At 40.3% G+C, this 144,179-nt stretch overlaps 2 protein-coding genes across 4 annotated transcripts; one reads left to right on the plus strand and one right to left on the minus strand.

Moving 5' to 3' along the window:
• The first annotated feature begins 36,694 nt into the window (after positions 1-36,694).
• On the plus strand, positions 36,695-77,301 carry nfe2l2 (NFE2 like bZIP transcription factor 2). Its single transcript, XM_003226765.4, has 5 exons — positions 36,695-36,970; positions 71,701-71,970; positions 72,131-72,235; positions 72,457-72,654; positions 75,407-77,301. Exons 1-5 carry the CDS (start codon positions 36,950-36,952, stop codon positions 76,604-76,606), a joined length of 1,794 nt encoding a protein of 597 aa, XP_003226813.1. The 5' UTR covers positions 36,695-36,949; the 3' UTR covers positions 76,607-77,301.
• Positions 77,302-79,336: 2,035 nt separating this feature from the next.
• On the minus strand, positions 79,337-98,035 carry hnrnpa3 (heterogeneous nuclear ribonucleoprotein A3). 3 transcript variants are annotated; one of them, XR_010001115.1, is made up of 14 exons: positions 97,885-98,035; positions 92,128-92,227; positions 88,750-88,872; positions 88,432-88,578; positions 88,070-88,280; positions 86,687-86,776; positions 86,510-86,602; positions 86,336-86,419; positions 85,066-85,203; positions 83,844-83,969; positions 83,674-83,764; positions 80,166-80,817; positions 79,760-79,816; positions 79,337-79,522 (listed from the first exon to the last, which is right to left on the minus strand). XR_010001115.1 is itself a non-coding variant. In XM_008119715.3 (12 exons), exons 2-11 carry the CDS (start codon positions 92,188-92,190, stop codon positions 83,694-83,696), a joined length of 1,146 nt encoding a protein of 381 aa, XP_008117922.1. In that variant the 5' UTR covers positions 92,191-92,227; positions 97,885-98,035; the 3' UTR covers positions 82,591-83,589; positions 83,674-83,693. The 3 variants fall into 3 exon arrangements, 2 of the variants coding, with proteins under 2 accessions (XP_008117922.1, XP_008117923.1); XM_008119715.3 differs by lacking the exons at positions 79,337-79,522; positions 79,760-79,816; positions 80,166-80,817 and adding an exon at positions 82,591-83,589; XM_008119716.3 differs by lacking the exons at positions 79,337-79,522; positions 79,760-79,816; positions 80,166-80,817; positions 92,128-92,227 and adding an exon at positions 82,591-83,589 and having other exon boundaries at positions 97,885-98,019.
• Positions 98,036-144,179: the final 46,144 nt, after the last annotated feature.

A 144,179-nucleotide genomic window follows, 5' to 3' on the forward strand; every position in this document is an offset into this window, starting at 1 on the left:
GTTATGATGGTGTGTCTCAGATATTATTGAATCACAACTCCCACCATACTGAGATGGTATGGCTATGGTGCTGAGGCCCTGCAGTAAGTAGGAGGGTTTCTGAAATCCATGGCTACAAATGGAAGGACTTTCCTTTACTCCAAAACCATTACTGGATTCAGTGCAGTCTTCCCCACCCTGCAAAGAAACATGCTGGTTAAAACAGGGTGAAGGGATAAAAACAGAATAAAAGGAAGGAAATTTTGCTCTTTAATGCTGGGTCATGAAACTTAACCATCTCTTCCTTTTACTGGGAAACTCATTTACTTATTCATGTTGTGCAACAATCTGTCACAATTTGTGGAAAGCTTAAAATAGAAGCCCTTGTATTGTTGAACAGTGGCAGCATAGCTTGTGTGCTTTCAAAGAAGTTTCTTTTGTGTGCTCACAACATTGGAGAACGAGGGAGGAACAGTTGGGAATGGGGTGGGGAGAATAGAGGGAGGCTGTACCAGGCCCTCGTAAAGGCAATACAGCTGCATAAAGGGAACTTCAGATAGCTCCACTAGGCTCTTGCATATTAGCTGCATTGTGGCATTTCCAAGGTATATGCTGACATCCTCATGAGACATACAGATGAGTAAGTTTCCCTTCATGTATGTGGATGTCATTTTTGGGGTGCTGAAGGGGCTGGTATCCCGTCTCTCTCCACAGTGCCCCAAACTCTCCCTGGCTTACTGATCACCCTCTGAAGACCAGAGGGTTCTGCTTCAGTGGGCACTAGAAATAACATTGTACGAAAGCTGACTGGCACAACCTGGGGATCACAACCAGACACCTGCCCTTGCGCTTTGCTACTCTGCTACTGAATATGCATGCCCAGTGTGGAATACATCTCACCACATTAAAACAGTAGATATGGCTCTTAATGAGACATGCCGCAATAACACGATTATGTCCTACACCACTGAAGAAATTATACTGTTTACCTGGCATTGCACCACCTGATTTCTGCCGGGAAGTAGCAGCCAGCAATGAAAAGGCCAAGGCATTGACATCTCCGGCCCATTCCCTGTTTGGGTATCAGCCGGCACGCCAACGCCTTAAATCAAGAAATAATTTTCTAAGATCTACAGAGATTCTTGCAGGAACACCTCAGCAAGCAAGAGTCCAAAAGTGAAAGGCTAAAACCCGAAATCTCAATCAGTGGCTGACACCGGATGAGAAAATGAAGTTCAACAGGGACAAATGCAAGATACTTCACTTCGGCAGAAAAAATGGAATGCAAAGATACAGAATAGGGGACACCTGGCTAAACAGCAGTACGTGTGAAAAAGATCTTGGAGTCCTTGTGGACAACAAGTTGAACATGAGCCAGCAATGTAATGCGGCTGCTAAGAAAGCCAATGGGATTTTGGCCTGCATCAATAGGGGTATAGCGTCTAGATCCAGGGAAGTCATGCTCCCCCTCTATTCTGCCTTGGTCAGACCACACCTGGAATACTGTGTCCAATTCTGGGCACCACAGTTGAAGGGAGATGTTGACAAGCTGGAAAGCGTCCAGAGGAGGGCAACTAAAATGATCAAAGGTCTGGAGAGCAAGCCCTATGAGGAGCGGCTTAAAGAACTGGGCATGTTTAGCCTGCAGAAAAGAAGGCTAAGAGGAGACATGATAGCCATGTACAAATATGTGAGGGGAAGTCATAGGGAGGAGGGAGCAAGCTTGTTTTCTGCTGCCCTGCAGACTAGGACACGGAACAATGACTTCAAACTACAAGAAAGGAGATTCCACTTGAAAATCAGGAAGAACTTCCTCACTGTGAGGGCTGTTCGGCAGTGGAACTCTCTGCCCCAGACTGTGGTGGAGGCTCCTTCCTTGGAGGCTTTTAAGCAGAGGCTGGATGGCCATCTGTCGGGGGTGCTTTCAATGTGATTTCCTGCTTCTTGGCAGGGGGTTGGACTGGATGGCCCATGTGGTCTCTTCCAACTCTACTATTCTATGATTCTATGATTCTATGAACTCCCTCCTGGGCACACAGAAGACTGGGCGACTTGGAAAGTGCTGAACACATTGTGCTCTGGCACCATGAGATGCAGAGCCAACCTTAAGAAATGGGGCTACAAAGTGGAGTCCACGGCATACAAGTGTGAAGAAGAGCAAACCACAGACCACCTATTACAATGCAGCCTGATCCTTGCCATATGCACAATGGAGGACCTTCTTACAGCAACACTAGAGGCACTCCAAGTGGCCAGCTACTGGTCAAAGGACATTTAATATAATGCCAAGTTTTTTTTTTAAACTTTGTTTGTGTTTTCAAATACATTACAACTTGTATTCTCGGTCCACTTCTGACACAATAAATAAATATGTGGGTAGGGATGAGATTGCAGAAGCATCTCTCTGTAGCTAATGAAGACATCATGTGGATGTAGCCAGATATTTCTATAATCTTGCTCACTCTCCATACATGGCTGTAAGGAGAAAGCAGGTTGAGATAGTATAAGGCCCAACCTGGTGTACGTCCACATATAGACCTACCACAATGCTGGTATAAACTGTGATTTATACATGTCAATTGCTATACACCTGAAGGGGATTTGCAACTTCTTACAATGTAAAGATGATGGGAGATTAAAGTGGTGCATGATTACACATGGAAAAGAAAAGATAAACTATAAGAATTTAGGAAGCAAAAGCTTCCTAGCTTTTGGGCACCTAGCTTTTGCTGGAGAACCCCCAAGAGAAGTAGGTCTGTGTATGAGAATTCCTACGATCTCTGGGAGGGGGAGGTATGACTGTAGGCTCAGGCCGAATATTAGAGGGAGGCTGAGTCGACGGAAGACTCGGCCCCCCTCTGACCTGCGGCCTATCCCCAAGTGCACCTCTGACAGGCTACCAGTTTCCTCCCCTCCTACTCTGGTGTTGGTGAACGCTAGGTCCATAAGGAATAAAACTGCTACCATCAGGGATTTTCTTACTGACCAGGGAGCTGACCTAGTGTGTATCACAGAAACTTGGATCCAAGAGGGGGACGAGATCCTACTCCAGGAAATAACATCTCCAGGTTATGTAATCACCAACCAGATGCGAACTGGGAAGCGGGGGGGTGGGGTGGCTATGCTCTCCCGAAAAAGCTTCTCTCTTAGGGCAGCTCCTGTACCGAACATCTCTGGCATCGAAAGTGTTGGTCTGGTGTGGGATTCTCCTGAGAGTATAGCCTTCCTGCTGGTGTACCGTGCGCCCAGCGCACCAGCAGATAGCCTACCCCAGCTGCTTCAGACGGTGTCGGAGTGGTCCCTAAGGTTTCCCAGACTCATTGTCTTGGGAGATTGCAACGTCCACGCTGATGCGGACTCTTGTTCATTAGCGGCTACAGACCTAGTGTCCACCATGGAGACACTAGGACTCTCGCTTTGTAGTACTGGGCCTACGCATCAGGCGGGACACACACTAGATCTGATCTTCAGCGCAGGAATTCAAGTGACCCAAGTCTCTACTATAGAGGTTCCATGGTCTGATCACTGTGCCCTAAGAGTCCAGTTGGAGCATGCCTTCCCACCCAACAAGGGCGCCGAGCTGATCTGGGCTCGCCCAAGGAATCTTATGGAACCCAGTAGGTTCCAGAACGCTCTGAGAGATCTGGAGCCAGTCACCGACTCGATCGATGCACAGGTGGACTCATGGAACACCAGGCTATCCAATGCACTCGATGAGATCGCCCTCTCCAACCCCACAGAAACCAGTCTCCTTGGTTCACCGAGGAACTTCGACCGATGAAGCGAGAAAAGAGATGGCTAGAGAGCGTGTGGCGAGAACTCCGTGACGGAGTATCGAGATCAGCTTATAGGGCTTTCATGGAGTCCTATGAACATGCTATCATTGAAGCAAAGCGAGCATGTTACGCCTCTCTGATAGCGTCTGCCAGCTCACGCCCAGCAAAATTGTTTAAAATTATTCGATCTTTAACTACCGTCCCTATCGTCCCAAAAAGTGATGACCAGGCCCTTTCAGCCGAGGCTTTTCAGAGCTATTTTACCGACAAGATTTGCTACTACGCCAGGACCTCCCTGCCACAATCGACACAGTGAGAGAACTTGGGACGCCGTGGCCACTCGCTGGGCCCACCCTCGACCGGTTCATCCTGCTGGACGCAGAGGCTCTCGATAGGCTCATAGCTGCAGCTAGACCGACCACTTGCTCCCTTGATCCGTGTCCCTCATGGTTGGTGAAATCCTGCCTGGAGGGATTACGTGACCTGCTGCTGAAGATAATAAACAGCTCCCTTGAGCAAGGAGTCTTTCCAGAGGGATTAAAAGAGGCGGTGGTCTCTCCTCTGCTGAAAAAACCAGATTTAGATCGTTCGGTTCCCTCCAGTTACCGCCCAGTTTCGAATCTTTCATTTCTGGGCAAGGTGATTGAGAGGGCAGTAGCGGTGCAGCTGCAGCAGTTCCTAGATGACACAGCCGGACTGGATCCTTTCTAGTCCGGCTTCCGTGCGGGGCATGGGACAGAGACTATATTGGTTTCCATCACGGATCATCTCCGATGCCAGCTTGACCAGGGCGGGTCGGCGCTGCTTGTGTTATTGGATCTCACAGCAGCATTTGAGACAGTCGATCACAATCCTCTGACCCACCGCCTTGCCGTTGCTGGAGTTAGGGAGACAGCTTTAAATTGGCTGGCCTCCTTTCTTCACAACCGTGGACAGCGAGTAGAGAGGGGAGGCCTGGTCTCTGAAAGGTCCCCTCTACATTGTGGGGTTCCTCAGGGGGCCATTCTCTCCCCTCTGTTGTTTAACATCTATATGCGACCGCTTGCTCAGCTGGTCCGAGATTTCGGGCTCGAGTGTTATCAATACTCTGACGACACTCAGCTTGTGTTAAAGATGGAGGGCCGACCAGAGTCTGTACCCGACAGTTTTCATCAGTGCCTCGAGGCCATTATTGGATGGTTGCGTTCCAGTAGGTTGAGGGTGAATCCAGCAAAGACGGAGATCCTATGGCTGGGCCGACCGGGCAGTGGGGATATCCAGTTGCCAACCCTGGATGGCGAAGTGCTACGCCCATCTTTACTGGTAAAGAGTCTGGGAGTCCTCTTGGACCCTTCATTGACGATGGAGGCCCAGGTCTCTGCCGTTACCAAAACTGCCTTTTTTCATCTTCGGCAGGCTAGACGGCTAGCCTCCTATCTGTCTAGGGACAACCCGGCTACGATGATCCAGGCTACAGTCATCTCGAGACTGGATTACTGTAACGCCCTTTACATTGGCCTTCCTGTGTCGGTGATCTGGAAGCTCAAATTGGTGCAAAATGCAGCTGCCCGGCTCCTTGTGGGAGTCCCGATAAGATGCCACATAACACTAATCTTACGGCAGCTGCACTGGTTACCAATTGAGCACCGGATCACTTTCAAAGTGATGGTGCTTACCTTCAAGGCCTTACATGGTCTAGGGCCGATGTACCTGAGGGACTGCCTCACTCCCTACAAACCCCAGAGATCCCTCCGTTCTGAGGACCAAGACCTACTGGAAGTCCCCAGTTTTAAGACTTTGCATCTAACTGCAACCAGACGCAGAGCCTTTTCAGTAGTGGTGCCATCGCTCTGGAACACCTTGCCACCTGAAGTTCGTGCCTTGTGGGACTTGTTGGCCTTCCGTAGGGCATGTAAGACACACCTGTTTTGACAGGCTTTTGAGTTCTGTTGTTGATGTTTTAAAAGGTGCTTTTAGGATGTTTTTTAAGATGTTTTTAAAGATGTTTTTTAAAGATGTTTTTAAATTGTTGATTTTAGCCGGTTCTTGTAAGCCGCTCCGAGCCCTAGGGGAGTGGCGGCATATAAGTTTGAAAAATGAATAAATAAATAAATAATTTACTAAAGCAAACAAAGGGGGGGATACAGACACTTTGTCCAGCAGAGAAAAGGCAGCCATGTCAGTCTGTTCCAGTAAAACAAGAGCTTTGTGACACCTTTGTGGTTTATTCTAGCATGACTTTTGTGTGGGCTATCATTTGTGGAAGCTCATGGGAAAATAAACAAAATAAATAGCAACAAAACTTTGTTATCTTGCCGAACAGGTTTAGATTGTATTCACTGGTTCAGTTATTAATTCATGCCTATGCAATCAACTGGCATTCTTCTTTGAAAACAAATACTACCCTGTATTTAATATAAAAACACAGAGGTGCTTGAATCAGACCTAGTACATAAGGGAAAACATCTTCTCAGAAACCTTTGGTTCATCCATGGTTAAAATGATTGGAAAGAAGACAATACGTACATCTCTGAGAACATGTAGAGTGCACCAGCCTTGCTCTTAGGAATTTATACATTCCAGGCAAGGGGATTGGGATGCCGCTATAGTCGAACTTCCACATTTGTGGTTTTGACTTTTGAGGATTTGATTAAAATGTTCAACTTTTGCTAGAAGCTAAACAAAAAGTCATACTGGCAAACCTAGAGTTTTCTAAAGAGAACAATACAATTCTATGGTCACCTTTTCGCAGAAGGGGACAATGGTATTCCTATGTCTTTGACATGAGCTGTGGATTTTGAGGAGACATGAATAGAGGGTGAAAGGGTGAAACATGCCAAGAGGAAAAGGCATCAAGCAAACCCTTGTTGTGATTGCCTTCCACCTGGAAATTTATATCCTCATTGTGATAGACCATGTGGATCCAGAATAGGTTTTCACAATACCGTTAAGGACCTCATCAGGCGGGCAGGGGGAAAGTGTGGGACAGCTGAGAGAACCGCCTTACTCTGTTCTTTCCCATCAAGGTTCTTCCATCCCATGTCCTTTCCCCCTTTAGGTCTGTCTTTTCTCTCGCATTCCCCCGCTTTGTGTAATTACGAGTTGAGTATCTCCCGACTCCTCCAAAGACTCTCTAGGCTTTCATTTCCCTATGTTGCTGAAATGGAGCCCCATGGAGTCCCGCCGGCAGTTGCCCTATGATGGGATTCTGTTTTGGCAGCACAGAAAAATTGGGAGAAGATGCAGAGAAGACTGTGTCTGATGAGATCATAAGGCTCTACCTCTGGCAGGTAATCATAGTTGGCCTCAAGGAAACACCTATGATGATGATAGCAATTCAGGTCTAGTAAAGTTTATTTTAATGTGCAAGAATGCCAAGGATTCTTGGTATGCAGTGTTTTTCCTCTATAAATCCAGGTCTTTACAAGGCTTTGAAACACTTGCACACACTTGCTTAAAGAGAGCTGACCTACAAATGTAAATTAAAGATTTTATTTTTATTTCGTGTCAAAAGCATTGCATAATAAATAAGTTTAAAAATGATAAAATAAAGGAATCACAAGTAGCTAAATAGTTTTAGACCAAAAACGGGCAACAGTGACCTCATTGTCCATAGCTTTAAACAACTCCTCCTCCATACATGAGGCAGGACATTGTGGGCAAGCATACATATACAGAGTTGTTTGTTCTGCTCCACAGTCACACAAGGTGGAGAATTCCTCCAGGCAGTGCCATCTTGCCAGGTTGTCTTTTGATCTTCCCACTCCGCTCCTGAGTCTGTTTAGGGACTTCCAAGTTGCCCATTTTTGATTTGCCCCTGGAGGAAGACCTTCATGGGGGGCCATCCAGTTGGGATTGCCTGGTTTAGCTGCCCAGAGGGACTCCCTTGCTGTTGCTGGAGGAACATCAAGAGGAGTGGTGGTTCTCATGAAGCTTTTCCTCGATTTGAGTCTAGTGGGAGGAGGCTGATAGTCATGCAGTGGATGGCTTTCACAATGTTCGACCTTATTTCTCTCACAGTTAGCAGCAACTTCCCATCGCACATCGGGGGGCAATGCCAGCTAACTTGTAGAGTTTATCAAGAGGTATAGGCTTAAGGCATCCTGTGATTATTCTGCATGTTTCTTTCAGTGCTATGTCCACCTGCTTTGCATGGGCAGACTTGTGCCAGATAGGACAGGCGTACTCTGCAGTTGAGAAAGACAAGGCCAGGGCTGAAGTTACTTGTGGGTCTGCACCCCATGCACTGCCAGTCAGTTTCCGCAGGATGTTGTTGCGTGCAGCTACTTTGTGCTTGGTGTTCATGCAGTGTTTCCTATATGTTAGTGTTCGATCTAAAGTGACACCAAGATATTTAGGATGGAAACAGTGTTCGAGCTCTTGGTCTTCCAAGTAACTTTCAGTTTCTTGTTGGCTTCACAGTTACGTAAGTGGAAAGCACACACTTGTGTCTTGGCAGAGTTAGGCTTCAGGTGGTTTATCTTTGTAGTAGCTGGAAAGATCTTTCAAGGATTTGCTTGTTTATAATGGTATTTTAATTATTCTTTAATTAATAATTAATTATTAAGGGGTGCTTTTGGTGCACAAAGGCAGAAGGAGGTTGGACTAAATGGCTCAAGGGGTCTCTTCCAACCCTCTTTATTATTTTTATTATGATTATGATTATGAGGCTGTATTTATTCCTGTTTTTTTTTACTTCAAAATAAGATATGTGCAGTGTGCATAGGAATTTGTTCATAGTTTTTTTAAAAACTATAGTCCGGCCCTTCAATGGTCTGAGGGACCATGAACTAGCACCCTGTTTAAAAAGTCGGGGGACCCCTGATCTAGATACACTGCAAGAAGACAGCTTAAAACAAGTTTTAAAACATGTGAACCCTACTGTGTCATACACATGCTGGAGCTGTTCTGCTCATTTTGCAAACTTTTGCTAATAAAATGGTAACCTCTTTTTTAAAGTACTCCATCACATAAAAACCTTGCATGCGACATAATAAGTACATCAGAGAAAGGGAGAGGTGCAGCTTGTTCCTGGAAGCACTTGTTTATGACCTGCGGGGAGTTTTGTGTCCTTTAATATGGAGGATCTTTCAAAATTATGACATTTCCACCTGAAGTCAGAAGCGGTATAGTCTGTGATTACACTACTGTAGCTTACCTGTTCTTGGCTCACTGGTAAAACACCCACGGCTTGCAATTCCTGCACCTACCATTATAAAAACACTCTATAAATTCATAATGGATGTGAGCTGTCATAAAACCAGTCCCTGACTATGCATGGGTTGGATGAATATATTGCTTAATAGAAAACATGTGAATGGATTTTGCTGATATAGTTTAATCCATCACCACCTTTTCCTCCTCCTCCACAGCTTATTTAAACACACCTGGTTTTGATCCTGTCTCTCCTAGTGCTGTTTTTAAATGTAATTCAGTGCTTTGTTCATTCTCTTTAAGCTTTTGCTTCAAGCATTCAGAATCTCTTGGATTGAGGTGAATTTGAGTTCAGCCTCTTTCTTCCTCCTCCATATCCTACCCTTTCCAGTTATATCTTAAACTCTCTTTAATTTGGCAGAGTTTATAGTTCAAAGATTTCCAAGGAAATATAAACAGCATTCTGGGAAAAAATGATTTGCAGTTAACTATGTTTTCAGTGCAAATTTGAAACAGAAAGAGTGGTGGAGAGAGAACATGAGGTTGGAGTTGGTTTCCACTTCCTTCATGGAGGCAAATGCGGGTTGCTAATGAATTGTGTTACCACTTAAAACAGGATTGGTCACAGGGCAGCTCTCCAAATATCGTATGTGTGTTTGTCATCTGTCAACTTATAGTAAGAAGACCCCATGGATTTCATGTGGTATACTTAGGCAAGGAATACTCAGCAGGGATTTGCCGTTGTTGTGCTCTGAAAAATTGCCTCGGGATCTGATCTTGGTTGCTGGTCTCTCATTTATTTATTTATTTATTTACAGCATTTATATTCCGCCCTTCTCACCCCGAAAGGGACTCAGGGCGGATCATATTACACATATAGGCAAACATTCAATGCCTTTTAACATAGAACAAAGACAAGACAAACATAGGCTCCGAGCAGGCCTCGAACTCATGACCTCCTGGTCAGAGTGATTCATTGCAGCTGGTTACAGCTGGCTTGCTCTCCAGCCTGCGCCACAGCCCGAGCCCATGCAAATACTAGCCCGATCCTATTATGCTTTCAAGAATAGATGGGATCTGGTGCGTGGTATACTTCAGTTTCTTAATTTCTCATCATTCACTGTGCTAATAGCAGTTGACAAATTCTGCTACAATTTGCCCATCCCAGAATTAAAAGGTGCATACTGCATTAGTAAACTGGGCCAGATTAGACTTCCTGCACTTTCTCTTTTGTGTGGCGCCAACTCCAGGCCTCTGGGAGGTTCATACAAGGAGATCCTGATGACCCCAAGCTGTCTGCCTGTGACATTTGGTGACAGCAGTATGCTCCCTCTGAGCAAAGAGATGCTTTAGTTTCTTTGTGACTCAAAACCCCTCATAGATCCATCCTTAATGAGCAAATCGAATATTCTTGGAAGTAATGCTTAGGACATGGAGGTGCTACTGTGATGCAGAGATAGCAAATGTGAGCATCTCCAGATGTATTTCAGGTGCTGCTCCCAATAGCCCTAGGGCTTTATCATCCAGGGACAGTCAAATGCAATTACATCAGAATAATACATCTTTGTCTGGGACTTATCACACAACATCATTTCTTTCCTGTTGTTGCACAGCATTTCTCTTGTTATTGCACTGCATTTTCATTAATGGGAAAAACCTGTTAGTGGCTGGAAAGACCTGTTAGTGGCTCCAATGTCACTTTTGTTCATCTGTTGTCTCTGGTCCAAATTATCTGCTTTGAATTGAAATCCAGTTCCAGTCCACTTTGAAATCCAGATTATCTGCTTTGAACTGGATTATATGGAAATGTAAACTAATATAATCCAGTTTGAAGCAGATAATGTGGATTATTTGCTTTAATAATCTGGATTATATAGCAGTGTAGAAGGGGCCAAAGAGGAACCATTTTGCTTTTATTCTACTCACTAGTTATTGTTTTATTTTTTAATATTTGGGTTTTTTTTTATATGTCCAAGTACATTGTTGTGGATCACAGTTACAGTAGCACCCTCCTTTTGCAGTTAAAAAAGAAATTGCAGCATAAAAAAATTAAACAACATGTATAACTATCTAGGGCAGAGATGGGTAGGAAAGCAAGGTCAAGCAAAACTGTGAGAAACTGATTATAAGAAAGTATATAAGCGAAGCAGCACTCTACTACTGTTGGAGAGAAGATGTGAAAGTGATTGTTTTAATACCATATATTTAAAAAGGTAAAGGCAGGACCGGCCCAACAGCGAGGCCACTGAAGCTCTCGCTTCGGGTGCAGGGTCCCCGGAGGCGCCATGGAGGTCCCCCCCCCCCCCCCCACGGGGATCATGGGCTCACTCGCTGCCAAACAGAAAGGCCTATTCGGCGACGAGTGAGCTTTGCCGCTGCAGCCTGGCCGGCTGGGCAAAGCCAGACGAGCCAGGGCGCGCGGAGCGGGAGGCGGGCCCCCGTCTGTGCGGAGCCCCGCCTCCCGCCCTACGCGCCCTGGGCCCGCCTCCTATGTTGTGCAAGAGGCGGGGTCAGGGCGAGCAGTGCGGGAAGCGGGGCCAAGGTTGGCCCCACCTCCCACGCCACTTGCCCTGGCCCGGCTGGCCTTGCCCAGCCAGCCAGGCTGCAGTGGGAGTCTCTCTAGGCCACGGTCGCCGTGGCCTGGAGAGACTTTCCCGCCATTACCTGGCCGGTTGGGCCAGGGCGCACGGGGCGGGAGGCAGGGCCCCTTCTGTGCGGTGCCCTGACTTCCACCCCGCGCGCCCAGGCCCACGCTGTGCAAGAGGCGGGGTCAGGGCGAGCAGCGCGGGAGGCAGGGCCAGGGTTGGCCCCGCTTCCTGTGCCGCTTGCCCTGTCCCGGCTGGCCTTGCCCAGCTGGCCAGGGTGCAGCGGGAGTCTCTCCAGCCCACGGTCGCCGTGGCCTGGAGAGACTTTCCTGCCGCTACCTGGCCGGTTGGGCCAGGGCGAGCAGCGCGGGAGGCGGGGCCAGGGTGCGGGAGGTGGGCCAGGTCTGGCCATGCCTCGCCTCCCGCAGCGCATGGCCACACCTCCTGTGGCGTGGGGGGCACAATTCCCCCCCCCCCCGCTTAATATTTGAAATTTTCTCGGGCCCGCCCTGGGTAAAGGTAAAGTTTTTCCCCAGTCGTGTCCGACTCTGGGGGGTTGGTGCTCATCTCCATTTCTAAGCCGAAGAGCCGGCACTGACCGTAGACACCTCCAAGGTCATGTGGCCAGCATGACTGCATGGAATGCCGTTACCTTCCTTCTGGAGCGATACCTATTGATCTACTCACATTTGCATGTTTTCGAACTGCTAGGTTGGCAGAAGCTGGAGCTAACAGCGGGTGCTCACTCTGCTCCCCGGATTTGAACCTGGGACCTTTCGGTCTGCAAGTTCAGCAGCTCGGCGCTTTAACACACTGAAGCAGCGGAGGCTCCTGCCATATATTTATGTTTGCTTAAACCAGTGTTTCTCAAACTGTGCTCCTCCAGATGTTTGGGACTTCAGTTCCCACAATTTCTTACAGCTGTTAAGCTGTCTGGGATTTCTGGGAGCTGAAATCCAAAACACCTGGAGGAGCACTGTTTGAGGAAAAAAAAATGCAATTGCTGTGGAACAAGAGCCTGGTACGATAAAGGCCCTAGTCTGAGTGCCTTTCCACACACAATATAACCCAGATATCAAAGGCAGAAAATCCACAATATTGGCTTCGAACTGGGTTATCTGAGTCCAGACTGCTATATATTCCACTTCAAAGCATAAAATTATTATTATTCAGTTGTGTGGAATAGGCCTGAGGAATGCTGAAAGTCACAGTCCAACAATATCTGTAGAGCTGCTTGACTGCCACGTCTGCTGTATCATGAAACATTCATGATACTCTTTTTCTGTTGACCTCCAAAGCGATTACATTTAGAGGCTTACAAATAATTTTTAAACCATTATTTACAGTTTTGGCAAGTATTGACACTATGTGAAATGGCTGGGGGCCTTTTTCATTACTTTTTGGTTGAAAACAATGGCTCTGCATTGCACCTCGCAGGAACTGTGTAGGAACCCATCTGTTACTTTCTGCATTGTGGTTCAGCCTCAAATGAGGCTGTGTGTTTATGCCATATCCTCCAATACTGCAGATGAAAATCATGATATGTGTAGCCATGTCTGGTCATGATGGAAAAAGTTAATAAAGAGGAAGAACATAGAAGTTAGGAGAGGATTCAGCGATTTGAGTCTATTGAGAAAGATTCTGTCATCTTCTACTGATGATTTATTTGCACCTACTGAAGGAAGCCATGGGAAGTAGGAGAAGAACTGGGACATTTTAAAAGCAATGTGTTGTCGAAGGCTTTCATGGCCAGGATCACAGGGTTGTTGTATGTCTTTCGGGCTGTGTGGCCATGTTCCAGAAGCATTCTCTCCTGACGTTTCGCCCACATCTATGGCAGGCATCCTCAGAGGTTGTGAGGTTGTGAATATTTTAAAAGCAGCTGACAAAATAGGACAACAGAGGATTAACTGGAGCTTTATGCCAAATTGGGAAAGTTGGGTGTGCCAAGCTCTTTACCATTCCAGGGAGTATGTTCACAACCCGACCCTTCTTCCTCCTAGCATAAAGTTACAAATTGTCCTCCGCATGTCTTTATTTTCATACTTTTATGAAGCAGCTTTACAAGCTCTGCGGGCAAATGCTTTATAGCTATTTCAAGCAAACTCACTAGACAGTGGAATGTATGCCCAAAAGGCCTTGGTGAGAGACTATCCACCGTTATACCTTCTTAAAGACCCAACACAACAAGAATTAGGATTCTAGTCAGCTTGGAACTGCAGACCAGACCATATATTACCTGCCGACACTGGGATATTAAAACAGTCAAGCTATTTTTCGCCAACCACTGTATGAAGTAATTCCTTAATACAATTACCTCTGTATAATTGAAAGTTAAATCAAGGATGACTGTATGATTTGAATATTAATTTAAATAATTTCATCTTTATTACACTATTTCGTTAGTACCTTGTACTGCCAGGTGGTTTATTCATTTCCTGGTTGATTCTGATTTGCATGTGCATAGTTAAACAAAGGAACATGTACAAAGGCTTTTTTCAAATCTTTGAGGGGGCAAATGGGAATTCTTTTGATTACCTGGGCTACAGTTCACAAACCTCTTATTTATACACCTCCCTTGATATCACTAAATAAGTAGCTTGTGCAATAAGTAAAATGCGCAGCTTGTGAAATGTGGCCTTATTCCAAACAGATATGAAAGAATACCTTTACAATGTACACCACATGTCTGGATGCCATATGGAAAAAATAAGTGCGTGCCATAAAGCCACTATATATACATACACTCTAAGGCCCCTTCCACACAGCAGAATAAAATCCCACATTATCTGCTTTGAACTGGGATATATGGCCGCGTGGACTCAGATATTCCAGTTCAAAGCAGATATTGTGGGTTATTCTGACTTGATATTCTGGGTTACATGACTGCGTGGAAGGGCCCTCAGAGAGATCCTTAAGAGCATGTTTGTTGGAGCAACCACAGCAAGATCTTAGATCTGATAAAATGGTCTGCGAACACCCATGTCTCTAGCATTGCTAACAATAAATGGGTGGGGGGACCTAACGTATCCCTCAAGCTCCTGTGTGCCATCTTCTCATCAGTGTGAGGTGTCTTTATAGCCCTCGACGCCATTCCTGAAATGAGCATGTTTGGGGCACAAGATGGGAAGAAAGACAAGAGCAGAGCAGGCCCTTCTATTAGGCAGTAAGTGAGCCAATTACCACATGCAGCAAAGTTTGTGGGCCACAGCAAAACATTTACTGTTTTCCTGGTTTTGCTGTCAGAGCCAATGAGAGGTGATTACGTTTTTTTTTCTGTCTTACATGCTAGAATAACTTGGTTAGTCTTTGCTATTACGAACCTTGACTTGAAGGGCAGACATTGTTTGCTGTTTCTTTCCCAAGCTGCAAAATATCTCTTAGAGTGCATGGAGCGATTAGAGATCTTGATTTAAGGAGCAAACATGCCAATGGTTTGGATAAAGAAATTAGTTTTATTGTAGGAACTACATTTTAAGATAGGAAAGTTACTCACAGTGCTAATCTAGCTACATCTTGGAAGGTCAAGAGAAGGCTCATGAGAAGAAGAGGTGGGGCAATGTCCCTAAGAATATCCATTTATATTACAGAGGGATCAGGACAGATAGCCATAGAAGGAAGATGTTTCAGGTCACCCAAACCAAGTAATCCCATTACTACTACCCAGTGTGGAGCATTCTTAAGTCTTCTGTGGTAAGCACTGCTGCATTTTCAATAATATTCCAAGTCATACTTAGATCAGAGACAGTTGTTGTTTCTTCTCACCATCTCCCGATGTGGATTCCTAGCAAGAATTCACTTTGAGATGGCTATTTCTCCTACTTTACAGAAGATAGTCCCTGTTTTTAAAAAAGTGACCTCTATTTACTGGCACCCTTCAGTCCAATTCTAGGTTAGGAAGGTACTCTACACTGAGATGCCTATTTAGCTCAGAAAGGTTAAATCTGACTGATAGGAACTTTCCAGGGTTTCATGCAAGATTCTTTTTTGCTCCTATCTGGAGATCCTTGGTATTTCCTGGCAATTTCCCATTTAAGTAGGGACCGCACCTAACCCTGGCTAGCTTCCAAACCCAGATGAGATCAGGTGTGATCAAGGATTTAGAAAGGAGAACAGAAAGCCTGAATTTTCCTATCAACAATCAGTTGAACAGTTGAACAGAGTAGTCACCCGCAGAGGCGGTCCAACATTAAGGCCAATTAAGCCTTCGCTTGTAGCGCAGATCATGTGGGGGCGCTGTCGAGGCGGCGGCGGCAGTAGAAGGCCCAGCCACCCGTCCGCACGGCCGCCCTCCTGCTCTCCCTCACTGTCGCCCGCTGCCCACCCGTCGATGGGCCTGTGCGTGTGCGCAGGCCTTTCAATCGACAGCAGGCCCATCAGGGAGCCGGGGCACACGAGGTGGTGGCGCCGGGCCCGAGATGCAGGTGGGCAATGACCTGGGCAGCCCTGAGCCCCTCCACTGGCTCCTCTGCTCGCCCTTCGACCGCAACGTCCTCGTCCAGATGGAGCTGCAGGAGCTGCTCCTCGACCATAGCCTCCAATGTCTTGCTCCCGGAGCCCGCGCTGGGCCCGCCTTTGGGGCCTTCAGAGATTGTGAGTTAAGTAGAATCATAGAATCATAGAATAGTAGAGTTGGAAGAGACCACATGGGCCATCTAGTCCAACCCCCTGCTAAGAAGCAGGAAATCGCATTCAAAGCACCCCCGACAGATGGCCATCCAGCCTCTGCTTAAAAGCCTCCAAGGAAGGAGCCTCCACCACAGCCCCGGGGAGAGAGTTCCACTGTCGAACAGCTCTCACAGTGAGGAAGTTCTTCCTGATGTTCAGGTGGAATCTCCTTTCCTGTAGTTTGAAGCCATTGTTCTGTGTCCTAGTCTGCAGGGCAGCAGAAAACAAGCTTGCTCCCTCTTCCCTATGACTTCCCTTCACATATTTGTACATGGCTATCATGTCTCCTCTCAGCCTTCTCTTCTGCAGGCTAAACATGCCCAGCTCTTTAAGCCGCTCCTCATAGGGCTTGTTCTCCAGACCCTTAATCATTTTAGTCGCCCTCCTCTGGACGCTTTCCAGCTTGTCAACATCTCCCTTCAACTGTGGTGCCCAAAATTGGACACAGTATTCCAGGTGTGGTCTGACCAAGGCAGAATAGAGGGGGAGCATAACTTCCCTGGATCTAGACGCTATTCCCCTATTGATGCAGGCCAGAATCCCATTGGCTTTTTTAGCAGCCGCATCACATTGTTGGCTCATGTTTAACTTGTTGTCCACGAGGACTCCAAGGTCTTTTTCACACACACTGCTGTCAAGCCAGGCGTCCCCCATTCTGTATCTTTGATTTCCATTTTTTCTGCCGAAGTGAAGTATCTTGCATTTGTCCCTGTTGAACTTCATTTTGTTAGTTTTGGCCCATCTCTCTAGTCTGTCAAGATCGTTTTGAATTCTGCTCCTGTCTTCTGGAGTGTTAGCTATCCCTCCCAGTTTTGTGTCGTCTGCAAACTTGATGATTGTGCCTTCTAACCCTTCGTCTAAGTCGTTAATAAAGATGTTGAACAGAACCGGGCCCAGGACGGAGCCCTGCGGCACTCCACTTGTCACTTCTTTCCATGATGAAGACGACGCATTGGTGAGCACCCTTTGGGTTCGTTCGCTTAGCCAATTACAGATCCACCTAACCGTAGTTTTGTCTAGCCCACATTTTACTAGTTTGTTTGCCAGAAGGTCGTGGGGGACTTTGTCGAAGGCCTTACTGAAATCCAGGTACGCTACATCCACAGCATTCCCTGTATCGACCCAACTCGTAACTCTATCGAAAAAAGAGATCAGATTAGTCTGGCATGACTTGTTTTTGGTAAATCCGTGTTGACTGTTAGCAATGACCGCATTTGTTTCTAAGTGTTCGCAGACCACTTCCTTAATGATCTTTTCCAGAATTTTGCCTGGTATTGATGTGAGGCTGACCGGACGGTAATTGTTTGGGTCGTTCTTTTTTCCCTTCTTGAAGATAGGGACCACATTCGCCCTCCTCCAATCTGCTGGGACTTCTCCCGTTCTCCAAGAACTCTCGAAGATAATTGCCAGTGGTTTTGAAATAACTTCCGCTAGTTCCTTCAGTACTCTTGGGTGTAGCTGATCTGGCCCTGGGGACTTGAATTCGTTTAGAGAGGCCAAGTGTTCCTGGACAACTTGTTTCCCTATTTGGGGTTGGATTTCCCCCAATCCTTCGTCCGTCTGTAGAGTTTATATATCTGTAAAAGGTCCAGGGTGGGAGAATTTTAGCATTTAATGTCCCGTGGCTTCAAGGCCTGGCTTCTTCTTGCCTGGGAGAATCTTTTTTTGAGAGGAGTTAGCTGTCCCTGATTGTTTACTGTCTGGATTTCTCCTGTTTTCAGAGAGTTGTTCTTTATTTATTGTCCTGATTTTAGAGTTTTTTTTAATACTGGGGGCTATCTGGGTTATCTAAGTCCACACTGCCCTATATCTCTGTTGTTTGGTGCTAAATTCACAAATATAGTAATTCCTTCATAACATTACCATGTATTGAACTGCTTTTTCTGTTGATTTGTTGTAAAACATGATGTTTTGGTGCTTAATTTGTAAAATCTTAATGTAATTTGATGTTTAATAGGCTTTTCCTTAATCCCTCCTTATTATCCAACATTTTCACTTATGCAACGCTTTTATTTTTCAGTTATTTGTTTTTTTTGGTGGGGGGAATGCCAAAATTTCTGTTCGCCTACACTTGAAAATTACCTTGGACCTCCTCTGGTCACCTGGTGGCCCCAGATTTTCCCCAAATAAGGTGTGATCCTAGCTGGCCAAATAACAAGATATACATATTTTGTTTAATGCATTTTGAGCTCACTGCAATTGCAGGGATCTTTTATGCTCACCTTACAGCATTTATGTGATAATGCAGTGAAATGGTGTGGGGATTGTGCAGACTTCAAGATGTTGTTGAACTGTAATCTATATATTTGTTGAATGCATATATCTCACCTTTTATCCCAGAATAAGTTCAAGGTGGCTTACAAAAATTCAAAAAATACTTTTAAAACAATTATTTTACAAAAGTTAAACAGGAATTAACAATGTGAAAATAGTTAAAACACCTTAAGTCTATGTAAAGAAATTTCCAATGAAAGATAAAAACATTAAATATATGTAAAAACATTTTTAAATCACACTTCTTGTACACATACAAACTCACACACTCTAGCATCATAACTGAAAATTCAAGATTCAAAAGCCTGTCCAAATAAAATGTTTTTCACTTTCCCAGCAGTCCTAACTGGCATAGCCTACAGTGAGAAATGCTTGGAATTGTAGTTCAGTAGTGGCACAGATATGCATATCCTTGCATTAAAGTTTCCTTGAAAGTTAGGGCCCTTCCAGACAGGGTCCATATCCTGGACCCTATCGGATTTTTACCTGAGGTGTCCAAACAACACCTCAGGGAAAAGCGAAGTAATTCAAGACAAAGCAGGTCTCAATTAGATCCAGAAAGGCCCGGTTGTAATGCGGTGTGGGCCCTGTGGGGACTCACTCCTGGGTAGTCCTGGGGCTACCCAGGGGTCCATCCGCACAGCCCACCAAAGCTCGCAAAACCAAGGAGGGCACCCCCTCCCCCCCAATGCCTTAAGCATAAAGAAAAACTTACCAGGCCACCATGAATCCTCTCTGGAGGCCTCCTGGAGTGTACCAATGACATGCCCCCTGCTTCCTAGCACATCATTGGTACATTCTGTTTTTTGGGGGGTGGGGGACTTAAACCCACTTCAGAGCAGGTTTCTTAAGTCTGCTCCGAAGTGAGTTTAAGTGTAGTCTGGAAGCACCCTTAGAGAATACAGTTGAGAAACTGCTACTTCTCAAGACTCTTGAAGGATGCTTCCAGACAGCACAAAAATACGGTTTTTAAATGGAGAATAAAAAAACCTGGAACCTGAGTACATGTCCCCACACAGACCTGTAGGTCCCAGAATTTCTTCCCCCATCATCCTCACAGGCTTCCTCTGTATCGGAACAAGATGGAGGTCAAACAGCTGACATCCATTGGAAGCTTTTTTAAAAAACAAAATCACTGTTATGTGCTGGATCGTATATATGCACATGCAGATATCTTAATATAAATACAAGCGGATCTGCACATGCACATATAAGGTTCAGCATATAACGGAGGGAATTTTTAAACAACTTCCACCAATTGTTTATTCAAACTCTGCTTAAAATTATAAAGTTTAAAATAAAGAGTTTCAAAGAGTTCTAATTGCTCTCAATTTGTGCTTCCTTTAAATCAGCTGTGTGTCAGTTTCGCAGCCTGATCAACTGAGCAGATGTTTTGGGCTTTAAAAAACTGGACGTGCACTGACGCAGTCTCCACAGGAAGAGGGAAGGAAATCACGCGTTTTTTGTGAGTGCAGTGATGCAAATATGCCTATTTTCTGTCTGGAATCGCAAGAAAAGAGTACCTTTTTATCTCCTGGTTTTTGTTTTTTTTTTTGTTTTTTTGTCCATTGCAACAAATCACTCAGTATGGATTTACCGCTAGTGTCATGTAGCTAACCCCCTTAACTTGGGAAATTCTGTATTTTAGGTGCTGTGTAGATGGGCCCAAAGTTATAAATATTCTCAATGTGTTTCCAGCAGTGCAGTCAAATCCTGCTCTCCTCTGCTCGAAACTAAAGCAAAGCAATCTAACCATAAACTTAACAATTCTTAATTCAGAAGCAAAATTGTACTAATGAATAACTTAATTAGTAATGATCAAGGGGGAATTTCAATTGCTTGAGCTGGGAAAGTGTAAAATTTCACAAAATGAGTGAAGAATAACTTGTGCAGTATATTTTTATGCTGTATTTTTGCACTGTTCACAGGAACTCAACATAACAACATAATTCACTGTTGGATTCCTGCTAGATTTTGCCACTCTCTGAGATACTTTTGAAATTATTTCTATTGCTATAGGTCTGTCTACACACACACACACACACACTTGTACACACACACCCCATCAAAAAAGCAAAAAGTGAAGCCAAACTGCTCCAGATGAGCAGCTAAGATGCACAGCTTTTGTTCAACACTAGATGGCAACATGAAGCAGGAATCCCAACAGTGGAAGTGGAATTACATAAAAGGTACAATCTTGCTTTCAAAAGGACTAAACAACAGCTATAGGACCCTCTCTACACTGTCTTTATATCCCAGGATCTGATCACAAGTTATCTTCTTTGAACTAAATTATATGAGTATCCACTGTCATATGATCTGGGATGATCAGATAATCTGGGATCAATTCCTGGGATATCAGGACAGTGTAGAAGAGGCTTAGGTCTGTACAACCACATAGTAAGGTAAAGGTAAAGGTTTCCCCTGACGTTAAGTCCAGTCATGTCTGACTCTGGGGGTTGGTGCTCATCTCCATTTCTAAGCCGAAGAGCCGGTGTTGTCCGTAGACACTTCCAAGGTCATGTGGCCGGCATGACTGCATGGAACGCCATTACCTTCCCATCGGAGCAGTATCTACTGTTCTACTCACATTTGCATGTTTTTGAACTGCTAGGTTGGCAGAAGCTGGAGCTAACAGCGGGCACTTACTCCACTCCCCGGATTTGAACCTGGGACCTTTCGATCAGCAAGTTCAGCAGCTCAGCGCTTTAACACACTGAGCCACCGGAGAAAATCCTTTAAAGAAAATCCTTTAAATGTGAGCTATACATTAAAAGGGCATTGCACTGGAAAAAGAGTTGGATTTTATATATTCCAAAAAAGGGAATTAACTGTAGTTTCTTCCTTTAATTATCTCATGGCTCCTAAGTCATAGTTGGGATGGTTATATCTGAGAGTATCTTCCCGAGTCTCCAGTTTTCATGAGCCATTTCCAAGCAAATCTGCAACAGCTAGGAGAGCACCTTGGACTGCAATCGTCTAGGCCTAATGTATGTGTCGCTGCAAATTGCAAAGATTCTTCGGGGAGTTCTATGTACAGTAGAATCTCACTTATCCAACATAAATGGGCCGGCAGAATGTTGGATAAGCACATATGTTGGATAATAAGGAGGGATTAAGGAAAAGCCTATTAAACATCAAATTAGGTTATGATTTTACAAATTAAGCACCAAAACATCATGTTATACAACAAATTTGACAGAAAAAGTAGTTCAATACGAAATAATGCTATGTAGTAATTACTATATTTACGAATTTAGCACCAAAATATCACGATTTATTGAAAACATCTACTACAAAAATGTGTTGGATAATCCAGAATGTTGCATAAGCGAGTGTTGGATAAGTGAGACTCTACTGTACTTAACTAATTTCCTCCTTCCCTCCTAGTTATTGTGGCATCACATCTCACCTTCCGTTCTGTTTCACATTCACCTTCTTGCTAAAGGTAAGCAGGCTAGATTAAATATATTCATCCGATCTCCCTAATTAGGTGAGGAGAAATAATTGCATCATTTCACTTTGATCTGAGACTCTTCAACTAAGATTCCTGTTGAATGACAAACTGAGAAACAGTGACTGGCAGTCAATGCATATTGCTTAATGGCATTATCAGGGGCCATCCCTAGGTCTCAAGGCCTGGGATAATCCTAGATTTGGTTGCAATCTGAAACCTTCACAGTGTATAGTACAGTGGTTCTCAACCTGTGGGTCCCCAGATGTTTTTGGACTTCAACTCCCAAAAATCCTAACAGCTGGTAAACTGGCTGGGATATCTGGGAGTTGTAGGCCAAAACACAGATTGAGATCCACTGGTCTAGTAGGACCGAACTTGAACAATCATAACTTCCCACTTCCTTTCCTCTTAAAAAAGACCTTGACTTTCATAATCTAGTCATTATCTTTTTTAAAAATTCCCTTTTCACTGCTGTCAAGCTGCTTTTGGTGACATCTTATAATTAAGAGACAAGAGATCCACAAAATGTTTCATACTTTTGGGTAAAGGAATAGCTGTTGCCACAGATTCTGAAATTAACAGTTTAGTTTTTTGTTTCCATTATAAAAATTAATTGTGTGCATGTGTGGGTGGTGGGATAGAGTTAAGCTGAAACTGATTCATCTTCATTTCTTCCTATTTCACAAGACTTGCATCCTCTCTGTTTTGCAGGAGTTTCAGTTCCTTTGGTTCAAGTTCCTTAGTGTTCATGTTTACATCTTCTTAACCGATGCTTTAATTTTATTAACTTGGCTAGCCTGGGGACCCGGCAGCATGACTTCCCTGGATCTAGACACTATACTTCTATTGATGAAAATCCCATTGGCTTTTTTAGCAGCCGTATCACATGGTTGGCTCATGTTTAACTTGTTGTCCAAGAGGATTCCAAGATCCTTTTCACACATACTGCTGTCGAGCCAGGCATCCCCTAATCCTTCGTCCATTCCATGTTGCTGAGGTTGAAGACGGCTTTCTTTTTGTTAGAAGACTGAGATAAAGACGGCATTAAATAGTTCTGCCTTCTCCCTATCCCTGTCAGCATTACCCCATCTTCTCATCGCAGAGGCCCTATCGCCTCCTTGTTCTTCCTTTTTCTACCAATATAAGCAAAGAAACCTTTTTATTGTTTTTAGTGTCTCTGGCAAGCCTGAGCTTGTTTTGCGCTTTAGCCTTGCGAACCTTTTCCCTACAGGAGTTGGCTATTTGTTTGAATTCTTCTTTGGTGATTTTTCCCCTTTTTCACTTCTTGTGCATGTCTCTTTTGAGTCTTAGCCCAGTTAGAAGTTCTTTGGACATCCATTCTGGCTACTTTGCATAAATTTATGACAAAGTGACAGGCTTGGATTGTGACTCGGAACACGCCTCTGAATGTATATTTATATGAATGTTTTAATCTAATTAATTTTAATTCTTATCATTGTGATTGTGATTGTAATTGTTTTATATACTTGTTTTATATTTGTAAGCTGCCCTGAGTTGCCCCTAGGGGGTGAGAAGAGCAGAATAGAAATGTTGTAATAATAATAATAATAATAATAATAATAATAATAATAATAATAATATAATAATAATTTGCACCTTGAGAAAATTAAGAAAATTTGAGAAAATTGAGAAAATATGCAATTTTGAAAAACTCCGATCCATCCTTATCTCCCTTGTCTTTAAGTATTGGCATCCATGGAATGCCACTCAGTATATCCTTCATTTTTTGGATCTTCATAGGAAAGCATTGGTAGAAATCCCCATAGGAATGCATTGGGAAGAAACTCCATAGGAAAGCATTAAGAAAGATCGCCATAGCAAAGCCTTGGGAGAAATCCCCATAGGAAAGCATTGGGAAGAAACTCCATAGGAAATCATTGAGAAAGATCTCCATAGGAAAGCATTGGGAGAAATCCCCATAGGAAAGCAATGGGAAGAAACTCCATAGGAAAAACTCTGGGAAGAAACTCAATAGGAAAGCATTGAGAAAAATCTCCATAGGAATGTATTGAGAGAAATCCCCATAGAAAAGCATTGGGAAGAAACTCCATAGGAAAGCCTTGAGAAAGATTTCCATAGGAAAGCATTGGGAAGAAACTGCATAGGAAATCATTGAGAAAGATCTCCATAGGAAGACATTGGGAGAAAGCCCCATAGGAAAGCATTGGGAAGAAACTCCACAGGAAAACACTGGGAAGAAACTCAATAGGAAAGCATAGATAAAGATCTCCATGGGAAAGCATGAGAAATCCCCATAGGAAAGCATTGGGAAGAAACTGCATATGATAGCATTGAGAAATATCTCCATAGGAAAGCATTGGGAGAAATCCCCATAGAAAAGCATTGGGAAGAAACTCCATAGGAAAGCCTTGAGCAAGATTTCCATAGGAAAGCATTGGGAAGATCCCCATAGGAAAGCATTGGGAAGAAACTGCATAGGAAATCATTGAGAAAGATCTCCATAGGAAAGCATTGGGAGAAATCCCCATAGAAAAGCATTGGGAAGAAACTCCATAGCAAAGCATTGAGAAAGATCTCTATAGGAAAGCATTGGGAGAAATCTCCATAGGAAAGCATTGGGAAGAAACTCCATAGGAAAACATTGAGAAAAATCTCCATAGGAATGTATTGAGAGAGATCTCCATATGAAAGCATTGGTAAGAAACTCCATAGGAAAGCATTGAGAAAGATCTCCATAGGAATGTATTGAGATAAATCTCCATAGGAAAGCATTGAGAAGAAACTCCATAGGAAAGCATTGGGAAAGATCTCCATAGGAAAGCATGAGAGAAATCCCCATAGGAAAGCATTGGGAAGAAACTTCATATGAAAGCATTGAGAAAGATCTCCATAGTAATGCATGGGAGAATCCCCAAAGGAAAGCATTGGGAAGAAAGCATTGAGAGAAATACCCACAGGTAAGCATTGGTAATTAACTCCATAGGAAAGCATTGAGAAAGGTCTCCATAGGAAAGCCTTGAGAGAAAGCCCCATAGGAAAGCATTGATAAAGTTCTCAATAGGAAAGCATTGAGAAAGTTCTCCATAGAAAAGCATTGGGAGAAATCCCCATAGAGGTCATGCAAATTAAGGAACCCTGGTATGTCCATTCTGGAGGGAAAACAGAACATATAGGATGAAATTGTCCCCACATGAACAGCTTCACTTGGGTGGGGGGCAGGATGGAATTTGTGGAGGACTTTAGCAGGGTTTGGGCTATATATTGATGCTGCTCACTATAACCTGCACGTCAGTGAAGGGAGGGCCATTGGTGTCTCCTGCTTAGTGGGAACTATAGCTGTTTGTAGAGGCAGGAAGTTGTCTGTATAAGTGGACGCTTCCTCCACGTACACACATACACAGTTTTCACTTTTATTATGTGTATAGATAGATTTTTAGGGGCCCCTGGTGGCACAGTGTGTTAAAACGATGAGCTGCTGAACTTGCGGACCAAAAGGTCCCAGGTTCAAATCCCCGGAGCGGAATGAGCACCCGCTGTTAGCCCCAGCTCCTGCCAACCTAGCAGTTTGAAAACATGCAAATGTGAGTTGATCAATAGGTACCACTCCGGCAGGAAGGTAATGGTAGTCATGCCGGCCACATGACCTGGAGATGTCTATGGACAACGCCGGCTCTTCAGCTTGGAAATGGAGATGAGCACCAACCCCCCAGAGTCATTCACGACTGGACTTAACATCAGGGGAAACCTTTACCTTTACCTTTAGATAGATTTCTAACAAGGTGGAGTAATTGTTTCATATTTTTATGTTATGAGATTCGACCCAATAACCTTCACATTGTTTCATGATTGCCACTTCTGCTCAACACAAACACATTTCTAGCTGACAACTTCACAACCACTTACATACCCTCCTAACTCTCCAACTGTCCTGGTTTGACAGGGATGGTCCCGGTTAATCTTGTTTTGCCATTTTCACCTGCTTTTCAAATGTCCCAGTTTCTCTCTCCTCCCTCTTTCTTCCCTGGTCCACAGCCTATTTCAGAGCCCTTCCACACAGCTGAATAAAATCCCACATTATCTGCTTTGAACTGGAATATATGGCAATGTGGACTCATATAACCCAGTTCAAAGCAGATACAGTAGAGTCTCACTTATCCAAGCTAAACGGGCCGGCAGAAGCTTGGATAAGCGAATATCTTGGATTATAAGGACGGATTAAGGAAAAACCTATTAAACATCAAATTAGGTTATGATTTTACAAATTAAGCACCAAAACTTCATGTTATACAACAAATTTGACAGAAAAAGTAGTTCAATACGCAGTAATGTTATGTTGTAATTACTGTATTTACGAATTTAGCACCAAAATATCACGATATATTGAAAATGTTGACTACAAAAATGGCTTGGATTATTCAGAGGCTTGGATAAGCGAGACTCTACTGTATTATGGGATTTCCTGTCTTGATATTCTAGATTATATGGCTGTGTGAAAGGGCCCTCAGTTGTTGTAAAAAGAGTTCAACGTCCAAAAAAGTTTGCTCTCGGTTAATGGTTTAGGAGTGGCTTAGGGTGCTGGGTTTGTTTAGCTTGGAGAATAAAAGCCTGAAAGGGAACATGAGAGCCATGTTTAAATATATGAAAGGATGTCACATTGAGGAGGGAGGAAGTTTGTTTTCTGCTGCTCTGGAGCAATGGATTCAAATTGCATGAAAGAAGATCCCACCTAAACCTTAGGAAGAGTTTCCTGACAGTAAGAGCTGTTTGGCATAGGAATATGCTGTTGCCATAGAGTGTGGTGGAACCTCCTTCTCTGGAGGTTTTTAAGCAGAGGCTAGATGGCCACCTGTCAGGAGTGCTTTGGTTGTATTTTCCTGCATGGCAGAATGGGGTGGGACTGAATGGCCCCTGGAGTCTCTTCCAATTCTATGTTTCTGTAAACTCACCAGTAGGATGATGGAGACAAAAACTTGCCTTTTCAAGTAGGCTAAGGCAAAAGCAAACTGCTGCAGACTTTCCTAGCTTGGCCTTTTTTCCTTGCCATCTTGACCAAGCTCTGATATTGCTTCTACAATGTTTTAGTTTGTATCTGAAATGTTGGAGGACAGACTCTTGGCATATTTTGGCTCCACTTGCTGTCTCCCTTCTCTGTGTTCTTTAGGCAATGCCGCCTTCATTTTAAACAAAACTTAGATGACTTCAAAAACACACTGAAAATGAGCTTAGCCGTATTTTATGGTTGCAATAAATTAGCAGGGCTTTCCACGAAATAAGTCACGCCAGTTGGTCTGTTTATTCTCTACCTGAGATTACTGTACTCAGTTGAACTCTGCCTTGGGTACAAAGAGCAACACATTACATGAGATTGTTTTATCCCAGGTCTTTCTTTCACTGAAATGAAGCTTTAGGTGGCTTCAGGCTGAGAATAGAACTGGCAGGGGCTGTTTATGCTGTTCATTTCCAGCTGCAGCTTTTATTTGCCCTAAATGATAAATATATATGTGGAGTGGCACAGTTTAGGATTACAGTAAACAATCAGCTCTGATATAACCAACAATGCTAACCCGTACTGATTAGTTAGCCCATTGTCAGGCTCCTTTGACAATAACAGGATTTGGAGTATGATGTTTTAAAGCAGTAGTTCTCAACCTGTGGGTCCCCAGATGTTTTGGCATTCAACTCTCAGAAATCCTAACAGCTGGTAAACTGGCTGGGATTTTTGGAAGTTGTAGGCCAAAACACCTGGGGGTCCACAGGTTGAGAATCACTGTTTTAGAGCAAAGATGGACAATTGTACCAGAGGCAATTTTGTCCCCATACCCTCACAGCTGGCTACCCTATTGCCTTTTGGCAAAAAATACAACCTGGGAAAGACTGGAAATCAAGCTAGCTTTGCTCTTCTGGGGTTTTCCAGCAGGTTTTAGGCATTTTTCTACCTTGGGGATTGTATTCTTTTTTTAAAAAATAAAATACTTTAAAGATACATTAAAAGCAAAAATCCATCCTCCAGGAAATAATGCCCGACTGCTCACTGAAGGGAAGGATATTAGAGGCAAAGTTGAAGTATTTTGGCCACATCATGAGAAGACGGGAAAGCTTGGAGAAGATCATGATGCTGGGGAAAATGGAAGGAAAAAGGAAGAAAGGCCGGCCAAGGGCGAGATGGATGGACGGTATCCTTGAAGTGACTGGCTCGACCTTGAAGGAACTGGGGGCGGTGACGGCCGACAGGGAGCTCTGGTGTGGACTGGTCCATGAGGTCACAAAGAGTCGAAAACGACTGAACGAGTGAGACGACGACGAAAAGCAAAAATAAAAATTAGGAGAATATACGAGGGTTGAATGAAAAGTAATGCCTCTACCTTCATTACTTGGGTTTAGATGGGAATATTTTAATAAATCAAACTAACTCAAAGAATGCTAATACATACTGAGTTGCATGGAAGTGTGATGAGGGTAAGCAATTCTTCCGTTTCATAGGAAAATGGAGCTCTAATCAGCCAAACGTTTTATCCATTTAATTGCCTTAATCTAATGAAGTCATTATTAGTGTTGACTCTTTTCTCAAGCAAAAACACTTTTCAAATCAGTCTTCAAACTTATAATCACTAAATCCTTTTCTTCTTCAAACAAAACATTAATTAAAAATTCAAATCATTCATTTTTTTCTTATGTTCCTTCATTTTATAAGCAAGTTAATTGATCCATCTTGGCCAAGCCCATCATTTTTATTGTCCAATCTTCGGTTGTAGGTACTGCTGAATTCTTTCATTTCTGTGCATAGAGCAGTCTGGCTGCTGTGACAACATACAGTAGAGCCTCACTTATCCAACATAAATGGGCTGGCAGAATGTTGGATAAGCAAATATGTTGGATAATAAGGAGAGATTAAGGAAAAGTCTATTACACATCAAATTAGGTTATGATTTTACAAATTACGCACCAAAATATCATGTTATACAACAAATTTGACAGAAAAACTACTTCAATACTCAGTAATACTATGTAGTAATTACTGTATTTACGAATTTAGCACCAAAATATCATGATATATTGAAAACATTGACTACAAAAATGCATTGGATAATCCAGAATGTTGGATAAGCAAGTGTTGGATAAGTGAGACTCTACTGTATTATAACAATCTAACAATCATTTGCATCAGGGGGTTGTATTCTACCCCAGACAGCATTTAGGGCATTTTATGAGTGATTTTTCATCCCTTTCCAAAAGATGCAGGGGCTGTGGGGTCACAAAAAGTGTTTGGAGATGACATGTAGCACATATATTGCACACACTCCTTCACTGTGCTAATCTATTTCAGGAAAACCAATACAGTGTAGAATATAAGAGTCTGTTTCATTTAGAAGCCTGAGTTACATAAGGCCAGCAAGATTCTCTGTTTCCAAAGCTGGTCAGACCAGCAGCAGGCTTTCTCCCTGCCACTGTCACATTGGTGCTGTGGAAAATCAAATACATTCTTGCTTTTCCCTCCTCAAAGGTTTATTTTCCAAGATAAAGTTTTAAAAAAATGGATTGTGAGGTTAAAAAACAGGAACAGGAATAAAAGATTTAAGTTTCTTTTTATTTATCCCCCTAACACACCTTCAACATCTTCGCAGAAACATATGAAAAGCTTGGCCTCTTGGCCTCTCACTAAACATCACAAAAAACCAAAGTGCTCTACCAGCAGGTACCAACCAATGCCTCTGAAATACCATAAATACAGCTTAAGGGTGTATAGCAATAGTTCTATCAGATTATAATATGATCCCTGTATAAACATTGGACACTGACATGAACATACTGTGGAAACAAGAAACCCTGAATGATGGTGAACCCCATTACAGTGAATGACTTTCATCAAAGATTTCCATAGAGCACTGCTCCTTAGGCCTCATCCATACAGCTGAATAAAATCCCTCATTTTCTGCTTTGAACTGGAATATATGGCAGTGTGGACTCAGATAACCCAGTTCAAAGCAGATATTGTGAGATTTTCTGCCTTGTTATATGACTGTGTGGAAGGGCCCTTGAACTGTGGGTCCCATCCCCAAATAGTCTCCTTAGTTCAGTGGTTCCCAGCCCTTTTTTGACCAGGGACCACTTTGACCAGGGACCACTCTCCAATATTACTACCAAAAGGGTAACAAATCAGTTTTTGGTCAACTTTAGATTCGGTTTGGGTATTTGGGGTGCTGATTCAGAAAATTGCATTGGATAAGACCACATAAGCTCTAGCTTCTGCTCACCCACAGAAAACCATATTTAATAATCTAGAACTGATGTGGTCTATCCAATGCAATGGTCAGCTCTGTGGAAAGGAGCAGAAATAAAATAAAATAAAATAAATAAATAAAGAGGAAGGAGTTTCGCAGACCAGATTTTTGTTCTTGCAGCCCACTGCTGGGCCGCAGCCCACTGCCTTAGTTCAGTGTTGGGGTCCCAAAAAATTGGCAACAGTCATCTAATGGTTGCTTTAGAGACATTTACATAAATCTGTTGTGCATCCTTTAATGGTGGACTCTGCTGAAGATGGGGTTGTTGTATGTTTCCGGGCTGTATGGCCATGTTCTAGGAAAATCAGTTTGTTTAGTAAACCTTCATTCTTACTAGGTCTGTTGATATAGGCTCTCAGCCTACATACTGTATGTCTTATACAATTACAATTCAAGATCTTGGGTTTCTTTTCCAACAGTTCTTTTGGAATGTGGATTTATTTCTGTTTGGTATTATGGTAGACTAGAGGAGACAAAATAATTGTCATTGTTTTTATAACCTTCTATTTCTTTTCCCCTCCCTGTTCTTCATAAACATGCAAAACCAAAGATATTCATTATGCTGCATGTGTCCTTATAGTTCCGGACTCTTGTCGCTCCATTTTTTCAAATAAATGAAATCAAGTTGTAATTATTTTCTGACTAAACTATACTTTTAATACATCAAATACGTTAATCATACTGCATTTTACATTGGTAAAGAAGGTAAAAAGGTAAAGGTTTCCCCTGACGTTAAGTCCAGTCATGTCTGACTCTGGGGGTTGGTGCTCATCTCCATTTCTAAGCCAAAGAGCCGGTGTTGTCTGTAGACACCTCCAAGGTCATGTGGCCGGCATGACTGCTTGGAATGCCGTTACCTTCCTGCCGGAGCGGTACCTATTGATCTACTCACATTGGCATGTTTTCGAACTGCTAGGTTGGCAGGAGCTGGAGCTAACAGCGGCCGCTCACGCTGCTCCTGGGGTTTGAACCTGGGACCTTTCGGTCTGCAAGTTCAGCAGCTCAGCGCTTTAACGCACTTCGCCACCGGGGCTTTTTTTTTTTTGGTAAAGAAACATAATGCATATGTTTTCTGTTGCTAAAGATTCTCAGTCTGTAAAAGGTCATAATATTCAATTTCTTCCCCCCCCCCCCCCCCAAAAAAAAAAGCCATTTCCCTCCTTTCCCCAAGAAGGGGGATGATTTTCCTATCGTTACTTCAAAATTTCTCCAAATTATCCAGCAATATATATAAGCTACATTTATATTCTGCCCTTCTCACCCCGAAGGGGACTCAGGGCGGCTTACAAGCTATATGTACATACAATATATTATATTATTAGCATAGCATATGTGCTTGTTTTGACATGTGCCAATGCTGTCTTCAGGCTCCTTTAGCAATTTACAACTCAAGCTTCCTTTACCGCAGTGGTGGCCCCATTTACGCAGACCATTTAATGTAGTTTCAAACCAGTATTGAAAAAAATGGTTTCATTGTGTAGATGATTACAGAAGAAGTCCTGAAATAAGTTTGAAGCCTGGATGCAGATTACATAAACCCCAGAGCATTGATGCACACTGAGGACTTTATTTTGCACACTTTTGTAGGAGGTTGTTGTTTGGCCACTGTAGCTTGAAGCTACATTTGAACTGCATTAAATAGTGAGTTCAGACGGGGCCAGTGCTTCACTCTCTTCTATTGGCAGTGAAAGTAGGCTGAGAGATAAAGTGATCATGTGAACTATTTGAAGAACTCTTTTATCTGTTTTAGCTTGAGATAGGCAAAGAACTGGTGCCTAATACTGCCATGATACTGTATAGATTTCAAGGCACATAGTTAATATATAACTGGCCTGGGCTCCAGTGTTAATGCAGACCAGCCTTTAAGCATTTCTTCAACCAGTATCCTCATCCTACTAGAGTTATTCCAAGTTTAATAATCTGTAGCTTCCAGTAAACATTATCAAAGAAATAGCTGTGTTAGTGTAAACGGAAATATAGCAACACCTTTATGAATTATGTTTATTTTAGCTTGGGCTTTTGTGCATGTCAGTCCACTCCTTCAACTGCAACACAGAGTAATATTAAATCCTCGTGTTGTAAAACATATTTACGTAGTTGTAGGAATGGGACAGAACATATAATATGATTCCTTATCTACATATTCCACCTGAACATTAGAAAGGATTTCCTGACTGTCAGAGCTATTCAACAGTGGAACTCTCTGCCTGGAAGTGTAGTGGAGACTCCTTCCTTGGAAGCTTTTAAACAGAGGCAGGATGGCCATCTGTCAGGGGTGTTTTAATTGTCCTTTTGCTGCATGGCAGGGGGTTGGACTAGATGGCCCATGGGGTCGCTTCCAACTCTGTTATCCCATATGATTCATTGTTCAATAGCTATGGTTTCACTTACCCAAGTAATAAAATATATTTCTCCCAAACAGCGTTTCTTGGCCTTAACAGGTCCGCAAACACTTTTTGCAGTGGTTCCAAACAATTACTTTCTACAGTAATAATAAAAATAAAAATATTCAAGAGAGGCCGGAAAAACATATGGTGTATAGATAAATCAATGGAGAAATGAATCTGTTCTTCCTTTAAAAAAAACCTTTTATTGAGTGTCATAGATACAATGGCTATAGGCCTTACACAAGATCAGTTTCACTCTACTCAGTAAAAATAAGAATGATAAGCATAGAAGTAGAATTTCAACGAATATGTGAAAGGTTTGATAACAAAAATAAAGGATTTTGATGTTTTACATGTTTTTAGTAGAGTGCATAGGTGGTTTTATATGAACACAAAGCATATTAACGTCATTTGTTGTAACTATAACAGTACATTACTTCATAGTTTACTATATATTGGAGAGTAAGTATTGCTTCTTCTGTGACCTTATGTTATTACCAAATTGAACAGCAAGTATCAGTTGCCGGCTTACTTTTTTGATTTTCAATATGAGGTATATATGATTGGTGTGTCAAATTGCCTGTGGATTTAATAGATATGCATGTTCATTGACTGAGGAATTACTTTCAGGCTATGTGTATAGGTTGTATATGAAACATAAAAGGCATAGAATCGAGTCCCATCTGCAGAGTGGCACAGTGGTTTGTGTGTTGAATGATGGGTTGCTGTAAGTAGGAAATGACTTGAAGGCTCACAACAGTAACATGATGGTCCTAAAAAATTATCTTGCCAAAATTAGGGGGGCACGTTAGATTTGCGTAATATGCTAATCTTAGTGTTGAGCCAAAGCAAAAAGGGAAGCAGCTTCAGGAGCATCTGGAGCTTCTATTTGAGGAGTGTCATCTGTCATTTAATTGTCATTGCTCTATGCTATGTATCCTTGGATTTGTAGTTTGATGAGGAATCCACACTCATAGAATAATAGAATCATAGAGTTGGGAGAGACCTCATGGGCCATCCAGTCCAACCCCCTGCCAAGAAGCAGGAAATCACATTCAAAGCACCCCCGACAGATGGCCATCCAGCCTCTGCTTAAAAGCCTCCAAAGGAGCCTCCACCACAGTCCGGGGGAGAGAGTCCCACTGCCGAACAGCCCTCACAGTCAGGAAGTTCTTCCTGATGTTCAGGTGGAATCTCCTTTCCTGTAGTTTGAAGCCGTTGTTCCGTGTCCTAGTCTCCAGGGCAGCAGAAAACAAGCTTTCTCCCTCCTCCCTGACTTCCCCTCACATATTTATACGTGGCTATCATGTCTTCTCTCAGCTTTCTCTTCTGTAGGCTAAACATGCCCAGCTCTTTAAGCCTCTTTGGCAGAGGCCTTTTAAAAAACATCCCAAAGCAGTTGAAGTGGATTCATTCTACACAGCACAGATGCACCCAAGGTTTTCTTTTCCATTGTGAAAGCTTTGGTGTTCTAACACAATTGTTTTTAAAGAAGCAACTCAAAGCAGGGAGCAACTATAATGGGCGTATTACAAAGAATACACCTTTTAATGCTGTGCATTACATTTGCCAGCAAATACTTTTTTGGTTTCAGGGTTTTGAAAATTGAGGTGCGTATTAGATTTGATGGCACATTAGACTCGAGCAAATACGGGTAACATTATGTAACAGAATTTGAAAAAAAATCTGTTCCTGGTTTGAAAGTGTTATTTCCTGTTTGTGTGGTACTTACTTCCAGTTCCAAGCAGATAATCTGGATTTTATGTGGCAGTGTAGAAGGGGCCTAAATTGAATTGGTTGAGGGCCTTATCACATCAGGATGTAATCCGTTTATATCAGACTTTTTGTTTCTTTATAGTGTCAGGAGCAACTTGAGAAACTGCAAGTTACTTCTGGTGTGAAAGAATTGCCCTTCTGCAAGGACGTCCCCCATGAGACATTTATAACTTGGAAGGCGCTGAACAGATTGCACTCTGGCATAACGAAGGCAGAGCCAACCTTTAGAAATGGGGTCACAAGGTGGAGTCCACGACATGCGAGTGTGGGGAAGAGGAAACCACAGACCACCTATTACAATGCAGCCTGAGCCCTGCCACATGCACAGTGGTGGATCTTCTTATAGCAACACCAGAGGCACTCCAAGTGGCCAAAGGACATTATATATCATGCCAAGTTTTCTTTGTGTTTTTGAATACAATACAACTGTACCCTAGGTTCGCTTCTGACACGATAAATAAAGTGGTTCCCTTTATGTATAAGTGTTCTTACAATCAGGGCCAGCTAACACCTCCCAACAAAGGAATACTGTATCGAATTCTGGGCACTGCAGTTGAAGGGAGATGTTGACAAGCTGGAATGTGTCCAAAGGAGGGCGATTAAAATGAACAAGGGTCTGGAGAACAAGCCCTATGAAGAGTGGCTTAAATTGCTGGTCATGTTTAGCCTGCAGAAGAGAAAACCAAGAGGAGTCTTGATGAGGGCCATGTATAAATATGTGAGGGGAAGTCATAGGGAGGAGGAAGCAAGCTTGTTTTCTGCTGCCCTGTAGACTAGGACACGGAACAATGGCTTCAAACTACAGGAAAGAAAGGAGATTCCACCTGAACATTAGGAAGAACTTCCTAACTGTGAGAGCTGTTCAGCACTGGAACTCTCTGCCCCGGAGTGTGGTGGAGGCTCCTTCTTTGGAGGCTTTTAAGCAGAGGCTGGATGGCCATCTGTCGGGGGGGGGGGGGTATAAAATTTTCAGGTATAAAAAAAGATAGCAGATTCCACCTGAACATTAGGAAGAACATTAGGAAGAACTCATGAATTTTAACTGGTTAACCAAATCCCAGGAGCCCCGGTGGCAAAGTGTGTTAAAGCACTGAGCTGGAGACCGAAAAGTCCCAGGTTCAAACCCCATGAGCGGCCGCTGTTAGCTCCAGTTCCTGCCAACCTAGCAGGTCGAAAACATGCCAATGTGAGTAGATCAATAGGTACCGCTCCAGCGGGAAGGTAACGGTGCGCCATGCAGCCATACCGGCCACATGACCTTGGAGGTGTCTACGGACAATGCCGGCTCTTCGGCTTAGAAATGGAGATGAGCACCAATCCCCAGAGTCAGACATGACTGGACTTAACGTCAGGGGAAACCTTTACCTTAACCAAATCCCCATGAGTGTCCACTGAAGTTTATCTGTCTTGAGTGTCCACTGAAGTTGCAACTCGCTCCAGTTAGCAGCCTGACCGCCAACCTTTGCAGCAGTTTCTGAGTCGACTTCAAAGGCAGCCCCACGTTGAGTGCTTTACAGTAATCCAACCTGGAGGTAACTAAGGTGTGAATCACCAAAGTCAAGTCAAGCTTCTCGAGGTATGGTCGCAGTTGGCACACAAGTTTTGATTGAGCAAAGGCTCTTCCAGCCACCGCCGACCACTGAGCATCAAGTGTCAGCACCGAGTCCAGTAGGACCCCCAGACTGCAGACCTGTGTCCTCAGAGGGAGCTCTGGAGCCTCCGGTGGCCTAGGGGATAAAGCCTCCTGACTTGAAGGTTGGGTTGCTGACCTGAAAGCTGCCAGGTTCGAATCCCACCTGGGGAGAGCGCGGATGAGCTCACTCTTTCAGCTCCAGCTCCATGTGGGAAGCCTCCCACAAGGATGGTAAGACATCAAAACATCCGGGCGTCCCCTGGGCAACGTCCTTGCAGACGGCCAATTCTCTCACTCCTGACACAAAAAAAGAAAAGCAAAAAAAAAGGGGGGGGGGAGCTCTGGTCATTCAGTGCTAATCAAGGTGGCCAATTGCAACATTCACACTTGCCTCCAACAGACAAGTCCTTTCTCCCACCCTGGACCTTCCACAGGTATATAAACCTCCCTTGCCTAGTTTCCAACATACCCCACAACCTCTGAGGATGCCTGCCGCCGAGGTGGGCGAAACGTCAGGAGAGAATGCTTCCGGAACTTGGCTATATAGCACGGAAAATTCTCAGCAACCCAGCTTGAGCCTTCCCTGTTAAAAAAAAATGGGTGTTGGGGTTCACTCAACTGCAACCCCCAGGACTGCACAGGCTTGAGGCAGTCAAAGCGGTGCCAAAGCGCGTTCATTGTCCAGTGTAGACCAACCCCGAATACCTCCCCGCTCGGCGGCTCTCCTCCCTCGGCCCCCTCCTTCTCCAGAGGGAGGGAGAAAGGGAGGGAAGGCGGGGCAGGCGGCTGGTGGTTTCCCGGCAGGGAGGACGGACAGAGGGCGAGCAGAGCGGTGGAGAAGGAGGAGGAGAAGGCTGTGTCGTCGTCGACGGAGAGAGGCAGCGGGAGCGCCCCATAGAGAAGAAGAAGAAAGGCCTCAGTCCGCCTGGTTTATTAGGCGGCGGATCCTGTCTCTCTCTCTCTCTGTGTCTCTCCTCCTCCCCGAGTGGAACGCATTGCGTCATCGCCAGTGACGTCACCATGGAGGTCGAGATGCCGCAGGTGAGGCTCTCCCTTAAGGGGTATCACTTGCATGGATCCTTCGATCCCCTTCCCCAGAAGGGGCGGGGCAGGGCAGAGCGAGCCTCCGTGCGGGAGGAAAGGGGGAGGGGCCAAGGCCAGGCCACGCCCCCTCGCACGCAGAGATCCAAGCCAGTGTTTTTACTCCCATTCCCTTTTTCTAAGCCCGCCCTCCCGGCTGTGACGTCACAGCCAGGCTCGAATGCGCTGACTCACTGGCTCTGCGGTCGGCCTTGACAACTGTAGTTGATGGCACCACTTGGGCTCAATGTTATGGAATATATTATTTTATTTATTTTATTATTTTATTTTATTATTATATAAGAAATAAGATACACATCTTATATAGTATATAGCAGGGGTCCCCAAACTTTTGAAGCAGAAGGCCGGTCCACAATCCTTCAGACTGTTGAGGGGCCGAATTAGCATTTGAAAAAAACAAAACAAATTCCTATGCATACTGCACATGTCTTATTTGTAGTGCAACAACAACAATGAAAAAACAATACAATATTTAAAAATGAAAACAATTTTAACCAACATAAACCTATCAGGATTTCAATGGAAAGTGTGGGCCTGCTACTGGCCAATGGGATAGTCAAGTTAATTAGGATTGTTGTTGTGTGCCTTCGAGTTATTTCAGACTATGGCCGAGCCTAAGTCTAAAATTAATTATTTATTTACTGCATTTATTTACTACATTTATATCCCACCCTTCTCACCCCAAAGGGGATTCAGAGCAGCTGTATGTACATACAATATATTATATTATTAGCATAACACAATATTAGCATTATATATTACTATATTGAACTATACCACTATACTATTATATAATATGTAATATATAACATATAATTAATATTATTATATGGTATTACTATTAGTATTATATTGTATAACATAATATTATTATCAATATTATATGTATATACAATATATTACATTATTAAAACTGATATAAAATATATTATAAAACTGAGGTCGGGGGCCAGGTAAATGATCTTGGAGGGCCGCATCCAGCCCCCGGGCCTTAGTTTGGGGACCCCTGGTATATAGGATGGAAATGGATAAAGATAAAGATATAAAGATAGTCTCACAAAGAAATGAATATGTAAAAAGAAAACAATCCTCGTGTTGGTGGTGGGAATTGTAAATGTTTTGTATGTATTTTTTGTGTTTTAAAAAATAAAAAAATGTATTTAAAAATGTTATGGAATATATGGCAGTGTGGACTCAGATAACCCAGTTCAAAGCAGATAGTGGAGGATTTTCTGCCTTAATAGTCTGGGTTACAGTATATGGCTGTGTGGAAGGGCCTTGGGTTGTAGTGAGTCTTTCGGACTGTATGGCCATGTTTCAGAGGCTTTATTTATTTTATTTCCAATACAGTAGAGTCTCACTTATCCAAGCTAAACGGGCCGGCAGAAGCTTGGATAAGCGAATATCTTGGATAATAAGGAGGGATTAAGGAAAAGTCTATTAAACATCAAATTAGGTTATGATTTTACAGAGTTGTTGTATGTCTTTCGGGCTGTGTGGCCATGTTCCAGAAGTATTCTCTCCTGACGTTTCGCCCACATCTATGACAGGCATCCTCAGAGGTTGTGAGGTATGGTTTTACAAATTAAGCACCATAACATCATGTTATACAACAAATTTGACAGAAAAAGTAGTTTAATACGCAGTAATGTTATGTTGTAATTACTGTATTTACGAATTTAGCACCAAAATATCACGATATATTGAAAACATTGACTACAAAAATGGCTTGGATAATCCAGAAGCTTGGATAAGCAAGGCTTGGATAAGTGAGACTCTACTGTATTTCTATCCTGCCCTTCTCACCCAAAGGGACTCAGGGCGGCGTACAATTGGCAACAATTCAATGCTGACACATCATTAAAACAAACAGCATATAAAATCTATTACAAATGGTTAAATACAGTATAAAATATAAAACATATGGTTAAAATCCGTTCATCCAATATCCTCGTGCTTTATCCATACATCAGTCTGGGTCATCTTTCTCTCCTGACGTTTCGTCCACATCTGTGGCAGGCATCTTCAGAGATTGTGAGGTATACCTCAGCTTCTGGAAAGCTTCTGGAACATGGTCATACAGCCTGAAAGACTCACAGCAACCCAGGGCCCTTCCACACAGCCCTGTGTCCCAGAATATCGAGGCAGAAAATCCCACAATATCTGCTTTGAACTTGGTTATCTGAGTCCACTCTCAGATAATGTGGGATTTTCTGCCTTGATATTCTGGGATATAGGGCTCCAGTTAAAGTGGTGTCAAACTGCAATCATTCTACAGGGTAGATAAGGCATGGGCAAACTTGGGCCCTCCAGGTGTTTTTGACTTCATCTCCCACAATTCCTAACAGCTGATAGGAAATGGAGTTGTGGGATTTGAAGTCCAAAACACCTGGGGCCTGAAGTTTGCCCATGCCTGGTGCAGACGAATCCAAAGGGCTCCCTGTGAAATTCCTGGATTCCACAGGCCACTTGAAGACGCAGAACCTGGGGCGTTGGCTTGCTTTACACTATAACACTACGGAACTCGATTTTTGTTCCTGAGTTATAAATGTCATTTCCTAATTGGTGATATTTGTGCTTTGGGGCTACAAGAAAACCCAGAGTGGCTCACACATATGATTTATTTAAATATGGCGGGGGAAAAGCTACACATGATCATTTAGGAACAGTAATTTAGGTATGATCAGTAATGTAGGATTGGTCTATAGGGTCAGGAAATAGATACAGGTTGCAGTATCTGTGTGTATTTGTTGCTGTAGGCTTTTTTCTGAGTTGCTTCTGGAGTGAGAGAATTGGCCATCTGCAAGGACGTTGCCCAGGGAACCATCCTTGTGGGAGGCTTCTCTCATGTTCCTGCATGGAGCTGGAGCTTATAGAAGGAGCTCATCTGCACTCTCCCCGGGTGGGATTCGAACCTGGCAGCCTTCAGGTCAGCAACCCAACCTTCAAGTCACAAGGCTTTTATCCCCTAGGCCATCGGAGGCTCACAACTTTGTTTTCCCATATCTGGATTTAGCTGTTAAATAGATATGGTGCTTCATGCAGTCATGCTGGTCACATGACCTGGAGATGTCTATGGACAATGCCGGCTCTTTGGCTTAGAAATGGAGATGAGCACCAACCCCCAGAGTCGATCACGACTGGACTTAACGTCAGGGGAAACCTTTACCTTTAGATATTGTGCTGAACTTAAATGTGCTGGAAATAGCAACCTTCTACAAGCCTCCTATACTAGTTATTTGTTATGTATATAATTGAGATTGCTGACTATATTGTATGTATATATTGGTATGCAGTTTTCCCTTAACTATGTTGTTAGAGGTTGTGTGAGGGACTACAGACCATGTGACCCTGATCTTAGAATGTTCAGAGTGAGGCTCCATTTTAGAATGCGTTTGAATCAGAAGTCAGTTGGAATCAGTTAAGTCAGTTGAGGCTTGAGTCAGTTTGAGTTAGAAATCAGTTGAGTTGGTTGATGTCAGTTAAAGCAGGAATATAGTCAGTATGCTGCAGGGAGTTGTTCAGTTGATATAGGAGTCTGTTTGCAACAGAAGTATAGTACAGTTTGAAGTATTATTCAATTAACATAAACCAATAAGAAATGTATCTGTATGCTAAATACATGAAGTTTGTGAGTAAATCAACTATGTTCATTTTTAATGAAGACTACTTATTTTTTGGTCTCTTGAGAGCATAATTTGAAAGCAATATATTTATGGGAAAGTAGGTGTTTTTTGGGCAACTGAAATAACACTTCTGAAGATCTGTATATTTTGTGCATTTGGCATATCTTTGTTCCTAACAGTTTGGAGAGATAACTAGGTATATCAGTCTAACAACTGAGAAGCCTAAATTACCTTGCACAAATGCTATTGGATATTTACCACTAAGAAGATTGACTCAAGAGGGTTTTAAACTCTTCTCAGGAAGATTGTACTTTACAAAAAGGTTACGATCTCTAACAAGGTCATGCCTTTCCAGAAGGTTATGATTGTTCCAGATAGTGTCAATGCCAATTGATCTCCAAAAAAGGGTCATGCTTCCAAAGTCCTGTGGAGATGCCTGGTTTTCCCAATAAAATGCACAAAAATTCTGTGATCCCAAAGTGTGCAGTCATCTAGTAAGATATTATTGAAAGGTGACAGATTTTCCATGGAGCTGCTGCTACTTTTTAAATTTGTTCATAATAGTAACAAATTGTTTCCCTTTGTGCTTAGAAAGAAGCCGTGCTTCATTTGTTGGGACTTCCAAGGTCAAAAGGCTGTGCCCTTTGTTTGCTTTCCAGTAATATTACTAGAACTAAGGACACATTTGGTGGCACATTTGAAATACTGGAAGTGTCTAAAAGAGTTCAGGACCAATACTAATATTGCAAGGGATAAAAGTAGAAAAGCAAGCAAGCTTTAATCCAAAATGGTTGAATTCTGTGGGCTGGATCTAAAAGATATCATTTCATTTCTGCAAGGGATAAGGGAACTAAGGGTGCATCCACACTGTATAATTAATGCAGTATGACACCACTATAACTGCCAATGCTCCAGGCTATGGAATCATGAGTGTTGCATTTTGACCAGCCTTTTCCTAACAGGTGCGGGTCTCTCACCAAACTACAGCTCCTAGAATCCCATAGCATTGAGCCATGGCAGTTAAAGTATCAAATTGCATTACAGTAGAGTCTCACTTATCCAAGACTCGCTTATCCAAGGTTCTGGATTATCCAAGGCATTTTTTTAGTAATGTTTTCAATATATCGTGATATTTTGGTGCTAAATTTGTAAATGCAGTAATTACAACATAACATTACTGTGCATTGAACTACTTTGTTGTATAACATGATTTCACCTGAACATCAGGAAGAACTTCCTCACTGTGAGGGCTGTTCGGCAGTGGAACTCTCTCCCCCGTACTGTGGTGGAGGCTCCTTCTTTGGAGGCTTTTAAACAGAGGCTGGATGGCCATCTGTTGGGGGATGCTTTGAATGCGATTTCCTGCTTCTTGGCAGGGGGCTGGACTGGATGGCCCATGTGGTCTTTTCCAACTCTACTATTATATGATTCTATGATGTTCTGGTGCTTAATTTGTAAAATCATAACCTAATTTGATATTTAATAGGCTTTTCCTTAATCCCTCCTTATTATCCAAGATATTCACTTATCCAAGGTTCTGCCGGCCCGTTTAGCTTGGATAAGTGAGACTCTACTGTAGTTCTATTCTTTAATGTCAACCAACACAGGGCCCTTCCATACAGCCGTATAACCCAGAATATAAAGGCAGAAAATCCCGCAATATCTGCTTTGAATTGGGTTATCTGAGTCCACAAGCCATATATTCCAGTTCAAAGCAGATAATGTGGGATTTTATTCAGATGTGTTGGAGGGGCCACAGTTTTCCCCTCCAGTTTTTTCGAGGGCGAGTTGATCTGGATTTTTCCTCATCAGCCAGTCTCACCTCCCACTCTTTTGGTGACTTCTCCATTATGCTTGAACAACTTCTCAGAGAGTTGGAGGAACTTGCAAAACTATTCCCCAAATTTGCCCAGCAGAGTTCTGTTTTTGGCATGTCTGAATCCAGTACCATACAAACTGCAATAAAATAGTGTTGGAAACCATGAAAACCTTCATCTGTTGCTAAAGTGATAACAGTTTGGATTGATTCACATGTTTGGAAGGGGCTCCATTAATGTGGTACCACTATAACAAAAGCCTACTCTGTGACTAACCAGTTTTTGTTTTTATATGTTGTAGATTTTAAATTGCATCTTTAACGTGAGCTTCTTTGATTCTCAATTAAAAGTAAAAAGTGGAATAATAATAATAATAATAATAATAATAATAATAATAATAATAATACTCTGCTGATGTAGGTAGCTGGAGGAAGACTGAGCATTCACCATATGTACAAAAAGGGGACTTCGGTTCCTGCTATTTTGCTATATAATCCATTATATGAATCTACACTGCTATATAATCCAGTTCAAAGCAGATAATTAGGATTCTATATGGTAGTGTAGAAGGGGCCTTCTGTGAGGATAATGCTGCTCTCATAAAACTTCTAAATAGTTTTCTCTATTTTGGAGAATGTTCTTCTGAAACCACGTACAAGGAAAATCGCTTATGTCCCTCCTCAATTTATATATACAATATATTCTTTAAAATCCTAGAGTGAAACTGGTTTGCCTTGAAAAAAATCTGTTTCTAGCACAGATCTTGAAAGTATTACCCTTTGTATTATATAGCCCCCCAAATTTGCCATTCTCGCAGGGGGACTCTTGGAGTGGTGGTCCAAATAATTTTTTTTTAGTTTAGCTCTAGAACCCAAATATCTGTGCCCCCTTCGAAACTGCCATATAAAATCCAGATTATCTGCTTTGAACTGGATTGAATGGCAGTGTAGACTTATAGAATTCAGTTCAAAGCAGATAATCCACATTATCTGTGGATTATCTGCTTTGATAACCTGGATTATATGGATGTGTAGAAGGGGCCAGTGTTTTTAGAAACAGACAAATTCTGACTGACTTGCTCTGTAGGGGCTGAGAAAATACCTTGTATTCTCTATATCTTGGAAATATTACGATTTCATAAAAAGGAAATAAACAGGTTTTACTGTAAAATTTTACTGAATGTAAGGAATGTCACACTTGTGTTCAGGAAAAACGTTTCTTGCAATACCACTTACCTGCACTGAACGCTGTGAAATTCAGAACATAGGGCAATAAAAACCTCTTTTGGCATTTCCCAACTTCTCTTGCATAATCATATTCTTCTTTCTGACTTCCCAGTGACGGTTTCTCAGGACTTCAGCCTACGTCCATAAAGACTAAAAGCCTTTTTGTTACTTTAACTAGTGTAGGCTGGTTGTGGAATGTTGAGTCAGCGTATAGATAAATCCTGTTGATTAAATGGAGATATTCTATTCAATATGAATAATGGGATTTAGGCCAAAATCTTATAGTACTGCTTAGGAGTTAACTGTATGAATATGTGCCCTCCAAGCATTGGACTACAATTTTGGGGACCATAGTTCGAACCTCCACTCAGCCATGGAAATCCATTGGGGGACCTTAGGCAAGCCACACTCTCTCAGCCTCAGAGCCCTTCTACACGGCCATATAACTCAGAATATCAAGGCAGAAAATCCCACAATATCTGCTTTGAACTGGGTTGAGTTTATTTATTTATTTACAACAGGTCTACCCCGCCTTTCTCACCCAAGGAGACTCAAGTTCACACTGCCATATATTCTCGCTTAAAGCAGATAATGTGGGATTTTATTCAACTGTGTGGAAGGGGCCTCAGAGGGAGAAAAACTCAGGTATTTAGAATCTTACTCCAACGCTCTAACCATTATACCATGCTGGCTCTCTAAAGGCATACACACATACATATCTACTTACTACATATGCAGAGGTTGTCAACCTTGTTTACTACTGGGGAAACCAAACGGCATCTGCAAAAGCAGACCTATGGTTGATGAATTGTGGCTACTTAGATAGAGATGAATAGCACCATTTAATATTTCTGTGCATACTAAAGTGCTATGTTTGGGGGGAGGGGGGAGAGAGAAATAAAGTACAGTATCTGTTACTGTGTGTAGATAATCATTGTACGTAGTATTGGAAAGTGTTCATATTTGCAACATTGGCATGTTCTGGCAAAGGTGTGGCTGCCTTTGTGGGCATTTCAAATCCTTCACACAAGTTCAGCTTAAAACGCTTTCACACAAGTTCAGCTTAAATGTCAGTGCTAGTGAGTACACGCCTCCTTTAAACAGATTAAAGGTAAGTGTACAGTATTCTCAAATTATAATTATTGTGTCTGCTCTCGGCAGAAAAACATTTCTAGCTAGTTTTCAATGATACACTTTTCTCTGAGTTAAGCATTAAGTGCCTTCCATGTTATTAAAAAGTAAGACATATGATTTCAAGTTACTTGTCAAGATGTGGCGACCATATGTACCTTATGTAGCCTTTTTTTGACAATGAAAGGTCTTCTTCTAAAATACACCCTACAACATATGATATTTCTTGGAAATTCCATTCCAGATACTAAACAGATCTGACCATGCTTACAATCCAAGGTGCCTTTCGGGTATTTAATTGCTGCAGTTGCAAAATAGAGTAATAATCGTATAACCAGAAACAAAAGGGAATTTGGGGAGGAATAATTTACCCTTTAGAGGCAGGACATTCTCCGCGGACATTGAAAGCTCCGTTCTTACACATTGTTTAATTGTACAAGAGCCTTGTCCACCTCTACATTTGGTCACCCTCAGATCTGTTTATTGTGAACACATCAGAAGGTCAGGGAACAGTGGCCTCCTCCAAGATAATGTAATTTCACAAAATACATTAGGCTGGTGTCACTGTGCTGTTGGACTGGATACCCAGAAAGAGTGCCAATACAGGCTGTAGAACTGATGCAACTAATTTCAGCTATGGAATTATGGGAGTTGAGATTTTACAAGGGTTATTGCCAAAGATCACTGGTGTTTCACCAAACTACAAATCCCAGGATTCCAAAGCAGTGTGTGGATTCTTGATTTAACTGAGTGGATTCCTCATTAAAAACCAATCCAAAAGGCTATTAAGTTATAATTTCTCATGTAAAGAAGCATTTAAATTATTTTCTCCTCAAAACAGATTAATTAAAGTTGGAATTTAGCAGCAACTTAATTTCATAATTATGTTTTTTAATTAAATTATTAGTTATACAAGAAATAGCACCAAGCACCTAACAGGTTTTACATTGCCCATCTAGTCCTCTACCCAAATACTTGTTATTGTAGATATTTTCCAAACCACTTCTTGCTTTTTGTTAGTCCCACATAGCTGAAGAATTACCACTGTTTGGGGTCACTTTTTTCAGTTCTTGATTAGATTATGACAGTTCTGTTAATTCCAAGGTTAAAATTCCAAGGTGGTAGTGTGTTTGGGTTCAGAGCAGGGATAAGAAGTGTTATTTTCAAAAACTCATGTACAGTAGAGTCTCACTTATCCAACATTTGCTTATCCAACGTTCTGGATTATCCAATGCATTTTTGTAGTCAATGTTTTCAATATATCACGATATTTTGGTGCTGAAGTCGTAAATACAGTAATTACAACATAACATTACTGCGTATTAAACTACTTTTTCTGTCAAATTTGTTGTAAAACATAATATTTTGGTGCTTAATTTTTAAAATCATAACCTAATTTGATGTTTAATAGGCTTCTCCTTAATCTCTCCTTATTATCCAACATATTCGCTTATCCAGCGTTCTGCTGGCCCGTTTATGTTGGATAAGTGAGACTCTACTGTAGTTCATTATTTCCAAGGCTCAAAAGGGGGACAGTATTTTTCAGCTTCTGTCTGGTAAAGATTTTAGTGCAGGCTTTTAACCTAAATTGCAATTTAACATAAATGTAATAGTTTGATGAAAAGTTCTTAATGAATAAATCTGACTAATTAATAGTTAAAATGCCACTGGAGTTATCTCACGAGTTGTAAAGAAGTAGGGAATGAGCTTCTTGCAGAGTAAAAAAACATGTTTACTTTCCACATTCCCTTTCTTTCCTAATCGTGGACATCAGAATAATGATGATAATGGTGAATAATGCAAGAGTAAACTTGGGAGGCACTCACTGTTTCCCCTCCCAAGCTGACAATATACAGTAGAGTCTTACTTATCCAAGCTAAACGGGCTGGCAGAAGTTTGGATAAGCGAATATCTTGGATAATAAGAAGGGATTAAGGAAAAGCCTATTAAACATCAAATTAGGTTATGATTTTACAAATTAAGCACCAAAACATCATGTTATACAACAAATTTGACAGAAAAAGTAGTTCAATACGCAGTAATGTTATGTTGTAATTACTGTATTTACGAATTTAGCACCAAAATATCACGATATATTGAAAACATTGACTACAAAAATGGCTTGGATAATCCAGAGGCTTTGATAACCGAGGCTTGGATAAGTGAGACTCTACTGTAATAAGAAATCCTAACAGCTGGTAAACTGGCTAGGATTTCTGGGAGTTGTGGGCTGGGGCGCCTGGGGACCCTCAGGTTGAGAACCACTGACTTAGGGTATCCTAATGGACACTAAAGCAGTTTATGGATTCTCTTAATAAACAGTGAATTCAGTGCCATTTACAAAGTGGCTGTTTGGTGGAGGAGGAAGAATGAGAGATCACTATCGGACCTTGGGTTGAGAACTATTGTTGTATTCGGGCCCTGCTAGTCCATGTTGGCCCAGTGGTCATCATTGGCCACACAATCAACCCAAATGACTTTGTGAACTTTGGTTGACTCCTGTAAATTAATATGGATGTTTTCTGCTTAGGTTTTATGTCATTATATAATTTTGTTTGCTTGTTTTCTTTAATGTATTGATGTTAGGTTCTAATTTTACGTTCACATGTGGGGTTATTCTGGATTATTTTGTCGGTATGTATTTGTTTTATTAAGGCATTAATGCTTGCCTTTTTGTATGTTGGAGTCCCCCTGGAGAGGTAGGGTAGAATATAAATAAAGTTTTATCATCATCATCATCATCATCATTATATAGTTAAGTAGCCATATTTGTCAGCTTGGGAAAATCAAACATAACATTGAGTATCTATAGTGTAATACCGTTACCAAGGTCAATGGAAAGATAAGAAGTAAACAAAGTTTCATTAAATCTCTTTATCCCGTTAGATATGAAGTCAAACAAAGGTCAGTTTGTATATTAAGCCAAAATGTATCTTCCTTGACATGGTTTATTATTGCTTGCACCTGAGGTTTCCAAGAATGTAAAATGGAATGAAAGAGAGGTTATTCAGACTAAATATGATTAGGCAGCATTTGGATCTCATGTTGTTTAATGCACCCAGACACAACAGGTAACGCAGTTGTGGAGAGCTTGGCTCAGTAAAATAAATGTTTGGATATTTTCATAAAACTATGGTGTGTGCATTCTTCAAGATTTGAGAATTTACCAAAATGCAGATATGAATAACAGAGATGTTTATAGCACAGTACTTCTTAACTGTGGAGACGATTCGAGTGAAGCTTCAATTTTGGTCCCGAAGCTGTCAGTTGTCAGAGTTTCCCTAAAGCGGCCCTTTTTCTACTTTAGCGTGCAAACTTCAGTGCTTTCAAAGCCAGAATGAAGTAGAGGGTTGTGCAATAATTTCTTTTCCCGCAGGGCAGCTTAGTTTTTGTGGAATGAGCCTTGCCAGAGTGCAGTTCTAGAAGGCAGCCTATGCTGGTCACTGAGAGCAAAAGAAGGGATGGTACAAACTGTCATAATTTAACATTGATGTCTGTATTTTAAAACTGAACTTTACCATTAATTCTTGTCCCTTATGAGAGTGGCCAAACATTGCCACTTTTGTAAATCAGTTTAACATCTGTAAATCTTACCTATCTGTATGACCTTTTTTGGACTGAGAATTTTAAAGCAATTTAAATGAAAATACAGGCAGTCCCCAGTTTATGAACAAGATACGTTTTGTAGGTTTGTTCTTAAATTAAATTTGTTTGTAAGCCGGAACAGGTACTTTAAAAAAGTGTAACGCCAGCCTATATATATACAGTAGACTCTCACTTATCCAAGTTAAACAGGCTGTGGAGACGATTCGAGTGAAGCTTCAATTTTGGTCCCGAAGCTGTCAGTTGTCAGAGTTTCCCTAAAGCGGCCCTTTGGGGTTGGACTCAATGGCCCAAGGGGTCTTCCAACCCTCTTTTATTATTATTATTATTATTATTATTATTATTATTATTATTAACATTGAGGCTGGGTGGCCATCTGTCAAGGGTGCTTTGCTTGTGCTTTTGGTGCCAGAGGCAGAAGGGGGTTGGTCTCAATGGCCCAAGGGGTCTTCCAACCCTCTTTATTATTATTATTGCTATTATTATTATTATTGTTATTATTATTTATGCTCGGTGGCCAACTATAGTCCGGCCGTCCAATGGTCTGAAGAATTGTGAACTGGCCCCCTGTTTAAAAAGTTTGGGGACCCCTGTTCTAAATTGTTGAAGGTTGCCTTTCTTTCTTTTTACTGGAAACTGATTTAAAATAATCACATATCTATTTCTTAGTTGGGACTTCATCGCATTCAGAAGTTTCTGTAGAAAAGGATTTCACCCAGAAATTAGCAATTGCCTAGATCAGGAGTGTGGATTTTGCTATCCTTACATGTTGTGGGGATTTTGCTGTTCTTAGATGTTGTTGTAGCGGATTAAACCGCTGAGCTGCTGAACTTGCTGACTGGAAGGTTGGCGGTTCGAATCCAGTGAGCAGGGTGAGCTCCTGCTGTTAGCCCCAGCTTCTGCCAACCTAGCAATTTGAAAACATGCAAATGTGAGTAGATACCGCTTCAGCGGGAAGGTAATGGCACTCCATGCAGTCATGCCAACTACATGACCTTGGAGGTGTCTACAGACAACACCGGCTCTTCGGCTTAGAAATGGAGATGAGCACCAACCCCCAGAGTCAGACACAATGAGACTTAACGTCAGAGGAAAACCTTTACCTATCTAGATGTTGTTTACCTGCAGCATGTAACAGCCTTAACAATGGGAGTTGCAGTCTAAAATCCAGAGGCTATTTGATTCGCATACCTGCCTTAGATAACTTTGGAATCAGAATAACCAAGGATGAAGTTCAGAAAGAGAAAAGATTTTGTAGGAATCCCAATACTTCTTTTATTTTTGCTCTTCTATTAATTCAGGAACATTCAGGAACGTGTGAGCTTGGCTAGACTAAATATTGGAGAGGGCTTAAATTCACACAAGTCAGACATGATTGTATTAGCCATGCAACAAAATCCACAAAAGAGCAGTGCCTTTATTGACCAACCAAAATGCACAAAAAGCATCATGCAAGCTTTCAAAGCTATGCTGGCTTCTTCATCAGGCTAAGATGTTAAAAACCAGGTAAGGGGGGGGAGTAAGGCACTCTCTTTCTTCATCATATAAAGACTGAGGACAAAGGACAATAAAAAAGGATAATAGCAATTCAACTCTAAGCAGCAGAACAGTGACTTCCCTTGAGATCCAGGGAAGGTGTTTGACTCTTTCCTCCTTGTGCCTCTTCTTTACCCTAAATGGTTCACCTATCTACTGGTTGGCAGCTTTCCCTCCACATGCAAAAAGCCAATCATTTCTTTATTTGAAATCTCCTCCTTTGCCTTCAAAAGGTCATCAGGGCATTTCTGTGCATTATTATGTTGGAAGTATGGGCACAAGTCTGAGCAGATATTGGTTGGAGCAAATTATACATTAATTTGTTGTAGGCGTGTTCTGAATTCTGGCCAGAATGAAAAAGTAGAGCGCCGATTAACAGCCTAGTTAAACTTTGTTTTGGCCCGAGTTTTGACATTCCATTCCAAAGCAACCGATTTCTTTCGTTTCGAACCCTCTTTGAAAGCTTGGAAAAAGTACATTCTAATATTTTTTCATTTTTGTAACCGAAGCCTGCTCTGGGGAAAATGTTGGACCCTGCACAGAAACATATATTGAGAAGTGTAAACGTTAGCTTGAAGCACTAAAAGTATTATCAGTCTCTGGAAGGACACATTTCATCTGCTGCTTATGCAACCAGCCAATTTGACAACAGGGAATGGTCGAGCAAGGTTTGTTCTGCATACCTTTAAAAAAAAAAGTAATCTGAACTTGGCAAATATCAGTTCCAGGGTCCTGTCCTGATAGCTGAGAAATCAATATTGCCCAATACTTGTTTGAATAAGAGAAAACATTAATCTGGTTTCTGAAATAGAAAACGATGCAAATGCAGAGAAATACACATTATGACACTCTAGTACAACCTAGAATTTAAAGATTTTTAGTGTGTATCCTTCAGTATCCAAAACCAGATTAAAGCATCTCGGTATTTACGTCTGAGGCCCCTTCCATACAGCTGAATAAAATCCCACATTTTCTGCTTTGAACAGGAAATATATGGCAGTGCAGACTCAGATAACTCAGTTTAAAAATGATATTGTGGGATTTTCTGCCTTGATATTCTGGGTTATATGACTGTCTGGATGGGCCCCGAGGGCCCCTCCAGAGAGGCCCTGTATCCCAGGATCTGATCCCAGGTTTTCTGTTTATCCCAGATTATCTGACAGTGGGGACTCATATAATCCAGTTTAAAGCAGAAAACCTGGGATCAGATCCTGGGATATAGGGCCTCCCTGGAGGGGACCTGAAACAAGTCTGAAACTGTTATACAAAAGTAAGTCAGACATCAGGAAGAAGATTGGGCTAAACATGACATATTTTATTCTCAGCTTACTCGTTTTTGAGTTCCTATGGGATGGTTCTGCGTCTGTATTCTCATCATTTGTCAATATAATCAGTCCTCTTCCAAATCTATTCTTTAGTTTGCCACTTTTTATTAAATTAAAAAGTAATTGAGGTTACAGTGCAATACAAACTAAACTTGTAGTAAGTCTATTAAACTCAGTGGGGCTTACTTCTGAAAAGGCACATCATGCTGGGAATTAGATAGCAAAATTGTATGTATGCTAGCATATGGACACAGATCTGTAGTATATGCATAATGGTGAATCTAAAATTTAAAGGTCTTTTTCTGTTAATGAAAACACAGACAAATTGTCGTAAAACTCAGGCGACAATCTTGCTCTGATGGACTGGTTCCATAAAAGTTTATTTGTAGTTGCTATGTGCCCTTAGATCAACTCTGCCTGATGAGTTTTTATAGGGTTTTCTTGGCAAGATTTGGAGGTTTGTCACTGCCTTCCTCTGAGATTGAGAGAGTATAGCTTTCTCAAAGGGCCCTTTTACCTGCCATATAAAATCCACATTATCTGCTTTGAATTGGATTATCTGGCAGTGTAGACTCATATAATCCAGTTCAAAGGAGATAATGTGAATTATCTGCTTTGATAATCTGGATTATCTGGCAGTGTAGAAGGGGCTAAAGTCACTTAGGGTTTTTCATGGCTGAGTAGGGGTTTGAACACTAGATTTCCAAAGCTATAGTTGAACTTTCAAACAACTACACCCCCTAGCTCAAGTTAAGGATTATATAATTGCAAAACTGTCTTGTAGTGTGACAGAAGACTCTTAATTGGTTTTTGATTCTCTGTTTTTGCTGGAATATACAAACATACTGGCATCTCTGTGGAGATTGTATGCATACTATAGTTATTAAGGAGTAAGTTGTATTGAACTTACTCTATGATTCAAGGTGCACAGAGCAGTATTTTTAGTAGTTTTTTAATCTATTCCTGCATTGTTTGCCAGTAGGTAATTTTGTTGGATTGACTATACTGAATGCTTTTGACAGAACAACAAACATTGCAGTCCACTCAATACTTTGCCTAATATTTTTTCATAAATTAATGGTATTATCCTGTTTGTCCAATGGCTATAACTGGGGTTTTCTTTTCTTTTCTGGAAACTCCAAGGACCCACAACTGAAGGCTCATAGACTGGCAGCAGTCCATGGACTGCCATTTAGGATAGCACTGTTTTACATGAAATGAATTATATGTACTAAGAACACAGTATACAGTGTTCCTTCACTTATCACGGGGGTTACTTTCCAGGACCACCCGCAAAATAAGTGAAAATCTGCAAAGTAGGGACACTATATTTATTTTAATATTGACACATTATATTAGTAGTTAGGTGGCCTTTCTCCCCTTCGCAAGCCTTCTTCCTACAGTTCTTCTTGGTGCCCTTCTCTATGGCGCCGGTCAGTTTCCCTTTTGCGCATGCGCCTCCCTCTTGTCGGCATCCAGAATGCGCAAAAGGCAAAACAGTAAGGGAGTGAAAAGCGAACCGCAAAGTAGTGAGGGAATACTTTATATACAGTACTAGCTGTGCCCGGCCACACGTTGCTGTGGCGAAGTATGGTGGTATAATTACTACATAGCATTACTGCGCATTGAACTACCTTTTCTGTCAAATTTGTTGTATCGCATGATGTTTTAGTGCTTAATTTGTAAAATCATCACCTAAATTGATGTTTAATGGGTTTTTCTTGAATCCCTTCTTATTATCCAATATATTCACTTATCCAACGTTCTGCCAGGGTGTTTATGTTGGATAAGTGAGACTCTACTGTATATTTATAATGTTATATTATCTGCTTAGAACTGGATTATATGAGGCCCCTTCTACACAGCTGTATAAAATGCACACTGAAATGGATTATATGGCAGTGTGGACTCAAGATAATCCAGTTCAAAGTGGATAATATAAGATTATAAATGAGTTATATAGCTTGTGGAAGGGCCTTGAGTCTACACTGCCATATAATCCAGTTAAAATCAGGTAATCTGTATCTTATAGGCAGTGTGGAAGAGGCCTGAGGCCTAACTCTGCCTGTCCCCTGGGCTGAGTGGGTTGCTAGGAGACCAAGTGGGCAGAGCTTAGCCTTCTAACTGGCAGCAATTGGATAAAAACAATTATTCCTCTCCCTCTAATTAGGACCTTATTTTTCTTTTCTTTTTGTTGTATGAACGTAGAGGCGTGGATGAGGGGTTGTGCTGCCAAGTTTAGTGTTTCTGGGATGTGTAGTTTTGTTGTTTTGTCCTAGGCCGAAATTCCATTACCCTTTTATATGTATAGATGATCCTCTTATCCATGAATTCAATATCCATTGTTTTCATTACCCACACTCCTGGAAGTGTAGATTGACCTTTTCAGGCCCTCTGATGCTACCAGCCCAATTATAGTAAAAATATAGTGTTCACTGTTGTCCGTGCTTATTTTTCAAATTCAAGAAATTATAATGTTGAATCTCACCTTCATTATTGAAATTCTGATACATCCTGTGCTGAAAACAGCATGCTCTACTGGTTAAAAACCATTATTACAGTATCAAATTTGTATTTCTCCCAGTTAGGAGCCCCTCCATTGATTACATTTGGCTTTTCTCAAGTATTGATTCGGCTGACGCTGTATGTTAGACACCTGCAAACTACATAAGGATGGTGCTCTCCCTTTTTTTTTGCTGGCACTGGGTGCTCCTCTAGATGAGAACATGGGGCTCATAAAACCATTGTGAATAGCCCTATTCCAAAGCTCTGATACTATTTTATGTAAAGAGGTTCTTTTATTAACACTTATTTATAATAATACACCAGTAAATTAGTTTCCATTAAGTTGTTTTCTGGGTCCAGCCCTCTGCATGTGATATGGCTGTAAACAGATAACCGCTTTAAAGAGAGTTCAAACATGATACGAGCCAGTATTGCCTATAGGGCAAACACTTCCTTTGTCCAGCTATTGGTTCTTGCCAGACTAGTTCTGCTGGTTTTTTGAAGCTCTTTTAAAGATTTTATCAAGGACGTGGGAGGTCATCTGCTATCCATGTGAGGGGGCCCAGGCCTGTACAGAACATACCAGGTTTTTCACTGATAATGTAAGGGCAGCAAACTTTTTAAAATGAGCAACAGCACAGATGTATCCTTTTTAGCTATCTGCCAGGGGATTCAAAGGAAGTGTTTACCCTATAGGCAATACTGGCTCATATCATGTTTGAACTCTCTTTAAAGCAGTTATCTGTCTACAGCAGGCATTGGTAAACTTTTTTGCCTTGGGGCCACATTGTGGACCTGGCCGGGAGGGAGAGGAGCCATTCACACGCTGGACAGGGCAGACCCACAAGGAGTAGTTCTGTGGAACTCATTGCCTCTATATATTAGAGCAATGTCGGAGTTGCGACATTTTGTAAAAGCGCTCAAGACTTGGCTATATACTAAATGGTGGTTTCTATGATGTCCAAATACAGACACAAACAACCCAGAGTAATACAAAATATGATTTAGTTATTTTGCCCAAATACACATCTTTTTGGGAGTTTTCAAAAGATAAACGGTCTGGGCAAAAATCTATTAAGCCTTTTCCCCTTTCTGTAAGAAAGTGCTTCTTCAAGACCTATAAATAGGTTTTCTTCAGTTTTTTATGATGTTATGGTATTGTGATATTGTGGAGAATACAAATATAAATGGCTAGTCTTCAAGTGTAATCTGCATTCAGAATTTCTTAATTTTTTATTGTTTTTGCAAAGACAACATTGTTTTTGGAATAATAAGGAAACCATCCTCTGCCCCAACAGCTCTTCCTAAGAAAGAGGGAAACTTATTTTGTCATTTGTAATGACCTATCAAATAGTCTAGGAACAGATATTTTTAATAGTCCAAAACATCTTATCACCAAATAATTGCCAGTAGAGCAGTCCAGGAAAAGAACCTTTTCATACGATGAAATTTCTTCTAATTGTCTGAGTTATAACCTCATAAGCGTAACTTTTCAAAACAGTAGTAATCCCATGTGTAAATGTGGATCATGAAGGCTTCCCAGTATGGGGTAAAACGGTTAAAGCTAAACTACTCTTACTGCTAATGCTTAGCAATTATAGATAACTTTCTGAGTTGTTCAAGTGCTTTCAAATATGCCGACTTCTTGCAATTCCGGCCACACCTCTGTAAAGTACACCAATATCATTATCCTGACATTGCGGGTGAAAGGGAGCGAGGATTGCTTAGGGCACTTTGCAAGTTCAGGACAGAAGTACAGTTTCAATCATGTTTGCCTTGTTTTGTTTTCCCAGCGTGGGTTCTTTGAAAGTGTAATTACATTTTTATATTTTGCTTTTCACTGTTTTAGGTATTATTATTTTTACATTGTTTGAATTGGAAATTGCCCCATTTATGGCACTTTCATATGTGTTCACCTATGATTCACTTTTGTCCTTTTTTGTTATGAGTCTGCAAATACAATCACATTTATGTATTTGCTCCATAGCATTTTGGTGTGCATTTTCTCCTAAAATATCTATTTTATATACATGTTTGCGCCCTTTAAAATTCAGAATTGTATTGCAGAATTCACAGAAGCATGTAATCCAAAGAGCCCTGGTCTTTAACCTGCAGATGAAACTGGGAGATATGAAATAGATTGATTCACAGATTCAAAAACATCCCTAATTTAAACTCTTCTGTTGCAATAATGTCCTTTCTGACTTCAGTTTGAGATGGTGGGAAAATAATTTAATGAATGATTCAGATTAATGTATTTGTTATGCTATATTCAGATTTTTTGGTGGTGATTGGCATTGCCTTTCTCATGAGCTGTAACCAGCCCAAAGACACCCAGTGAGTTTCATGGCTGAGTACAGATTCAAACCCTGGCCTCTCAAGCTCCTTCTACACTGTCATATGATCCAGATTATATCAAAGCAGATAATCCACATCTGCTTTGAACTGGATTATATACGTCTACACTGCCATATAATCCGGTTCAAAGCAAATGATCTGGATTTTATATGGCAGCGCAGAAGGGACCTCAGTATCCTAGTTAAACACTCAAACCGCCACATGGGCCCTACCGTAGTATTTACTGTAACTAATTATTGAAAAATATTGTATTTACTCATTTTCAAAATGTAGTTGAACTACAATATATTAGGTGCCTGTAGACAGGGCTGGCCAGAGATAATTTTTAATATTAAGCGGGGGTGGGGAAAAGCGCCCCCCCCCCCCGCCGGCGCCATGGGAGGCGTGGCCATGTGCTGCGGGAGGCGAGTAGCGTGGGAGGCCCCACCTCCCGCGCTACTCGCCCTGACCCCGCCTCCCACGCCCAGTGCACCTTGGCCCAGCTGGCCTTGCTGATGAGGGCATTTGCTGATGATTTAGTGATTGTGTTGCAAAATCCTTTAGAATGCATAGAAGTTTTACAGGGGAGATTAAATTAAAAATAATGTTGACAAAATATGAAAAAAGAAGATCAAGATCAGTTGATGGACAAATCTGGCTTTAGAATTCAGAAAAGGGTTAAATATTTATTGCAATGACAAATATGAATTGCAAGTTACTTCAAAATAATAATGTTAAAACATGAAATTAAATTAAGAGAGATTTACAAAGCTAGAAAAATTGAATTTGTAACTGCTGTGTAGAATTTCAGTGATAAAGACAAATGTCTTGCCTAGCATGTGGTCTTGATTTGAAACAATACCAATTTTGACTAATGGCATGCAATTCAAGCAATACCAGAAAGATTTGTCAAGTTAATATGGCAAGGAAAGAAACCAAGAATTAAATATAAAGTTTCATAAGATGCAAAACTAAAGGGCTGGGTATACCAGATAAGAAAATGTACTTTTCTGCATGTATTTTGGTTTCACTGAAAGGTTATATTGTATTGAGTATAATAAGAGTTTACTGGCTCTAGAAGGGCATGACCTGAGATTTGGAAGGCATGGATATCTATGGTACAATAAAGCTAAAGGGAACATAGATTTTAGTAATTTTTGTGAGAAATGCTTTGTTAAACTAAGGTTGTGCCTTAGAATGCATTCTCAGGTCTCAACACAAGTATTTAATACAAAGGAAACAACAGCAAAAAAACCCCGCAAAGCCAACAGGAAACTGAAAGTTACTTGGGAAGGCCAAGAGCTCGAACACTGTTTCCATCCTAAATACCTTGGTGTCACCTTAGATCGAACACTAACATATAGGAAACACTGCATGAACACGAAGCACAAAGTAGCTGCACGCAATAACATCCTGCGGAAACTGACTGGCAGCGCATGGGGAGCAGACCCACAAGTAATAAGAACATCAGCCCTGGCTTTGTCTTTCTCAACTGCAGAGTATGCCTGTCCTGTTTGGCACAAGTCTGCCCATGCAAAGCAGGTGGACATAGCACTGAATGAAACATGCAGAATCATCACAGGATGCCTTAAACCTACACCTGTTGATAAACTCTACAAGTTAGCTGGCATTGCCCCTCCTGACGTGCGATGGGAAGTTGCTGCTAACGGTGAGAGAAAAAAGGTCGAACATTGTGAAAGCCACCCACTGCATGACTATCAGCCTCCTCCCACCAGACTCAAGTCAAGGAAGGGCTTCATAAGAACCACCACTCCTCTTGATGTTCCTCCAGCAGCAGCAAGGGTGTCTCTCCGGGCAGCTAAACCTGGCAATTCTAACTGGATGGCCCCCCAAGAGGGTCTTCCTCCAGGGGCAAACCAGGAATGGGCAACTTGGAAGTCCCTGAACAGACTCAGAAGCGGAGTGGGCAGATCTAAAGACAACTTGGCAAGGTGGCACTACCTGGAGGAATCCTCCACCTTGTGTGACTGTGGAGCTGAACAAACAACTCCGCATATGTATGCTTGCCCACAATGCCCTGCCTCATGCACGGAGGAGTTGTTGTTTAAAGCTACAGACAATGCGGTTGCTGTTGCCCGCTTTTGGTCCAAAACTATTTAGTTGCTTGTGATTTCTTCTTTTTTAAAATTTCCATTATTTGAAATGTATTTGTTGTACAATGCTTTTGACACGAAATAAATAAATAAGCAAAAAAAGATGGATAACTTATCAAAAACTAGAAGAATATAGAATTAAATTGAACTGGATGTTGCTGTCAGAAGGTGATGGTTTTCAATGATATTCTTATAAATAGAGATTTGAAAGATTTAAAATTGATTAAAAGATGTATAGTTTCGAACAGAGCAAATCTGAAATCTGAGTTATTGTTATGTACTAACAATGGATATTTGATTAGCAAATGTATAAACTTTTGTGAAAATTGGATATGGAAGAGGAACAAATGAAAGATTGTATGATAAAATGGGTTCAGAATTTTGCATATGATATACTGATGGAACAACGGGAAAATATGTTTTCCAGGGGCTGAAGTTTTTTATGTTAAGCTCTTAAGAAATTTTTTGTAAAATGATATATCAGCAGTTCATGACCCCAGAAAAATTACTCGAATGTATAAAATTGCCTCTAACGTATATTGAAAATATGATCAACATGCTCGGATTATTTACCTTATGTGATTAGACATATGATAAAACTGGGGGGGGGGTCAAATACATGATTTAATACAGACTTTTTTGAAGGCTAATATTCAATTAAAGCATGAATTGTTTTATTGGGGCAGATGGATAACCAGAAATATGTTAACTGTGTGCATTAATAATTACATTTAGTAGAATACGTGTATGAATAATGTTTTCATTGGAGAAGTAAAGTTTTATATATTAAGACTTATACCCATTGTAAAGAAAGTTGGAAGTAATGGTACATTTTCTTGTTTCTTACTTTATTATCTCTTTTTCACTGTTTTCTCTCTTTCTTTTTATATATATAATCCTTTTTCTTTTAGTGTCGATATTCTTAAAATTACTTAAAAAAGAAAAATGGAAGGAAATGAATAGTTGATCTTGTATAGAAGCAATAACTAATTATTGGTAATGAAGATTGTTCTTACAAACCATTGCAGCACATGGCACTTTACATTGCTGTTCCTGACTAGTCTCAAGCACTTCCATAAAATTTTCCAAGTTATATCACATCACTTTGTGGAAGTCTAAAGGGGAAATTTGTTGCTTGCACTTTAGTTACATAAACACCAAGCAGCTTGAGAAAAAAAAACCCCTGTGCAAAAAGTCCTATGACAAAATGTTTTGGTTTCCAGAATTCCCATTTTGTATTGCTCAACATCTGTTCACATGTGACTTACTGCAAATCAACTAAAACCTGGTTCTTTACAAATTTGCTACTTTTAAAAACTCTTTTATGCAACAGTTTTAAACTGATGAACATTATTCTTGCTATTGAGTTGTAATATTTTCCCTTTCCTGAATCCCAAGAATAGACTTGTGATAAAATTCTTGGAGCATGCATCTATGTTTTTTCTAATTGTAACACTCAGGACTGTTGGGTAATCCATATGTAGTGCTGATACATAACTTTGTACAGAAAATATACAGAAATAATTTGTGATGAGGCCTATTGAGCATTATGACATCAAATGTGATAGCTGAAGCCGAGTAAGCCCTTGTAAAATTATATTTTGAATAATAAAATGCAAGATCATAATAGATTTTATTGAGATGCAAATCTGCTTTGCTAATGTTCTTCCTTGAATCCCATTTTCCTTCTTAGCTTGATATTTAAATTATCAAAGCACTTCTATTTGCCGTTCCATTCTTCCCATGTGGATGAACACTCGGTCTGCATGTGGGATAGAGATAACCTGGGGGAGATAGATGGGTCATATAGCTCTTCATACATAGCTTTATTTTAAGGGGGAAAAGAATGATAGTAGCATAATACAAGTTCCATAATACAGTAACATAATCCAAACATAAAGGAGCCCCAGTGGCGAAGTGCGTTAAAGCACTGAGCTGGAGACCGCTGTTAGCTCCAGCTCCTGCCAACCTAGCAGTTCGAAAACATGCCAATGTGCCAATAGGTACCGCTCCAGCGGGAAGGTAACGGCGTTCCATGCAGTCATGCCGGCCACATGACCTTGGAGGTGTCTACGAACAGCGCCGGCTCTTCGGCTTAGAAATGGAGATGAGCACCAACCCCCAGAGTCAGACATGACTGGACTTAACGTCAGGGGAAAACCTTTACTTTTAATCAAAGCATAATGCATCCTTTATCTGGAATTTCAAAATACTCCAAAAGCCAAAATTAGCCACATGGGTGGCTGAGATAGTGACACCTTTGCTTTCTGAGGGTTCATTGCACACAACATTCATTTCATGCAAAAATTATTGTGTGTATATAATTATCCTCAGACTATATGTATTTGAGATGTAAATGAAATTTGTATTTTATTGGGACCCCAACTCCAAGATATCTCATGATGTATGTAACTGCAAACATAGGTATTCAGAAAATCTAAACAAACAAAAAATCTGGAATGTTTTTGGTTTCCAACATTTTGGATAAGGAATATTCAACATGTAACAACAACTCTGTTGTCATAAATTTAGCCTGACTGGCAGCCCAGGTCCGACCATTTCATGTCTGTGAAATAAGAGGATGACATGCTTCAGTAGCAGCTTCCTTGCACTTTTTTGCTGTAATCATAGGGTTTGCACATGGAGATTGCAAGAACAGTGTGCTATCGATAAGATACATTTGAATATTTATCAGCTGCACCCTATCAGTATTGGCTTGATAGATAAAGCACTGATAAGCCTGGTTGAACTGATGGTGAAGACAAACCCTACCAGGTTTAGCAATTGAGAGTGAAGTTTCTACATATCTAGATCACATGAATACTGCCCTACTTCACATCTGTTTTGACTTGTCAACAGGGCATTGTGATAGGTAAGATTTATAGTGGACTGTTGATATCTGCTGGGGTTTGGTTCCTGGACTCCTGTGGATACCAAAGTCTGTAATCCAGCTCCATTTCATACAGGTAAAGGTAAAGGTTTCCCCTGACGTTAAGTCCAGTCGTGTCCGACTCTGGGGGTTTGGTGCTCATCTCCATTTCTAAGCCGAAGAGCCGGCATTGTCCATAGACACCTCCAAGGTCATGTGGCCGGCATGACTGAATGGAGCACCATTACATTTCATACAATGGCGTAGTAAAATGATGTCTCTTCTATAAAATGGCGAAATCGAGTTGTTTTTTTTTTTGGATTTTTGTGTGGAGGGGAATATTTTCAAGCAGTGGATGGTTGAGTCCATGGAAATGGTGGACTGACTGTATCTACTTTCAAGGGAATGTGCCTATAGTCAGACCCCCCCCCCCCCGCATTTGCTGGGGTTAGGGGTACAGAACCCCCATGAAAGTGAAAACCTGTGAATTAAAAAATGCTATTTTTATCTTAGAAAACACCTTTTGAGGAATCTTTAGGTCTTTCAACATGACGCCATGGTCAGTGTCTAATGCAATGGTTCTGAATCCCAGGTGTTTTGGCCTTCAACTCCCAGAAATCCCAGCCAGTTTACCAGTTGTTAGGATTTCTGGGAGTTGAAGGCCAAAACATCTGGGGACCCACTGGCCTACTGGAAGCCATAGAATTGTATTGGAGAACCTAGATTTTAAAAAAAATTAAATCTATTAATAATCAAATTTGCAAAAGTATAGAGGGCCGACTGTACTTCAAAATTATTTCTAGATCCCAACTGTCCACATCTCAACTTTTCCTGGTTCACTCTGGAACACAACTTCAATGTTGGGAATGCATGTAATGTGCAGGAGGCACCAACATTATATTCCAGCATTTAAACCATGGGTAAAAATATTAGAGATTTTCAACATTTGGTGTATTTTGCTAAACCTTTACAAGAGTATGATTTTTCACTTCCTTCCAATTTATATTTATATTTGTGGTTTCCACAAATGGCAGAAGCTTTGGTTTATAGTTCAGAAAGAATAAAAGTGTGCTTTCTGTTTCTGTAAGGAAGATTTCCAATCACAGCAAAATAGCAGTTATGATCTTGCATACAATATGCAGATGCCTTTTTCATGCGCAGGTATGAAAGACGCCATATGCGAAGTGATCTTTTAAATAGTGGTGTAATTGCACATAGGAAAATGAAATGATTTCTAGAGCAGCAGTAGTTCAGTTGGAAATCTTTTCCTTTATGACTTGAGAAAGACTTGGAAGTTTAAAAGGTGTTTTTAAAAAGAAAAATAATAAAATAAACCAGCTTGTAGAACTTGCACTCTCTAACAATTCCCTAGTTAATACTACTAATAATTTTTAAAATAATAAAATGTAGTAATTATTGCCACACTTCCAATTTCTAGGCTTGAGAGAGCCTTAGTCTCGGCTATAAAATAAAAAAAATGCTCATTTCTCAGTAGATGGAGCAAAATGGAGTGTTTAACTGAAGAGGCTGAAATCCCCTGAGAATTATTAAAAAGGTGGTGTGTGAGAAAAGCAGATCACATGGATTCCTGAAATACAAGAAAGAAGTGTACAGTACTTCTAACCAGTGGTAACAGGCACAGGCATGCATTGTATGTACAGTAGAGTCTCACTTATCCAAGTCTTGCTTATCCAAGCTTCTGGATAATCCAAGCCATTTTTGTAGTCAATGTTTTCAATATATCATGATATTTTGGTGCTAAATTTGTAAATACAGTAATTACAACATGACATTACTGCATATTGAACTACTTTTTCTGTCAAATTTGTTGTATAACATGATGTTTTGGTGCTTAATTTGTAAAATCATAACCTAATTTGATGTGTAATAGTCTTTTCCTTAATCCCTCATTATCCAAGATATTCGCTTATCCAAGCTTCTGCTGGCCCGTTTAGCTTGGATAAGTGAGACTCTACTGTATATATACTATGAACTATGGGAGCTTCTAGACTGCAGAATTAATGTAGTTTGACACCACTTTAATTACCATGGTTTGATGCCATTCCATCACAGGAGTTGTCATCTTTAGTAAGGCACCAGCCCAAAGAGGGCTGGTGCCTTACTAAACTACAATTCCCATAGCATTGAGTTGTGAAACTTAAAGTGGGTTTTTGTGTGTGTGTGTGTGTCAGGAGCAACTTGAGAAACTGCAAGTTGCTTCTGGTGTGAGAGAATTGGCTGTCTGCAAGGATATTGCCCAGAGGACTCCCAGATGTTTTACCATCCTATGGGAGGCTTATCTTATGTCCCCGCATGGGAAGCTGGAGCTGACAGATGGGAACTGACCCTGCATCCCGGATTTGAACTGCTGACTTTTCGGTCAGCAGTCCTGCCGGCACAAGAGTTTATTGCACCACCAGAGGCTGTGGAATTAATACTGTGTCAAAGTGCATTAATTCTACAGTGTAGATGCACCCCTAGTTTCCCAAAATGTTTTGTCCGGGTCATATAGGCTTGGATTCTGGTAGATCCAGGGCAGAGACATGCCACTAAAGTAGTAAGAAAACTGAAAGAAAGGAAGTCACCAGCCTCAGAGGATGAAAGAAGAGGGTGAAAAAGTCACGAGTCAGCAATATCCATAGATGATCCAACACCAATAGACTACAGCCACCTTTAAAATGAAATTGTAAAGAAGCCTGACAACACACTGTTGACTTCTTTTTCTTAAAGTAAACAGCTTCATCTGCTTTTCAGTCACTTTTAAACAAGTATTCTGAGAGTTATCCATTTAGCAGAAGACTGACAATGCCTTCCTTCAGGAATCAGGCAAACAGAACAAAAGTCATTTTTATTACAATTTTAAATTTGGTGTAATTTCTTCCCTATCTGGGCCAGTTTACTTGGGGTCACAATCTGAATTACTTTTTATTTTTTTAAATAAGCATGCGAGCGAAGGTTGATGGCGGTCCATGTAAATGCGTCTGTTCTCCTTCCGTCCCCAAATTTCATTGCACACTTTCCTGTAAAGATCTTCTACTCTATAATTAATTTATTTTTTAAAGCCTCCTGGCAGGGATTTATAATGTTTGGACCACAGAAAGCTTTTGTTATACACCTAGTATAAAATTCTAAATATGAGGTCGTTGCCTTGCTCCTTTGTTTATCCTGATGCAAATATGTTTGCTAAAAGAGCCATAAGAGTTAATAGTCAAACTTTACAATGCACGCTGAGAGTTTCACATAAAATGTATAACTGACTACCCAGATGGCAAATGCTGATATGTAAATCTAAAACATGAAATTTTCCGTTGGGGTCCAGATGGCGGCTTAATGTGAATTGTTTAACATTTATGTTTATCTTATTAAAACTGCCTTTTATAAGTCCAGACAAAGCTCGCAATGTGGTTTGGAACAGACTCTGGAAAAGCATATCAGTAAATGAGTAAAAACACCAAATGCCAGTCAGCATTTAATTTCTAAAAAAGAGAGGCCTTCACACACAAGCCTGCTGAGAAATCCAAAGCATTTTGCCCTGGAAGCCCTCGTCTTTTCATTGCTGAGCATGTAGGGACAGGTTGCGATGGTTCAGTGCCGAGGGAAAGGCATTTTTTGTATACCATGGGGAATTTGCTGTGGGTTAGATCCAAGTTTACACAGAGCAGAGTTTACTCATGTAATGCTCACATTGGAGGAAGAAACCCTGATTTCTCCTTGCTCTTATAGCCCTTGTGTCCGCCATACCGTTCCCAAGTTTGGGAGATGCCATGGAAAAATATGGGAGACATGGGGCAGGAGGAAAAATGGGCCAAAATGACTCCACCCTCATTGCTCTACTATTAAAGCAGCTCGCGGTGAATGTCTTGGACAGGAGATTCGGAGTGGCATGAAAGAACAGTAGTGGTTAGTTACTTAATTTTGGGTGTGTTTGTTTGTTTATGTATTGCTAGTGAATAGGGAAATACAGTACACTTGTGGTTTTCCCCCCCTGCTAGCCAAGTAATATTGGTCATGATCTTGGTAGAGAGGGGGTGGCATTTGTTGCTTTACAAAATATCACAGGGTGGTTTTCTTTGGAAAGAACCCATTGGACTTCAAGCTGGATGTACATTACTATATAATTCACTTTGAACTGCATTTTTTGACCAGTGTAGACCCCTATAATGCAGTTTGATTTGCATTGAACTGCATTATATGGCACTGTAGATCCAGCCTCGGCCCCTTCAAAGAGGGAAGGAGCACTTACATTTATGGAAGAATAATAGAATCCTAGAGTTTGAAAAGACTCCAAGGGCCATCCAGTCCAGTGCTATTCTGCCATGCAGAAATATACAATCAAAGCACTCCTGACAGAGAGTCTGGATCCAACCCGTGGCTGTTTCACAGATTCTAGGACTCAAACTTGTGGTGCTGAGAACAGATTTCAGGATCGGGGTCAACTAAATTCTGATGCCAATGTAAACGTCTACATTTCCTTTTGCCTGTAGCAAAATAGGATCCTTTTTCTTGAACACATCACTATCCATGCTTTGCTTTTAAGCAGAGGCCGGATGGCCATCTGTCGGGGGTGCTTTGAATGCGATTTCCTGCTTCTTGGCAGGGGGTTGGACTGGATGGCCCATGAGGTCTCTTCCAATTCTACTATTCTATGATTCTATGATTCTACCCAACTTATTCAGAGCACTTCTGTTTTTCAACATTAAAATGGAGGATTAGAAAACAGAATGAAAGGGGGAGAGTGCAATATACATGGATTAATTCAATCAGGGAAGCCACAGCCCTGAGCTTGGCAAGATCTGAGCAGGGAAGTTGATGCCTGGGCTGTTGCAGGTCTCTCATTCACAGAGTTGTAACTTGCCACAAGTTGAACTTGATAGAAAATAACAAGTACTTCCTAGTGAGGTTCACTTTCAAACCTCGGCTTAATGATGAAGTTAACTGAATAAGCTTAGGTCTGAAGCCATGTAGAATTAATGCAGTCGGACACCACTTTAACTGCCATGGATCAAGGCTATGAAATCATGCAAGCTGTAGTTTCCAAGGTTTTTAATTAATTAATTGATTAAAAACATCTATATTCCACCCTTCTCACCCCGAAGGGTACTCAGGGCGGAGCACAACATATACAGTAGAGTCTCACTTATCCAACATAAACGGGCCGGCAGAATGTTGGATAAGCGAATATGTTGGATAATAAGGAGGGATTAAGGAAAAGCCTATTAAACATCAAGTTAGATTATGATTTTACAAATGAAGCACCAAAACATCGTGTTATACAACAAATTTGACAGAAAAAGTAGTTCAATAGGCAGTAATACTATGTAGTAATTACTGTATTTACGAATTTAGCACCAAAATATCATGATGTATTGAAAACATTGACTACAGGAATGTGTTGGATAATCCGGAACGTTGGATAAGTGAGACTCTACTGTATATTGCAAGCATTCCATGCCGGGACATAAAATAAACTATAAATATACATAAACACTAAAATCCGTTATCTTCACATTAAAACCATGATTTAAAACCATCACAAGTCAGCCGTACCGGATCTGGCCAGCAGGGTGAAATTTCCTATTGCTGCCAATATTGCACTGTCCCAAAGGCTTGGTCCTACAGCCAGGTCTTTACCATCTTTCTGAAGGACAGGAGGGAGGGGGCTGATATAGGTTAGGTTATCACGGGGGTTAGGTTCCAGGACCACCCGTAATAAGTGAAAATCCACAAAGTAGGGACGCTATATTTATTTCAATATTTACACATTATTTTAGTAGTTATACACTATTTTATGTCTATCAACAGATCGTGTGTTGATAAATTACCTCCTTCTCTTCCTGTTGCCGCTTGGGCTCTTTTTCTCTCCCTTTGGCTTTTCCTTCCTCCCTTCCTTAGGCTGTAAATTGTAATTTTTTGTGATTTATAATAGTCTTTTAGAATTTATTGAAAAACCGCAAAACAGCGTATCCGCGAAAAGTGAACTGCGAAGTAGTGAGGGGACACTGTATAATGAGGCACTGAATTTTTGCCTAGATGTATGTTGTAGACCGCTCTGAGTCCCCTGTGGTGTGAGAAGAGTGGGATAGAAATGAAGTTAATAAATAAATAATAAATAAATAAATGCTGCCAGCTACAGAAGATCTTGCCAACCTGAAGTTAAAGCCGTGGGCAGGGTGAGCTTCCGCCGTCAGCCCAGCTTCTGCCTACCTAGCAGTTCGAAAATCACAATGTGAGTAGATAAAAAGGTAAAAGGCGCCCCTGAAAAACATGCTGGCAGAAGGCGTCTATGGATGACATGGCTCCTCAGTATGAAAGAATGGAACAATAGCACCTCCCCATGGCTGAGTTGAGCACAGCCTCCAGATGCCAGAGATGAAAAAAGAGGGAAGCCTTTGTTTATGTATTGTCTATTTGTCAGTTGGGAAAACAACATTGAATGTTGCCATACCTGTAATCCACTCTGAGTCCCCTCGGGGAGATAGAGCAGTATATAAATGAAGTATATTACAGTGTTCCCTCACTTATTGCGGGGGTTATGTTCCAGGACCACCCGCAATAAGTGAAAATCTGCGAAATAGGAACACTATATTTATTCTATGTGTGGAGGAGAACGAACCACAGACCACTTACTACAATACAGTCTGTACTTTATTTTAGCAGTTACAATATACAGTCCACCGGCAGAGAAGAATAATGGAAGCTAAATAACCCTTTTTTTAAAATTTCCAACCCTTCCCTCCCCCCTCCCTTTATTTCTCCCTTTCCCCCTTCTAAAACCCTTTGCACACGGCAAAAACCCGCAAAAATACTGCAATAAATGTGTACATTAATATTAATTGAAAACCCACAAAACAGCGAGGGAGCGAAAAGTGAACCGCAAAGTAGTAAGGGAACACTGCATCTTATTATTGTTTAGATGCACCCCATCTCACAGAGCTAAGTATATAGTGAACGTATACATTGAGGAAAGGTTCATAGACTTGTCACAGCTCATTGAAGAATTATAGGAGAGAAATATAAAAAGTAAGATATTCCAACCCACTGAGAATAAAGTTGTAGTACTTAATAATCACATCATTTTTGAATGTAAGAGTTACTGGTTTCTTCCAAGAATTAAAGCTGTGCATGCTTTCACATATAGCACTGGTCTTGACATTACTGAATGTCTACCTTAGAGCCTGTTCATGTGTTACAGAAACATGTGCTAGTTGAAAACCTCTCTTGGCCAAAATACAGATTTTTATAGGTGTTTAGAGCCCATAAGTTTTTTCCTTGGGCATTCCCCTTTCTTGGAGTTGCCCAAACAGCTATTTCCTCAAATCTAATGTAGGCAGGCAATCGCAAAACTAAAAGAGAACAAAATACTCATTGTGGAGCGACAAGTCATGTGAAAGGTTATTACACATTTCTTTATCAGGCATTGTTGTCAAGGCCCCCTGATAAAAGTATGATATGTATGCACCATTATATACTATTAGTTATAGACATGCTGAGGCTCGTTTTTAACATGAATATGGATTTATAGCTGACACTAACATTTATGAAACCTTTAAAATTTATAGTGAAAATATATTTGTGGAAATAATGTAGGATTTTACATTAAAGGGTTTTTAGAAAGAAAAATATATTAAAAGTTAATGAAATAGTATGTGTGTAAGACTACAAAATTATATGGATCTTTACCGGTGAAAAGATGTAGTTGAGAAGTTTAAGCATTTAAAAGGAAGTTGCTGCCATCTCTTTTTGTGTAGAGACTGAGCTTATATTTTTCCTACAATTTTGGACAACTAGTAACTAATTAAAAAATGTCTGCTTGCAATTTAAAAATTTCTGCCACAGTTTGCATGATTTTAAGCCGTGTTACTACTTGAACGGTATTTCATATTCTGTTCTGCATTTTTCGGTTCATTCCTCTATTTGTGATTGAAAATTACAATTCCTTTGAAAGGCTTAGTATGTTGAGGACCAAGGAAAGGACTGAATTCATGAATCTCTGTTGTGTAAAAGCAGCAGCAGCATCAGTTGTAATGGCACCCTGGAAATGAATGATATAGACATGGAATCTAAAATCCAGATCCTGCAGTTTTATCCAGAACATATTGCAAATGCTCAGACATGAAGAAGCCATTTTAAATTGGCTGAAGCGGGTGAGCAGCTGGTAAACTACTGGCCTTTAATGAAGCCCTGCCATATTGCACCATCTTCAATTACTGCCAGACTTAATTAGTTCATTTCACCATGACAATATGGAGGGACCAAACCCTTATTGTGGGCAGCCGTAGTAATTCGTTCAACGTCTTCACCGTTTGTTGCCTATTTTAGTGAAAATCTGACATCTTTGTTTAAGAGATTTCCAAATGTACTTGAATTAGAAATATGTATGCTGCCAACATTTTTGGTGAACAGAGATATATACAAGCAAAAACATGACTATGGAGGGTGAAAAGAAGAAACGTCAAGCCAACCCTTGTCGGGACTGCCTTCTATCTGGAAATCAATGCCCTCACTGCGAAAGAACATGCAGATCAAAAATAGGTGGACCCACTGCCAAGATCCTACTCTTGGAAGGCAATCCTACTCGGCCACGAGGGCTCACCCTTTGGATTAGATACAGAGTTCATTGGCCTAGCCTTGTTTTTTTCTAGCAGTGGCCATCCAGATGTTTCTGAAAAATTATCAAGAGAACAGGACAATCTTCAGCGTACATTTGATCCTCTGAAAATAAGCTATTTATGAATGTAGCAGTTGATCAGAACAATGTGAGTAGATCAATAGGTACCACTCCGGCGGGAAGGTGACAGAGTTCCATGCAGTCATGCCAGCTACATGATCTTGGAGGTGTCTACAGACAATGCTGGCTCTTCGGCTTAGAAATGGAGATGAGCACCAACCCTCAGAGTCAGACACAACTAGACTTAATGTCAAGTGAAACTTTTATCTTTAGCTTAGCTATTGATCAGAACATGAAAATACAATTTTTGAAGGTATAAGGATTCTAGAATCCCCAAACCAGCAGAGTGTACATTTTCCATGTTCAAAATACTTTTTTCAAAACCACCTAGGACTGCATTTACTATAGAAGAACTAGGTTGACACCACTTGAACCAACATGACTGGGAGTTGTAGTTTTTCATGGCCTTTAACCTTTCTTGCCAAAGAGTGCTGGTGCCCTGACAAACTACAACTCCTGGGATTTCATAGCATTGAGCCATGGTAGTTAAAGTGGTGTCAAACTGCATTAATTCTATATAGTGTAGATACATTAGTATTTCTCAACATAGATTGGATCTATCCAATCCTCTCATCAGCAGGCACTTTTGCCGAGTGGAAATACACGCCATATGATCTTGTCAAGTGTACATGTTTGTATAATCTTTGCCCTCCTCCATATTCCCTTGATCCTTCAGCCCCCAGTGCTGAAGGGTGGGGGTGAGGGCACTTCATAGCAGTTTGGGGAATTGGGGACTTCACGGGAAGGAGGAAATCAGTAAATATGCCCCCTCTCCATTTTTGTCAAGAGAAATTTTCTGTTGGTTCAGAAGCCTTATGTATATAAATCTCCACATCAGCAAAAACGAATCCTAGATCCAACCTTTCATCTCTATGTCAATATATTACATAATTATGCAATGTGTGAGTGAAATTCTTCCTTTTCTCATTTCCGATCCTGTTGGCTGTTGGTTGCATTGGTTAACTGAGTTTTAACATACCATAAGTGAAATATTTTCTCGTTTTCTTCATGTGGACCCTGACTTTCATGGATTTAATGAACATCCAGAAATGTAGATATGCCTGTGAATGCCGAGATATATTACAGTAGAGTCTCACTTATCTAACAATCGCTTATCCAATGTTCTGGATAATCCAACACATTTTTGTAGTCAATGTTTTCAATACATCATGATATTTTGGTGCTAAATTCGTAAATACAGTAATTACTACATAGCATTACTGTGTATTGAACTACTTTTTCTGTCTAATTTGTTGTATAACATGTTTTGGTGCTTAATTTGTAAAATCATAACCTAATTTGATGTTTAATAGGCTTTTCCTTAATCTCTCCTTATTATCCAACATATTCGCTTATCCAACGTTCTGCCGGCCCGTTTACATTGTATAAGCGAGACTCTACTGTAAATGTGGTTCTCATATTTCATTAATATTTGCAAAGTTTGGAAATGTGTTCTTATGGATATCAGTGGAACATGCTCCCTTGTACTTACAATGCTTCCTTGTATACAATTACATACCTATCACCCTTTCCCTTGTCTATATTCTTGACAAGTAAATGTTTCTGATGTCCGTTCAGTGTTTATAGGATTGCCTCATAAGTTTCAAACAAGTGCTCAGTCTTATTAACTTAATAAGACGTCCTTAATTATTAGCTGCTCAAAGTCACATTTTCTGATTAATTAAAATAATTTAAACCAGCATGCTACAAAGAATACCCAGAAGGTCGTTTAGACAATAACATCAGACCAGCAAATACACACAAGCATCTTGGTATTTGATTCCATGTAAATCAGCTTAGATATGAAATGCTTGAGCATCCATAATATTCCTTTTTTTGTCTCTCCTTCACAGGATATGAATCTGATTGACATTCTCTGGAGGCAAGATATTGATCTTGGAGCACGGCGTGAAGTTTTTGATTTTAGCCAAAGAAAGAAAGCTTCTGAGCTTGAGAAACAGAAGAAGCTGGAAAGAGAGAGACAAGAACAGCTTCAGAAAGAGCAAGAGAAAGCCTTCCTTGCCCAATTGCAGCTGGATGAGGAAACAGGTGAATTTGTTCCTATCCAGCCTACTCAAGCCATTGAATCAGGAAACACTGCCATATCCAATAATTACTCTCAGGTAAAAGCATCTTCGCTTTTCTTCATGCTGATTTACATATAACTTTCTGTCTAGCTGTTCTCCTTCGGTAAAGAAACAAAAGCTGTTGTTATTTGAACTGAATCAACGTTTTGCAGATTTGTATATTCATTAATATTTCCTATCTATTTGTCTAATACAGAACGTACATATTTCCAAGCAAGATGCGGACAATCTGTTTAGTGACGTGTTTGATGACTGCATGCAAGTATTGGCAGAAACGTTCTTGTTTGTAGAGGACCCAAAGGTATATGTTAGCTACGCTGCAAACTTGTTTGTAATATAGTCCTCTAGAGCTGTTAAAAAAACTCATTTTCTCTTTCTTTGGTAATCATGGTAGTCTTAATAGTGTGCCAATAATACATTCGACCGCAGTTGAATATGCTTTGGAGGATTGTATATCAATGTTACTTTAGGTACCAAGAGATTTCAAGTGTAACTGATGAAATCTGTTTCATAATATTCCAGGTTTCTCCAGTTGAATTTCAGCAAGTGGCTCCGTCTGACATTGAGAGCAACCAAGTATTTGTTGACCCTAATCATATGCAGCCGCTTGATTCATCTGTCCTTCAGCCTGCCATTTCAGAGTTTGCAATGACTCCTGGTGAGAGCACACAGGACATGGAACAAGTGTGGGAAGAATTGTTGTCTATTCCAGAGCTCCAGGTAATATTTGTAATCAGCACTTCGTTATAAGGTTATACATTTAGGTGTCTTGGACAAAGATTTGTTATAAGTTGAAAAAGGTATACAGATTATAATTGCATTCCTAAGAACCTGGGCAGAAACCCAGATTTACAGTAAAATCCTGTATTTGTCAATAGAGAAGTCCAACCTTGGTCAATTGGGCTTGCTCCTAGCAAGTATATATGTGAATAAAACTTCACTTTTAATGCTTAGCATTATTATTATATCCTAAATACCCCAAATGCACCAGATCCTGTTTGAATTTGGAAGCCAAACAGGGCCGGGGTTTGGAAGGGAAACAGCCAAAGAATGTTAGGTGCTGTAGGCTGCATTAAGAAGGCATAGAATACCAAAAAGAACGGAAATAGAAGGAACATGTGATCTTCCCAATGAGTTGCACCCCCCATCATGGCTTGCTATCAGCTATGCTGCTAGGATTGATAAAAGTTGCCATTGAACAACATGAGGGGGGTTAGATGTCTCTCGCCCAATAAAAATGCAAAATTGATGACTTAGATGGTTTTTCTGCCAAGGTGTAGTTGTACTGTAATTTCCATAGATTGTGAGAAACATCCTTCTTGAGAAATCTTTTAATTGTATTAAGCTTTTCTTATCAATGAAAAAAATACTCCCCCACTACTACTGATTGCATATTTGAGTTTTTTCCCATGTCAGGAGATACTTGAGAAAGTGCAAGTTGCTTCTGGTGTGAGAGAATTGGCCGTCTGCAAGGACGTTGCCCAGGGGACTCCCAGATGTTTGATGTTTTACCATCCATGTCGGAAGTTTCTCTCATGTCCCAGCATAGGGAGTTGGAGCTGACGGAGGGAGCTCGCCTGCTCTTTCCGGATTTGAACTGCCAACTTGTCCTGCCGGCAACAGCAGTCCTGCCGGCACAAGGTTTTAACCCATTGCGCCACTGAGAGCTCCAAATATTCGAGTGACAATGGCTTACACTAAAAAAAAATGGTACTGCCAGGTTTTATAGATACGTTTAGTGATCACTCTCCACTTCTATGCATTAAAAATTAAGGATTTAAAAACCTATCTTTAAAGCATAACTGAGTGAGTGGGCACTGCCTTTGTATCCATGGCACATGAACAGTCATGTCATAGGTCTCTAGTAGCAATGAGCATTGCAACTTTGTTACCCTAACTCTAAACCTTTTTATTTGGACAAGCTTTGGGCTGTTAACTGATTGTGGCAGAAGGGTCTTTTAATGGCTGTGCTGTACTTACAGCTTTTTACTATGCTATAAACGTGTTTTAAGCTTTTTTAAATTAGTGTTTTTAATAAGATTGCTTATTTAATGGTTTTTAAAACTTCTTCCTAATAGGTTTCAGAATACCTCATTGTAATCTAGGTTATAAGATGCCTTGGGTCTTTTCCCGAAGGCAAAAAATATTTTAGCCTGTGTTGGAGGCACATTCCTAGACTATGTGCTTCCTTGAAGACATTTGGATTAGCTCCAGTGGCTTTGTAGTGTTTGAAGATACTGTTTGAAACAGCATCCACAAGTGTTACAAAGGCCTAGGTAGCATTGACATTATGCTTATTAAAATTGACATGAATTTCATCCTGTATTGTCAACCTTCAAAATGTCTTGTTTTCAACTGAATTGTGGTGGCAGGTAACTCACTTAGTAACATGTACAGTGCATGATTTTTAAAAAGGAAAAAGGCTGCCAGTTACGCAAATGCCTTTCTTCCCTAATATCAAGTTATTAAAAGGCTTTTCTTACTTTCTATCCAGTTAGTCTCACCACCTTTTTCATAGAAATTTTCAGAAGTGAAAGAGGTGCCCATGTGCTTCTTTCTCCTTCTGCTCCTTTCTTTCTCTGGTCAGATTTTGTAACCCACTAGAGCAGGGGTCCCCAAACTTTTTAAGCAGAGGGCCGGTCCACAATCCTTCAGACTGTTGAGGGGCAGAATTATCATTTGAAAAAAAAAATACAAACAAATTCCTATGCATACTGCACATGTCTTATTTGTAGTGCAACAACAACAACAACGAAAGAACAATACAATATTTAAAAATGAAAACAATTTAAACCAACATAAACCTATTAGGATTTCAATGGAAAGTGTGGGCCTGCTACTGACCAATGAGATAGTCAAGTTAATTAGGATTGTCATTGTTGTTGTTGTGTGCCTTCAAGTCATGTCAGACTTTGGCCGAGCCTAAGTCTAAAATTATTTATTTATTTACTACATTTATATCCCACCCTTCTCACCCCGAAGGGGACTCAGAGCAGCTGTATGTACATACAATATATTATATTATTAGCATAACACAATATTAGCAATATATATTACTATATTGAACTATACCACCATACTATTATATAATATGTAATATATAACATACAATTAATATTATTATATGGTATTACTATTAGTATTATATTGTATAACATAAGATTATTATCAATATTATATGTATATACAATATATTATATTATTAAAACTGATATAAAATATTATATTATAAAACTGAGGGCGGGGGCCAGGTAAATGACCTTGGAGGGCCGCATCCAGCCCCCGGGCCTTAGTTTGGGGACCCCTGCACTAAAGCATAAGGAAGCAATAATAATAAAAGTAAATAGTCAAACATTTGGCAGCATCAGACCTAGATAACAGTGAAGATGGTCTAGGCAGAATGATTGCTGAGGTGTACAATATCAAGTGTGCACAATTATAATGTTGAACATCTTTGTAACATTTTTTTTAGTGCCTTAATATTCAAAATGACAACCTGGCAGAAGTAACCCCAAACACCTGCACAGCAAACACAATGTCTGAGGCTGCAATCGACTTTACTTTCTACAACCCATTACCCCCCATGGAGAATGAAGTTTCTACCTGCAGTCCAGAGTTTCTGAAGCCTTTGGAGGCCTCTTATTCTGGCATTTTACTGCCAGATCTAAGCCAAAATAACACATCATCCACAAGCAGTGACTTTTGTGAAGATTTCTATCCTGATTTTATTGATGTCAAAGCGAACAACAGCATAACCAGCCCACCACCCAATTTTGTGGACCAGGCTCTTACTGGCTTTTTAAATGAACCTATTGATCTGTCTGATTTTGCTCAGTGCAAAGCTTTTAACTGTGATCTTGCAGGAAACCCACAAGAATGTACTGATTCTGACTCTGGCATTTCACTGAACAGAAGTCCCAGTACAACTTCTCCAGCTCATTCTATTGATTCGTCTTCTATCTGTAGAGATACAGGCTTTGGATGCAGTGATACTGAAATAGAAGAGATGGATAGCGCCCCTGGGAGTGTGCAACAGAGCAATACCCAAATGCCTGTGTTTCAGTTTCTGCTACCACTCTCTCCACCTGTAGAGCAAAGGAGCCCCACAGCTGCTTCACCAGTTAAAGGTGAGGTCAAAAGAGAATTGCCTGCCAACCCTGGTCATTCTGAGGCTCCGTTCATGAAGGACAAATCCTATAGCCAAGATGAAGCACATCTCACAAGAGATGAGCTTAGAGCAAAAGCTCTGCAGATCCCTTTTCCTGTTGAAAAAATCATCAACCTCCCTGTAGATGACTTCAATGAAATGATGTCTAAGGAGCAATTCACTGAGGCCCAGGTTACGCTTATTCGTGATATACGAAGGCGAGGTAAAAACAAAGTGGCTGCTCAAAACTGCCGTAAAAGGAAACTAGAAAACATTACGGAGCTGGAGTATGATTTAGGTTACCTTAAGGATGAGAGGGAGAAGCTTCTGAAGGAGAAAGCAGAGAATGATAAAAGCCTACACCTGTTGAAAAAGCAGCTAAGCACACTATACCTTGAGGTCTTCGGCATGCTCCGAGATGAAGATGGAAAGCCTTACTCAGTTAACGAATACTCATTACAGCAAACAAGAGATGGTGGTATCTTCCTTGTTCCAAAGACCAAGAAACCAGGGACTAAAATGTGAAAAGCAAGGAGGCAAACAACCTATTATTTTTACATTTCTTTTCTACCAGTGGGGCTTCCTGATGCAGAATTTGCCCTGCTTTTAAGTGACTTTATATAGCTCTTTCCTTTAGAGTTAAGTATATGAATACACTTTAAATCATTATCATTGCAACAAATATATGCACAATTGATAATTCTTCTGTAAGACACTAGTTCCTACTTTTGTAATGGCAGCAGTGACTCGTTTCTTTTCTACTGTAAATATTTCCAAATTATTTATATTCTGTTCCTATAGTTTATTTTACTCAAATGTGTATCAAGCATGATTTAAGACTGGTGACCCTAATTACTACCAAGACTAATCTTATGCTTTCAGATACATTATTTTATAAACATAAATGGAATGTGTGCAGTTTCTTACCAATTTTTAAAACTTCCTTTGCTTTATTATAAGAGCTTGAATGTAGTAGTGTAAACACACATAAAGTGACACCATTAAAGTACAATCTAGTCAAAGCCAAGCATTTTGATGGCTTAAGACCTTCAGTGGCAGTATTAAACACATGCAGAGCTCATTGAAATGAATGAGACTTCAAGATGGTTATGTTTGAGCTGGATTGTGTCTTTAAAGTCTGTTCTGCATACAAAAGTATGCACTAAGGAATGCTAATCTTTAGATTTTGTACTTTTGAAATAAAGCATGTACGGTCTTAATGAGTTTCATTAGAATATTTGGTTACAAAAATAAGGTATACTGGACAAGTGCACAATAGCAGCGGAAGACAGACTGGATGCAGTCCAAAACTGGACACCCTCCAAACGCTAAGCTTTCATTAATAAAAGAGATTCTAATCTCTGAGAAAGGACAAAAAAGTGTTGTGTATTCCTACTGGCCAGTAGCAATCCTGATGTTTACATGAATGCCTGCGTAACGGCCAACAAAATGCGTATGCTGCTAAGTCACCAGCAGGAATATGTCCACAACAGCTTTACTAGACACCATAGTAAAATTCTGAAGGAGTGGGGTTTCTAAATGCAAAGGAAAGATACTGAGAAAGAAAAGCAGGAGAGCTTTAGGAAAGACAGCTAGGGAGCTTGGAAAAAACTTCACTATTAAAGTTTGTGTGTGGGAGGGGGGAAATTTTTGTGTGGTGAGAGGAGGCAAAGCAACAGCTATTGGTCATGACAATAGTTCAAAAGACACACATCAAGTAGATGTGTGTCTTTTGATAGATCTCTATTCCCAGCCCTTCTGCTTCCAGGCATTCTAAGATAATGTATGTGATCCTGCCACAAATACATTTTAAAAATTTGTTTCTGAAGTTATATATCCAGTTGGCATTGTTATGCAAATCTAGGGCTAAAATACACAACGTAGTCTTGCAATGTAGTCTTGTTCTCAATGTGTACTCAATTTAAAAATAAAGGGAAAACATTACATTTTATTATTGGTAAGATATGCTTCAGATAATTGGGCCTAATCTCTCCTGTCCTTGATTTTGCTTTTCTAAAATCCTTCAGGATGGTTGCTTGCTTTCTACTGCATGCCAACTTCAGATTTTTTTCTTTTTATGAGGAATTCAGAAAACTCTGCTCCTTCAAATATGGTAATAATAAAGAGCTGTAGTCTAGTAATTCCTTAAAGACCATGTGTGCTTCATTTCTGTAAAAAAAAGGAACAGGAAGAGGCAAGTTCTTTGGAGGGAGTAGAGGGCTTTTACCAGGTGTTTAATATAGAAATTTGCAATATGCAACATTATAGCATGAGAATGAAACTGTGGCTGTGGAAGGGTACTCCTTGCCAACCAGAATTCTACTCCATGAAGAATGCTGCAAGGAGGATGCTGTGTGCCTTTAAGTCATTTTCCATAATGAACCTATCACAAGCTTTTCTTCTACTGAATCTGTGTGGCATCCCCACAATGGGTTTCCATGGCCAAGCAGAAATTCAAACTCTGGTGTGCAGAGACCCAACAATGAAACCACTGCGCCATGCTGGATCTATGTATGGAGGCCTCATCAATTGTATCCATTATTTTTAGTGTAAAGAACCAGACAACTGGATAAAAGGAGTATTTCAGTAAAGACTAAGGATAAAGTGACAGATTTCACTTCCTCCTCCATCTTCCCACAAAACTTCTATCAGCAAGTTCTACTTAGGCATCATATTTCACTAACTCTGCCTTTTGTGGGCTTCACCACTTTACTTCTTTCCAACATATATTTTAAAAACTAAACACTTAGCAGTTACCATGGTAGTCAAGCTTGTCACATTTCTATTTCCTGATAATTTAAATTAAAATTGCCATCATATGTATTGGGAATCATATCTACTAAAATAGCAGTTTTAATAGGAGGCAAAGTGCAAACCTGCAGAAGTTACCGGACTGCAATACCTGCCATTCCTCACTATCCTCCACTTGGGATATTCACCAGGCACTGCCTGAATAGATCCCTGCAACTTTCCAGAATTTGAATTGCATATTTAAATGAAGAATTTTTTTTTTCCAGTTTTAGCCAATCACTGCTCTTCCCAAGGCTGAAGATGATTTACAATTTTGAGACGATGAAAATAAAATCTGCTACAGCATAACAGAGGGTTGTTTTGTACAACTAAGGGAATAATGCCAACCCAATATCCCCTCAAAATTCTCGAATTTAATATGTTGAGGAAGCAGAATTCAAGCAAGCTGCTCAATGATGCAGAAATGAAGACCGAACATCCACATACAATTAGAAGACTTGCCAATTGTCACAGTAAAGACTTTATTCTGAATATTTAAAAACAACATTTGAGATTACAACTTCAGTAATTTTCTGACATTAATAGCCTCTCAGTTCTCTTGTATATTACAGTACAGATTCTGCATCCCAGAATTGCTTGCAGAAAAGACATGGTCACAACGGTGTAGACAGGATTAGTGAACCTGTAGAGCTGAAGAAAATAAATAAAAATTAACACACGAATGGAACATGCCAGACTTGCCAATATTTACTCAGGTACACATTATCTATTGATAACTGATCACTCTTCTCTCCTTCTCTCATTGCCTCTACCCACCCAAGAAATGTGTAAGTGGCTAAAGCCAAGGTGTTCCTTTTGGATCTGTGGAGTGTCAGCAAACCTCTGAAACCTGGGGAGGTAGGAAGAAATAAATGTATTTGCACTCACCCCTTTACTAACTTTATTTAGAGGATGCTGAGATTCACACTCAAACTCGACCTTTTCCTGTTTTAGAAGAGGGAACAGAATAATAGGGACTCACATAAATAAATGTCTTGAATAAATAAACTGCAGAGCATATTCTAGTACAGTGATTTTAAACAAATTATTGATTCGGATTTTGCCCTATTATTGAAAACATTTGTGCAGCAATGACAATACGATCAAAGCCTGTAAGAAAGGAGAAGTCCATAATGCTGTTTCCACTATCCAAGTTAATGGCCAAAATAAAAGTGAGAATATGATGGTATGGGCAGCATGCCTTCAAAATACAGAAGAGTTGGGATCATGATCGTACTTTCACTGATATGCAGGCCTAGAACATATAAAGCAAAACGAAGTTCTAAATACTCACCAGTGTAATCTTCCGGACAAAAGGAACAACTGAAGGGAAAATACCCAAACAGGATGTTCTTTTATCTATTTGATACCTGAAAGAGAGCCAAAGGTTTGGAGAGTGCACCAGTTCTAGATAACCAATTGTTGGTTTTTTTGCCATGTTTCTTTTTATTTTTGTTAATGAACATTAGTGACAAACTATTTATCACAAATGTATGAAAAATATCACTTCTTATATTTTCCAAAAACATGACAAAAATATGACCAACAGAAATCTGATTTCAGCAAAGAAACCACCAGTAAAGTCATGACTCTTTTAGTCATTCATTTGCAATATATCAGTCACACTGACCTACCTTCTAGAGTTCCCATAAAGGTAATGGGAATAAGTACAACTATTTAATGAATATACTACATATATCACTCTAGATATAAACCAACCAGATGCAAATATTGATTAACTCAGAAAAGAGCTTTAAAATGCAAAAATAAATACTGGCACTCACCGTAATTTTGCATAATTTGTTCTTTATCAGAAGATGGATTGTCAAAGCCCAGAATATTATGGAACATCAATGTTTATATATTGTATTACCGAGTCTTACCGAGCCAAGAATTTTCCAATAGGTAAAAAAATCTGGCATCTGATCAGAGATTTCTTCTATAATCTGCAAATCAATTAAATTTTTATTATCTTGTTCATAAAATAGTTATTCTTTAATTCATGAAAAGTGTTACGAGACAAACCTTACCTATTCTTATTCCCCTTCCTTTCAGGTCTAAACGCTAGACCTATGACTTTGGTCAACTCAAGTAGCTATGCCTCAAGGAGGTTCCAATTGGTGAAGACTTGCTAGACTTTCTTCGATATTTCAGCAGATTTAACTAGCTTTTGGAAAGCTGCTCACTATCGGCATAGTATTTTATGCCTTCACTTTTCTGGAAGTTGAAGCTGGTGCTGTCGCTGCCTCGTTTTTCTTTAATTATGCTGACTGGTCCACACACACAAAAGGCTGCTGAAGTCCTGTCTGAGTTTCCTTTGATCCACACTTTGGCTAAGAGATACATCCTAGAGTCTTTAAAGCTGGTTAATCACTGTCCTTGGCTTGCATTTCACCATATTCAGGGAACTAGAACTAAATCACTGGTGCCAAAAACTGACAACTTGTAAAAACTGCAAAACAGATTAAAACACTAAAGCGTTTCCCCTATAACATTAAAATTCCCCCTCCGTTGAGAACACAAGTACCCAGCCTCCAATTCTGCCCCTGCAATAAACACCCATTCTAGAAGGGATGGTTTAGATCAGAGGTGTCAAACGAGTAGCCTTTCAGGTATGTTTTGGACTTCAGCTCCCAGAATTCCTGACCACTGGAAAAGCTTGCTAGGGCTTCTGGGACTTGGAGGTCCCAAGCACCTGAAGGGCCACAAGTTTAACACCTCTGGGTTAGATCATAGTTCGGCATTCTAAGGCCTTCCAAATGCTGTCAGGCTCCATTTCCTGTCAGCATTGATGGCATTTGCACTGGAACCATTTGGAGACTCAAAATGTACCCACCCCATAAATAGATTTAATCCATTTTTGCACAAAGACATGTACACGGTTTCATAATCTCAAGATTCCACGTAATACCACCAAGCTTTCACATTTTTTTTGTTTACTGTAGCATGGACAGTTTCCTAAAAATAGAAAGGACATGGTGGCAGGCCGAACACCTATGCCCCACAGTAATATCAATACTATGGAGTGTGAGGGGTGTACCAGTGCTTTTGAGCTTGTTTAGCATATTGTTTTGCTTGAGGTTTAATAACAGTATTCTATACCCAACAACTATAATTGTGTGCCATGTTTGAGCAACATTTTTTAAAAAACCTGACAATCCATTCCTATACTGGAATCACGTTTACCTTATACTGTTTCCTTTAGCCTAGAGAAGTAGTTAAACGGGTGAGAAATTCCAGCATCATACTGGCAAGTATTTTTCTTCTACTCACTGTGCCCTACTCTTCTGGATGTGTACTGACAGAAAGCAATGGTCTGGCAATAGTTAAAAGAGAAGTCTGGTCAGATTGATAAGGATAGCAAATTATTAGGGAACATGGCTATACACAAATTTGTGTTAGGCGAAGGAGTAAACCACACAAACCATTATGAATGTAATCAAGGTTTGACCATATCATTCAGATCCTTAAAAGTTGTGACTTGTTTCAAGCCAAAAGGGCTCACATTAGTCATAAATATATTAGACCAAATATTCCCTGCATCTAGACTGGAAACTTGTTTGCTTTCACATCACCTTCAAGGCCTATAGCTGGGGCATTAGAAAGTGTGTGAAACTTCACTTATAGTCGGAAAATTAATACCCCACAGAAGGAATGAGCCCATACTGGAAGTTTGAGTCAGTTGAAGAGGGCACACAAAATTAAACACAACAAAAGGGTTACATCACAACAAATCCATGTTTTGGGGCAAGAGATATACAAATGAAGCTATACAGTTATAAGCTAAGTAACAGACCCAGACTATTGGCTTCAAAGTTTTAATTCAATTATATCTGTGAACTGAAATCTGTTTACCATGGGAGGTGGGGGAATCTCAAGCGTAATAAAAAGGCAGAAACTTGTTCTGCCAGTGCTTAATGGATCTCCTGCAGGTATTAATGAAATGGGAAGCAAACTGAATAAAACTTTAAAAGATCTCTTTCAATGCTTATTTACTTAAGCTAAGAAACAAAAAGCTACAAATTAAGATATCCACAAACCAGAAGTATCTGGAATTTTCATTTTAAAATAAAGTTTACCATTCACAAGCACTAGTTTAAACGACTCAGTCCTAATTATACAGCTAAGCAAGCTTTAATGCAAACATCTCTTCTCTCCCTTTGCGTGTGCAACTCATTTCATTTGGCTACATATGCAGAAAAACTAAGGTTCTTAAACGATTCAGCATTTCTATAGTTTAAATTAATACAGATTATAATGCACTGATTTTCCTCCTAGCAAGAATATACCCTAAAACTACATTTCTTTATTTAAAGAAGTTTCAGTAAGAAAAAACTGAACTACACAAGTATTGAAAAAATTAAAAGTTCCTCAATTATTTTTAATTCTTGGTACCACTACCACAAATTTACAGGGCAATATACCTGATTTATGAAGAAAAGACAAAGCTACAACAACAAATTAAAAAAAGAGAGTCAGGAATGTACATCTAAACACTACATTGCATTAAATCAATAGCTGCACTCTTTGCAAACTGTGGCTATGACAGTCCTTAAGAAGGGTTTCCTGTTTAAGCTGCAGTAATTTTTTCTGACTATGGTTCATCGCTCCTTCTGTGGCAGATTTTACAGTTCCTCTAATTCATTTGGGACGACTGTCTCAAAGTAACCTGCAGCTTTCCTGACAACTCCTCGCTTTCTCCTGCTAAGAACTGTAGCCTGTTGAATATAGGATAAGAAAAGGATTACTCTCAATGAAATGCTACAGTCTTCATATACAACATATGTTTGTAGTATACCTACCCTGATTCTGGTAGTATTTTTTAGAATCTTCTTCCACCATAGCCGCCACTCCCTCCTCCTCCTCCTCCTCCTCCTCCAGAACCATAGCCACCTATAAACAGAATTTTGGATGTTGAAGTAATTACTCCCCAGAAGTCTTAGCCAGATGTGTATTTTAATGTTCTACTTACCACCATAGGGACTGCCAGAGCTTCGGCCACTGAAGCTGCCACCTCCTTTCATGGGCCCATAACTTGAGGTTTGTTGTCCACTGTAATTGCCAAAGTCATTATAGCTTCCACTGCCGCCATAGTTGCCTAAGAAGAGAATTTCATTTTTATCACTTGGATCAAACATGATTAGATTAGGCATCCACAAACTGTGGCCATCCAGCTGTTTGGGCCTCCAACTCCAAGAAGCCCTAGCTGGCTTGTTCAATTGTCAGGAATTCTGGAAGTTAAAGCTGGAGGGTCGCAGTTCGAGGATGTTTGATTTAGAGTAAGTACATGAAGCAATTATTGAGTAACAAGAAATGATCATGGCTTCAATCAGATGCTGCAGTGCTTGCACATAAACTTTCCCCCCGTTCAGCTCTTTGATGTATTGGAAAAAGAGTGATCATACTATTACTTTTATCAATTTTTTAAGTACCACAATCGTTTGCTTGGGATCCCCAAGGTCTCCCCATTTTTGTTGTCCCTGAATGTCTTATATTGGTTGTGTTTGGCTTGTTGCTATACTTTTATGCAGCCCAGGGTCTTCCAAGTAACTTCTTATACTTTATGTAAAGAACGTCTACCTCTAAACCTGCCCCTCCCCACAGTAACATGGCGTAATTCCCCTCATAGAGCACTAAGAAGCATTTTAGGTCAAGAGGTTGAACGCTCCAAACTGACAGCTGTTGATTATTGCTATAAACAGATATATGTGACCCTTCCGCCCCTGAAGTCCAAGAAACAAAAAGCCATCACTGAATTCTACTTATGGAGAATTAATTATCCAGAAGGGTGGTTCAAACAGAAATGAGAAAAATAGTTTGTAAGTTAAATGCCTGCAAATGTACTAATTCTCGTGTTGATTGGATAAAGACACTATCTGGGTAGTAAACTGTACTACTTTCCTAATTTGTTTTTTTTTTAATGTTGAAGCACATTAGTCTGTAGGCTTCTTACACGTACAGCTTTATGATTTATAGATCTCCCCAGGAGGGAAAAAAAATCCAAAGCTTCCCTAGTCATCTTCCATTACCTGAAACAATTCAACTTAAGAGTCTAGTCTCAACCCAGGGTTACATTATAGAACATTTTCTTAATTAAATCTGCACAACTTTTCCAAGTAAAAGGAAGAGGGCCTGTTCTTTTTTTCTACTATAAGCAACACAAACGAAAGTTACAGGTGATTGAGGATTCTTACCACCAAAGTTTCCTCCTTCATTGTAACCATCATAGCCTCCACCTCCTCCACCATATCCGCCACCTGGGTTTCCATAGGTTGGGCTGCCACCATAACCTCCTCTGCTCCCATATCCAGGACTACCTCCATAGCTTCCACCTTGAAATACAATTAAAAACAACATCATAGAATCATAGAATCGGAGAGTTGGAAGAGACCTCACAGGTCATTCAGTCCAACCCTCTGCAAGAAGCAGGAAAATCTCATTCAAAGCACCCCCGACATATGGCCATCCAGCCTCTGCTTAAAAGCCTCCAAAGAAGGAGCTTCCACCACTGTCCGGGGGAGAGAGTTCCACTGCTGAACAGCTCTCATGGTGAGGAAAGACATGAAAGACACCGTGTTTGTGACAAAACTCGAAGTAACTGAAGAGGACACAACATATGTGATTTCTAGATAACAGCTTTAAAGACTGAACATCATAAGTAAGACATGTTATGACATGACTATCAATCAAGTCATCTAATGGAGAAGTGTCTATAAAGCCAATTAACTGTTCCAGTCTTGTCTGCCCAGTGTTTTGCCCTTCTGATCATGCTGGCTAAACCAAAACATTTGGAGAGACCCAGGCTGCAAGACTGATTATCCTGACATAAAACTTATGTCATAAGGTCACATTTGGACAGAGATGACTTCATTTGCATTATTAAGTGTTTATTCTTAGTCAGAAGATACATAATCCGATTATCATTAGTAGGCTGGATGATTTAAGTAAAGTGCTAGCATTACATTTAAGATGAGCAGTGTTCCATCTGTTTTACATAATTTATTTACTATTTCATGTGACCAAATACATTTGTATTCTTTTGCTGGCAAAAGCAGGGTGAAAAGCTACTTTAGTCAGTTCATTCTAAATCATCACCACCTTCTAAACATTTCCATATCTTTCGCCAAAGTCAATACCTTTTAATGAGGCTCTGGTGGAAAATCACCTTACCTTAAAGAGCCAGGACATATCATGAGCAAGTTGTACTGTTGGAAACATGGACTCCAAAAAATTAGGCTAAATTAGTTATCTTTTAGTAATTTTAATAAAATTACTGATTCACAACTGGGATGAAATAAGGAATATTTTCACCTGAATCCAATCTCTCACTGTTGAGATTTTCTGTAAATTGTCGTGTTTCCCTCTCCACTCCTATTAACATTATAGAACTGCAAAGAACTATTTGCACTCAGTATTCAACCGCAGACCTTTTTGCATCTAAGTGATATTATCAGTTGTACTTACCATCACCAAAGCCGTTGTATCCATCGCCGCTACCAAAACTTCCTCTGCTACCACCACCACCACCACTTCCACCACCATACCCTCCTAAATCAGAATAAAAGCATTAAAATACAAAATACTGCAATTCAAAGTAATCTTCTGCAATTAAAAAGGGAAGAAAAGAAAAACACCTACCTCTGCCTCCAAATCCTCCACCTCTGCCGTAGCTTCCACTGCTGCCTCCAAAATTTCCACGGCCCACAAAATTGCTTGAGCTGCTCCCACGGTCTTTAAAAAAAACAGCAAAGAAAAAGTGAGTGGAATGCATCTATTACCAACCTGCATGCTGTGCAATCATGTAAAAAAACGTACTTCTCTGAGCAGTGGCTGTCTGCATTTCTTGCTTGGAGAGAGCTTTCTTCACTTCACAGTTGTGCCCATTTATAGTGTGGTATTTTTGAACTAGAAGAAGTTTTGAGAGTATTTGTAAGTCAACCTCATTTTTGTTTTCATAGTAGTATTGCTTAGATTTACTGTTTAATTAAAGATAACTCATATTAAAACATAAAGACACTGCAAAACAAAAGCAAATTAGCAACTTTATGAAATAAAAATGCTGCAATAGGAAAAGCAATATATGTCATCTAAAAAGCAGGGAGGCTTAGGGGAAAAATTGTAATCCAAATGACAGGAGTATAATGATCTTTCTTAGAACTCCTAGGGCATGGCATTCTATCAACAGAAAAAGCCCTCTTTCCTATTTTTGTTAATCCTATTCCTATATCACATCTTAACAAACATAGAAATCATGTACTATTTCACCACTTAGGACATTCTTTTTAAGATCTAGCGGAAGTAACTCCTACTGAAATAAGAGGAATAAGAAGCAGTATGAAACCAGAGTAGCCCAGCAAATTCCTCGCTCCATGAGGCACACAAAGACAGTTCTAGGGCTTTTTCAAGCTTCCTTGATTTCTTCCTTTCTTCTGTCCCAAATTGGGTGGGCTGACTGTTGTATCTCTCAGACCAAAGGCCACACTGCTGGGTTGGTTTTTGATTATCTGCTCCCTTGACACACACACACCTTGCCACCAGCAGCTTGATGTGGGCTTGGATCTTTCCCCATTCTTGGTTATTTTACAGGCAAAGGAAGCAAATAATCCGAAGTGAGCATCCATATGCAAGAACTGACTAATGTATGGATCCTTCATCAAAGTACTTCTATGTAAATTTTCAGGAGTCAAAATAGTACAATGTTGAAAAACAAACTGGTGAAAGGTAGAGCACACTGCATTCTACTTTAATGGGTTTCCTCTGGCCTGCAACTGGGCAATACTACAGCAGGGGCCGCAGCTATTCCTCCTCTGTGCTGTTTCCAACTGGCACTGAAGCTGATGTCTCCACAAATGATTCCCTATAATAATTTTAATTCCCCTGCTGGAATTCAAGAATACACTTGATTTGGAGTTGGTGAACTTTGGGTTCCTTAAACTACCTGAGATGCCAGTTTTAAAATTTTTAGAAAGTATTTCACTCATTAAGAAAGTTCACTAAGCCAAAGCAGCAAGGAATTTGGACTGACAGCAGGGAACATCTTACCAAACAAAATATATGGGAGGATAAGGAGGAGGAAGCTGGTTTTTGCAAAGGGACATAGCATGTACAGACAGCCTAGGTTTAAAAAAATGCAGAGCTGCAACAGACAGGCAAATAATCCAATGTAGGCTAGAGAGAACAATGGAAAAGTATACATACCAACAATTTTGTCCACTGTATCATGATCATCAAATGTTACAAAGGCAAAGCCTCTTTTCTTTCCACTCTGCCTATCCTCCATTACTTCTATAGTTTCAATTTTGCCATATTTTTCAAAATAATCTCTTAAATTATATTCTTCGGTGTCTTCTTTAATTCCGCCAACAAATATTTTCTTCACTGTCAAATGGGCACCAGGTTTCACAGAATCCTATAAAAATTTACATTTTATAAATAAGTTACATTTAGTCTTACAAAATACTTAAATATTTTAAAACATATTTAGATATATAAACAATGGTGTTTATACTGTAAAATAAAATCAAAGATTAATACACTTGGTACCCAGAATAATTACTTACTTCTCTAGATACTGCTCTCTTTGGTTCCACCACACGGCCATCAACCTTGTGGGGCCGAGCTGCCATTGCAGCATCTACCTCTTCAACACAAGAGTAAGTCACAAAGCCAAAGCCCCGGGAACGTTTTGTCTGTGGGTCTCTCATCACCTATAAGAAATGTAGAATGCAGATAACACAAATTCAGGAATTGATTTTCAAAAAAAATGTTTGCTTCAATATTATGCAAGGTATGTGGGACTAAGCCACAGTGAAGTGTGCATTGAGGTCATGTGTACATGGGATTTCAAGTGTAAACTGAGTGCGGATAAAATTACTTACCACACAGTCTGTGAGTGTCCCCCATTTTTCAAAGTGTTCTCTTAAGCTATCATCTGTAGTTTCAAAGCTCAAGCCACCAATAAACAACTTTCTTAATTGTTCTGGTTCCTTTGGATCGTGACCCTGAAAGAAGAAAAGTCTCACTATGCTGCTGTACATGCATAATTTACCACTGAAGTATAAAAACGAAATAATGTGAAGATACCAGTACTAATTTAAATTCTTGGTTTAACTCAAGTAGCTTTATGCCTCAATTTGTTCTTTTCTTATTTGCATGAACAATGACATGTTTGACTTCATGACAACCTAGAATTACCTAATTTTATGAAGACCAGAATTAATCTGGGTAAAACACAACAATAATGCTATGGCCTTCTTGGTAACACCTACTGCATTTGCTCATGGTTCAGAAAAAAAGACCTCTAGTACATAAGCTGAGGACCTCTGCATATAGCGTACCTGAAAACTGTTAATGAGAAAATGCAAGGTATAATGCAATACATGGGCAATATTCTAATACACCATTCTGAAGTCAGAGTGAAGTTTTTCTTATTCATTTTATGACACCTCTCCCCTTTTCTATACTTTATACACTAAGATACACTAAAATTAGGGATTCTTGTCTGGATCACTCACTTATTCATATTATGGGCACAGAAACACTTATAAAATCACTAATGTACAAGCAGTACACATTTTAAAGCCTATAAGCAGAGGTAATGCAATCTCATGGATGGAAGAATATGAAAATTCCCATTCTTTATTTTTTCCAGGGTCAGCCTATACTTCACAGATGAAGCAGGTCAAATACTGCATGGCTCTCATAGTATCAGATGCTTTCTTTAAAAAAAACCCACAATGATTTGCAATCTTCAAAGAATCTGTACATTTTCCTGAATATTATGATCTCTCCTGCCTCTGTGGCAAGAGACTGTAAAGTCTGGATCTCTACACTAGATTCCGCAAGTCACAAAGAAAGGATCCAGTCATTTAAATAACAGCTATACATTTCCAGAGAAAATGGTGATAATCTTATATCCCATCAGATTTAACATGTAATGATTAAGGGAGAAATACATACCTAGCCCAGAGTTGTATAAGCATAGCCTACTCCATACTACTATTTCTTTGAAACATTATTGAATCCTATCATGGACTTCACAGTGTATATTTTGGAAAACTGGGGCCCTAATACCCAGATAATGGAAATTCAATGGAAATGGAGCAACCAAAGCTGGGCCATACCGAAAGATAAACGGGTCACCACATTTAGGTGGCATTGAAAAATCAGCTAAATGTGTCAGTTGCGTTCAATGGGTTCTACTGAAATTACAGGATTATAGTGTTCTCTGATGTGCCTTCACAAGGAGTAGGCCAATCTGGGAGCAAATAGCCACTGAAAACATGTCCAATTCCTTCTGTCTTGTTCTTCCTTCCCTTCCACAAATAAATGTTAAACTACTCTAGTTAAAGATGCACTTTTTCCTATATAAACATCTCTAAAAATGGGATGTGCTTTAGAATTGCAGATGTATTTTTGTTGGTGGTGATACTGAAATTAAGGTGTGTCTTACAATCCATGAAAGATTACAATTGAAAAATACAGTATTTCCCTGTGGCCACTTGAAATGTAGTTCTGCCACAAAGATATGTCTCATCTCAATTGCATATAATTTTTTATCTAGTCTATAAAATGTTATACAGTGTTCCCTCACTACTTCGTGGTTCCCTTTTTGTGGACTCGCTGTTTTGCGGTTTCTTAATAAACACTAAAATAATAGTATAAATAATAAAATATTATAAATCCCTCTTTCTACTCCCTTCCTAAGGAGAAGCCTAAGGAAGGAAGGAAGAAGCTGAAGGGAAAGAAAAGGAGGCTGAAGCAGCTTTGTTTTTGCCTTACAAGGCAGCGGGAGCGCGAGGAGGGGACTTGCCAGTGAGATTGTAAACACCACAAATATAGCGACCCCACTTCACGGGTTTTCATTTTTCGTAGGTGGTCCTGGAACGTAACCCCTGCGATAAGTGAGGGAACACTGTACCACAAAATAGATAATCAACCAACACATTTTTGTGATACTAAAATTTACAATGGATAATTGTGCCGGGAAGGGAATTATGAGAGATATGCTGGTAGAGATCCATTGAAAAATGAAGGGCAGCAGTATTTATATATTTAGGATTTAGACATCTGTCACCTAAGTGAATATGACACTTTTGTTCCTGGCGTTTTCACTTTCATGTTTAAATGCCTAGTATAGTTCTACTTTTTCTTTTACTACATATAACTTCCTTGATACAGTAGAATCTCACTTATCCAACATTCGCTTATCCAACGTTCTGGATTATCCAATGCATTTTTGTAGTCAATGTTTTCAATATATCATGATATTTTGGTGCTAAATTCATAAATACAATAATTACTACATAGCATCACTGAGTGTTGAACTACTTTTTTCTGTCAAATTTGTTGCATAACATGATGTTTTGGTGTTTAATTTGTAAAATCATAACCTAATTTGATGTTAATCCCTTAATCCCTCCTTATTATCCAACATATTTGCTTATCCAACATTCTGCTGGCCCGTTTATGTTGGATGAGACTCTACTGTATCAGTAATTTCTAAAAATCATAGTTAACATGGCATCAGGTGGCTGCAGTGTCAAAAACAATTTTGTTGCAAAACATCTCTACTTAGGAAAGTAAGCAAGTAAAACTGTCAGCCCACTGACAAATGATATTTGGATTAATTCCCAAAGAAGTGGTAACATTGTCGCATGAACTATATACCATTTTAGCCTGTAAGTGGAAGTTTTAACAGTATAATGATCCACATTTCAGGATACTGAATATTTCTGATAAGTTAGTTTTCTGTCTGGCACTTCTTTGCATAGGAGTATTCAATTATACAGACATAGTCTCTTCAGCAGTCTGAAGTAGTACAGCACAAAATTATAACCTTAGTGAGAAATGGATCCAAGGTAACTAGGAACACAGCAAGACCATCAACAAGTATATCTCCCCATTAAACAGGATTCACCTAATTCTCCTTCATTAAACCATGTCTTTCTAGAATTTAGTAACTTTTACATTTTGTTAGTTAATACTTAGTAAAATACGTGCTTTCAAAATTTAGCCTGAAATTAGTATTTCGATACATAAAACTACAACTTATGGGCTTATCATAATTACCTCAAACCAGTGCGGGGAATGAAAAACAAAATATACCCTTAAGAGGAAAGCAGTATACCCTTAAGAGGAAAGCAGAAGAGAGTAGTACAATATAAGATTTGAGCTACAGATGGAAAAACCAAAGCAGCAAGCAAGCAAAAGTTCTGTTTAGCCATGGAAAGGAACATAAAAATAAAGCATTCCACCTGTGAAGATCTTCTTCCCCTCCTCTTGTAATCTTCAACCTCTCTCTCCTCTTTACACGCCATTTTGAGAGGATGTTCTGACTCAGTTGCTCCTCTTAACCTAGGTAACAAGTAGTACTAGTAACTTACCCATTTCTAGATGCTTTAAAAAATCTCATAAAAATGAAGAAAAAACTTTAAATTCTAGTGGAGCAAATATAGGGGAGTCACTTTAAGTTTAAAGGATGGATCTATATGAGAACATGGATCAAAATACATGTGTGTTATCCTTTGTTCTCCAGCTATTTACTCTGATAAAGTTAATGGATATTAACCACAAGTAATAACTAAGGCACTATCTAAATAGGTCAGCCAGATTTAGTCTAGCAATACTAAATCATTTCATTTGGTCACTGTGTGAAAATATCTTAGGATCCCTGCAACAGGAACAAGTACATTCATCATTATTTGCTATTAAGCATAGCAAACTGAACTGCTGGAGTTAACCTTTTCCGAAATGTGAAAAGTATGCTTATCGGATTAAAGTATTTTCTGCACTCCAGTCTAGATTATTTCACTATTCTGACCAACTGCGTAGGCTAAAAAAGGAAGACATGGTGTGTGCGTGAGAATTGAGGCAAGCCCTAATTTTCTCTCTTCTTTCCTTTCCTTCTCCCTGCACTCTATTCCCTGGAGAATGGGAAGAGGTTTTCTTGACTTTAAAATATAAATGCCTTATACTCCAGATGAGGTGAAACTTGTTGTTCCCAATTTTAGGTTGCCCTCCTCCCCCAACACTGATTGCAAGGGAACACGCCTTTACTTGAGTAACTCCTCAGTGCACCCCTTTCCTTCAATCTTAAGAGCACTGATCTGCACCAGATACTTGTTTTTCCCCCAGGATCTCCTGAGACACCTAGGACCTTAGGCTGGACGGATTTCTGGAAGCTGAATGTCTGCTGTTGTGGCAACAGTAAGAATTACAGAATTATCAGTAAAACATATTCATCCTCATTGGGAAGCCATTTTCAAATATGATCCATGGCTAAATTAAGAGCTTCCCCACACGATTTCACGGAAAAACACTTGTTTGTGATAAGGAGTACAAAAATGTGATTTGGTCCTAGCAAAAAGAGGAAAATGTGCTCTTTCTAACTCAGGTTGACATGGTGCAAAACATGATAATTTTTAACATTTTCTAAAACAGCACTTCCAAAAGATATTGAAATCTGTGCATTATCCTCATATTCAGCTTGGATGGAACTATGGGACAGAGTGAGGTAGGACAACCTCCAAGAGCAGATTGTTCAAAACACTGCACGGTTGGTGGGGACGAGGGAGAGGGCCTTTTCGGTGGTGGTCCCCCGGCTTTGGCATGCCCTCCCCAAGGAATTTAGGCACGCCCCCATACTGCAGCACTTTTGGAAAGTGTTAAAAACGTGGTTTTTCCAGCAGGCCTTTGATAAGACATTAGCTAGAGTGATTGCCAATTACTTTAGCACTTTATGTCTACATTCAGATTGATATACAGCTGGGTCACTAAATTGATTGCATGGATCTTTTAAATTAATGGCTATAGGTACATTTTACTGATTTTATTTAATTTGAGTTTGCTTGTTAATTTTGTATGTAGTTTCATGTAAATGTGTTATTGATTTTAAATGTTAATGTACTGCATTTTATGTGTTGTATGGCACCATTGTGTGCTATTTTGCAAGCTGGGAGATGGTGGTGGGGTATAAAGCTTTATTATTATTGTTGCCAGTTTTATTTCGGGGGGGGGGGGCAATCAGGCTGAGTGATTTATAACAAGTGTGTCATGTGATATACAATTTGAAAATCACAGAATGTTGGTAGCATTGGGCATGCTCTCATATAGCAGCTACACAGAAGCAGTAGCATCCAAATCTGCAATATGGATTACTGTTGTACTTCTATTTCTGATAGAAAGGTGTGACCAAAGAATTGCTTATAACAGCCCTAAAAGTAGTCCGTAGTTATTTCCAGCAAAAAATCCCTTTACAAAACACTCTTGAGGTGGCATTAAAGTTCAGTTTACTTAAATAACCTCTCTATTCCCTTTCTAAATCCAAATCTACAATTCAACTGTATGCTGGAACATTTTGTGTCACTGACCCCCTCGCAGATTGGCTATGCTTTCAAATGGTTAACAAACAGATTCTTAAAATTAGGCAGAGCAGAATTTCCAGATTTTGCTTCTACTTTCAAGACTGAATCACAGCTACACATAATCTTAAGACATCTATACCAATTAGTACAGCGAACTCTAATTTCTGTGGAAGGAAATAGTAAATGCCTATCCAAACCAGAAATTCTAGCCCTCTGTGAGTTTTTATAACTGCAAGAGACACAAGATGAGTCACTTGTTGACACAGGTCCGTAATGCCCAGCTCAGATAAGCAAAGATACAGAATGCAAGCATTGAAAGAGTGCAAAAAACCAAGATACAACAGAGCCCACACAACTGGTTTCAGCAATAAAAGCTTCACTAGAACCTTAGGATGTGTAACTAACTGTACACATTTCTGGCCAGAGGCATAATACAAAGTCGTTTTACCATTACAGATGTCTGTTGCACTAGATTATTTATTTACTGGCTGAAATCAACTTTAGAACTTTAAAAATAATTTCTAGTTTTCATATGCAAAGCAAATGTTCATGTTATACTTTTTAAGTACTTCTGAATCTTAGTATTATGATAATGTGTCTAAACTCCAAGACTGTCAATTAAAGTTATTTATCAGAACTGTTTCATTATATTATCTGTAACACAATCTCATGAACTTTTTGATCGCATTGTTTTTCAAAGTAGTGAGCCACTGCGAGTCTCACTCTTGTGGGGGAAATGGAATATGTAATAAGAATATCTACTTTGAAGGAAACATAATTGGGTTCTATGGATTTACTCTTAGGTAAAAGCTTACAGGACTAATGTGCTCACTACTGCTAGAATGACACGGTCCACTGTGCAAGCTTTCAGATATGTTGTACAGAAGCTTTGATTAATAATTATTTCCAGCTGTTTCAAGTATGGTAATTTTTGAGAAGCAACCCCTTCTTCTAAAGAATTTATCTGAAGAGGAGGAAAAATGATCACTACAGTCATAAATTCAGGCTACATCATGTTAATTTTAAGTTGCAAGGCAATTATGAAAACCCAATTCTAAAAATTTAAGTCTTTTAATTTCTGTATCCTGTAATTAATTTAGGATAAGATTTAATGACAATAGTCTCACAAGATCTCAAGTAATCCTGAACTGTAATTCAGCGTGCACTGGGCTCAGCCTATAAGCACTCTAGTTGGTGAACAACTCTCATTAGTCAACCTAACTGTACAATTACACTACACACTCAGATTTCAGGAATTTAAATAACTTCAAAGAAAGATCAGTTTGGCAAATTATTAATAAGTAAGATCTTTACATGGAACAACCTCAGGCTGGATCTACACTACCACATAATCCAGACAACAGTGTATTATGGATACAAGTCTACACTGCCATATAATCCAGTTCAAACCAGGGGGGGGGGCTCTGTTTCTAGTTTAGTGACAGGAAGAAAGAAATCAAAATTGGAATTTTAAAGAGATTGCTAGTTCTAGGAAAATAGGAAGTAGGAGAATCCATTAATTTTCACCTCACGTTTTAAAGGAAAAAGTGAAATAATTCAAATTCCTCAAGAGTATTGTACAGGAGGGAGGAAATCAGTTTCTTCTCCTCAGATGTAGTGGGAAGTGCCTTTTCCTGTTGTGGGCTAACAATTTTACTTTCATAAAGGCAAAACATATACATTGGAATTTTTAAAGACAATGTCCGTTTTAAGAAACATAGGAGGAGGGAGAATCCATTCCTTTTCACCTCAAGCCTTACAGGGAAATGTTCCAACAGCAGAAGTGAAATCATTCAAATTCCTCAATAACATTGTTACCCATATTTATTCGAGTCTAATGGGCATAAAATCTAATGCGCACCTCAATTTTCAAAACCCTGAAACTCAAAAAGGTATTTACCACATTAAACAAATCTAATGCACACCCTAATTTTGGGAAGGTGAGCATTAGAGTAAATATGGTAATTTCAGCCTATGATAATTACTGTATATCTATTACTATTGTGTACCAATACTTTTACCTTAATAAAGATACAAAATGGATATGTGTGCAGAGATTACCACTATGAAGTTATGGTTAGATTACCTACCATTTCCAAAGGCAAGATAGTTAGGTAGCTGCTTCCCTTATAAGAACCTATTTAATAATTCTTGGCCATAGGTCCTATAGGCCCCTTCCGCACAAATGAAAAAAATCCCACATTACCTGCTTTAACTGGAATATATGGCAGTGTGGACTCAGATAACCCAATTCAAAGCAGATATTGTGGGATTTTCTGTTTTGATATTCTAGGATATAGGGCTGTGTGGAAGGGCCCTCAGATAACCCAGTTCAAAGCAAGTATCATGGATTAACTGCCTTATATTCTGGGTTATATGAATGTGTGGAAGGGCCCCATAGAGAAACAGCTGTTGTCTTTGGAACTCTCTGCAAGGCAGAGCCCTTCCACACAACCATATAACCCAGAGTCCCAAGGCAGACAATCCCACAATATATGCTTCGAACTGGGTTATCTGAGTCCACACTAACATATATTCCAGTTCAAAGCATATATTGTGGGATTTTGTAAGATTTTACTCAGCTGTGTGGAAAAGGCCCCAGGATACTTCCACACAGCCATAAAACCCAGAATATCAAGGCAGATATATCTGCCTTGAACTGGGTTATCTGAGTGCATACTGCCATATAACCCAGTTCAAAGCAGATAATATGGGATCTTAGACAGTTGTGTGGAAGGGGCCTATGTTTATATATTTTGCATAGGTTTTAATGCTTTCAACTGTTCATTTTCAGACAACCCTAGTTATAATTGTGCTTTAGTGTAATTTTAGGGTTTTTAAAGTATTTTGTAACTTTTAGTCTCTTTTAAGAGAGAAAAGGTGGGATATAAATCATAAACGCCCCACTGAATATCGATTTCTATTGTATGCAGCTTTGTGTCTAACCCTGCGCGGGGGGGGGGGGGGGGGGGGTAATATTACAGGTCACGTTTGATGCATTTCCTGAAGCTGGACAAGACACAAAAACTGGAGAAAACGCGGCGTTCGAAAACAAAAGGTTCATAAAAATTGGGGACCCTTCCTCACAGCCATATAACCCAAAATATTAAGGCAGGAAATCCAACAATATCTGCTTTGAATTGGGAATCTGAGTCCACACTGCCATATAGTCCAGTTCAAAGTAGAAAATGTGGGATTTTATTCAGTTGTGTGTAAGGATCCTGGAATGAAATAACCCATGCTTCGGCATTTGAATGAGCTTTTTTTTGGGGGGGGGGCGCTATTTCAACCTCTCTATGAGCGGGAAGCCCTCTGCCCCACTCTTGAGGAAGAAAGGCCGCGCAAAATGACGCGCCTCGGCGGCCTTCCTTCTCGTCGTGCGGCTGCTCTCGCTCAGGCTCAATCTTTTTCCCCGCCGATCTCCACGCAGGCCCACAATGGCGCCCGGAAAAAACCAGGCCTCCTCCCCCCACCCCCGTTACAACCGCCGCCACGGCGCCATTTCAAGGAAGCGGAGCGTGAGGACAGAGCGAAACACCGCGCCGGCCAATCACCCTCCCCCCTCTCCCTCTCGCGAGCCTCGCCCCCCTCCTCCCGCAACCGACGCCGTAACGGCCTCTTTTCCCGCGCAACGTTGACCACCGTTACCTCCATTTTGTGACAGGAATTTTTTTTTGCCTCCTTCAAGCCTCAATATGGAGTCGAGAGGAAGAGGGTGGGCGGGGCCATCCGGGAGGGTCACGCGGGAGGCTAGGCTGCCAATGAGCGTCGGCGCCGGGGGTCGCGAGGTGGGGGCGGGGTTTCTGAGCGCGCGCGCGCGAGCTAGAGGAGAGGGGGCGGGAGGCGGCCTCCGTCAGTTCCGGGTTATTATGGAATAGCTTGCCCCCCCCCCCCCATCTCCTCCCAGTCTTCTCCTCAGTCTGTTTCTTCTCATCTCTGCCATTGAGATAAAAGAGGGCCGAGCAGGTTGCGATAAGCAGACCCGTTGCCAGAAAACAAATTCGGGAGAGGTTGGAACCCCCCCCCCCCCCCCCAAAATGACTTTTCAGGCCAGTGTCTCCTGATCTTGCATGATTTCAACAAGGCCTTGAAATTGCCATCATTATGCTAAGGTTCTTCCTGAATCCTTGCTCTTTTTAAAGCCAGTTCTTGTTTTTCGTGTCAGGAGCAACCTGAGTCGCTTCTGGTGTGAGATAATTGGCCGTCTACAAGGATATTGCCCTGGGGACGCCCGGATGTTTTGATGTTTTTGCTATCCCTGTGGGAGGCTTCTCTCATGTCCCCTCATGGAGCTGGAGCTGATAGAGGGAGCTCATCCGCGCTCTCCCCGGGTGGGATTCGAACCTGGCAGCCTTCAGGTCAGCAATCCAACCTTCAAGTCACAAGGCTTTAATCCCCTACGCCAGGGGTCCTCAAACTTTTTAAGTGGAGGGCCGGTTCATGGTCCCTCAGACTGTTGAGGGGCTGAATTATCATTTGAAAAAAACAAAACAAAAACAAATTCCTATGCACACTGCACATGTCTTATTTGTAGTGCAAAAAAAGGTTTTTAGTTGTTTTCTGAAAGGGGAGTGTGGGCGCCATTTTAATCTCATTCGGGAGAGAATTCCAAAGGCGGGGGGCCACTGCAGAAAAGGCCCTCTCTTCCGTCCACACCAGCCGGGTTTGGGACAGGGATGGGACTGAGAGGAGGGCCTCCCCTGGTGAACTCAGTAGGTGCATATGAGGAGAGGTGGATGGACAAGTAGTCTGGACCCGATCCGTTTAAGGTGTTAACGGTAACAAAACAGCACTTTAAATTTCACTTTAAAATTAGTAAGAAGTTTTCAGCTAAGCACAAGTTGTTCTGATGGTACTCTGTTTATTGATGTCCATTGAAGACTTGTATTACATCTTTCCATCGCACAAATGGTTTGGCAACCAATGCACCAAGCTTCTGATGAGACCTTTACCCCAACTTCTGAAAACACCACGCCATGCTTACAGAGTACACCTTGTACATGAAATGAGTAGGCCAACCAAGGAAATCTGCTGAACCATTTGGGTTGAGATCTTAGATGCCTCTTCTTATCCACAGGAAATACATATCCTAGCAATGGAGTTTGTGGATTTTGCACTAATTGAGCTTTTACTTGGTCATCAGAAACAGTCCTATTCATATAAAGTCCAATGTCACAGCTTTCTTCTCTTGGCACCTGTTCCATTGTTTCTTTGGCAGGGCTTGGATCAGATAAACCAGTGGTAGACACCTCAATTTCCACCAGCAATTCAGGTCAAATCCCCCCTCCCCTACCCCATGCCTTAGGTTTTGCCTGCGAGTAGATCAACTTGGTCACTTCCACTGTCTACTTTTGCTGCTCTTGCAATGTAAATTGGTAGAAAGGTAGGTAATGACAGTGTGAATAATGAAAATTTGAGATAGTGCTTGCAGTTCTGGAGGGATTCTATAATTTTTGTTTCTCATATACTTGGCATGGGAATTTATTTGGTTAACAAGTTAAAATTCATGAGTAAACCAGTTTTTTTTTTACCTGAACATTTCTGAGGTGGTTTGAGTCCCTAAACCACCCCCTTGGCTACAGGCTTTGTGATATGATAGCTGAGCCTGCTATGCCTTATAGTTTGTTCTTCATGGATATAACTGTATTAGTCTTGAATATCAATATCGTACCCGGGACCGAAGACTGGAGACCTCGGTACACTCCTTCTATACCTGGGACGTCGTCCTCTTCCACCGAGCGCGCAGCTTCGGGAGGGACGCACATGGAGCGGTGAGGGAGGAAGGGGACACCCGCCTAGCCAGCCAGATCAGCCGAATCAACCCTGGCGATCAATGGGGTGACAGATGTCGCAGCCAGATCGCCCTCACATCCAGAATATCAATATGCAAAGGGATCGAATAGTACATTAGAAACTGAGAGAATCAAGTTTGTAGTGTGAGCTTTGGTAGATTGAGAAAGAATCCACCCCATCAAAATGCACCAGACTGCGGTTCTATAATCGATTCATGGTGCATCTACATTGTAGAATTAATGCAGTTTCAGTATCACTTTTAACTGCCACGGCTCAATGCTATGGAACCCTGAGATTTATAGTTTTTCAAGCTATTTAGTCTTCTCTGCCAAAGAGTGCTGGTGTCTCGTCCCAGCATTGATCTGTGACAGTTAAAGTGATATTGCAGCAGTATTGTACAGTGTGGATGCATTTTGAGGCAGGATCCATACCAACAAAATATGCCCGTGTACTGTACTGTATTCTAGACATAGGCTCCATTTACACTGAGCAAACTGTGATGGCTAAACAACAAACTCCAACAAACCATTTGAAAAAAAGGCTTCATTGTGCATTTGCTCTGGTTTGTGCCACCAACATTGAGGCCTCAAAACTGGTTCCAGGGTCTGCCATATAATTATCTGCACAGTGAAACCACTTTCTTCAATACTGGTTCAAAACTGCAAGAAATGATCACTGGAAATGTGCCCTTGGGGTGCATCCACATTGTCGAATTAATGTAGTTTGATACCATTTTAACTGCCATAGTTATCATGGGATTTGTACTTTGGTGAGGCATCAGTACTATTTGGCTGAGACAGCTAAAGTTCTTGTAAAACAACAATTCCCACATTTCATAGCATTGAACCATGGCAGCTAAAGTGAGTCAAATTGCATTAATTCCCCAACCTGTGGAGGAGTGTGCTACTAACTTTGTTCTCTCAGTCTTTTGAGGCGCTACAACAGGCATGGGCAAATTTTGGCTCTCCAGATGTTTTGGACTTCAACTTTCACAATTCCTAACAGTTGGTAGGCTGTTAGGAATTATGGAGAGTTGGTCCAAAACACCTGGAGGGCCAAAGTTTGTCCATACCTGTGCTACAAGATCCCCTTGAATGAGTAAACTGCAGACTTAAAGTTTACTCATTCAGCCAAAATAGACAGAATCCTGAAAGCTATGATTCAGTATCAGTCTGGCAGATTTAATAGTTCTTGAAGCTATGCTTTACCTATGAATTCTCTTGTTTGTTCTAGAAACTGCCTAGATTTTTTTGTTGTTTTGCTGGACATTTTGTTGTTGTTTTGCTATTGGTTTAAATAAATACTTCCTTACTCTGGAGGATTTGCTGCTTGTCATTTTCCTCATTCCACCTCAGACTCCTGCTCGCCCCAATGCTTCATTATGGAGGACTTTGGTCTATCATGAAAACCATTTCTTCTCCCAAGGACTGCTTCAGAGAGCACAGCTGGGCAAATACCAGGCTGTGTTTGCCTTTTGTGCAGCAGGGACACTTTGCAAATGGCTCCTTTGTAAAGCTGTTAGGGTTTATGTCTCCCACCTCCCTGAGGAACTCTCCTTTATTCTGGCTGCACTGACCAGAGAACGAGAGGAAACAGCTGTTGCTACCATATTTTTTTACACCTCTTTCCTCAATTTCTGAGAGTCTTTTCAGAAGCAGTTTCAACACATGGTTAGACTGCTTTTTCGTTTAAGATTTTTCGTGAAAAAGAAGATCAAGGCAAAAGAAGCGGTGGAAAAACAAAGTGATATTTTTTGACATTTTGTAAAAATCAACGAACATGGCAGCGGTGTATGATAAATTACCCAATTTAAAACCACGCTCAGCCTCTGCAGTCCTGTTGTTTTCTTTCACGTTTTGGTGTTGAGCTTCTTGATCAAATTGGGCAGGAGCTGCCAGCACTTGCTCTTGCCAACCTGGAAGGGGGTCTTCCGCAAGGCAGTCTGCATTGCACCTAGTACACCAGTGGTTCTCAACCTGTGGGTCCCCAGATGTTTTGGCCTTCATCTCCCAGAAATCCTAACAGCTAGTAAACTGGCTGGGATTTCTGGGAGTTGTAGGCCTAACACCTGGGGACCAACAGGTTGAGAACCACTGTATTACACTATTGAATCAATGCAGTTGAACACCAATTTAGCTGCCATGGCTCAGGCTATTGAATATTGGGACCTGTAGTTTTACAAGGTCTTTAGTCTTCTCTGCCCAAGAGTGCTGGTGCCTTACCAAATTCTATGGTTCCATGGCAAAGTGGTGTCAAACTGCATTCATTCTACAGTGTAAATGCACTTTCAGTCTCTTGGTGAGACACCTAATAATATGCCCTGCACCCTGGATTAATCTATGATGTGCCATAAATACCATTTACCACCACTTTAGCTACCATCGCTCAGTCCTATGGAATCGCAAGGGCTGTACTTTTTAGCTCTCTCTGCCCAGTAATGGTGGTGGCTTACCAAATAATAGCTCCCATGGTTTCATAGCATTGAGTCATGGCTGTTAAAGTAGTATCAAACTGCATCAATTCTACAGTGTGGATGCACCTCAGGACACTCGGGATTTTGCTGACTGAGGTAGCTGCATCACTTTGCTTACTAGTAATGGAGCTTCTGCCCAGTGCTTCACCATTGCACATCCCAAGTGCTAGCTGCTACTTGCAGACACTACAGTTTGTCAGTCCCCATTTAAGGTGTTTATATCTTGTGGATTTGAGTATTCACAGATTCAATTAAAATATTCTTTCTGGGAATCTCTAGGTCCTCCAGTGCAATTCTGTACTAAGCTTCCTGTGGAAGTTGACTAAACATTCATGCTGATGGACCAAGAAATTCCTAAAAGATGTTCTTTCAGGTTAAAAAAATAAATTAAACTATATATTAAGATTTATATAATACCAACAGATAAGAAAAAACAATTAAAATAGAATTTTTATTCATGGTTTTAAACTTCCATGTGTGTCCTATGCCCCTAACCCCAGCAAATGTGGAGGGAGGTTCTAACTACGAGAATTCTTTTCTCTAAAATGGTATGTAGATATAATTATAAAGTATTGTAATTAAGCCAAAAGGCCATGCTCTGTATTTGCTCACAATTATTAATATTTTTACCTTTTCAGCTAAAAATCAGTGCCCAGGGCAACATGCATTTGTTAATACCCACTTTAGTAATTTGAACACTTGCTTGTCTTCCTCATTTTAAATGATAAAAAATGCAATGGTATTTTATAAACATATTAGTAAACAGTATGTTAAAAGCAGTCTCAGAATATTAAATTGCGGTACAGCAAATGGAAACAGTGTTTTAAAAAAGTGACATCTGATTTATATTGTCTCTTAGTATCCCGAGGTATTAGTTTCTACACTTGCAGAGCTAGATCAAATTGTTTTCAGTTTGATCTAGTTGTCCAAACAGTTAGAATAGAAATATACTGTACATAAAAAAACACAAATACTAGATTTTCACAGATAGACAGATAATGTGCAACATACTACTACTGTGGCATCTAGAGAGGAAATTATTTTGAATGCAATCATTAAACATCAGTTGATTTAGGTACACATTCCATCATGTCAAAAGTCTCCACAGGCTGCAATCTGCTTCACTTCATCCTGTCCTATCCTTGAACAAAATTGGTCTTTTAAGGGTACATCTTTCTGACAGCTATTCAAGAAACCCACACAAGCTCCTGATTGGTTTAGAAACTGTCCACTTAGGATGTGTTCTGAGAGGCTCAAGGCTCCTTCTGATGTCATCACTGGTTGGCCCTTCGTAGTGGCGGGAAATTTGATAAATTATAATTGGAGCATTTGAAGTGGCAGTCTGTTTATTGATCCACCCAGGCAGGCATGTAGCCGAGGGGTGGGGTGGGTGGGGGGTGGTTGAGGGGCTTCAGCCCCCCCCCCCCAAATTCTCAGGGTGGTCCGTGAGAAGGCCTTACTGGTATTTTTTAAACTGTTAAGTTTATTCATATCATGATTTGATCACCATGCTCAATATATCCCATATGCATGGGGGTATTGGGATAATGATACAAAAGGTTTGCTAGGATAGATCCTCTCTCACTCAGACTCAGCACCCTCCCCCACCCCCCATCAAAATCCTGGCTCCCAGGAGAAGGGCGCAATTGAGAAGGAATGGGTTGTTTCTGGTGATAATGGACTGGGATGGGCCCCCAGATCTTCAGCTCTGGTATGGACAGTGCTGTTAGGATTCATAGGGTGCTTCAAGGTGTTGGCCAAGTCAATAGGTCTCTCCATAGGGGTCCTGGGAAAGGGAGCATTCCCAGTCTAGCCAAGATCATATTAAGCAAAACACACAAAGGGGACCTAAGGGTTCTCATGCAAATTCAATGTGTGCCCCCCTCTTCCCAGTTCAGTGTGTAAAAATTATAATTTCTTCTGGATGAAGGCGAGGCGAGGCACCATTTTGGGCGAACTTCCAGGAAATTTCATAGAAAAGTTACTGTAAGGCAATCAGAATAACTACATGGCTAGCTATGTTTCCCAATGGAATCATGCCTCATAATTCATAATTGTGGGGTCTCATTTTTGATAACATATATAACTGAAATGGCAGATTCTTTCAAGAATAAATCCATCTGTTGGATTTGCCCATAGTTTGATCAATCCCTCTTATCTTCTTTGTGATTTATTTTAAAACTGCCAAATGGGCACTCATGCAGTCATCAGTGATTAATTACAGAGAAAAATGAAATAAACTTGTGAAATTACTCTTGAAGTGTGAATATTTGGGGGTGAGTGTATGTGAAAAATCACAAACCACCATCCAATCAACTACATACTGCTATTCGTTCATATGTGCAGATGAACTGGTTCATCAGACTCCAACTTTGGAAATGAAAGTTACTTTGGACTGAATCCAATGAGGGCATTCCCATTACCCTAAAAGTATTGTAATATTGTAAAAGGAGCCCCGGTGGCGAAGTGTGTTAAAGCACTGAGCTGCTGAACCTGCAGGTCCCAGGTTCAAACCCCGGGAGCGGCGTGAGCGGCCGCTGTTAGCTCCAGCTTCTGCCAACCTAGCAGTTCAAAAACATGCCAATGTGAGTAGATCAATAGGTACCGCTCCGGCGGGAAGGTAACGGTGCTCCATGCAGTCATGCCGGCCACATGACTTTGGAGGTGTCTACGGGCAACGCCGGCTCTTCGGCTTAGAAATGGAGATGAGCACCAACCCCCAGAGTCAGACATGACTGGACTTAACGTCAGGGGAAACCTTTACCTTACCTATTGTGTCTTTTGTAAGACAAGACACATAAATATGTTAGGCTATAGAGCAATAATAGTTTACAGTTGCAAAGTGAACATTTGTGGAATTGCCTCTTTATATCTGACCACATACTGAAACTTACAGATCTCCAGATATGGCACAATCCATACTTTCATCAGCTTTGTTACTGGATTCAGAAGCATCTTGTTGCATTTCTCCGTCTTGTCAGTGCTACATAGTTAACCCGCACAACATATGGGGGTTGTGGGAACCCAGCTAGAGATTTATGAAATACTCTTTCCAGCAATATCCCCAGATGCAATCATACTAGGGAGGAAGGTTGTGAAAGCCTAACAGTTTTGGCTTTTTTCAGGGGGAGGGAGAATGGGGAATCAATGCATTTTGATACAGCTTTGGCAAGTCTAAACACCATCTTTCACTCTTAAGGCAGTTTTAGGCAGTAGTGACTAGAACTACAATCATATATGTTTTGCTGTTATTAAGTCCCATTGAAATAAATGGGTCTTCCAAACACACATTGCACTGCAGGTCTGTCAGTGCCTAACATATCTTGCTTATTTTTCTAATCATCTTGTAATGCCATGTTCATCAATAGGTTTGATACAGTAAGAAACCATGCCTAGTTAATGAAAAATGAGATTTCCAAATACAGTAGAGTCTCACTTATCCAACATAAATGGGCCGGCAGAACGTTGGATAAGCGAATTTGTTGGATAATAAGGAGAGATTAAGGAAAAGCCTATTAAACATCAAATTAGGTTATGATTTTACAAATTAACCACCAAAACATCATGTTATACAACAAATTTGACAGAAAAAGTAGTTCAATACGCAGTAATGCTATGTAGTAATTACTGTATTTACGAATTTAGCACCAAAATATCATGATGTATCACATTGACTACAAAAATGCGTTGGATAATCCAGAATGTTGGATAAGCGAGTGTTGGATAAGTGAGACTCTACTGTAGTGTTTTCTAGCTCTGAATTTTAATATGTGCTATTAAATGGTAAAGTGTTTCTTTTGGAATAATATCACGTGGGTGTTAGGCTTCAACCCACATTTTCGCTTTCTTTCATTTGCTGACATTTGTATTCTATGGAATTTATTTATTGTTGCAAATATATACAGTATATGTTTCAGTACCTTCGTGTGTGGTGATACTACATGCCTGCGAAAAAAAGATCAGGTTACTAAAAATCTAATGAGCCCAAATAATATACCAAGGTACTAAATACAACATAAAGGACAGATTGCTTTTCTTTTCTCACAACTATATATTTTTTATTTTTAGATGAAAACATGCAGAAGAAAAAAAACAAGAAGAGAAAATGTTAATTAAATTCAAAGCATTTCAATTGGCACCCATACTCATTTATTAATGTTGATATAAGACAAGAAGGTGTGTTTGTTTTTAGAATTTTGTTTTGTACTGCAGTGCAATCTTTGATTTTTGCAGCCGGAGCATTTCCCAAGACTGGGCCTTAAAATGTATGCATGTTTGGGAGGGTGTAATTAATGGAATGGAAGGAACTGAAACAGTAAAATTCAATTTCTTGGATTCCGGTTTCCGATAATGACATCCAGCAGCGCAATTGCTTTGTTCCATTGAATGATCTCCCTTTGTTTCATGAATAAATTTTCAAGGAGAACATAGATTTACCTTAATTATTAATTTGAAGATTCCATAATTGTCTTGCTATTTTATTTAAAATATTTACTCTTGAAGATGAAAACTAGGGAGCATGCTAATGTGTTCTTTCTGGCTGTCTTCACAGCTGCACTGATGAACTGGATAGGAAAAATAAATCTCATTCCTTCCATGACTGCAATGCAGATCTGATTGTGGGAGTGGTTCTCAGCAAAAGCTATGGGTCAATGTTCAGCCAATAACAGCCAGCTCTCTGGGGCTGAATTTAAATAGGTGATGTTGATTTGAATTGCCTTTCTCTGGCTTCTAAACACAGAACAAATCCCTCACTTTTTCCACTGGCACAAGCATTTTTTAAAATCACACTGGCAGGTATTCATTGAAAAGAATACAGCATTGTAAAGGCTGTTAATTTTTGGATTGAATTTTAGAAAAGAACTCTGTGCCTTGATCCATACTGCTATTAAGATGAAGCTAGATGATTTATACATATTAGTCCAGTGAGAGTAAGCAAACAGTCATGGGGTCATGTTATCCTGGTAGCTTACATTCACTTGGTGCTACACTGCACACTTAAATAGTTGCATGCAGTTTGGCATCACTTTCTTTCTTACATTCTAATAATTAGATATGCTCATATCTGGATTGGGATGATTGTAAGTGGGGAAGGTTTTCACCTCCATCCTGATTATTTTAATTGAATCTCCTCTTATGTGGGGGCTACAACACAACAACCCTTGGGCTCCTATGTATTGTTCACAGCAAAACTGATGAGAAAACTACAGAAATACAAATTGTAGATAATATAGCAACTCCTAACAAAACCCTATGATAGGGTCAACTTACAGTCACCATAAGTTGGAATAACTTGAAGGCATGGAGCAACATCTGTGAAAAAAACAGTGGTCTTTAGATATTGATGATCTACTCCAGTCAGCCTTCACCACTGGCCAAGCTGACTGAGGCTGATGGGAACTGGAGCCTGAGTTCTGGAGGAACATGAATTGCTCATCCAATGTCTATATAGCACATGTTACTCATAAAACAGTAAACGGATTGAGCAAATCCACACACCACAATGGGAGGGAAGTAAATCTGTGGCATCCAACACATTAAACAATGTATGTAACGCAAACAGCAAGAACATGCAAACAAGAGAATCTTGAAATCCTTGCATGCAGGAAATTGACTTTAGCTCACTTTCACATATGATAAAATTCATGTCAATTGTCACAGTGGGTGGGTGGTGAGCTATGAGCCTCCCTCACCAATCCACTAACCCTGCCGATGGCAGCAAATTTACCAAGAACCAATTCCTCTATAGCTGCCTTGTCTCCTGCTGCTTTTGGTGCCAGACTTTGAAACGGAAGGAGAAGGCATTAGACCAGGGCCCTTCTACACATACTCTAAAACACAGAAGAAACCAGGATAGGTTAGTACAAACCTGCCTCCCTTTAAGTATGTTTAAGAGAAGTATTAGGCCAGGCATCTGAGGCAGCCACTATCTTCTCCCTAAAATGCTTTAGAGCCAAGATATATAGGCAGGATGGTGATGAGATGCTTACATTTGGCACAAACTGGCAAATAGCAATTACTATTGTGCTGTACGAAGGTATTCTGAGGTATTTTCCTGTCAATTTTTTTGAAAACACATTTTTAAAGAGGACTGAAGGCTTCAAAGTAGCTGTTACGGAGGTCTTCTCTTGTCAAGTAGCTAGAGACAAATGACAACGGCTCAATTCCTGACAAATCCTGGGGTCCATGGGACTAATTTTTTATGTGTCTTTTTGTATGTGTGTGAGAGATGCTTCTCAGGGCTTCCAGGAATAGCAATTTGTGTATAAAACAGGTTGTTTGAGGGTGTGACTTATTTTGCCCTTCTTTCTATCCTTCTAAACATTTCTGGATCTGGCAGAGCCCCAGTGGCCTGCCTAAATTACTAGCTTAAATTTCTTTTGCTATCAGGGTCAGGACTGATCTGTAAAAGAACATAGGATTAGTTTGCCCAGTTTGTCTTGTAGCACTGAAAGTGCATGACTGCCATAGCACTCATTTGGTACTGTGGATCACCTCTTCTTTGTTAGCATCTTTAACTCTTTCATAACTGGATTCTGGGGTTGTTTTTGAATTGCTTTCAGGATTCTTTTAAAAAATAGAACATTTAATTGTGTTTTAAAAATGTTTTATTTTTGTTTTGTTTTAATTGGTTTTTGTTTGTTTCTTCCCTTGAGAGTGTTTGTGGCCTCGGAGGCAACACAGAAATAAAATGTATTAACCTGCAATGATTATTTTTTCCTCAGTTGCAACAGATGTCAGTCCTTGGAAGGTGTAGGACACAAAGGTAGGCTCACACAGCTGGTGCCATGGAAACTTTATTGAATCCGCCTTGCCAAGATGATCGCAAAGCTTATATTGCCTCTTTTCCCCTAGTTCCCCAGTATATCAAGTTGCTTCTTCCCTCCCCTCTCACGTTTCTTCTTCCCCATTCACACCTCCCTGTCAATTGTCCTTTCCCAGAAAACCAGAGCAGGTCATAAATCAGTCTTCCCAACCAAATGGTCTTCCTCATCCAGTCCCCCCCCCCCCCCTTTGCTCTGGTCAGATGTTAAAAGGTCAGTTTGGAGAATGCTGATCTTTTTGCATCTTGACAACAGATCTCTCTTTAACCCTCCCAAGTTTGAAGGGACATGGACAGCAGAGTTCATGGTTGGAGTGGGGCAGTATTGCGTGATCATAATTCACCAAAGATATAGAGAAGAGGACTGGTAAGTCCCATATGTGTTCTGTAGTGCACAGTCATTTGTTCACTTTCCATCATGTGCTACAGGCCCCAATGCTGAATTTTGTAGTGAAATACATTCTTTGATATCATTGGCTGGCATCTCACCAGTCAGTCAGTAGCTTCCTGCTGTCTTGTCATATGATCTGTCCCCATCACTGTAGATACCAGCCATTTCTTATGATGTATTATCCATTAATGAACCATGTATGGACTGAGCTTTATTTGTGATGATGTCAGACATGGACTTTTTTTGGCACTAAGCAAAATATTTTCTGGAATGTAAAAGAACTCCACACCACTTCCAGCAAACAAGGCCATTTTATTCTGAAAATTATAACAGTATAAATACTGGTGTGCGTATAAAAATACAAGTTCCTTGGTGTGTCATTGATATGTTCATGTTTCCCCCAAAGTAATGCACACTCAAGTGCTTGATATTGTAGGTCACATTGCAATAGGCACGATTAGAAACTGCTGAATGCTACAAATATTTATGGCAATATATAACCTGATGACATTTCCTGCCTTCAGGACACACATGATTTGAGTTCTCCTGCTTTCATAGACTGTATGATTAATCATATTCTTACACTAATAAGAAGGATAGTAATATAAGCAGTTTACACAAACAAAAATCTAAGTGGAGGTCAACTGTATAATACACAACATGGAATAATATCTAAGTGATTAATTTTCAGACATGGGATTTCATAAAACTGAAATAGCCTTCAGGTTGGAAATACCTCACAGAGGTAACACTCACCTTTCAAGATGAACAAGCACACATAACCTTTAGCACTATTTCTCTGGAAGAAGTAGGGAAAGTGTGTGATGTTTGGGGAGGGTTTGTATTCTAAGTTCTTGCAACAGTTTTATGCTTTCTTTAAGGTAAATGGGCTGGATCTAGCATCTACCTTCTGCTAGCACTTTAAACAAAAAGTACCTCCTCCTTCCTACGGTACAACTCAGTGCACTCAGAGCCTCAGCAGAAAGCCAAAGGGATGTCTATAGAGAAGAGTGAGCAGCAAACTTTCCTGCTGTCAGTCCAGCTGCACAAACCTAAATCTGGAACTGACCCAAAATCAATATCCAGAATGGTATAATATGTTGAAATTTCAGGTGTCCTGGAAGAGGTGAACAAATGGCTGTACTGTTCAGTAAGTGTTTAATATGTGTAGAACACGAATAATATCAAATACTTGTAAACATCAGACATGGTCCAAACAAATGTTCTATTTACATCATTAGGACCCAAGCATTGCGTGCTTTCACTGTCATAGACATACCAGCTGAACTCAATTGAAAATGATAAACGCAATGAAGCCTAAATAAAATATTTTGGACAGTGTCCTGAGAACTGGGTTACTCCAGTATAAATTGTTTCCTCGGAATTTGTTTCCACATTGGGGCCCTTTCCACTAGTTCGCTGAAGCCTTGCCTTTCTGCAGCCCGTTTGAAATTGGGTGAAACAGTTAACCCACAAAGTGCTGAATAATAGCCTTTTATTTGGACTTCTATTTGCTATACAAATCTGGTAGTAGAAAGAAAGCTACAAGTTGCAGGACATTCATTGAAAAATGGGATCTTCATTAAATTGGTCTTGCTTATGAGTAACAAATGTGATTACAGTAGAGTCTCACTTATCCAAGCCTCGCTTATCCAAGCTTCTGGATTATCCAAGCCATTTTTGTAGTCAATGTTTTCAATATATCGTGATATTTTGGTGCTAAATTCGTTAATACAGTAATTACAACATAACATTACTGCATATTGAACTACTTTTTCTGTCAAATTTGTTGTATAACATGATGTTTTGGTGCTTAATTTGTAAAATCATAACCTAGTTTGATGTTTAATAGGCTTTTCCTTAATCCCTCCTTATTATCCAAGATATTTGCTTATCCAATCTTCTGCTGGCCCGTTTAGCTTGGATAAGTGAGACTGTACTGTACTTATAAGCAAGACCAATTCAATGAAGGTCCCCATTTCTCCATATGACTGCCCTATAACTTGTAGCTTTCTTTCTACTCCTTCTTTCTAAAGGGCTTGCTGCCCGATCAGTCACTCAACGCTTCATCTTTCTTGAAACAGCCTAATTTGTGCAGGTTTCTTTTTTGTAACTAGATTAATTTGCATTTCTTAATCATCACCCACCTGTTCCAAGAGTGAGATATAACATTTTGATGAATTGCTCTGGCTTCAAAGTAGAAAACAATATTGGATGCCCCTCTTCCAATGGACCCAGGAAGGACAGCTTTTGCTTCTTTGGTTGAGGCTGTGTTTACACAGTATGAGAAATGCATTCTGATATTGCTTTAACTGCCATGGCTCAATGCTATGAAATAATGGGAGTTGTAGTTTTATAAGGTCTTTAATCCTATCTGTCAAAGACTTCTGGTGCCTCACCAAACCCTATACTTACATCACAAACTGTGGCAGTTAATGTGCTGCCAAATTACATTCACCCTACAGTATAGAATGTAGACACATCCTCAGTCTATCAGGAATGTGGCCTTCACCCAGCATTATTGCCTTTTGTCTTATGTTGGCCAGAGCAGTCAAGCAAAAAGCAACTAGTTTAGTCTTTGAACAGAAAAGGATGAGGTAGAAGCTATTTTTTTTTTAAAAAAAGACAACTGAACCAGGGAAACAGCATATGATCAGCATGCTATCTTGTCTGTGGCAATGTTATTCTTGCCTGGCTCCTAAAGCACTATTTCATGGGAGTCTACATTGAGTTAGGAAGAGGGCTCATGGAGATAGTGACACCCATGCTTTCCTATTTAAATTGCATGCCTCATTTTGAGAAGATACGTCTTATGCACCATGTTCAGTTTGCCAGATTGAAAACTGGAAAATGCTTCTGTAGCTTTAATGCCAGTGAAGGAGCCCCCATTGGCACAGTGGGTTAAACTCTTGTGCTGGCAGGACTGATGACTTGAAGGTTGAGTTGCTGACCTAAGGTTGCTGGTTCAAATCCAACCTGGGGAGAGCACGGATGAGCTTCCTCTATCAGCTCCAGCTCCATATGGTGATATGAGAGAAGCCTCCCGCAAGGATGGTGAAAAACATCAAAAACATCCAGGCATCCCCTGGGCAACGTCCTTGCAAATGGCCAATTCTCTCACACCAGAAGCAACTTGCAGTTTCTCAAGTTGCTCCTGACACAAAAAAAAGGGTTCCTGTCACCTCTGCAGGAGCCTACTGTATACCATGCAGCTGTGGACAAGTCTACATAGGGACCACCAAACGCAGCATTGCCCAGACATGAAACAAGGAACATGAAGGGCACTGCAGACTGATTCAACCAGAGAAGTCAGCCATACAGAGCCTTTGATGAACCAACTTGGACACAGGATATTATTTGAGAACACAGAAATGCTGTGCCACTCTCACAACCACTCACTACACAGAGAAGCCACTGAAATCCACAAGCATATGGACAATTTCAACAGAAAGGAGGAAACCATGAAAATGAACAAAATCTGGCTACCAATATTTAAAAAAAACTCTAAAATCAGAACAGTAAATAAGGAATAACACTCTGAAAACAGAGGAATTCCACACATGAATCAATCGGGCAGCTAACACCTCTGAACGAAAGATTTCCCCAGGCAGGAAGTAGCCAGGAAATGAATCTGGCAAGGCCATTAATGCTACTCAAGGTGATTAACTACATTAACACTACCCTCCAACAGACAAGAGTTCCTTCTCCTACCCTGGACCTTCCACAGATATATAAACCTTCCTTGGTTAGTGTTTTCCAATGTACCTCACAACCTCTGAGGATACCTGTGGGCGAAATGTCAGGAGAGAATGCTTCTGGAACCTGGCCATACAGCCTGGAAAACACACAATAACCCTGGGATTCCGACCATGAAAGCCTTCGACAACACAATGAAAAAAAAGTGCCAGTATATAAGAGAGACTTTCAGCAGGTGTTGCTTGTGACATAACCATACTAAAATTCCCCCCTTTACAAAAGCATTAAAGGTATAGACATCTTCTCTAGTATTTCACAGATGAAAACTGGGAACACGTGATTAAGGTTCCTTCCACACTGTCCCTATATCCCAGAATCTGATCCTAGATTATGTTCTTATCCCAGATTATTTGGCAGTGTAGACTCACATTGCCCTCTCCTCTTCTCGGCACCTGCTAATTGAGTCTAAACTACTTTTGCCCTGTGGATTCATTTTACAGGTAACAGAAGGGGGAAACTACGAAGCGGAGAAAAAAAGTTAGACTTTTCATGGTAGCTAAAAAAGTGGATAATCAGGCAATCCTTGCAAAACTAGGGGGCTGTTAAAGCATAGGTAGAGGAACAGAACAAAGATAGTAGTTGTGCATGCTTTTAAGTGCATAACTATGTGTTTTGAGCTGGAGGCTGAAGGGAAGAAAAACCTCTGGCCAGAGGTCATTGCTGTCTGTGATCGTTGGAAGCAAAGCTCATTCCTCTGCACAAATCCCCAAATCTGCCCTGGAAGTTACCTTTGGAGGGCTGAGAACTCTTCCTGATTTGGGGCTATGCAAAGGGAAGGCAAAAGTCCTATTGTAGCAACCAGCATAGCTAGATTTAGCCATTAGAGTCCAACAGTATTCACAGCTGTTACTGAGTTTAATTGATTCTAGTCTGAGCATATTTATCAGGTGCACATACAAATCAAGCTGATGTTTCCTTGCTAATATTGCTTCATTAACAGGAGTCACAAAGCAGGAAGTTGAAAGCAAAATAATGAAAAAATAATTTAATATGTGGATATTTTATTTGTTTTATTTGCCTCCCATTATACAATACCATCTTTTAGAGCAGCCTTTTGGATTTTTTTTTTACCCTTGAACTAATTTTCAGGTTTCTGGGAATCCCTGTGATGAGGAGATCAAAGATTTGGGGTTTTTCCTGGAAGAACCTATTGTTTGGGCCTCTGCCCCATGTAAGCTGCCCCGAGTCCCCGTGGGGAGATGGTGGCGGGGTATAAATAAAGTTTTATTATTATTATTTATTATAAAAAGAGACCCGTGCCAGACCCAGAAAGAGGGTTGTGCAGCATCTGGCGAGCTTGCAAGAAGCAAAATAAAGATTTCCCTATTCCCAATAAAAGTTTGAAGCAGAGGTCACCAAGCTTATTCTGGTCCAGCTGGAGCAGGATGACGGCAACAATAAGTTGCAAGAAGAACTGGCATGCCATTGCACAGAAAAATACACATTTTATACTTTTGCATTTTGAATTTCCCACTCCCGCCCACCCGGTCAGCTTCTCTCCGATTGGTCAGGGGAGACCCTGACATTAGGAAGCAGGAGGAGCGGTCTGGGGGCTTGCGCGCCTCAGCTAATGGGAGAGTGAGCCCCACCTGTGACATCTCTTCTTTGCTGGCCAATGGGGGAGATGGAGATGCGGCAACAGGAGAAACAAAAGCACTCATATGCTGATGACAAGATTAATGATTGACCTTATGTCAGGTCCTTTTTCAAGCTGTCTGGTGAGGGTGATCATGGTAATCCATACTTGTAGTACATGGCCTGAGGCATCCTGATGGTGCTCAGGTCAGGATGGTGTGCTAGTCAAAAGTTCACATCAGGGGCACAGTGCTTCTTTGATAAGGGGTAAGATATCACAGAGTATAGTAATAAAAATAAATAAAATAAAATTGACATGAGACAAATGTGGGATTCACAATGGGGGAGAAACACAAGATCCAGCATCCCCATGTGTTGGGAGACAAACACAGGTAGTCCCATGAGGCATGCAAAGGGCTTTGATCTCATTTGGGTTTTTCATGGGGGGGGGGGGGGAAAGGGAGGATTCCCAGAGGTTCTCCAGCATCCCAGCAGGCAAAAAGGGCTTTTTTGGGCTCCCTAGAACTGGGAGATGGTGCAAGGAATACAAGGGGTTCATGCAGGGAAGGGGGAAAGGGGTCCCTAATACCTAAGGAGTTCATAAGAAAACATAAATAGACATTTTAGATTGTGATGCCCATGCTCATTCATAAAAAAGGCAGCTCATTCATGGAAAGGAACTAATTCATGTGTCAGGAGGCAAATTGGGGCCACTGGGGCAAAAAGCGAGATAGCAGTTTAGTTTTAAAAGTGCTCTGGAGTAAAATGAAATTGGTCTGGAGTGAATCCGTTGAGTTGTGGATACGGGGACCCGGTGGATTTCCGTATCCGTGGTTGAAAGGACTATATTTCCTTGTTCCCAAGGCAGTTCTGGACCGCCTTGGCCAAGCCAGCGGAGATCCGTGGCTTGGAAAGGGGTTTATTGTTAATTTTTGGTTATTGGAAGCAGCCTGCAAAAGAGCTCCTTTTGCAGGCAGGGAAGTGAAAGTAGCAGCGGATACAATTTATTACTCTGGATTAATATGTAGCAAAGGACAATGTAGCCTCAATGGAGAGAGGCTGCCTACGGTTTTCAGCTACTGTGAGGGAAGATACAATGTATCTGTGTGACTTACGCCTATCTGGAAGGGATATTCAGGGTTACTGTGAGCCTATGGAACTCCTGGCAGAAATTAGCTGTGTGTCAAAGCAATGTGAGTGCGGGGGCTTGTGTGCTCAATATCGCCTGCATAAAAGTTATTGTATCTACAGAGATTCAAGGAACCCTAGTTGAGAAACCCTGCGCTAATCTATGAGATTGTTTAATGGCAAGGTTAACATATTTGGTGCTTTTGATGCTTCTAATTTTGAATGTTACACAAGTAGTCATCGCGTAAGAGACAATATTGGCCTTAAAAGGTCACTAAAAGAAGAAAGCCTTTAGCAAATTAGTAACCAGTTAATGGGTGGATTCTTATCTGTCACCTGCAAAAGTTCAGATTTAGACACACGGCCCTCAGTTGTCTTGGCAGAAACAACCTTTGTTCACCACAAGTACAAACATGTTGAGTCACACAGAAGGATTCCTTTCTGCAAGTAGATTTCACAGATAGTTTTTATATGCGTAGAGTCATTATGTGAAGAATAGTAAGGATGAAGTAGCTGTGCGTCTGTGTTTGCCTTTTGCTTGCCACAGCCATTTTAATTTTAGTTCAGCCTTGAAGTTATGCAATGGAAAGCTCTCAATGTGCACATTATATTTAGATGGATGAACAAATGGGAGAACAATATGTCAGTATTTATGCCTTTCAGGAGATGAGAAAGCTTTCTGTGATTCAATATGACAAATAAATACACTGGGGCTTTTCAAATATTCACATGGTTAACACTAGGGCTTCTTCTACACTGCCATATAAAATGCAGATTATCTGCTTTGAACTGGATTATATGACAGTGTAGGGCCCTTCCAGACAGGTCCTATATCCCAGGATCTGATCCCAGGTTTTCTGCTTTAATCTGGATTATATGAGTCCCCACTGTCAGATAATCCGGGATAAACAGAAAACCTGGGATCAGATCCTGGGATATAAGGCCTGTCTGGAAGGGCCCTACACTGTCATATATGGCAGTGTGGACTCAGATAACCCAGCTCAAGGCAGATATTGTGGGATTATCTGCCTTGATATTCTGGGTTATATGGCTGTGTGGAAGGGCTCCAAGACACATCCATTCACACAACTTTGTGGCAGTAATGAGCAGCTAGAAAACTGATTTTAAAAAATATACCAGAGCTGTCATTGTTTCACTTCACAGCATTGTGGGAAATGACAGCTCTTGATTTCACCATCACTCCTGGGTGTGAGCATGGCTTATAAGGCCCAGCTCAGCTCCCAGCATTTAAAGGCTATTTCTGCTGCCGAAGGGTGCTGGGTACAGACACCTGGCCTGAATATGTGAACCAGCTGCTGAGATCTGCTTGTTTCAAACGTAAATTCAGAGCATTGTCCTATAGGGATTGCAATCATTTGTGAGTAAAATTCAAAGACACACCTGTGTTAGTATGGATCAGCATGCAAAGGTATCTTACAGCATCTTTTAGACCAGGCACCTTCTACACTATCATATAAAATCAAGATTATCTGCTTTATATTTGGCAGTGTCCACTCATATAATCCAGTTCAAAGCAGATAATGTGGATTACCTACTCTGATAATCTGGATGGTATGGCAATATAGAAGGGACCTAAGTCTTAAAGATTTTACAAGATCTCATTGCACAACTATTTGGGAGGAACTTTTGAGGTAACCATACCTGATATCCCACTTTCCAAACTACCCAGAGGACAGCTTTTTAAGCCTAAATCCACTCTAGGAAAAAATAAAAATTAATATAAAAGTATACCCCTACTTTCTAAATTATGTTCAGGGCTGCAACAGTGGCTCGTGTGGTTGGGCAACATTGAATGCTATGTGTTTACATAGCCCAGCTCGTCTCCAGCTCATTCCCAACATGTAAACTTGCCTGCCTTGGTGGTTTTTTCACAAAAAAACATGGTATTGGATTATTGGAGGGAGGGGATTGAATGAAAAGCAACCATCATAAGAAAAAGTGTAAAAGTATCATAAGAGAGGGGTGTAAAAATCTAGTTTGCCCATTAAAAAAACAGTGGGTTTATTTTGGGTGCTTTCCTGCCTGATAGAATGGGGTTGGACTGGATGGCCCTTGTGGTCTCTTCCAACTCTGTGATTCAGTGATTGTTTTTTTTAAAATTCTGTTAACCTTGAGAGAAGATCATGTTGTTTATTCATTCAGTCACTTCCAACTTCGTGACCTCATGGACCAGCCCATGCCAGAGATCCCTGTCAGCTGTGGCCAACCCCAGCTCCTTCAAGGTCAAGCCAGTCGCCTCAAGGATACCATCCATCCATCTTGCCCTTGGTTGCCCCCTCTTCCTTTTCCTTCCTTTTCCCCCAACATCATTATCTTCTCCAAGCTTTCCTGTCTTCGCATTATGTGGCCAAAGTACTTAATCTTTGCCTCTAATATCCTTGCCTCAGTGAGTGGTCGGGCATTATTTCCTGCAGGATGGACTGGTTGGATCTTCTTGTGGTCCAAGACACTCTCAGAATTTTTCCCCAACAACACAGTTCAAAACGTCTATCTTCCTTTGCTCAGCCTTCCTTATGGTCCAGTTCTAGCATCCATAGGTTACTATGGGGAATACTATTGCTTTAACTATGCAGACCTTCATTGCCAGAGTGATGTCTCTACTCTTCATTATTTTATCAAGGTTGGTCATTGCTCTCCTCCCAAGAAGTACAGTAAACATCTTCTGATTTCCTGGCTGCAGTCTGCGTCTGCAGTAATCTTTGTGCCTAGAAATACAAAGTCTGTCACTGCCTCCACGTTTTCTCCCTCTATTTGCCAGTTATCAATCAGTCTGGTTGCCATAATCTTGGTTTTCTTGATGTTTAACTGCAACCTGACTTTTGCACTTTCTTCTTTCACCTTGGTTGGAAGGCTCCTCAGCTCCTCCTCACTTTCAGAAGATCACGTAGGGAGGTTTAAATGCTGTGGCATAAACCCAGTGAGTAGGCATTTAATTTTCCAAGGGCAAAGGTCCAAGGGAATGACATCCGATGAGAGTGGCTATCCCATTGAAGTGTAGATAGGCTATTGCAATGACAAGAAAACAAGAAAGTGTCATGGTTGGATATGCCAAAAAAATGTATGTATGCCAGCTACTGTGATGCTCTGACTCAAAAATAATCAGGTCACATTAAAAAAGGGAAGACTCTTACAGCATCTTTAAAATCAATTAATCCATTTTAACAGGTATTTTTATGAATAGCAATCCACATGGAGTATTATTTTTGAAAACTCATTCTAAGTAAACCAGTTTGTCTTAGAGGTGCTGTTGGATGCTGTCCCCTCTTTCCTTTTTATGTCGTGATAGACAACACTGCTATTTCTTTGAAAACGTCTCCATTGGAAAGTGTTCATGATGTTAGTTCCAATGCTATCATGTCAAAAGGAGCAAAACTCCGGTTGCTCCTGACATGAAAAAAAAAAAACAATGTCAAAAGGTAACATGTAAAAAGTGTCTAATTTGCATCTTCAGTTTAATCAGCAGATTGTCTGATTTAAATAGCAGGGGTAAACATAATTTCTGGACCACAGTATACAGGCAGTCCCTAAGTTACAAACATCCGCCTTACAAACACCTAATACAGTAGAGTCTCACTTATCCAAGCTAAACGGGCCGGCAGAAGCTTGGATAAGCGAATAACTTGGATAATAAGGAGGGATTAAGGAAAAGCCTATTAAACATCAAATTAGGTTATGATTTTACAAATTAAGCACCAAAACATCCTGTTATACAACAAATTGGACAGAAAAGGTAGTTCGATATGCAGTAATGTCATGATATAATTACTGTATTTACGAATTTAGCACCAAAATATCATGATATATTGAAAACATTGACTACAAAAATGGCTTGGATTATCCAGAGGCTTGGATAAGCGAGGCTTGGATTAGTGAGACTCTACTGTAGTTAAGAACAGGGGTGATTCAACAGAAAGTGAGAGAAATCTACTTCTTAGAAGGGGGATTCACTCCTGATAGAATTATCATGGGGAAAAGGGGTCTCCACTGAAATTTTATCACCAAGCCTTGTTTCCACGAGACAATTTTTTAAAATCCACTTATCACAGGGACAGAAAGTGAGATGAAATCTTCTGAATAGGGGAACAGACTGTAAAACAAACACCACAAGGCTGTTAAACCTTCCCTAGGCTATCCAAAACATACACACACATATACATATATCTGGAATTGCACTTTAAAAATGTACCTGTTTAAATGTACATACAAATTCTACTTAAGAACAAACCTACAGAATTTTATTTATTTTTGGAGCCCTTGATCCAGAACACGATGGGTTTTGTAGTTGAAACTCCATTATTTGAAGGTGGGTAACGAAGGATAAAGTGTGCTAAATGAGTGAGCGAGATCCATCAATCCATGTAAGACTCTTTGTAAGTAAAGGTAAAGGTTTTCCTCTGACAGTCTAGTCGAGTCTGACTCTGGGGGGTGGTGCTCATCTCCATTTCTAAGCCAAAGAGCTGGCGTTGTCCGTAGATACCTCCATGGTCATGTGGCCGGCATGACTGCATTCCCGCCAGAGTGGTACCTATTCATCTACTCACATTTGCATGTTTTCAAAATGCTAGGTTGGCAGAAGCTGGGGCTAACAGCAGGAGCTCACCCCACTCCCCGAATTCAAACTGCCGACCTTTCAGTCAGCAAGTTCAGCAGCTCAGCTGTTTAATCTGCTGCGCCACTGGGGGCTCCTGGTGAGCCTTTGAAGTACCAACCAATCAGCCAGCCAACATACAGCTAGATAGACAGACAGACAGACAGATTTAGAATTCACGCTCCAAGTAACAGCATGCAGGAAAAAAATGTAAAGCATAAATATACAGTACAATCTCTGTATCCGCTGTGGATATGTAAAACCATGGATATTAGTCAACCCATTGAAGAACATCCAGCCCAAGAACAGCATAGATTCATGCTGAAGGAACTAGAAAATGACTAGATAGGACATATTTTGTCAGATGTGGAAAAATGAAAACACAGGCATTGGTCCCACGGATAGAGAGGCAAACTTTTAATGTTCTCAACCCGTAGGTCCCCAGGTGTTCTGGCCTACAACTCCCAGAAATTCCAGCCAGTTTACCGGCTGTTAGGATTTCTGGGAGTTGAAAGCCAAAACATTTGGGACCCACAGGTTGAGAACCACTGGTTTAAGGAGTAATATACAAAAGCAGAACAGAAGTGCTGGTTTGTGTAGGAAAACATAGTAGTTACTTTCTCTCTCTCCCTTCCTCTCTCTAGCAGTCATGGATATGGAAGTGAAACAAAGAGGGTGGCAGAAATGGTATTTCTATATTTCAAGTTCAAGAAAGCATGCAAAGGGACTAAGGTCGCTGAAGCAGAAATGCAGTTATGATGCTAAAGAGTGCACTGACATTCTTCTATCTTTCTAAGGATGGGGGAAGTGGTTTCAGGTGGAATGCTTAAAACAACTGACCAATGTGATAAACACTCAAGTCTGGCAGGGAGGCCGGCAAAAGGAGAAAACCCAAGAAACTAAAAAAGGAAGAACCCATATTATGAAATGGACATACACATACACCCATTCTTTAGTTCCTTTATCTACCGTAGTCAGTAGATGTTCCATGTTCTATATATACTGTATAGGTAGAACAATTTTGTTCTGTGTAGTAGGGCTTGCCCAAAATAAAGCTGTGAAAAATCATTGTTTTTGTATACCTAGGAGAGAAAAGGTTTTCTTCATGCAAATCCCCCCCTCTTCTCAATTCTCCATGTGAATTATTGAGACTCTTGCTATAAAGAATGCAGCCCGGGGCATACCTCATAAAACCCAGAGTGCAATTAAATGGGCAGTTTCTATTGGAAATGAAATGGGTAGGTGATCAGATTCTGAGCTAAACCAAGCAAAAACAGATAGTCCCCGTGGTTATTTTCAGTGCATGCCTTTTGAGCTGGCTGGTCTCAGTGGAAGCTCAGCAGTGAAAGGCAATTGGGAAAGAAAGCTGGCATTAAAAAAAATCAGATGTTTCAAATTTTGATTGATGTAATTTCAGTGCTCTGGAAAGTGTACATGTACACATCACCAAAATGAATGCAGGGACCAGAGTTTACTTAATATAAATGGGAAGGTGCTTTATTCTGAATCTGCCCATTGGTGGTTCTTTGAACTCAATGCACTCCAGGATCTCAGTGAAAAGCCATTAAAAGATCACCGTTGCACTGGATCAGATGAAAGGTCCATTTAGCCCAGTACTCAGTTGCCACAGCAGCCAGTTAGGTACCAAGGAAAGCTTATCAGTTAGACACAAGAGCCATAGAAATCTTCTACTGATATTCCCCAGCAACTAATATTCAGATAAATGTGCAAGATTGCCAGATTGAAATACAAGATATCTATTTATTCCCATAGGTAAAGGTAAAGGTTTCCCCTGACTTTAAGCTCAGTCGTGACCGACTCTGGGGTTTGGTGCTCATCTCCATTTCTAAGCCGAAGAGCCGGCGTTGTCTGTAGACACCTCCAAGGTCATGTGGCTGGCATGACTGCATGGAGCGCCGTTACCTTCCCGCCGGAGCGGTACCTATTTATCTACTCACATTTGCATGTTTTCAAACTGCTAGGTTGGCAGGAGCTGGGGCTAACTGCGGGCGCTCATTCCGCTCCCGGGATTTGAACCTGGGACCTTTTGGTCCTCAAGTTCAGCAGCTCAGCGCTTTAACGCACTGTGCCACCAGGGGCCCCAATTTATTCCCATATATGGTAGTTAATTATATGGTGAAAATAGATGGGGGTGTCCATGTGATGTTCTTGAAATGTAAAAATGGATTATCCAAGTTACTGATGTAGCTAAAAACATGAAGCTGAGAAAACCAATGGGCTACATCTATAATGATAAGACTGGACATTCATTCATGCAATGGCCCTTTCTTGTGCTGCTGGGCTCAGAAACATTACTGAAGCATCAAAGAACGTTTATTGATTGGTGTTAAATGCTTACAAAAATGTATAAAATTAATTTGTAGATTAATTAAAACCTTACATTGAAAATGTAATTTGAATTTTCTCAAAATCGCTTTGGAATCTGTTCAAAATGTTGAATTCATTGCAAATTCTGCACCGAAAGATCCCTGAATCCTCCAGAGCAGATTTGCAGGAGGGGCAGTGTATATGTTTGTGTGTATCTTTTCAGCTGGAATTTAGGACCTGGAGCTGGATGTCCGGTTTTTCCAAGGGATCTCTAGATTGGAGACAAGAGTGTAAATCAGGGGTCCTCAAACTTTTTAAGCCGAGGGTCAGTCCACAATCCTTCAGACTGTTGAGGGGCCGGATTATCATTTGAAAAAAATACAAACAAATTCCGATGCACACTGCATATGTCTTATTTGTAGTGCAAAAACAACAACAACAACAATGAAAGAACAATACAATATTTAAAAATATTTTTTTTTTAACCAACATACATTTATCAGGATTTCAATGGGAAGTGTGGTCCTGCTTCTGGCCAATGAGATAGTCAAGTTAATTAGGGTTGTTGTTGTTGTTATGTGCCTTCAAGTCATTTCAGACTTTGGGTGAGCCTAAGTCTAAAATTTATTTATTTATTTATTTATTATTTACTGCATTTATTTACTACATTTGTATCACACCCTTCTCACTCCAAAGGGGACTTAGAGTGGCTTACAAATTATATGTACATACAATATATTATATTATTAGCATAGCACAATATTAGCTTATATATTAGTATATTGAACTATACCACTATAGTAAAGGTAAAGGTTTCCCCTGACGTTAAGTCCAGTCATGTCTGACTCTGGGGTTGGTGCTCATCTCCATTTCTAAGCCGAAGAGCCGGCTTTGTCCATAGACACCTCCAAGGTCATGTGGCTGGCATGACTGCATGGAGCGCTGTTACCTTCCCGCCGGAGTGGTACCTATTGATCTACTCACATTTGCATGTTTTCGAACTGCTAGGTTGGCAGGAGTGCTAGGTTGGCAGGAGATACCACTATACTGTAATATTATTAGTAATATTATATGTAATATAGAATATATCATTAATATTATTATATGGTATTATTATTAGTGTTATATTGTATTACATTATAATATTATTATCAATATTATCTGTATATATAATATATTATATTATAAAACTGAGGGCGGGGGCCAGGTAAATGACCTCAGAGGGCTGCATCCGGCCCCCGGGCCTTAGTTTGGGGACCCCTGGTGTAAATTATCCCATTCTGTTGATTCAGGGCCCTTCTACAAAGCATATAAAATGCGGAATCGTTTAAAAGGGGGGTAGTGGCGCCTAAATGATGCTAGCACTAAATCCACGCTGATTTGCTGCAACAGACAAAAAAAAAAGTGTTAAAAGGTTTGCTTATATCCCTATTCAAGCCGGAAAATGTGCATATTCGAATCACTTTATATCCCTGTATTCATGAGGAAAAAAAAGTGATTTCCTTCCCTCCCCCCTGTGGAGACTGCTCCAGCACACTTGCACTTTAAAAAAGCCCAAAACAGCTGATCAGCTGATTGGGCTGTCAACGGACACACAGCTGGTTTAATGGAAGCACAAACTGAGAGCAATCAGAACTCTCCAAAATTCTTTATTTTAAATTTTATACTATTAAATAGAGCTTGAATAAATAATAAATAAATAGGAGCCCCGGTGGCGAAGTGTGTTAAAGCGCTGAGCTGCTGAACTTGCAGACCGAAAGGTCCCAGGTTCAAATCCCGGGAGCGGCTTGAGCGCCCGCTGTTAGCTCCAGCTCCTGCCAACCTAGCAGTTTGGAAACATGCAAATGTGAGTAAATCAATAGGTACCGCTCCGGCAAGAAAGTAACAGTGCTCCATGCAGTCATGCCGGCCACATGACCGTGGAGGTATCTACGGACAACACCGGCTCTTTGGCTTAGAAATGGAGATGAGCACCAACCCCCAGAGTCAGACATGACTGGACTTAACGTCAGGGGAAACCTTTACCTTTACCTGAATAAATAATTGCGAAAAGAGAAATCCAGCAAAAATTTTTTAAATTCACTCCATAATGCACTGAACCTCATATGTGCACATGCAGATCTGCTTGTATTTATGTTAAGATATTTGCATGTGTGCATATATGGTCCAGTGCAGAGCCGGCCCTAGGTATTTTTCAAGTGCAGGCGAACAGAATTTTGGCGCCCCCCCCCCCAAAAAAACCAATCACTGAAAAATAAAAGTGTTGGATAAGCGAAAATGTTTGATAATAAGGAGGGATTAAGGAAAAGCCTATTAAACATCAAATTACATTAAGATTTTACAAATTAAGCACTAAAACATCATGTTTTACAACAAATCAACAGAAAAAGCAATTCAATACCTTGCGGAGGCAGGCCGCAGGAGACAGGAGTTGCCTCGATGGCGCTCCCAACAAGATGGCGCCACAGGCAACTGCCTAGTTGGCCTGGTGGTTGAACCGCCTCTGGTCCAGTGCACAATAAGTGATTTTTTTCTATATAAATCATTTTTATTGCAAGATTTGTAAGCAACAGGGTTACATTTTCTTTAATATATATATATATATATATATATATATATATATATATATATATATAATTTTTCTTGATACAATAAAAACCAAATTGACTGCTATGGATGGTTAGGGAAGGGGAGGGGGGTGGGTCGGGCGAGGAATACGAAGGGAGGGGAAGGAGCAGGAGGAGAAAAAAGGGGGGGGGGAGAGAGAGAGAGAGAGAGAGAGAATGGTTAATAAAAAACAAAACACAAACCAAACCAAACAAAAAACAAAAAAAACTGAAAAAACCCCAACTCTAAACACAGTTGCTATAATTTTCCTACTACTTCCAGAGTCCGTACTGTGGCGTTTCCCCCCCCCCCCCTTTTTTACGTTCTCCTTTATAGTTGTATAGATAACTACACAATAGTGATTTTTTTTTTAAAAAAAACCTTTTGCCACATGTCTCCCATCCGCCCTACATCTTGTTCAGATACAGTGGAGACCTGTGAGGATGGCAGGGGACCCAATTCCTGGACTAATAGTCTGTGTGAGGACCTACAGTCAGGTCCCAAGATTTTTTACCCCTCCAATTTAAAACTCAAATTTTGGTGCCCACAGGCACAATATCCCATTAGACCTAGGCCTTTCAGGAAGGACAGGGTCTCATGGAGTAATTAACTAATTCGGAACAAAGCAGGGTTTACCTGCTTTGTCCTGAATTAATTAGCCTTTCCCAGAGGTGTCATTTGGCTCCCTCCGTTAAAAGCGAGACAGGCCCTGCATTTTTGAGCCTGTCTGGAAGGGCCCTAAGGTGAGTCAGGAGACCTTGGTAAGGTTCTGAATCCTATTGGTTGCATCCTGTGGAATCCAGGGATTTGTAGTTTGGATAAGTATTTGGAATTTTCTGGCAAAAAGTCCCAGCATTATAGAACAGAGGAAATTGTTAAACCTCTCTAGCACAAATGTCTCCGGACCTCTGCAAACTGCAAATTTCAAGATTCCGTAGGACGGAGCAATGATGGATGACTGTGGTATCAAATTGCTGCTAAGTGTATAGTGTGGATACTCTTCACATTAATTTTCTAGAGAGGAAGTTGTATTAGTCTGTTAGAAGCAAATTATTAGACATTTATGCATGCAAGCATGCATGCATGTATTTATGAGATTTATTGCCACTTCCCCTCGAAGATGAAACAGGGCCGTAGCCTATAGAATTTCCCTCCGGACAATCTCTAATTTACCAAATGGACTCTTTGTTGATTTTACTTTAGTTTCAATGTTTGTTGCTTCTATTGCACTGTAGGGTTTTCTTTGGTATCATATTTCTTCAATTGTAAGACACCATCAATTGTAAGACACACCCTAATTTCAGAACAACCACCACGGGTGGCATACTGCTCATTGTCCACTTTATTACTACAATCTGAAATCTACTTACTGAGAAAAACAGGTGGAACGAGATTATAGAATTAATGCAGTTTGATACCACTTGTAACTGCTAGGCCTGAATGCTATGGAATCCTGGGATTTGTAGTCTGGTGAAGCGGCAGAGCTCTTTGTCAGCGAAGGCTACAACTCTAGGAGTGAGAAATGTGCAACAAACCATCCAAAATACTTGCGACCAGAAGTGTTTTAGATTTGTTCAGATTTGGCAATACCTGTATTTGCATACCAATACCTAATGCAATATCTTGGGGATGAGACCCAGGTCTAAACATGAACTTGATTTATCTTTCGTACACACATCTCCTGAAGGTAATTTTATACACAATATTATTAATATTTTTGTGCACAAAACAAAGTTTGTTTACACACAAAGTTTGAACCACCAGAAAGCAAAACTGTCACGCTGTCAGTCACCCATGCGGATGGCTTTGGATTTTAGATACCCGGATAAGGGATGCTCAACCTTTATTGGCTCTCCTGCATGATTCCTGACTTTCTGGTGTATAAACCGAGTCCAGTTAGTAGACTTCTTAGCAATCGTATTACAGGGCATATATGCTTGTTACGGCCTGGATGTTTTCATGATTATGTGGTTTTCTGCCCCACAAAATGGAGTTGCTTCCTAATTAGTATAAACCAACTGCGGTAAACATACAAATGCCATTTTTAAAGCGATGGTGCCAGCTAGTGGCTGAGAGATGATATACCGAGGTAGAATCCCAGACTTGACATTTATGTAAGGATACCGTACATTTTTATTTGCATCATGATAATGTGACATTAAGTTTTATTTGTCAGTTATCACTACATTGTAACTGAAGGTAAGGGAGACAGCAAAATGAAATCTGGCAGCTGCCATCTTTACCCCCTCTTTTTAGGGCAGCAGGAATTAATTAGAGATTATTTATTTGAAAATCTGCATGCCCTTATCGAGAGAGAGATTGTCTCGTACATCAGACCATTTACCGGCGAGGTCTTTTCATATCAGGTTTTACATCTGTGGACATGGCTAGCTGTATATTCCAAACATGTAACCGCTGTAGCACTTTGCGAGATATATGACATTTCTTGCAAAATGCAGTAAGTTTTAACATGGTGCTTTTTAAGAAAGTCATTGAGAATATCTCCTCTGTGAGAGTGTCTCTGCCCCATCTCTTGAGCGGATTCACTTGTGAACATAAGGAGAGTGATAAAGTGGCTAATAAAAGGGAAATGTCTGTAGTGGCTATTTTTTTAAATTTGATTTTAAAGATACTACATTGAGTGATAATAAGCAGCTCATGTTTCAAGGAGGAAATAATGTGTTTTCCTCCTTCTCTACCGTATGTTTGTTTACAGATCAGGATTTGCGCTGAGTTTGAAGGGAAACGTGCCGGAAGATTGAAATTTCACTGCAGGTATTTTGTGTGCAAAGAACAAGAGAGTCACGGGCAGGTCATCGTTTCTCGTTTAATTAAGCAATAACGGATCTTAGAGGAGCAGCGGTGAGCCCTCGAATACTAATAAATAAAGCCAGGGACTGAGGCATTTCTTTCGTTAACTAGTGGGAGCTGTTTATAACTCTATTACTTGCTGGCTGAAATCAATTATTATTACTGATAGTGAATAATTTATAACCAAAAATACAGGGAAGGCTGGAAAGCAGACCTTTTCTTGAAATGCCGTATGGACCTATGAAGGTCAGTTGTCACAAATAAGGACACCCTAGATGAACATACTTGCAATAACATTTTGGAAAAGCAGACCAAGTGATCATGACTGCTACTGCCTGCAAGGAAAGACACTGCAGCCATCTTCTTACTGATCGAAAATGAAAAGGGCAGCAAATAATTGTTGATATTATTTTGGGAGAGTAAAAAGGAAACAAGATAATTTTTGATCTGTGAGTGGGAGAATTTCTGGAGAACACAGGTCTATTGATGTATGTGATGGTTTTGTTGAAAGGAAAGGAAATCAAGAGGAGAAGAAATCTTCAACGTAAAGAAAGTTTAGGCTTCTCCACTTTGGGTGCATTTGCAAAATAGAATTAAAGTAATTTGACATGGCTCAATGGAATCCTGGGATTTGTAGTTTGGTGAAGCACCAACATTCTTTGGAAGAGAAAGCTAAAGGTCTTGTAAAATTACAAGTCCTGCGATTTCATATTATTGAGCCATTGCAGTCAAAGGGATTTTTTTCTGTGCAGGAGTGACCTAAGAAACTGCTAGTCGCTTCTGGTGTGAGAGAATTGGCCATCTGCAAGGACGTTGCCCAGGGGATGCCCGGATGTTTGATGTTTTACCATCCTTGTGGGAGGCTTCGCTCATGTCCCCACATGGAGGTGGAGCTGACAGAGAGAGCTCATCTGCACTCTCCCTGGTTTGGATTCAAACCAGCAACCTTCAGATCAGCAATCCAACCTTCAAGTCTGCAGTTTGCCAGGACAAGGGTTTAACCCATTACACCACCGGGAGCTCCTCAAAGGGATGTCAAACTGCATTGATTCTACAGTGTAGGTGCACTCTTCAAGTAACATTTCACACTGTTTAAAAGTTTGAAACCAGCCTTCCCTACTTTGACACTCTTTCATGTCTGTGAGATTATGGATCCTATCATCTCCAGCCAGCAATGGTGATGCTAATAGGCTGAAATCTGTAAAAACTAGAGAGTGTATGATAGAATATAGTTCTTTTAGGTAAAGGTTTCCCCTGACATTAAGTCCAGTCATGTCTGACTCTGGGGGTTGGTGCTCATCTCCATTTCTAAGCCGAAGAACCGGCGTTGTCTGTAGACACCTCCAAGGTCATGTGGCTGGCATGACTGCATGGAGCGCCGTTACCTTCCCGCCAGAGTGGTACCTATTGATCTACTCACATTTGCATGTTTTCGAACTGCTATGTTGGCAGGAGCTGGAGCTAACAGTGGGCGCTCAAGCCGCTCCCGGGATTTGAACCTGGGACCTTTCGGTCTGCAAGTTCAGCAGCTCAGCGCTTTAACGCACTTTGCCACTGGGGCAAAGTTCTTTTAAATGTTTGTAAAACCTTCGTTTAAATTTAGACTTTTATACTTACATAATCCACAACACTTTTGCGCATAAAATACCAATTTTAGAACTGTGGAAGTCAGTATTTGTAAAGAATGTTAATTGTTCTTGAACGGGTGATCCTAACCTCCAGGTTATCAAAGAACGCACAGAAATGCCCTCTGCCAAAGGATGGAGATCTACCTAGCCTGACAACCAGGTTGCTCCTGCAGGTGGAAAGCTACTGACCAGTTGGAAGTTGTAATAATAATAATAATAATAATAATAATAATAATAATAATAATAATAATAATAATAATAATAATAATAATAATAATAAAAACTTTATTTATATACCGCCCTATCTCCCGGATGGGACTCAGGGCGGTTTATGTAAACATAAAGCTGTGAAGTGTGTGTGGTTCTAGAATCAGGGTTGAGTGAGGCCAACTTAAGATCTGCTGGCTCCAAAGCCACTCCAAGGCATCCCCCAAGACAAGGGCCCAGACTGGATTCTTCAGGCACTTCAGTGAAAAAACTGCCATAGTTACTCCTCTAATTGTTTCTACTAAAATAAGATAAGATAAAACATGTAATGGTCTGAAGAAGCCCAATTGAAAACCCAGTGATAGGTTTGCCTTAGGGTTGGAAATGACTGAATGGTATTTTCACAGAGATAGGCCAAAACTAACAAAATGAAGTTCAACAGGGACAAATGCAAGATACTCCACATAGGCAGAAAAATGAAAATCAAAGATACAGAATGGGAGATGCCTGGCTCGACAGCAGTGAAAACGATATTGGAGTTCTCGTGAACAACAAGTTAAACTTGAGCCAGCAATGTAATGTGGTGGCTAAAAAAACCAATGGTATTTTGGCCTGCATAAATAGGAGAATCCAGGGAAGTCATGCTACCCCACTATTCCGCCTTGGTCAGACAACAACTGGAATCACACTGTGTCCAATTCTGGGCACCACAATTGAAGGGACAAGCTGGAATGTGTCCAGAGGAGGACAACTAAAATGATCAGAGGTCTGGAGAACAAGCCCTATGAGGAGCGGCTGAAAGAGCTGGGCATGTTTAGCCTGCAGAAGAGAAGGCTGAGAGGAGACATGATGAGGGCCATGTATAAATACAGTAGAGTCTCACTTATCCAACACTCGCTTATCCAACGTTCTGGATTATCCAACGCATTTTTGTAGTCAATGTTTTCAATATATCATGATATTTTGGTGCTAAATTTGTAAATACAGTAATTACTACATAGCATTACTGTGTATTGAACTACCTTTTCTGTCAAATTTGTTGTATAACATGATGTTTTGTTGCTTAATTTGTAAAATCATAACCCAATTTAATGTTTAATAGGCTTTTCCTTAATCTCTCCTTATTATCCAACATATTCGCTTATCCAACATTCTGCCAGCTCGTTTACGTTGGATAAGCGAGACTCTACTGTATGTGAGGGGATGTCATAGGGAGGAGAGAGCAGGCTTGTTTTCTGCTGCCCTGGAGACTAGGACATGGAACAATGGCTTCAAACTACAGGAAAAGAGATTCCACCTAAACATCAGGAAGAACTTCTTCACTGTGATAGCTGTTCAGCAGTGGAACTCTCTGCCCAGGAGGGGCTCCTTCTTTGGAGGCTTTCAAACAGAGGCTGGATGGCCATCTTTAGGGGATGCTTTGAATGCGATTTTCCTGCTTCTTGGCGGGTTTGGACTGAATGGCCCACAAGGTCTCTTCCACCTCTATGATTCTATGATTCTGTAAAGCTACACAGGAACAAATTGATTATTTGGCCTCATTTTGGTAGGTGAATGGAGGCCTCATTTTGGTAGGTCATTGCTCTTTGGATTTTAGATTCCCAATGACCTTTTGATGTTTGCCAGCATTATTTCCATTTCATAAAAGATAGGGATGATTCATGGTGATTTGCTCACTCACCTTGCAGCACAGGAGAGTTTATCGGACCATCTTTTTTCTTTTGTTCACTCTAGCACAGGCATGGGCAAACTTCGGCCCTCTAGGTGTTTTGGCCTTCAACTCCAGATTGTCTGGGGAGGCCCTGCTCTCGATACCACCTCCTTCGCAAGCATGACTGGTGGGGACGAGAGACAGGGCTTTCTCAATGGTGGTCCCCCGGTTGTGGAACTCCCTCCCTAGCGCTATTACATCACCCTCCTCCCATCTAACCTTTAGGAAGAGAGTAAAAATTTGGCTTTGGGAGCAGGCCTTTGATAAATAGCGCAGTGCAAAAAACTTTTTAAACTGGAACTTGTGCAATGGATTTTGGCTTTAGACCTTGTCTTTGAATGACGTGTCTCATATTGGAATGTATTTTAATTACGTTTTATGTCTGTTTTAATTTTTATAACTCTATTTCATGTCTGTGTTTTATGCCCCCGTTTGTAAGCTGCCTTGAGTCCCCCTTGGGCAGAGCCGGTCCAACAATGAGGCAAATTGAGCGGTCGCTTCGGGCGCAAAACATACGGGGGCGCAGTCGAGACGGCTTTTTCTGTTGATTTCTTGTAAAACATGATGTTTTGGTGCTTAATTTGTAAAATCTTAATGTAATTTGATGTTTAATAGGCTTTTCCTTAATCCCTCATTATCCAACATTTTCGCTTATCCAACGCTTTTATTTTTTAGTGATTGGTTTGGGGGGGGGGGCGCCAAAATTCTGTTCGCCTACACTTGAAAAATACCTAGGGCCAGCTCTGCCCTTGGGGTAAAGAAAGGCGGGATCTAAATATGGTAGAATAAATCTGGATTATATGGCAGTGCAGAAGGGACCTGAGTGGTGAAAAACAAGGTATAAATTGTGTGCCGAAGAGTATAGCCACATCCAATGGTTAAACTGCCTGTTCTTTATTTAGCGTGCGGTTGCCAGAGCTTCCCATGGATCTTTCCATTAAAAGAGGCATCTCAGTATGGCGGTTTGCCACATCTGTTAGGAAATAGCTGCAGATGGTTTGACTCATTAACTGACAGAACTCTTCGTGAACATCATGAAAGAGTCCGGGGACCTCAACTGACTAGCGGCAAAAAGTGCCTCCTGTTCAGTCTCATATTTCCTCTATAGTAAAATTCTTGCCTTGCTCTGTGGTGCCCAAGACATATTTCTAAATGCAGGTGTAATGTTACTCTGCTTCCTACAGTCAGCAGTCATAGCTAAGTCAAACACTGTAAATCTGTAATCTTTATGAGTGCCCTCAATTCAATGTGCGGTATATTTTAATTCATTTTTTAAAGCACAACTATATATTTCCCTCTTCATAACAGGGTTATTAAATTATAATGGTTTAAAAAAATAAATAAAAAATAAAGGTTTCAAGATTTGGATTGGAAGCTATGACAGTAGCAGGTTCTTCATCATTCTTGATGTTTGTATTGGAACAATAAGGTTAAAATCAGATTTTAGGAGTTTGCAAGTTGACATCTTCAGGTCGCCCAGAAGAGGGTGCTCACATGTTATTTTCGAATTGCAGTGGCGGGTCAAATGTTCACGCTCAGATTTGTTTGCACAGAGACTGGAAGTGTCTGATTGCTTGCCTTCTGGAGTTATCTACCTGCAGCAGCAACTTTATAACCTTTAACTAAAAGGCATGCCTCGATATTTTACTCCTGATTGCATTATTAAGAATTAACACAGGCCATCCTTTAATTAGTTTCAGTGGGGCCATTGCAATAAATATGCATTTATCAGAAAGAGCTGATCCAAACAAACACAGTTCGTTATTATTTCTTTAAAAATAATATGCCTTCCTTGTTGTTCAGAACGGCACTGAAAAGACTGAGCTGACTATACACTATATAAAATATGTTTTATGCTGTTTATTTCTCCCTGTCTGTCTTCATATATGTGCGCGTGTGCATCTGCTGCATGCTTAGCAACTTCCACATTCGAAGAATGAATTGAAAGCATTAAAATGTATTGCACTCTTCTTCTCTGAACAAGCACAATATTGCATGTGGCGAGATCTGGGCATATCAGACATGGGTCATCCACAGGCTCTTGGTTTATTTTAGGAAGAATTTTAAACAAGGCATTTTTGCAGTTAAAATAAACATGACTGTAACAATAAACACCAAGCCACTATTTTTCACCGTTGATAGGAATATGTGAAGGGCAGTGATAGATATTTTTTTAAAAATTGGTTTGAATTTTTAAACTGGTTTGATGTTTGCGTTGGGAGGTTGATTTAGAGTCTCATCTCAGCTTTTTTCTGTGTGGGGAATCATGTGCAGAACATATATCCAAAACCAGAGTTTCATACTTTATCCATGCTGTAAAAATCAGAGAATGACTGTTTCCACATTGTAATCTCACTACATTGGCTGGGATGTTTTTTATGTCACTTATCCACAGATGCGATACAATGCTCCTACTTACTGCCTCTTACATTTCGTGGCTTGCAGGTGTCCGTAACATAGCTCTCTGTGGAAGCTGATGAGACTGTGAAAGGGGGAAATCCTATCTATTTCTTGGTTCTAATAAGCTGATAAAGTATAAGGCATCTATTTGATAGATGCCGCATCAGTTTAAAATACAATGCTAGTAGTAATGGTAAGAAAGTATTAACAATAGGTGTCAGTGTGACTATGCATACATATAGTGGTTTCACGGGGGGAGGGGGGCACAAGAGGTATGGATGAAACTGTGTGACACCATCAGGGAGGATTATACCAACATGACTGTCTATAAATTGTTGTGCGGTCTTTCAGCAGAAATTTACTATTTTGTAATAAAATAAACATTTATTGCAATTTATTCTTTGAACCTTCTAATGTGCACAAGCTCTGGTCAGAGCTGTCATTATTACCCAATTACAAGGACACTTTGAATCACTTGGCTTGGTTTGCAAGCACACACATTTTTTGACTGCTGGTTTTTTTTATATATCCTTCTGAAAGAAAGCAATCACTCCATAAGTATGGAATTGTCAGGGATTTCCTTAAGACTTACAAGAGGCAGACATTTCTGAAATTGGCATGATTTCCTGCCACTTGTTTCAGTTGCATAGGAAAGGGAATTTTGGATTAAAATTACATTTTTTATAATCTTGTATGTTTTATCAGTGATCAGGGAGCTACAGAGTGTGCATTTTCTGTTGTTAAATGCTGTATTTTTTGCATGTCATTAGCCATGTTATGACGGAACTGCATTTAAGGAGTTTATCATATAGGGAAGGCAAAATGCAAATGCAGCAGGACAACAGCATAGCCTTGGACTTATCACATGACATTGTTCCTTTCTTCACCATTTCTTGGTAGGAGCCTGCTGGAAGGAGGCCATAAATGGATTACTTGTGTTTATAAAAGGAATGCTTTCCAGGCTATTTCCCAATGGAAGGGCGGCGGGAAAGGCGCAACGCCATATAATAAGTCCAAGGCAAAGATGCTGTTGTCCTGATATAATTGTGATTTGCCTGCCTTGTGTCATGTCATAAAATCCTTTGTTACTGGGCAGAATAGCCTAGCAAATAGCAAACAGTCTTTTCTTACTCTTGCTCAAGGCAGGTTCATGATGTTTAAAGCAGAGTAAATGTACATTGTGAACAATACCAGTGTGCAGTAATTGAAAGAGAGGAAGATGTTCAAGTAATCCCTCAAGCACTTGAAAATTCATGCTTGATTATGATCAAAATTATAAAACCTGTGTATCAGTGTTAACCATGTCCTAAAAATACCGAATATACTCGAGTATAAGCTGACCTGAATATAAGCCGAGGCACCTAATTTTACCACAAAAAAACTGGGAAAACATTGACTCCAGTATAAGCCGAGAGTGGGAAATTTCAGAAATAAAAACAGATACCAAAAAAATACATTAATTGAGGCATCCTTAGGTTAAATGTTTTTGAATATTTACATAAAGCTCTAATTTAAGATAAGACTGCCCAACTCTGGTTAAATCATTATTCTCATCTTCTTCAATGTAAATGTGCTTATGTATCCTTTTTAATAATAATAGAGTAATAGAATACATGTAATAATAATAATAAATACAGGAAAATAATACAAGTCATAATAAATACAGGAAAATAATAAATGCAATAATAATAATAAGATCAGAGTGAAATAATAAATGTATTATTAATAATAAAAATAGAGTAAAATAAATGTAATAATAGAGTAAAATAATAAATGTAATAATACCAATAATAATAGAGAAAAATAATAAATGTACCACGTATTCTCGAGTATAAGCTGACCCAAATATAAGCCAACCAGGACCCTCACCCGAGGATAAGCCGAAGAGGGCTTTTTCAGTCTTAAAAAAGGAGCTGAAAAACTAGGCTTATACTTGAGTATATACAGTACTTGTTTCAGTGAAGCTCCAGCATATTCACTTATGCAGGTCCTTTAGGCTGGGTATTATTCAGCTGATAAGAAACAGATTGATAACTGGATTTTGTGCAATCTATTTTTTGGTTTGCTAAGTCTGCACAATTTGGTTTGTTAGTTTGTGATCTTTTTTTGGAAGGGGAGTTGAAAACTATCTTATGGTGCCATTTATCTTTTTAGGGGAAAGGGGGTTCCTGGCTTTGAAACAGTGTGTCTCCTTATAGGAATTTCAGATATTTTATATTGTTTTATTCTTGTTATGTATCTAGTTAAATAATCAAGACAGAATAAGATAACTCATACCGCATACAGTGGCATGGGGGGCGGGAGGACAATGGGAAATTCTGGGGAGAACTACAAATGGAAGACAATGTCACCTGCTCAGCCTCCTGTAAACCATGAGATTGTACTCTAAATACTTTGGTGGGAAGTACTCTTTATATATACAGTAGAGTCTCACTTATCCAACACTCGCTTATCCAACGTTCTGGATTATCCAACGTATTTTTTTTAGTCAATGTTTTCAATACATTGTGATATTTGGGTGCTAAATTCATAAATACAATAATTACTACATAGCATTACTGCGTATTGAACTACGTTTTATGTCAAATTTGTTGTTAAACATGATGTTTTGGTGCTTAATTTGTAAAATCATAACCTAATTTGATGTGTAATAGGCTTTTCCTTAATCCCTCCTTATTATCCAACATATTCGCTTATCCAACATTCTGCTGGCCCGTTTATGTTGGATAAGTGAGACTCTACTGTATACTGAGAAAACCTATTTTAAGACAACACATTCTTTACGCAATTCACAATCTCTATACAAAATATTATATTGAAAAATCTGGATAAGATTAGAACTTTGGAAATCTTCTTTAAAGTTTGGACTAAAACTTGGAGTGTGTTCATTCTCTAACCAGCATGAAAATCATCTGCATCTTACAACTCCTAGCATGCAGTTGCATGGGAATTTTAGTCCAAAAACAGACTTTCTAATGGTACCTTAGTTTTCCAATTCTATCCTTGTACCTATTGGGTTGGCTGTTTAGTCCCATGTTCACCTGAATGGCATGTACTGGAAGTGAGCTGTTTTGTTTTTTACTTATTGTTTTCAACTCATTGCTGTTGTTTTAAATTCACTTCATATGGCATTATTGGTTAGTTTATTTTTTTACTTTAGTTTTTTTGAAGTCTGTCAGTCTTAAGAGATTGAAAGTAAAAAGTCTTAAAAGACTGTAAGTCACTGATAGTACTGTAAGTCATTGGACTGAAAACCTGAAATACAAAATAATACCATATTTCATTGATTCTAAGTCATCATTGATTCTACGATGCACATTGATTCTAAGAGACACTCCTTTTAAAGATGCTTATATGGCAAAAAAGTGTGTCTTAGAATTGATAAACTATAGTAGTAAACACTATGTTAAATAAAACAAACATGATGATTCCCAATTCGTTTCTGAGAATGCCATTACCCTGCTTTATTTCTAATGGAGGGTGGCTGTAGGAGATAGAAAAATTTCACAATTTTTCACTGATAATGTCAGGAACTGTTCTTTTGGAGGAACCGTTCTTTCTTCTTCTCATCTGACAAGAATCTAAGCAGCTTAAACTCAGATTCAAATATATAATTACAGTTTAAAAAGAAAAAAACTCCAGATACATCTGGTGGGGACATGGCAGAGGGCCGACTCAGTGGCTGCTCCCAGGCCCTTGAACTCCCTTTCCAGAGAAGTCGGACCTTGGCAGACAAATAAAGTCTTTTCTGCTTAGACAGGCATTTGATGATTAACTATATAAGGCCTATCCCATCAAAATAATGTGTGAGATCATAACCTTTTGGAAAACCAGAATCTCTATAGCCATTTGGAAGCATAACCCTTTTGGTGATCAATTCGCATCCACACTCTTTTTGTAAAGTATGATTTTCCTGAGAAGAGTTAAAAACTTGAGTCAATCTTCTCCTTAGTGGTAAATATCCACTAGTATTCATGCAAGGCAATTTAGGTTTCTCAGTTGTTAGACAGACATCCCTGGTTTTCTCTTTGAACTGTTAGAAACAAGGATATGCCAATGCATAAAATACATAGCAGATCTTCAGAAGTGTTATTTCAGTTGCCCAAAATAACATCTACTCTCCCATAAAATAAATCGCTTTTAAATCATGCTCTCAAGAGACCAGAAAATAAGTAGTTTTCATTAAAAGTTAACATAGTTGATTTACTTACAAAACTTCATGTATTCAGCATACAGGTACACTGCTTATTAGTTCAAAGTTTAAACAGTCTGTTCTTTAAGCATTCTGTTTCAGTCTCTTCCCTGTTGCATACAGACTAACACTCTCTTCTGATGCATACTGTACTCAACTAACTTCTAATGCATACTGACTACTATACTATATTTAACTGTACTGACTTCATACTTACAGACTCAGTCTGAATAGTCCCAGATCTGGTCACATGGTCTGTAGTCACTCCCACAACCTCAGACAACATAGAGTTAAGGGAAACGCTGCATACCAATATATACATACAATATAGTAAGCAATCTCAATTACATACAAAACAAATAACTAGTATAGGAGGCTTATAGAAGGTTGCTATTTCCAATTATGTGCTGGATCTTCTTCTGCCAGTGTATGTTTAACGATATATGTTTTAACCTGGTTTAATTTTTTAAATGTTGTTTTTAACTTTTGTATCTTGCAAATTTTAACCATGTTTTTCAATTTATTTTAAATCCCTTTTATATCTAAATAAGAGGAAAAGCAGAATAAAAATAACCAGAACAACAACTGATGAGGGCTCCATTAAAGGTTCTGTAGAAGAGGGGATTTCAGCAAATGTTGCTTGTCACATAATCAGATAACCAGCAACATCTTCTGAAATTCCCACTTCTGTAAACAAGTAAAGATACAGGAGCCACCTCCAATTTTTAGTCTTGCTGCCATCTGATGCGAGTATTTAAGGACATGCAAAATCCTTGAGCAGGGGCCAGAAAGATCCATGGCAGAGCTGCTCTTGCATCCAGATCCATGGATACAGAAGTAGTTTTGGATACAGTGGACACGAAACTACTTCTAACACACCTCAAAAATGCCTAATTTGGGCTTCTAGTGGTAGCTTTCTTGCAGCCCTAGAGCTATCTGTGGGCACATCTTGAAGAGATGTGTTGCCACACTGGTAGAACATTTCACTCTTGGTGGCCTTGTACTTTCACTTCATTCTAAACCCAGGCTGGATCTACACTGTCCTTATATCCCAGGATCTGATCCTAGATTATCTGCTTTGAACTGGATTATATGTGTCACCAGTACTATATAATCAGGGTCAAGCAGATAATTTGGGATCAGATCCTGGGATATAGGGCAGTGTAGAAGAGGTCACAGCCCATTACACGATTCTTTTCCAGATGAGTGATTAAATACAGTAGAGTCTCACTTATCCAACATAAACGGGCCGGCAGAATGTTGGATAAGCGAATATGTTGGATAATAAGGAGGCATTAAGGAAAAGCCTATTAAACATGAAATTAGGTTATGATTTTACAAATGAAGCACCAAAACATCATGTTATACAACAAATTTGGTAGAAAAAGTAGTTCAATACGCAGTAATGCTATGTAGTAATTACTGTATTTCTGAATTTAGCATCAAAATATCATGATATATTGAAAACATTGACTACAAAAATGCGTTGGATAATCCAGAATGTTGGATAAGCGAGTGTTGGATAAGTGAGACTCTACTGTAAATAAACATCATAGTCATGTTCTCTTCCTTGTGGAAACAGCGTTGCAATATCACCATTCAGATCTGTTACTACTTATAGAGAACATTTCTAGACTTGGTAGCACTGTTGACTACGAAGTGGAGAATATCGTACATGAAATTTACATTTCACATACGATGAAATGTATAATGGTTCCAGTCTGATTCTGAAATTTGAATGTTATGGTTTTTGTTTGTTTGTGTCATGGCCTTAAATCGCATTTAAAGGTGCATCAGTGGGCTGTTTTCAGGATTAGTATACTCTTGGCTTGGTTAAGTTGGGCTTGATTATCATTAAAATGTTATTTCTTTTTTTTATTAAACCCCCTTTTACATTCATGTTACAGGTTAATTTATACTTTTATTTCATGCACTACTTGGCTTTACTGATTAATATGCCCCATGGCATTCAATAAAGCCAGTCTGTGGTGGAAATAAGCGTGGTATTAATTTCTAACATTGCTATAAATTTGCCTTAATAAAAAGTAGCTCAATAACATTGCAGTAGTAATACAACGGATGCTTCCAGATTGCTAACATAGTCTTGAGTGAGAGAAAAACACATTTCCCCTCCCCTAATTTGGTATTACCCGGGTACTGAAATGTTAAAGGGTTTTTAAAAATGTTCATGTTTGTTTCTTCTGCTTTTGATTTGCAACATTGCTAATACGAAAAAGATCATTGAATATTACCAAATTAAAATGTGCATATTGTCTCTAAAGATTACTCAATTGAAAAAATATTTTTCAATATTAAAAATAATAAAACTGCATGCTCGAAGGTTTTGGAATGTGTAACCTGAGAAGAAATAAGGCTGGCTTGCTTGCTCTCTCTCTTTTCTTTTCTTTTCTTTTCTTTTCTTTTCTTTTCTTTTCTTTTCTTTTCTTTCTTTCTTTCTTTCTTTCTCAGCAGTAATGTAACTAGTATTGATTTACATTTGCCATTGCTTTCCATTGATTTACATCATTGCTTCACAGAGAGGAAAATTCTTTCCAACTCCTGCTAATCAGAGGGTTGTTGTATGTCTTTCGGGCTGTGTGGCCATGTTCCAGAAGCATTCTCTCCTGACGTTTCGCCCACATCTATGGCAGGCATCCTCAGAGGTTGTGAGGTATGGAGAAAACTAAGCAAAGAGGTTAATATATATCTGTGGAAAGTCTAGGGTGAGAGAGGTCAGTATGAATGTAGTGTAGTTAATCACTTAAATTAGCATTGAAAAGCTTATCTGCTGTCTTCTTCCTGCCTCTGGGGCATCCTTTGTTTAGAGTCGTTAACTGCCCTTGGTTGATTCATGTCTGGAAACCCTCTGTTTTCAGAGTATTGCTTTTTATTTACTGTTCTGATTTTTGAGTTTTGTAATACTGGTAGCCAGATTTTGTTCATTTTCATGGTTTCTTCCTTTCTGTTGAAGTTGTCCACATGCTTGTGGATTTCAATGGCTTCTCTGTGTAGTCTGACATGATAGTTGTTAGAATGGTCCAGCATTTTTGTGTTCTCAAATAGTATTCTGTGTCCAGGCTGGTTCATCAAATGCTCTGCTATGGCTGATTTCTCTGGTTGAATTAGTCTGCAGTGCCTTTCATGTTCTTTGACTCTTGTTTGGGCGCTGCGTTTGGTGGTCCCTATGTAGACTTGTCCACAGCTGCATGGTATCCGGTAGACTCCTGCAGAAGAGAGAGGATCCCTCTTGTCCTTCGCTGACCGTAGCATTTGTTGGATTTTCTTCGTGGGTCTGTAGATAAATAAATAAATAAATAAATAAGTAAATAAAGAGCAATACTCTGAAAACAGAGGGTTTCCAGACATGAATCAACTAAGGGCAGTTAACGACTCTAAACAAAGGATGCCCCAGAGGCAGGAAGAAGACAGCAGATAAGCTTTTCAATGCTAATTTAAGTGATTAACTACACTACATTCATACTGACCTCTCTCACCCTAGACTTTCCACAGATATATATTAACCTCTTTGCTTAGTTTTCTCCATACCTCACAACCTCTGAGGATGCCTGCCATAGATGTGGGCGAAACGTCAGGAGAGAATGCTTCTGGAACATGGCCACACAGCCCGAAAGACATACAACAACCCTGTGATCCCGGCCATGAAAGCCTTCGACGACACATCCTGCTAATCAGTCTGCATTACTATGCAAATATTTTTTTTCAAAAATATTTCTTATTATGGATCTCATTAAGTGCAAAGCCTTATGGTCATAGCTGGTTTATTTAATGAATCTTTAATATAACCACATTTCCGCCGACAGCCATCAAAGGAAAGTGGTGAAGGGGGTGAAGTGGCAGCTTCTCTTAAAGTCTGGTCTTCAATTTCATTCATCAACAAAAACACTTGTTGACTTCCTTCGATGTTAAGCATCCAATGGTGCCCGGTAAAAAATATTGGAGAGCTGAACCAAAAACGTATTTTGGGACCTGATGTTTCTCAGACCCACACACTGCATGTCCTTGGCATCCTGAATTTGCATGATGAGACCGATGCCCAGGTTGGGAGCAGGTGGTTTTCTAGGTCTGCAAATAATTGGCATCCAGTCTCATGCCTTTCACTGCAAGTGGAGATGAGGGGAAAGAAGCTGAATGATATTGCAGTGTGATGGACAATTAAGAAATTGCATACTAAACAACTAACAGTCTGGTTCACAACCCAATTAAACTAAAGCACTTGGGTTTAAACCGATTTAAGTCTCATTGACTTTAATAGAGCTAAATCAGCTAGTATTCTGCTTAAGTAGCCTGGCTGTCCAGTAGTATTATTTATTTCAGCTTACAATAAGTGGAAATGAAAATAATGACATCTTTAAGAGCCTGGGTTTTATATAGAAAAATAAATAGCATACATACTTTGGAAAAATTGACACTTTAAAGGCTTTTTTGCATGATCAAGCAATTTGACTTTTGGATTTTTAACATTTCGATGATAACAGCTTGCGTTATTGGAATGTGATCGCATAGAGAGAGTGTCACGTATTCTGTGCAAAAATGTCTAAAACAGTGGTTCTCAACCTTCCTAATGCTGTGACCCCTTAATCCAGTTCCTCATGTTGTGGTGACTCCCAATCATAAAATTATTTTTGTTGCTCCTTCATAACTGTGATTTTGCTACTGTTATGAATCGTAATGTAAATATCTGATATGCAGGATGTATTTTCATTCACTGGGCCAAATTTGGCACAAATACCCGATACGCCCAAATTTGAATACTGGTGGGGTTGTGTGTGTGTGTGATTTTGTCATTTGGGAATTGTAGTTGCTGGGATTTATAGTTCACCTACAATCAAAGTGTTGGCATGGAGGTCAGGGTGTGAGCCGGGTGGGTTTCTTCGAACTCCATCGATCATCTTCTCCAGCACCCTGATGAATTGGCTGCAATCATCTGCCACACCAATTCCTCTGTTCAATGTCAGATTCAAACACATCCGTAGTCTGAAGTCCAAACATTTATTTCAATATCTATAATACATATTTACAAAGCATAGCAAAAGCCATCGCTCTGAGCTGGCATTCTTCTTCAGCCTCTCGCATCGGCAAGCATAGCTCAACACACGCAGAGATAAGAAACACATTCCTTAGTCCGAAGGAAGTTCCCGGTCTCCAAGGCTGGAAATCATGCCTGATAGGTCATAGCAGTCACAACAGGCTGTCAGTCAAACCAGCCTGCTGTTAACTGTTTCATTGCTGAAACACACACTCTTGCAAAACAGCAGCAACACTTGATTTACATTTCATACCCATACAACCATAATCCAACACAAAGAACATTCAGAACTCCACCAACAATGGAATTGAACCAAACTTGGCACACAGAACTCCCATGACCAACAGGAAATACTGGAAGGGGTTGGTGGGCATTGCCCTTGAGTTTGGGAGTGGTAATTCACCTACATCCAGAGAGCACTGTGGACTCAAACAATTATGGATCTGGACAAAACTTGGCACAAA

This window comes from Anolis carolinensis, chromosome 1, assembly GCF_035594765.1.
Source record: "Anolis carolinensis isolate JA03-04 chromosome 1, rAnoCar3.1.pri, whole genome shotgun sequence".
In the NCBI taxonomy this organism is placed as follows: domain Eukaryota; kingdom Metazoa; phylum Chordata; class Lepidosauria; order Squamata; family Dactyloidae; genus Anolis; species Anolis carolinensis.

Excerpts from the sequence above, each read along its gene's own strand:
- nfe2l2 (XM_003226765.4), top strand. The coding sequence starts at position 36,950 with ATGGAGGTCGAGATGCCGCAG. Across the intron at positions 71,971-72,130 it reads TATCCAATAATTACTCTCAG|AACGTACATATTTCCAAGCA; the intron begins GTAAAAGCATCT and ends TGTCTAATACAG. Across the intron at positions 72,655-75,406 it reads TGTCTATTCCAGAGCTCCAG|TGCCTTAATATTCAAAATGA; the intron begins GTAATATTTGTA and ends CATTTTTTTTAG.
- hnrnpa3 (XM_008119715.3), bottom strand. The coding sequence starts at position 92,190 with ATGGCGTGTAAAGAGGAGAGAGAGGTTGAAGATTACAAGAGGAGGGGA. Across the intron at positions 88,579-88,749 it reads GGACACTCACAGACTGTGTG|GTGATGAGAGACCCACAGAC; the intron begins GTAAGTAATTTT and ends CATTTCTTATAG. Across the intron at positions 83,765-83,843 it reads CTCTGGCAGTCCCTATGGTG|GTGGCTATGGTTCTGGAGGA; the intron begins GTAAGTAGAACA and ends TTCTGTTTATAG.